This window comes from Acanthopagrus latus, chromosome 5 (assembly GCF_904848185.1).
Source record: "Acanthopagrus latus isolate v.2019 chromosome 5, fAcaLat1.1, whole genome shotgun sequence".
Classification (NCBI taxonomy): Eukaryota; Metazoa; Chordata; class Actinopteri; order Spariformes; family Sparidae; genus Acanthopagrus; species Acanthopagrus latus.
In genome coordinates this window covers 935,186-1,045,320 of record NC_051043.1, presented here as the reverse complement: position 1 = coordinate 1,045,320, position 110,135 = coordinate 935,186, and the positions used below count along the sequence as shown (strand labels likewise).

General features: G+C 41.1%; 2 protein-coding genes, 1 long non-coding RNA gene and 1 pseudogene across 5 annotated transcripts; 1 reads left to right on the top strand and 3 right to left on the bottom strand.

The window, feature by feature from the left end:
- Positions 1-9,235: 9,235 nt before the first annotated feature.
- Positions 9,236-12,189, bottom strand: LOC119019424 (annotated as a pseudogene).
- Positions 12,190-13,137: 948 nt separating this feature from the next.
- ppm1f (protein phosphatase, Mg2+/Mn2+ dependent, 1F) lies at positions 13,138-41,228 on the bottom strand. Of its 2 annotated transcripts, none has more exons than XM_037097981.1 (8): positions 41,105-41,228; positions 39,252-39,484; positions 34,806-34,936; positions 30,669-30,871; positions 30,348-30,536; positions 28,225-28,368; positions 24,681-24,774; positions 13,138-16,230 (listed from the first exon to the last, which is right to left on the bottom strand). In XM_037097981.1, the coding sequence occupies exons 2-8, from the start codon at positions 39,413-39,415 to the stop codon at positions 15,839-15,841; spliced, it is 1,317 nt and encodes a 438-aa protein (XP_036953876.1). In that variant the 5' UTR covers positions 39,416-39,484; positions 41,105-41,228; the 3' UTR covers positions 13,138-15,838. The 2 variants fall into 2 exon arrangements, with proteins under 2 accessions (XP_036953876.1, XP_036953877.1); XM_037097982.1 differs by lacking the exon at positions 41,105-41,228 and adding an exon at positions 40,770-41,011.
- Positions 41,229-41,976: 748 nt separating this feature from the next.
- On the bottom strand, positions 41,977-91,134 carry top3b (DNA topoisomerase III beta). Of its 2 annotated transcripts, XM_037097946.1 has the most exons (18): positions 90,788-91,128; positions 84,369-84,500; positions 83,383-83,489; positions 83,164-83,238; positions 81,182-81,378; positions 79,293-79,449; positions 79,090-79,203; positions 78,228-78,318; positions 77,583-77,737; positions 77,381-77,486; positions 76,978-77,124; positions 72,383-72,556; positions 70,371-70,499; positions 67,823-67,972; positions 66,765-66,865; positions 49,291-49,492; positions 47,439-47,626; positions 41,977-42,321 (listed from the first exon to the last, which is right to left on the bottom strand). In XM_037097946.1, the coding sequence occupies exons 1-18, from the start codon at positions 90,855-90,857 to the stop codon at positions 42,046-42,048; spliced, it is 2,571 nt and encodes an 856-aa protein (XP_036953841.1). In that variant the 5' UTR covers positions 90,858-91,128; the 3' UTR covers positions 41,977-42,045. The 2 variants fall into 2 exon arrangements, with proteins under 2 accessions (XP_036953841.1, XP_036953842.1); XM_037097947.1 differs by lacking the exon at positions 72,383-72,556 and having other exon boundaries at positions 90,788-91,134.
- An 8,510-nt stretch (positions 91,135-99,644) lies between these two features.
- LOC119019435 lies at positions 99,645-101,579 on the top strand. Its single transcript, XR_005075051.1, has 3 exons — positions 99,645-99,855; positions 100,867-100,987; positions 101,460-101,579. It is a non-coding gene; the product is annotated as an uncharacterized LOC119019435 (long non-coding RNA).
- Positions 101,580-110,135: the final 8,556 nt, after the last annotated feature.

The window sequence follows — 110,135 nt, the reverse complement described above, 5'->3', positions numbered from 1 at the left end:
GATTTTTTTTCCAATATGATTGTTTACTCAGACGGGCTCCAAATACAAACAGGTGTATTGAAAAATGTTACTAGAGAGACATACATTCACAGGAAGAGCAAGGTATTTCACCTTGTGTGTACTGGTACTGCCTTTTCAGGAGACAATGAATGGATTTGCCGAACGAGGCTATCCAATATGTGCTGGTGCCATAGATGGCACGCACATTCCAATAATCACTCCCAATGAAGATGAACAAGCCTACTACAATCAGAAGGGGTGGAACTCCATTGTTCTCCAAGCTGTTGTGGACCACAACTACTAGTAAAGCCCACAGCCTGTGACTTTTTTTTCACAATAAGAAAATGATGTGCTGTTTATGTCAAGCTATACACAGTTTGTTTCTTTGTTTCACCTTCACAGATGTGTATGTAGATTGGCCTGGTTGCACACATGATGCTTGAGTTTTAGCCACTTGCTTGTTTCAGAACTAACACTTAATGGAGGTACAGTGCACTTGTAGAATTTGACCAAAATTTAAGAATAGAGTTCTTTCTGATTTGATCTCATCTCCAGCTTGGAGGTCAAAGTTCACCTGTGATCTGTAACAATGTACCAGTCTGCAAATTGCCACAGCACTGTCGCAGACCTTTTATACCTTGTGATCAGTTGCATAATATTTCACCATTACCTTTGGTGGATGCATGACATCACATCAAGTTCAGTGACGGGTGTGGAAGATTTTATTTAATGTCCTGGAACATCGCACCAAACATGTTAACATGTTCTGTCTCGTCTCCCCTGCCTCTCTCTGCCTCCTGTGCCTCTCTTCTCAGTTCCTACTCATGGGCCCTTTGTCTCTCAATTTGTAGCCACTTCGCTCCTTATCCTTGCAGACCATCGCAAGTACAACGTTTTTTTTATTTCTTTGCTGACCACCTGGGCCTTTACCTTTTGTGCATTATCGAGACAGCCCTTTGTTGACAAGCACACAGAAAAGCACACGGCGTAAGACACCATACAAAAGAACAACACAAAGTTTTACCTGCGTTGTCATGAAAGAGATCCCCTTCTTTACAAGTGTCAGGGTCGAGGATGTTAACTTCCTCAGTGTCTGTGCTGCTGCTGCAGGTAGGAGACGCCTCATTAACAACCTCAGCCACTTCGTTCATGTTGCTTACAAGGGACACCTGATTAGCTCCAGCCGTCTTGACCACTCCTGACCTGTGATGGTCGTGACCTGTGATTTGCTTCTTGCATAGCCACGCTAGGCAGGTAAATGTTACCCGTTTACTGCTGCCAGCTGATTTTTATATCCTCCATCTGTGGCTCGACCACTTAACATGTCATCAGATCTCCATTCACACAGGTACGGTTGACCTCTGATACAAACAGGCAATTAATGGGACCAATTCCAGGGTGCGGTTGAGAGTGTTGGGCTTCTTTGACGATCTCCCTATCTCCCAAGCTCCCAACGGCTGTGCCAACAGTACAGGGAATGGGTAGAATGGTAACCGGGTTGACGGACATACAGTCAGAAAATAGGTGAGAGAGAGCAACAGGTTTCATATTGCAGGATCCAGGTTGATAGTAGAAGGTGAAGTTTAATTGACTGAGAAACAGGGACCAGCGGGCTTGAGTTGAGGCATTTGGCAGAGCGTAGATACACTGTATTGCCAAAAGTATTCACTCACCCGTCCAAATAACTGAAATCAGGTGTTCCAATCACTTCCATGGTCACAGGTGTATAAAAGCAAGCACCTAGGCATGCAGAATGGTGAAAAGAATGGGTCGCTCTCAGGAGCTAACAAGTGAGCTAGCAAGATTTGAAAGTGTCATCTCCTCTAAGTTCCACCCCCCATCCCGTCAGCGCTCCGTCCAAAGCCACGCCCCCACAAACTTGAACGCGTATCTGGCAGTGGGACTCAGCAGGGAGAAGGAGAGCCGACTCAGCCATTTCAGCATCAGACTACCTCATGTCTCATTCATCTTTTAGCAAACTATTTTATTATTCTAATGATAATAAAAGGAGCCGAGCATGTCTTCAGGTCTAAGGGGACAGGTCCGAGGTCGTGCTAGACGTGGTGTACTGGGTAGGAGCCTAGGAACTGGAGGTAGCGGACGTGGAGCAAGCCGGACTGCGACCGGAGAACAACTTCAACATGTGACATTGTACGAGTGGAGAATCTGCGAGCTCAAAGAATTGCAGATGAGCAGGTAGCCTATCTAAAATAGCATTTTTAATTTGGACCTCAACATCACCAATAACGGGGCGGCTGTAGCTCAGCGGGTAGAGCAGGTTGACTAGTGATCGAAAGGTCGCAAGTTCAAATCCCGGCTCAGGGCAAGGCTGAGCTGCATGTCGAAGTGTCTTTGAGCGAGATACTGAACCCCACATTGCTCATCAGTGAGGGCCCTGTGATGAGCTGGCGACTTGTCCAGGGACCCTGCCCTCGCCCTGAGACAAGGCTGGGATTGGCTCCAGCAGCAACACCCCGCAACCCCATGGAAAGGGATAAGCGGTTACGGACAATGACATGACATGACATCACCAATAACTATAAATGATGACGACCTGCCTTGTAGGCCTACTGTGAACACAAAAGTCCTCTTAGAGGACAATAAAGGTCTGTCCAAAAAAGTTTAATCTTCTCGATGAATTATTGTTTAACAGGCCAGAATTCAAACTCTGAGCTTTGAAGATGCAAACATTTGCTGACAATAATTACTGTGTTTCAGAGACACACAATGAATGACAAGACTTACAACTTTGTTTCCATTTCACATAGTAACAAACATTTATGAAGGGTATCCTCATGGGAAAACATGAGCACATGCTCCGAGAACATGGACTCCCTACAAGCGCTCGGCTATAACAAGACTGAGCTCTGAGCTCAACTCATCCAGCTAACCTCCCAGTTACCTGTATCCACTTCTGTAACACCTGCCTCTGTGAGTAGCCCACCTGTAGGTTACCTAGTTTGACCTCTGTTTCAAGCTCCTCTAAGGCCCACATCTTACCCCAGAGGAACTGCTGCCCCAGAGGAACTAATGCAGTTAGGAAAGACTTGTCTATCCCCTGAATAACGTCAACAATGCTTCATGAACAACACAACATGCTTCTGGTCAACCCGGACACTTCGTCGCATGCCCCTCTATGCCAAAGTCTCTTCAGTGGTCAGGTGAGTACGGCCATCTCCTCCCAGATAGAAACTCCATTCAAACTATGACATTTTTCCACAATTTGTCTACATTCAAGTTCATATTAATTTTTCAAACCCATTAAAATGTTTGAAAGTATCCGACTTTCACTGAAGCTTCGTTGTAATCGCAATTAAAATGGAAGTCAGTTAGAAATCCCTTCAAAGCCACAGATTTTCCAACTCTTCTCCCTCCTTCATGCTGTGGAGCACAAGCCCTTCTGTCTATGAATCTCACAGAGGCCTGTGTCTGTCAGTAATTAACCTTTCAGCCATAAGTTGATTATTTCTCTAAAGGTGTCTAAAACCTCTTCACAGAGTAAGAAGAGACCATGTTTTTCTATGCTATAAACACGTCACCGGAGACTTCTTTTAGTTATTTACAACAAATAACCACATCTGGTGTTTTTCCCCCCTCAAAAGAAGATGCACTCCTTTTTCCTCAGGTCAAACAAGGTCAAACACAGAAGAGTCTCTCTCTACCAATCAGAGGTGGGCGAGGGCTGTTTGGAAAAACCTAATCCAGTTCTCTCCCCTCACGTGTCAAACTGTATTTATGATGGTGTTGTTCTTGTGTCATTCCAATCCAAAGCAGTCTCAGTATTCACACGAGTTCCAATAAGTTTTGAATAACTGATAAACTAGAATCTTATCTTCTTAATTTTAATAAATTAAGAGATAGTAAAGAAAACCCATAAAGCTGAGGTTTTCCATGTTTCTTACAGCAAGATGAAGTTTTATTGCCTTTTATTGACTGTCAGAAGACCCTTTGTGTTTCATACTTATTTACCAGTAAAATGTCGTTGACATGTTTTGTTAAGGTAGAACTAGAAGGAGTATGTATAAGTCCTTGGTTCTACTGTATATTCAAGTGTTTTATGTTTAATCATGCTTAATTCTTTTTGAATGATAAGTGATTTAGTCTTCATGCAGACAAAATCCCACTTTTAAGCCATGGTGAAATTCTGGGACAGGTAAAACATGATTGTGAAACATTAAAAGCAATAGTTTAGTTTGATGAAGTCTTGTGAGCTTAAACTCACAATGTCACAGGAGAAGTGAACTCTGTCAGCCTGCCCCTGGGTGAACCTGCTGAAGGTCAGAAAGGCAGAGAGACATGTTCTCTCCATCCTTTTTTAACTTCACTTCTCCTGTCACCTTTTCACTCCTCTCACTCCTCTATCTCTCCTCTTCTTATCTTTCACTCTTATTTTTTTTAAAGTATAATCTTTATTTTCATTTATGTGACAAGCTCTAAGACAAGCAAATTGAATCATTACTTTATGTGCTTCACTTTATATTTTTAACAGAAAGAAGTTCTTTCTTTTTGATTTTTGATATATTGTTAAAGTATCACCGCCTAGTACAGAAGAAGTTTAAGAATTAGAACTTAAGAACCACCACTCGAAACACTATATAAAAAGCCACTGTTTATAAAAAATCTTTATAAAGACTATTCTGATTTGATGAAGACCTTGCAGTGACTGTCTGCTTCAGAAGTCGTACACGGGGTCTCCCACGAAAGAGAGATTTTTTGTGCTCCCAGCCGAGACCGACTCTGCCCCCAGCGCTCCCAATGCAAACATCCCGCTGGGCCTTTGGCCTGAGAGTCCTTCAACAGAGTACCAGCCTTCCCTCTTGCTGTCTGACCGTCACAGTTCAACCCAGAACACTCGAGGAAACCAACGTTCAGGACCTCCTGACTCCCAGACAAAGCAGGCTGAGCGGCTCCATACAGCTGGATCCACACATGTGAGAATGAGTTGGTGTATCTTACAAACTTAAGAGAGTTGAGTTTAGGGTCTCGCTAGAATTAAAAAGTACTCCCATAATATGTAACACATAAAAGCTGACTCATAATTTCACCATCAGCCTACTAATCCTATTACTTTACTCATTACAGTCTTTACATTTTCTGTTATATGTTGTTGTTCATCTAAATTGTCAGTTCATTTATTTTACCATGAATTAGTTAGTCAATAAACATTTATAACTGTCTGTAGTTGTCTGGAACTTAATTTTAATGTAGAGGACTGATGGATCTGTGTGAAGTAATCACTGCTTCAGAAAAAGAGATTGAATGTAGATTTTGAAATTGAATAAATTGATTTGAATGTTCCAGGCAAACTTGCAAACTGCAGTTGAGTAACTTCCTCCGGATTATTCAAATAGTTAAACAACGGCGGTGGTGCCCCATTTACTGTGTATTATTAATCACCAGTGATTAATTACCTTTATTATTAAGTAGTGTATCTTCTACAATACAATCTCATAGAATTCAAACTCATTCAAACTATGAAGAGTTCACAAAGATGAGGACTTTCTCACATTAATTCAGTGTTTTCATAGTTTTCGCAGTCACAGTTCAAACATTCATAACTTTTCTGCCACTTTCAGATTTTTACACTGGTCTATAGTATGCGAGTCAATGAGCAAACTGACAGAGTAGGGAGGAGCTCACAAAATGTTTTGTTTTCAGTACGCTGTTGCTTCCACAATGACGACATAGAAAAACGTGTGCTGGTCGCTATAATGGTTTTCTGGAGGCAACTGGACAAAAACCACTACTCATAATACCTACATCAACGCAGACAGAAAACATGTACATCAGACAGCCACATGATTATCTCGGGACATACAGCTTACAAAGTATAAGTAAGTGAGATCTTCAGCCTTTTTAGACTCACTTTTCTCTGTCACCTGGTGGAAAGCAGGATCTTCCAGCTCTGCAGGCCCTGGTCATGTCTTTGTTTGGATAGTGACTGAAGCTGCTCCCTGTTCATACCTGCTGCAGAAATTCCATTTATTCACTCTACACAATATTTAACTTTGTCATTGTTAGACACGCATATTAAAAACTTTAAACAGTAATACCAAGAAGTATATGATTAATTGAACAGCATCTTTTCAGTCTGTATACTAGTTTCTGTATTATGCCAGTGATTATTTTATTTATGTTTTAGAGAACATCCCTACATTTTTGGAATCGGGATTGTGCTCACTATATTCTTTCCTCCTTTCTTCTTTCCTGTTCTTTTCCTTCTTTCCTTCTTCTAACATGTAAAATTGTAGATGTAAAATTGGGATTTTATTTGCCAATTTGCCGCCTCGGAGGGTACACCTCGGAGGCTATCTGAATCCGAGACGTCGATGTGCCGGCTATTGCATGAGATGGGCGGAGGTGTCGATGACATGAACTGTTGTGCGACCCACAGCAGAGGAGTGTTAACACCAAGAAACAGCTGATCACAGTAGTCAGTCCATCACTTCATCTGCTGACGTCAAGATGAGCAACTGGACATCCAGGAGATGTTAGCATCTCCTGGATCTCTGCAGTGTTGCCAGATCTTGTGAGAGAAACAAGATAGTAGGCCTATGAAAACAAGCCCAAAACAAGCGACTTGTTGGTTGTGGTAAAAAACAAAAAAACAAAAACGAGATCATTACACTTTGCACACACACATCAATGTCACCCTGAATCCAGAAATGTATTGAATTGTATCATTGCATTTATTATTGTTTTTATGTTATGATCCTTTTTTTGTTTTAGTCCCAGGACTTCAAAACAATATGACAGACAATACATTAGGAAAAGGATCGAGGAAGAACCCTTTGCAAAAAAACAGGCCCAAAGTCGCTTATAATAAGCGGACTTGGCAACTTAGGTTTGGTTGTGTCCGTTTGTTGTAGCAGAAAGCTAGCAACGGTCGCTACTTTTAAATTAAAAGCCCCCTGCTAAGAACCTAGCTCTTAACTCTAATGGGGTGCAATGTAAAGCGCTTATTTTGAAGACAGATTTGTTGTCTTTCGGACAGAGAATGCAACGTATTTTACATTCAGCCTCCAGTCAGCCCCCTCACCTCAGCATCATCAACATGTCTTGAAAATGAGTTGTAGAGATGTTAGAAAAGTTGTTTTACCAAAAAAAGGTTTTTCTCATCGGATCTACACGATTAACGTAGGTCACCTATTGACTGAAAATACATTTTTGCTTGTGGGTGTAATGTGATAAAAGGTAGAAAAGTTCATACTTTTGCAAGCCACTGTACATTATTTCATTGGGGATGAATTACATCATTATATTTGGCAGTATAAAGTGTGCATTCTTCAGCTTTCACAGGCCTAGTCAAGCCATCTCAGCCAGCTATCATCAGGCCTGCCCAATTCCTGTGGTGACAACACCGCATACCTTGATGTAACAGGAATACATCTGCGAACAACCTGTCTTTGTCCCTGACGAGTATCCCAGGTCCTAACTAATGGATTAAGAACTTTGGACTGGGTGGGGGATGGTGTGGTTGTAAATGAATCCTCCCTTTCAACATGTGAATGTATGGTCAGGGGTCACATGTTTATTTGAGACCTGAATGAGAAGAGTGCTGAATGCCAAATGTTTCAATGGCTCTTTATGTCATGTAAAGAAATGCTGTGAAGATTTGGTGTGTGTTAATTCTTGGAATCTGTATTCTGTTCTGCACTTTGCCTTCATTCCCTACTGGGAAAAAAATGTATGCATTAAACGAAGGAGAAGAAAATGTTTTATGACAATCTTGGAAAGTGGCTTGTTACCAGTAATTGATTCTCTGGTTACCTCTCCCTGCTGCAGGCTGCCTTACACTTCAGTCTTTCACTCTCAGTAGCCACACCACTGCAAATATCTGCCTGAGCCCACAACCTGAACAAACAAATAATGAAGCTTTTGCAAAAATAAGATACAGAGCGTGTGTGTGTTTTGGACAACTGTGCATTTTTAAAAAATACAAAGAAAAACCTAAGAGACATTATGTCCATCTGTCCTACTCAGTTCATTTTAAAGCTATAAAAACAATAAACATCGAGAGAGAGAATGTGCAAATATGATTTTGGTTATTCACTGCAAACCAGTCTGTAGTTTCTTAATTGTCCTGATAGTTGTAGACCTCATGTTAGCATGAAAAGCCAGCTTTATAACCTATGGCCAATGAAAAACTGACCATGGAGCACAGTTCTCAAAGCATAATGGAGGCCTTGTCTGTGCAGACAGCCTCTGGTTCCAACCGACGCCTCAAAACATGAGGTAATTGCCTGGAATAACAGAGTACTGTATGTGATAACTTCTCACACATTCCACTGTGTCTGCTGAGCCTAGAGGACAATAATGAAACACCCCCTATATGCATATAGAACAATATAACATGATGCATGAAATGCATTTTTTATGAGCTGTAACTGTCTTCAACTGTTTGATATGTAAGAGTGGCACCGTCCCCACATCAAGGGATACTTTTTCACCTTTTCAAACAGCCTAATTGTTCCAGGGCAGCCAGCTGAGCAAGAGAAGTTTGCCACAGATTTAGTGTTGGTGCAAAGATTTCTACCCCAACCAAACAACCTCATGACTCGATCTCCGTCAATCTATTTTTAAATACATTCATATTTTAAAGTACATTGCAAACCACTACACATTGTTATCACATATAACTAGACCCACTGTCATTATTTAAATGTTTGTGATCATTAATTTCAATCATTTTGGATAAATTATGATTTTAGATGATGTTGCCATCATTAGATAATTTACATTTTCCCATAGACTATAAGGCTATATATAAAATGATGAAATATTAGGGCCACAGAGAAAAAATAAAAATCACAGACTTTGAGAATAAAGTCATACATTTACGAGAATAAAGTCATAATATTGTAACCCGTTGTTTTAGAGCAGGAGAGTTGTTAAAATGAGGGCTGTGGAGCAGTTCATGGAATTGTACTTAAGTATAGGTTTCTCAAACAAAGAGATACTTAATCTTTTCGCACATCAGCACCACATTGTCATAAGTATCTGAACTTTTAAAAGAATACGCAAGAAAATGCATCTTTTCCGCAGAAGGAACCAATCTCGTAAATTTATGACTTTTTCTTTCTTCCTCAGTGTGGCCCTAATACTCCATTGTATAATATACACATCCCATATAAATATAAATACACATCAGAGTGTAACATTATGTTCCTTTATTGAATAAGGATCACAATAAGGATCACACAGTGACTCTACAAGATGGAAAGCACAGAATCAAAGCATATTATACAACACAAGGATAAATACACATTCAAAGGTCTGTATATAATACAGCCTGCATGTCTACACACTGAAATAAATGCAGGACAAATCCATACACATCAAGTAAACAGACAAACGAATGGATGCAGTAGCCTCCCTGCAAGCTTGTATACACACAGTACACAGCACAACCATCATAAGAGGCCAAATCAATTTAAATTACATAAAAAAACAAAACAGACAACAAACAAATTCCTCTGCCACTGCAGGACATATCTAACTGAAATTTCAAGCATGCATATTAACTAAAATAATTTAACACATATTGGTCCCTCACCACTGTTGTCATCAGGGAAGATTGCAGGATTGTCCCAGTCAATGGCTGGTGGCACTCTGGGGGGCCTCTCCTTCCTCAGGCAGGCCACATTGTGGAGGACAGCACAAGCCACAGTAATGTCACATGTCAAAGGGCTGACCCTTAATTTGTGAAGACACTGAAAGCGTGCCTTCAGGAGGCCAAAGGTCATTTCAGCTCTGGCCCTGGTCCTGGCATGGGCATGGTTGTAGGCCTGCTGTGCTTCCTGGGGGTCTGTGAGTGGTGTCAGGAGAACAGACTGGCAGGCATACCCCCTGACTCCCAGCAACACACCAGAGAATTCACCTGTCGACACAAAATCTCATCATGGCAACCTCATAAACAGAGCGACATTCTTGACACAGCCATGATGTAAAAAGTGGTTATTAATAGAGGTTGTGTGGCTCAGCTTGTGATAGGCGCTGATAGATTTCAGAGGTCTGAAAGACTCTGGAGTCATGGACTGAGCCAGGCCATTTTACCACAACGTTGCTGATCAGACAGTCAGCATTACAGACCATTTGAAATCTGAAGATGAGGACAATTAAACCAATCAATGCATCACAAGCAATGTACAGTGTTTATCAATTGACAATATCAAAAAGTTATGTTCACCTGAACATTAATGCTGTGAAAGGATTTCCTATTCACAAAATCCAACTCATGGGCACCTGAGGGGGATTTTATCCTGATGTGTGTGCAGTCAAGTGCACCAGTGACATTGGGGAAACCTGTAACACCAAGTGATGAGTATCCTACTATGACTGTTAACAGTTGTCCTGTAATTTGTAGATTCTCTTACCTGCAATCCTATAGAACTCCTCTCTGAGTCTTCTGTGGCCAGGGAAGGAGATGAAGACATCTGACAGTGCTTTTATAGCCAGACACACACACTCCTTATTATTCTGCATCCCCCACTGAGTACAGGAAGCCTCCACTTGCAAAAAAGCGCAAGGCCACACAAACCATTTGCTCCACACTCAGTGCATGGCTCCGTGCTGTGCTGTGTTTAATCCTGGGACCCAGCAGTCGGCACAGATACCTGATGCCATCTGCAGAACACCTGTACCTTTCATACAGATGGTCATCAGGGAAGGCCAGCGGGTCCAACCGGTCCCTGAAGACCCTCGCTCGCCTGGAGGCCCTCCTGAGCACAAGTGCTTCCTCACCCACCACATCTCGCAAGAATGGGCACGCCATTGTCAGGAAAGGAGAATAATGAGTAATACATTTGTGTTACATTAAGCATAGAGTCTGCATTGAAGGCATAACTCACCTCCTGCTCAAGTTTTTTTATTTCAGTGTCCAATTTTCTAAGTGTCCTCTTTTTTATTTCGGACTCCAGTACAAGCTTTTCCATTTTTTTTTTCTTGTCATTTGAAAGGCGCTATATAAATTAAAATTATTATTATTATTATTATTATTATTATTATTATTATTATTATTATTATTATTATCATTAGCTCGTCTATTTACCAAAGAGTTATACAGTCTGATGGAGTTACATTTACACAGTTTCACTCATATCTGCAGTCCATTTCAATGAAAAATTCAACTGATTCATAATCAGAGTACAGCTGAGTTTTTGTAGATGTGAATTAACTATTTGGATTGTAACTGTGATGTTTCAGCAGAGCGGTGAGTGTGTAATTGTGCACTATTCATGCATTCAGGCGGTCAGCGATACTTTGCCAAGATTTTTCTCTTTGCTTTAATACTGTAGCGGTGTTTCCTTTCTTTTTAATTATATCTTGTACCTCCTCGTATGCCTCTATGAGGATTTCTGCTTCCGGCGGGGAAAAGTAAGCCGCTCTACTTGCCATGGTGAATCGGTGAATCTGTGATCGGTGGCGGGGTCTGAGCGCGCACTTACCCAGGATTAGTTTCACCTGGCTTGATGAATTGTGCAGTCAATTAAGCCTGGACGCTCTTGTTTTGGATTCACTGAGCTCAGCTCAGTCACTTATCCTGGATGTCTTCATCCTAGTTTTGTGCAACGGGCCCCTGGAGTCCAAACCAAAGAAGAGTGCCATCCTCTCTGTCACTGAGGGCCACTCACACAGGTAACATGGGCTACATGCCGTGATAAACACAGCCTGTCCTAAATGCTATTCTGTCTCACTTTTGTGCCATGTACATAACACAACAATTCCTCTTTGTTATGACAACGGAAAACGATGATTAATAGTTTTTGTATAGTGTTAGGCCTAATATTAAATTAGCCTCTGTACATTCTAATATAATATAGATATAATTATAATCTCTCTCTCTCTCTCTCTCTCTCTGTGTTGCGTTCACTTGCATTCCTGTGTCCTCGTTCTGCCACAAGGGGGCACTGTGAGACAGTAAGTAAAAGGAAGAGGGACTTCTGTTCGGTGTCGTGAATCCTGGCAGTCAAGAATGAGCGTGTTCTGTCCTCATCCATGAGGTAATAAAAACCTGTTCTGATCTGTGAAACCTTCATTCTATTTGTAAAAATACAATAAATGCAGATTCCACTGTTTTCTCAGCAGATAGACCACATTAGACCAGGTCCTGATTAAAAACCACTGTACCCAGACTTGTCCAATCTGGATAACATTATCCTACAGAGGCTATACATTCATTATAACACAGTTTCTGATCTGTGAAACCTTCATTCTATTTGTGAAAATGCAAAAAGGGATAATTTCACTAAACTTTCACACAACAAGACGTTAGCAAGACTGTATTCACACGCCCATTGAGACAGGCAATGAGTTAAGTGTCTTGCCCAATTGTGCATTGTACAATGTGTGTGTGTGTATATATATATATATATATATATATATATATATATATATATATATATATATATATATATATATATATATATATATTATATATATATATATATATATATATATATATATATATATATATATATATATATATATATATATATATATATATATATATATATATAATGTAATCCAGACTTGAGAAGTCTAGGAATAGTGGTTTTTGACCTGGTCTAATGTGGTCTATATGCTGAGAAAACAGTGAAATCTGCCTTTATTGCATTTTCACAAATAAAGGTTTCACAGATCAGAAACTGTGTTTGAATGAATCTTCAGGGCCTGTAGATTAATCTAGTCCAGATTTGAGAAGTCTGGGTACTGTGGTTTTTGATCTGGACCTGGTCTAATGAGGTCTGTAGGTATCAAACAAAAACTGACTCCCAGCCTCTGCGAGAAAACAACTGTCACATTTGCAGAAAAGTTGTGGTGATCTAAGAAAATTGCAAGGTTGAGCAGAATGCACAGGGATTGACTGAATTGGTGTTAATTGAGATCACAATACTGCAACATCCTGGAGGGACTGATTTATGTTACAACCTGTTTTGCCACTGGAAGTTAGTTTTATGTTCTATAGATCTACGCAGTAACTGTAACCTTGTGCAAACAAACAAACCAAAAATGTATTCGATATCCTTTTATGAATTTAGATCTATTCACTTTGCTTTAAATAAATGCACACAAAATTTTCATCCTCAGTGCTTTCAATTCAGCTGTTGATACTAAATATTACACACAAAGCACAAAAAATATTCAGTGTTTTATTACATTCCAATATTATGACAGCTGACATTAATGTTGTCAATAAGACATGAGTAAGAACTGTTAAAAAAATAATAATAAAAAAATACGTAATATAAAAAAAAATCAAACACAGAATTTAGAAATACTGTCAAGAGTTAATAATGCACATCAGTACTCCGTTAGCTCAGCATGCCAAGCATTTGTATGTAGTTTTGGCAAAGTAGCACTATGTCAAAACAGAAATACTGACAACACTGTTGCCTAAAAATACGTCTCAGAACCAGTTGCAAGACTTACTGACTTATCTAACAACACCTGCAAGGTGCACCCTGTAAAACAACATCAGTAGTCGTAATGCTCGGCTTTGGAGATCAACTGACGTCACTTCTTGAAGGCTCATTAGCATTTTTTAGACTGGAGTTAACAGCAGCTTCAAAAAGGATTCAGTTTCCCTTAGGGAGCACTAAAGCAGTTAACAGCGTTCCAAGGCAGTTCAGAGTCATGACTGGTGAAGGCACAGTAACAGTTGCTTGAGAAAAATATTTCAAAATGAAACAAGTTAATGACGTCTATGTGAATCAAATCCCACTGCAGAACCTGAACAAGTCTGAGTGCAATCCACAAAATATATTTAATAATGGCAAAGCATTGAGAACATATGAATGAGATGTTATTGATAACAAGCTTGAGAACAAATACTTAGGCAGCGCAACAAGACATAAAAAGTAACAGACTGTCAGAACAGTACAGTGGTCATGAGGAGGCAGGCTCTGTAGAGCTGTAATGATTTATCTCCATAGGTGTGATTGGCAAAGGACAAAAAAGCAGGAAAATATATGGCTCCAATATGTCTCTTTACATTTATTTTGTCCCGTTGTTGGCCTCAGCTAAGAAAGAAATATTTCGTCCCACATGTCCAAAATTCTTCCTAACACAGTGTTTCCCCTAGATTTTATTGTGGCAGCTGTTCTCTGCGTCAGCAACCTTGCAACACTAGGGGGTTCCCGGGAGAAAATTCTGAAAAACGACCCTTTAAATGGTGACTACTGGTGAGATTTTTTTAAATTTTTTTTTTATTCATTTTCAGAATTTCAGAATCTAAGACATGAGACAAAATAGTGTAGAAGTTGACATTGGTGCTTAAAAATATGTTCACAGTTCGTGGACACTTGTTCACTACGAGGAGACCGTGGCAGCCCACAAACACCCGCTATAAAGCAGCTAACATTGAAGATGAGTATAGTGGCGCTGAGCTAGCTAGTAATTTGATGACGGACCCTAAATCAGTCTCCAGTGATTCAGCGCGAGACTCTGGGAGGTGAGCTAACCGTCCTCCTGCTGCCAAGACTGGGCAAACCTCAGTAAATTCGTGGCTGGACCCGCGTGAATATCCGCCGAATATCCAACCTAAAATTAACTTCACCCCGGTTCAGTGAGTCTCCTGTTGCAGCCTTTGAATAGAATGACGAGGATTTCAGCCACTCAACTTAAACAGTGACTTTCAAATAGCAGTAATGACAGTAATAATCGATTTCAATATAACTTACGGTGTTGTGCTTTCACTGTGTGCAACTTCAATTTGCCATTTGCCCGTGATATTATACCTACAGAAATCACGTCTTTTTTGCAGCTGCAGTAGCAGTGCTGAAAATCCAGCAGCAGAATGCATCTAGGGGAAACACTGACACATCATATAACCTTCTGCAACGATTGCAGGCTCTTTGGTGGAGCTCTGCTTTGAATGAATTTCCATCATGACAAATGAATGGACTACTTGCGGTGGGACATGAAGACATGAATGAGAGGCACAAAAAACACTGACAGCGGTAGCTGCTCATTATGTTTACAAATACTTGACCTGTGTCTTGCAAATCACACCCCTGATCTCACAAGCTAATACAGATAAGTGTGAAATCTATCCACCATTGAATACTGAAATTAAAGTACCACTGAACCGACTAAATCTAAAAACATCTACACATGTATGTATGCACTCAAGCTCTGTATACATTGTGTCATGACTACTACTGCAGAAATGTACAAAATCGATCCATCGCTGCAGTCTACTCATGAATATGAAGAATGTGAAAACATTATTAAAGCAAAAAAACATCACTATTGCTGCAAAAAAAGGCAGCAGTGCTGGTAAATGTAATGGACTTATTGTGTACATACATGAAAGACATGTATTTTCATGGGTGTAGGAAACATTTCAAATGTGGATGAGGCCATCTAATGAGGTTCTTGGGGTTCTTCCCTAGAAATATGGTAGAGGTCATGTGTTCTGGTTCCTTTTAACAGGTGGATTCATCCTTTTCATCCAGATGCATATTGAAGGTATTAAAAACTGGCGCTAGCAACGTTAGCTAGTTAACACATTAGCATCCACTTGAGGGAGCGGGTGACTAGGACAACCGCAGTATTGTGGGATGAATGTCATGGGAATGGGGGATGGAATGCCACATGTAGAGGCTGAATATTATGAATAACATCTCATTTGGCCCTGCATCATCTAGCAGACCATTTTAAATCGTCTGGCCTAAACACAGTTGAATCAGCACTCCTTTGATGCACAGACAGACTGAGGTTGTACACTGCTGTGTGCATGTCTGACAGCACCTGGGATACAGGAGCAGACTGAGGAACAAATGCCGGGTCAGGCAGTAACATGGCACATAGGTGTCTTGGCAGCAGACCCCTTCTTTCACTGCTGCAGTGCATCTTGGGAAGTGGAATCCGGAGTTGCTTGTGCAGTTCCCGTGGTGGAGTCTTGAGCGAGCAGCTGCTCTGGTGGACGCAGGAACACCAGCATGACTGTGATGTTATCACTAGAACCAGCTGCCTTAGCATGACCTACCAGCTGTGCAGCAGCTCTCAGTCCAACAGACTGCTCAGACTGTTCTTGCAGAGTGTCACCCGTGCCCCCTGCATCACCAGACTGTTGGAGTGCATCAAGGACTAAATGTGGGACCTCTGAAGGTTTGACTGCATCAAAGAAGCCATCACACGCCAAAAGTATGTAGTCCTCATCCCCCGACAGCTGGGTTACCGAGCAGTCAGCTTCTCCAGACACATAAGGCTTCTGGTCAAAGTCACCTGAAAGGGGTTAGGCACAATGTGGTCAGCAAAGGCAGCTAAGCACAGTACAGTAGTAACTCCTGACCTGTGGAACACTGTATATTATATGTATCATATTCTATAGACACAGACAATAAAACTGTAGTGAAACCCTGGTATGATGTCGATATATACGGTCTACAGGTATATACAGGATTGTATTTTTACCGAAAACTGTGAGGGAACTGCAGTGAAAGATAGGTGTGAATACAAATCTATAGATGCTGTGCTGTTGCAGCTCACACACGAGCCACACTATTACAGACAGTGTACCTGCACTTGACTCTTTAAATGGATGCTGAAATAAAAAGCAAGGCATAAAACCATGCACACGCCATGCACACGCACTACTCACGCAGGCAGTGTGTTAGAATAGAATAGAATAACTTTATTGATCCCAGACTGGGAAATTATTTTGTCACAGCAGCAGTGGGTCCGCAAAAAAATGAAACGGAAAAACACTCTGTACACAACATAAATAGAAAGCAAGATATATACACAATGTATATACACAGTGCAAACTAATAATAATCTATAAAACTATACAAAAGATAAACAATTCCTATGAATGTGCAATATCATTCATAGGAATTAAACAGAATCCTTTTTTTTTTTTGCAGTCCAATTGATATTCGCCTATCTGTGGATGTTAACATGCCTAAAACCAATCGTACAAAGAGAGAGCAAAAACATCAGGCAATGCACTTTGCACGTGATGCTGAGTTGGCTGAAGCCCGAGATGCCCGCTGGGCCAGCAATGCAGCACTCCAGTCAAGGCTCTCCACGCAGCTGAAACCGACACCCAACAGACCACTCGATGGCCAGCAATGCCGCACTGTACTCAAGGCTCCGCACGGCTGAAACCGTCAACCAACAGATCACTCAACTGGCCAGAGACTTCGCACTCCAGTCAAGACTTCGCGCAGCTGAAACCAACAACCAATGGACCACTCGACTGGCTAGCAACGCTGCACTCCACTCAAGGCTCTGCGCAGCTGAAAACCAGCAAAGTTGTTGACTAGGTAGCGACGACGCCTGTCATGCAAGGCTTCGAGATGCTGAAACACCTTATGTGTGAGCAGCATGAGAGATGCATGACCGTGAACAACACAACCGCCACAGAGGGGAGGAGACACCTCAAAAGCAAGAGGCTCGACAGGCAAGAGATGCCCTGTGCCATCAGGAAACTCATCGTGCACGTGTGGAACAGGCACGTAAAAACAATCACAACCTCGCTCGGTGTGATGATGCAAACTTCTTCCAAGAGAAGCTGATGCCTATGAATGGAAAGAGGAGAGGAATGGATTCTGTTGCATGTCTGGAAAAGTAGACCTCACAATCCCACAATATAATCCCACAAATCCCAAGCCCGGCTCAATCCCACCACAGCCTCCAAATGCTATAAAGGACCTCTTCATTCATCAAAACTTTGTTAAAGAAGCAAAACAATACAACAATTCATTGGCGATGGCAGGCATTGGCATTGAGAAGTTGCTATTCCTGGCTTCAACCCAGGCATACAAATACAAGGGAAAATTTATTATTACATTGCCAGCCCCCTTCCTGAACAGGGTCGTATGCCCCCGTTTGCTCAAATCTACTTCCATGATCCTGCCCATGAAGTGGAATTCCACTGCAATCATGCCTCAAACAGTGGTCTGAATGAAGAATTCTTACTGAGAGCACAAGAGGCCATTCACGAGTGCAACCCATATGTGCAACGATTTAAGTCAGCAATTGAGTATGTGACCCAAAATAACACTGACAATGAGCTGAGAATTGTCTTACACTTTAGCTCACATTGACGTCGTGACTTTCATTGTGGCACTGTGAATCTTCCATCACTGGACAGCAATGTTGCTGTCATTGCTCCAGGAACAACTCCTACTGAGCAATTTGGGAAACTGGCTGTCACTCTTCACCTCAGAGGAGGACAACCACTTCAAACAATCAGCGCTATTCATCCAGCATATGACCCACTGTCATATATGCTTCTTCTACCACAGGGGTCCCAAGGATATCACACTGAACTGAGAGGTGTCACCCCAACAGGCTTTTACCGTTTCCATCTACAAGTGCGAAACACTGCTCATCACTTCAATTTACTGCTCCGTGGTGGAAAACTGACACAAAAGTATGTATGCGACATGATGGCAAAAATTTAGTCACAACGTGTCAAGTATAAAGTCACTGATGATGCCCCGAGTAGTGACACTGAGATCCCAGGACGCCTGACCATCCTGCCACCCACAATTTATGGATCACCAAGATGGTACACCAAAGAATTCCAAGACGCCATGGTCTTGGTCAGACTCAAAGGCAAGCCAGATTTCTTCCTCACCTTCACTTGCAACCCTAACTGGCCTGAAATAAAAGGATCAATTTTTGAGGGTCAACAGACCTACCAAACACCATTGCCAGAGTCTTCCACATGAAGGTGGAGGTTCACAGACATCCTGAAATCTTCCTCATATATATGCTCATCACCATGGTGCCACGCGACAAACCCAAGACTTCCACTGATATTGATCGCATTGTGTCTGCAGAGATTCTGGACAAAGAAACAAATCCGGAATTTATATCACATTGTCACATCACACATGATTCATGGCCTATGTGGACAATGGAATCGTGACAGTCCATGCATGGTTGACAGAAAGTGCTCCAAAGACTACCCCAAACAACTGAGGCAAGACACAGGCTTTTCAGACAACTCTTACCCACTGTATAGAAGATGAGCTGAAAAAGCGCCTGGCTCTCCCATCTCAAAGATGATCAGAGGAGGCATTAATGTGTCAATAATGCATAGGTTGTGCCATACAATCCATACATCCTTCTCCAATACAGTGCACACATTAACCTTGAAATTGTCTGTGCTGTCTCCAGTGTGAAGTACCTGTACAAATACTTGGAGGAGGGTCCAGATCAGTGCCTGGTGAGGTTAGATATAGCTGATGAGACCTGTGAGGAACTTCATCACAATGAGGTGACACGCTATGAGTTAGGACGTTACATTACTGCATCTGAGGCGTACTGGTGAATATACAATTTCCCCATCCAACAAGAACAACCACCAGTCAGGATGCTGGCAATTCACCTAGAGGATGAACAAGTCATCACGTTCAATGATGACCGTACTGCCCAGTACCTACTGAACAAAGGGCCACCTGCCACTACACTGTTTTGGAGCCATGTCTCTACATCAACACATGCGACACATTGTGTACCCAGATGTATTTCAACATTTCATGTACACACAGAACACATTTCAGTTGCGGAAAAAAAGACTAAGTTCCCACAATGACCACATGGCAGACACTTCTGGATGCATCCCAATGATTGCCTTCAACCCACACACTGCAGAACTTTGTCTTTGCATGCTTTTGTACTATGTGCCAGGACCAACATAATTGAGAGACCTCCGAAAAGTTGGAGACGTGATGACGGACACATATTTTGCAGCCTGCATTGCATATGGGATTGTTGACAATGACAACAAAGTAGATTCTGTTATGGAAGAGGCAGCAAATGTGACCTTTGGCCCAGCACTGTGTGTAGTATTTGCCAACATGCTTGTGTTTGTACTTAGAGGAGAGCACTTGCAGTTCTGGGAAAGGCACAAGCGTGTTCTTGGTGAAGACTTCATGCACAGGGCAGCGGCCAATGAGCCAGATGTATACATTCTGAATCAAGTGCTACTCGAACTTAAGGACCGAGTTGAAAGGCATGGCTTTATGCTGAGTGGACACTTCACAACCATAACCAGACTCCCCACATCATCCAGCACGAGATTGAGCATAACATGGAAGAAAATATAAAACAGAATAATCACAAGCAGCAAACTGTTTTCAAAACAGTGATGGAGAGCGTAGAAAAGGGCCTTGGAAAGATGACAGCACTTGATGGATGTGGCGGGACAGGAAAAACTTTCATATTATGCCACAGCCTCAATAAAGTCCGTGCAGAAGGCAAAGGGGACTCTTGCAAAAATTGCGAGTGGCATTGCAGCTACCCTACTGCCAAAAGGCACCACCTTTCATAGCAGAACAAAATGTCCTCTCATTCTCACTGATGAATCCACTTGCAGTGTGAGTGAACATGACAGCACTGCAACACTCGTTAGGATGACACACCTCATGGTCATGGATGAAGTGACGATGATGGATCGCAGTGCATTAGAAGCAGCAGATCATATATTTCAGTGGCTTTGAGGATCAGCCAAACCATTTGGTGGCATCACAATGGTCTTCAGTGGCGATTGGAGGCAAATCCTTACTGTTGTACCACACAGTAGCCGAATCGAGATCATAGGAATGTGTTGCAAGAGCTCATACCTATGGAAATATGTTGAAACTTTTCATCTAACAGAAAACATGAGGATCTCTCAAGCTGCAGAACATCAACAAGCTGAAAAAGACTGCACCAAATTTCTCTTAGACCTTGGTGAGGTTAAAATTCCAGTAGTGCCAAAGGAGGGTGAGTTTGCCATTAAACTCAATGACACACTGACAATTCCTGGAGACAAACTGAAAGACATTGTCCATTGGGTGTATGAAGACATGCTGGCCAACATTTCCAGTCCATCATGGCTATGTGAACGTGTCATTTTATGCCCAACTAACTCTGAAGTTGACGTAGTAAATGAGTACATCTCTTAATTCCACAAATCACCCTCATACCATCTCACAACATCTTTCCATTCATCTTGCGAGGGAAACAATTTCCAGTGAGACCCTGCTTTGCCATGACCGTGAATAAGTCACATGGTCAGTCTTTGTAACGCATTGCTGTTTTCTGCACAAGAGATTTCTTCAGCCATGGACAATTCCACATTGCTGCCAGCAGAATTGGCAGATCAAACAGACTTCGCATACTTGCTCTAGATAAAAAAAACAAAGAAAATGCATCACTTTCTGAGCAATGTTGTTTTTACAGAAGTGCTGACACAGTAAACACACTCTGACAACAAACCATTTAACACAGTTCTCTGGAAGTTCATGTTTCAGCCCAGAAAAATGAACCTGCCAGACGACCAGACTAAGTACGAGAAAATAATCTGTTTGGACTACACTGTCAGCCATACAAATGATTCTGAATTAGGTACTACTCAATGTAAATCTGTGTGTGTATGTCTGAATATGTGTGTGTGTGTGTGTGTGTGTGTGTGTGTGTGTGTGTGTGTGTGTGTGTCTCTATGTGGGTAAATACATGTGCAACAACCTGTATGTTCTTGCATGATGTGACATGCGTGATGATTGAATTACTCCATTTTGTTACATGCATGAATATTTAATCAATTACCATTTACGATTGAACTCACTGCATAACCCTCACTAACACTAACCCTCACCATAACTGAACAGACAATTTCTCATTCTAATAAAATCATCACTGTGCTACAACAGCCATCCTTCTCTATCTACCTTCCCAATTTCTGTCTTACAACGAATGATTCAAAACTTAACATGTTTGTTAAAACATACTAAGGGTTTGTGTTTAACAGCAATGCAATGGCATAACCATGATGGATAACAAATGTATACTTATTACAATATTCGACCATACATACCCTTTAATTGACCTCAAAACAGAAACAGATTTAGCCTTCAAAACACTTTCAAATATCATGCTGTTGCATTAATGTTTTTGCTTTATCCCAATGGCTAAAAAAGCAAAAGGCACCAGTAGTGGTACTTTCACATTAGTGGAATGGGGTTCAACTCCCTTGAGTGTCCTTGCTAAAAGCCAAAATATACAAAAACACAGTAGTTATCAATCTACAAATTTCACAACAAGCCTAAATGTCCCTGACGTCCCACCTTCAAACACAGCCTCACTTGGCCATCCATGAAAAAGCTACTTAACCTCCCACTTTTCTATAGCAATACAGAACTTCCTACCGGCACTGCACTAGTACTCAAAGGAAAGCTATGTTTTTAATGAGTCCTTCCTTATAGGGCTTAGATAGGGGAGTTTTACTATGTCATTGGCTTTTAATACATTACATAACAACTGATAGCTACAATATGATAATATGCACTTAATAATGTACAAAAATAAAGTTAGCCTGTATCAAATACACTAGGGGCCAAATGTGTACAACTCTAGTGTATACACAGATTTCTATACATGAATATACACAAATGGGAAACATGCATATGCAGTCTTTTCATGAGATTTATAAAACCCTACACACACGTCTGTTCCCTTGTGTCATTTGCTTATACGTCTTAAAGAGAAGCTCTTCCAAAAAGCAACCAAGGCTTTATTTGTGATTGAATATAAGTCAAACCTTTGTGAAAAAGCATAATTACGATGAAAGAAGCACTTTTAAGATTTACTGTAATTTCGTTTTCAGACAAGCTAATTTTCAAGGGAGTGCATGGGCCACTGGAACGCTAGCATCAAAATTGCTATTTTTAAAACACTAAGAAGGGTCAATCCCCGATTGCAACCTAACAGGTAGGAGGTCCACCATTATTCTCCTGCCTGTTAGGTCGCACCAAGGGATTGACACTTTTTGTCTGCCATGACGGCGTCGTGCTGGAGATCCAACTCCTATGGTGAGTAGTTCCAAAAAAAAAAAGTTCTTAACGCTCGTGTTCATGTGCAGAGACCCTGGTGATACTACGAGCAAAGTTTAATGTTGTGTCGAGCCTTCCTAGCATTTTAAAAATAGCGATTTTGATGCTAGCGTGCCAGTGCCCCGTGCACTCCATTGAAAATTAGCTTGCCTGAAAACAAAACTACGGTAAATCTTAAAAGTGCCTCTTTCGTTGTAATTATGCATTTACACAAAGGTTTGACTCATATTCAGTCAAAAATAAAGCAGACGGTGGAACAGCGCCGCTGCGCCGCTATACTGCTAGCTCAGCGCCACTATACTCATATTCAATGTTAGCTGCTTTGTAGTGGGTGAGGGTGATGAGCGCACGTCCGAGCGCCTGATGGTGCGCCGCCACACTAAAAGTTTCTGGGGAGAACCCTATAAAGCCTTGGTTGATTTTTGGCGACAGTTTCACTTTAATCATCTTGAAATGTTACGTACAAGCATAAGCATGCAAGTGAAATGGCAGAGAGTGACTGTTAAAAAGGCTGCCTGTTGCTTTAAGACTGTGGAGACTGAGTAGACAATCCGGTCAGCAGAGGGAGCTATTCTCCCCAGCAACAGAGACAGAGACCTAATGAATGGAGGCCATAGAGGTAATGGCTCAGTTCCCTTGTCTTTTGTACAGTTATGTGTTAACTGACTTTAAGTCTTTTCCAGTGTGACTTGTGCATCCATCAAACTGTGTTAAAGTGTGCTAGCTCATTAGCCAGTGAGGCAGTAAGTTTCTGTCAGTTCTCTAGTGTTTGGATTGAGGAGCCTTATTTGAAGATGACAGAAGACCAATTAGGTAAATAAAGTGGATTCCACAGTTCAAGGCTCTGAAGATGCTTTATGAAAACATAACTGTGCTGTAAGATAATGATACAGGGGTTTTGAGGAGAATGACCAGTAATAACCATTGTGGAGTTGAAGTTATGTCAGTGACGTTGCAGATCACGCTGTATGTAACTTTCACATCATTCACCTGAATGTGTACATGTTTTCTTATATTCTTGTATTTTTGAATGGGTTTCAGAATCAACACAATTTGTCATCACTGGAAGTGAATTATATGCGCATTGAAGAGAATATAAGGACACTTTGATCGCAACAAGGCCTGGTTATTGGGACAACTCTGTAAATATAATCCAGAGTTCTGACTGGACTCTCCACAGCGATTTCCACACACTATCCAACCACTCCTCGATATAATCAGTACTTTAAGTGACAGAGCCACAGACTTCTTAAAGGGATATTCCGGTGTAAATTTAATCCATGGTATAACACACAGTGACATCGAGTGAGACCCCCCCCTCAAGAGATCAAGTTAGCAGACCGCTAATTTATGTTGTTTTAGCAACCTCAGAAATTAGCGCATGACAACAATACATTGCAGTATACGCCTCCAGCAAGAAACCGTCATCAAAAAGCCACAAATAATGGTCAGAACAGCACAGAACTTCAGCAACAGTACAAATAGGGTCTCAGCACATAGTTCAAGGCATCAAAACTCTGCTTTTCCAATATCCCTTTAAAAAGACATATCTCTGCACACAGTAGAGTGTGTGAGCTACTGTGGGAGGAGAGGGGATGGTTTGCATGGTGTTGCAGATGTATCCCAGCACACACATCCTCACCGCCCATAGAAACATGTGCATTTGGAAACCTGTGTGGAAACTGGTGTGAACACACGGTTTATACATTTGACCCCTGGTTGTCTCTGACACTGTGGTAAATAAAGGCCACTTGAGAGTTTAGTGTATTCAGCCCACAAAGTAAAAGGACTGCCACAGCATACAAATGCATTTTGCGCAGTTCTTGTTGCATGTAATTAACTTACCTATAGCTCTGGATACAGCATAGGTTCCATTAACACGCCAGCATCCCATGAAGGTGATACAGCCACCAAGGTCCTCAATTCTCTGTTTCTCATCCTGGACAGTAGAGGACAAAAGAGAGACCTTACCATAGGATCACCTTTTCACCCTTTTTATCTCAAGACATGCAGTCGTTTTTTTGGAACCATCTTCACTGTTAAGTTAATTCTAAATCCATATGTGAGACTACAGTTGTCACTAGAAAAATTGCATTTCCTGCAAAAATACAGTGTGAATGCTGAGGGCTGAAGCGAAATCTGCTGAATGTACTGCCAAAAAGCTGAAAAAGTTGCAAAGCTGAAAAAGTTGAAAAGTTAACGGCCGAAAGAGCTTAAAAAGTTGAACATGTTGTAGCTGAACATGAAGCTGAATGTATAAAGAAGCTGAAAAGGCAGAAAGAAGATCTTTTTAAAAAACAAAAGACAGAAAAGGTGAAAAAGGCTGAAAGAGTTGAAAAAGATGAACATTTTAATTGCTGAACATGAAATTGAATGTTTGAAGGCGCTGAAAAGGCAGAAAGAAGAGGGCTGAAAGAGCTTAAAACGGTGAAAAAAGACTGAAAAGGTGGAAAGTTAAAGGCTGAAAGAGCTTAAAAAGTTTAACATTTTCATAGCTGAACATGAAGCGGAATGTTTGAAGGAGTTGAAAAGGCAGAAAGATGAATATCAGAAAAGGCTAAAAAGCTGTAGAGTGAGAGGGCTGAAAGAGCTTAAAAAGGTGAAAAAAGACTAAAAAGGCCGAAAAGTTTTAAAGAGGGCAGAAAGAGCTTAAAATGGCTGCATCGTCCATGTAAATTACAAGATGTGGGATCCAAAACCAGCTGAAGAGAATTCTTTCTCCAGTGTTCCAGCTGCCCTCCAATCAAGTGATGATGTCACACATTCTAGCTCACGCATTACACACGCATTCTTCAGATTTTTGAAAGAACTGTAATGGTTATGGCCGAAATATTTATATGTTGAGTGAAAGGAGACATGGCTGAACTCGGTCATGTCGTTTTTATTTCTGGAAAGTGAGAAATAAGGGCAGAAATGCGAGAGACAACTAGACAATTCCCCGCTGGGAAATCGCGAGAGTGGGCTGTGCACTTTGCCACGTGACGAAAAAAGGTAACCTTACTTTTTTTACTATGTTTTGTTAAAGATCAAATTATTTATTTTTACTCTGGTGACAAGTCTCTGGATGATCTAATATGCATTTGCATGTTCAACCTGTTTAAACTCACATACAGGTGAATCTCAAAAAATTAGAATATCGTGCAAAAATTCATTTAGTCAGTAATTCATTTAGTCAGTAATGTGAAACTAATACATTATATAGACTCATTACATGCAAAGTGTGATATTTCAAGCCTTTATTTGTTATCATTTTGATGATTATGGCTTACAGCTTATACAGGGTATATACAGGAATCCTGAAGCTAATTTTAATACCTTTTTAAGACTTTTTCAAGATCATCCCAATATTTATTAATACCTCACCGCCACTTCAATATATACATATATAATAATATATAATATAATCAGTGACACTTTTAACTTAACAGTTTTAGTCTGTGATAAAGACTACAGACCACTAGACCATTATCAGGATTCTCCCCAGACAATGGAACAGTAGCGCAGCGCCACTATACTAATTTTCAATGCTAGCTGCTTTATAGCGGGTGAGGGTGACAAGTGAGCGTCCATCTGTCCATTGAATATTGTGAAAAGGTTCATTATTGTAGGCTTAAAGTGTCACACTCTAATCAGCTTATTAATCCAAAACGCCTGCAAAGGTTTCCTGAGCCTTTAAATGGTCTCTTATGATCTGGTCCAGTAGATTTCACAATCACAGGGAAGACTGCTGACCTGACAGTTGTACAGAAAACCATCACTGACATCCTCCACCACGAGGGAAAGCCTCAAAAGGTAATTGCAAAAGAAGTTGGATGTTCTCAAAGTGCTGTATCAAAGCACATTAATAGAAAGTCAAGTGGAAGGGAAAAGTATAGAAGAAAAAGGAGCACAAGCAGCAGGTATGACTGCAGCCTGGAGAGGACTGTCAGGAAAAGGCCGTTCAAAAGTGTGGGGGAGCTTCACAAGGAGTGGACTGAGGCTGGAGTCAGCGCATCAAGACCGACTACTCACAGACGGATCATGGACATGGGCTTCAAATGTTGTACTCCGCTTGTCAAGTCGCTCCTTAACAATAAACAATGTCAAAAGTGTCTTATCTGGGCTAAAGAAAAAAGAACTGGTCTGTAGCTCAGTGGTCCAAAGTCCTCTTTTCTGATGAGAGCAAATACTGCATTTTCAGAGTCTGGAGAAAATGGAGAGGCACACAATCCAAGATGCTTTAACTCCAGAGTGAAGTTTCCACAGTCTGTGTTGATTTGGGGAGCCATGTCATCTGGTGGTGTTGGTCCACAGTGCTTTATTAAGTCCAGAGTCAAGGCAGCCATCTACCAGGACATTTTAGAGCATGTCATGCTTCCTACAGCAGACAAGCTTTATTGAGATGCTGACTTCATTTTCCAGCAGGACTTGGCACCTGCCCACACTGCCAAAAGTACCAAAACCTAGTTTAAGGACCATGAGATTACTGTGCTTGATTGGCCAGCAGCCAGGTGTCTCATTTGAAGCCTGCATAGTCAATGTTTTCTTCTTCGGCTCGTTTTATTGTCTCTTCTTCTGTTCTGTTCTTAGCAGTTGGAAAACAGCTTTTAGGTGCATAACTGCCTTTTACTGGGTTGGGGGCTCTGCCGTGTTTCCCCTATATGCATCTATCGGCAGCACACCTCCGCTGCTGAAATGTGAACACCTCTGCTGAACTTTTATTTTTTTCATGAGAGGAGAGGAGAAGAGAGGAGAGGAGAAGGGGAAATGAGGAAGGAAGAGAAGGAGGAGGGGGGAAGACAGGAGTGCAGAGTGGGGAGAACTTCATTTCATCTTGGCCCATATCATTTGGCGCTATGGATGCTTCATATAGCTACAGGTCGATCAACACAACTGCAGGTTAAAGCATGTAAGTGGAAAAGAGGGGATGCATTCTTATAATTATAGAAACTAAAGTTACATCATTTTGCACTGTCACACACTTGCTGCTACTCCACTGTAGGGGAGACACCACTCCACTAGACCCCAGGAAAGATGAAAAATTAGATCACCATCACATTAAGCTTTTTTTGTGTGAGAATTTTTTGCAATAATTACCATTCCCCCAAAGCCATACAAAAATAAACACTTCTGCCATTAGCTATGGTCAGACAACAAGCTGTACAACTAGATTGTTTTGAGCATCCCGCAGGGCTTACTACACGGAGGCTGATCTCAAACACAGACCATGTCTACATTGGTCAGGCTGTTGGGGAGTGAATACTTCCTATCAGACATTTTGAAAAATACATTCACCTATATTCCTTTTTTCTATCTTGACTGTCCCCAATTTTAGTACAAAACACATCCAAAATCAAGGCAGCATCAAACAGTGCGTGTGTGTGCATGCATGTTTATTAGAACTCCCTACCTCTCTGTCTGGTTTGTGGGGGTCCATAAGAGTTACAACATGTCCCTTTCTGACCAGTATTGCTTGAGAGTCTCCCAGCCAGGACACAGTCAGCTCCTCATTCTGGATCAGTACTGCCACACCTGTAGTGCCGCTTCGGAGACGCTGACAACAAACAAACACATTTTCAATCGAGGTTTGTCTACAGCAGTGTACATAGGACAACCCACAAAACAGTGGTAGGAGCTCTGTATGCTAACACATAGCAGCTGTACAGTCAGCTCTGTGGGAGCCACACTGCTCACAGGTCTTTCAATAAGAGCATACAAAAAATGGAGAGTGTAAATGTTGAAGCAGGACACAAATACAACTGTTAGATGGGATAAGGAGCAGACAATAGATGTGAAAACAACAGAGTAAATCTAAAAGCCATTTGAATTCAGTTATCATTATATAATGATCATTTTAAAAATGAAATCAAACAGATAATTCATCATTTAGGGGCAAAATCTGAAGTTAAAATCAATGCTAATTAGGTTTTGTACTGAGGTACAGACACATTGTTACAATTTTCATCACGCGATTTATAGAAAAAAAAATGTAATTTGTTGACATATTCCTGGATTATAATTCAGCACTGTGAAGATCTGTGACTGTACCAGCAGCACATACAAACAAAATGTTTGTAATAGGGACGCACGATATGGATTATTACAGTCGATACCAATAACAAATAATGACCTGATTCTAAAGGCAACACTGTTGAGATAACTGAAAACGTAACATCGCTCTGTAAAAGCAAGCATTCTCCGTCTGTGTGTGTGTGTGTGTGTGTGTCTGTGTGCCTCAAATATCTCTGCAGATCAGGATCAGACTGACCTGAGATTTTCAACATGGCTGCTGTGTGGTTCAAGGGTGTGCAACGTTGCATTTGTTTGGACTACAATGATATCATTAATAAATTATTTCAGAAATGCTTCATGAATTCTGCTAGCATTGTCAACCATAGCCACCATAGTCACGTGCGCACCAGAGCCAATCACTGCAGAGCTCGAGCCCACGACACACCTTAAGAAACAAGCAGATTTATACCTGCAGCGACATGAGCTGGACTGGGATTTTGCCGGCTGTTCGGTCCCATTCTGTGCATCTAAACTGACTGTTTGGATTAATGAGACTAAACGAGTCCGGACCGAGTCTGTTCTTGTCTGAGTAGATCCAGATACGCGAGGACAACAAAGTAGAATCGGAATCTGTGGATGTTGGTGTGTAGCTAGCTGCTGGCTGACCCACACGGCCCACCTCCCGAGTAGACGGACGCATCGGCTGGTCCAAAACCGGACTTAGGGTAAATAATGTCCGCCATGCTTTTTCGCGAACATTGCCGTCATGTTTGCTTTGCGTCTGGTGCAGGACGAAATGGTAAAAACAGGCTTTGTCACGAAAGTGTCCACCAGCAGCAAGTTTGGTTGCTGAGGAGCAGGGGAAGTTGTGTGAGGGACGCTGGTGGAGATACAGACAGCGACAGAGATGGAGAGTTTTGAGAGTTGAGAGATTTGTGACATATAGCGTGTTTGGAGTGTATAGTTAGTATGTTGTACAGTGTTTAGTGTGGAGTGTAATCGTTTTGGGTTTTTTTTTTTTTGTGAGCCTGACGTCCCACCTTCAAACACAACCTCAGCCATCCATAAAAAAGCTACTTAACCTCCCACTTTTCTATAGGAATACATGATTCCTACGGGTAATGCACTAGTCTTTTTTTCAAAAAAAGAGTTTAAGAAAGGCTAAGATGTAGTGAGCAAATATGGTTAATATAATACCAACACCTTTTCCCTCCTCTGGGAACCCATGTGGCATCATGTTGTCTTCCTTGAACCTTGATGTTACAAGCGAGACAACAGCACGCTACCTTTGCTCTCTTTATTCTACTTTATTGATAGATCACAAACAAACTATTAAAGTGCATATCATCATTTACTGTCTTGGATTTAGCATATGGATGCTGTGCTTGTTAAAGAAAGTAAGTTGGCAAATTATTATTGGTTTTAATTATAATTAAATCAGTCAAATATACTGTATATCCCTAGTGTGTAACGATGTGTGCCCATGTCAGCAGAAACCTGTGTGTTCAGGAGGCTCAGTACCTCTCTTTTGGCTTTGGCCTTGAACATGTCATCTGTGAGTTTGAAGGCAGTTTTAAAGGCTGCGGCGGCATCATTCTGCAGCGTCTCCTGTTTACTTAGAGCAACATGGAGGTGAGTGGCAGCGTAGGTTGCAGCGTCCACCCCTCCGTGGCCATCAAACACAGCATAGTAGGCACGCTCCACTCCGTCCTGACCAATGGTACAGAGACACAATGACAAACTTGAGGTAAATGATATATTTTCATTCTGTTTTTCCTCAACCTTTTGGAATTATGAGCAACTAGACAGGAAAACCAGTGTCAGGCAGTGAAAGTCTTGGACCTGGATTCCAAAGAGATGGTTGAACTCAGCCAGGGCCAAGTGTTTGTCCTCCATCTTTCTCCTTGTGTTCTTGATGGCATGAACAGAGCAGTAGATGAACCGAGAGGGGGCAGCAGGGAGCTTGGGGAAGTGTTGATGCCATGCAACTGCCACATCTATCAGCTTGTTGAGGAAGAGACGTTGAACTCCAGCCGAGTGAAGCACTGATGACAAGATTAAATGACAGGATAATCAAATAAACAGGAAATCAATCACAGCCTGCTGGTTCCCTCTACTTTTGCCTCTTACGGTCAAATACATGAAAGAGGATGCAGAAAATAGCAGACTCCACTCTCATGAACTCGATTTCCAGAAGGTAAAGCCGTGGTGAACAGTTTCCATCCACTCATAAAGAACATGTACATCATGTCAGTCTTCAGTTCCAGTGATTTCTACAGCTCTCATGTTTCTGTGGTGAATGTGTGGAACACAAACTACTTTGTCATTAAAACATTCATGAAGTTTGGTTCTTATAGGTTCTTATAGGTCTTCTGAAAATGTGACCAAATCTGCTGGATCAACAATATACATACAGTAATTTGAATAATCAATTTATATGACCATAAAAAGTTGTGTGAATCAAATATTCTTTCTATCATCTTAACTTCTTCTGCGTGGTTCTAACTGATAACAGCTGCAGACTTTTCTCGGCTCATTTTAACAGAACTGTTTGATACGACCATTACACACAAACACTACAATAAGAAAGACTATGGAGCTCAGCATTGATCTGAACAAGTCAGGAAAGACACTTGGGACCTGTACTACTACTACTGACACTGAATACATTGTCTTTAGGAGTGCAAAACAATGCTAATATTCTAGACGGCAATATGCAAAAACACAAGTATGGTGGTAGGAAAACAACTGCTCCCGATGACAGCTGATAGATATCATCTTCAACTATCACCATCTGTGATGGTTGCACTATTAAGATTTATTAGGCTACATTACAATTGCTTGTCTGTTATTAGTGAGGATCACTGTACATACTGCTTACCAGTGACAGCTTGGTATGGAGCTGATGCATGTTTACACACCAACCCTGACTTTAGGTAGTCCTAAGTAACAAACTAATATCCGAAAATGATTTTTATTCTGACAGACAATAAACCACTAATAGTGGGGCAGATAACCAGAAGGATTGTGCATTTTATGATAAAAGCTTCAAATTTGGTATGCTTGTAGCCAAAGGCATATAGAAAAACAATAGATGTAGAGGCATGACAAATTTTCAATATGATGGCCTTTTTTCAAAATGGCCGCCAGTGACAACTGTTTTAAGATGAAATTCCACATTAACAATAAATAATGTGTTATAGGAGCATCAAATTTGGTACAGTTATAGCCAAAGACATGGGGAATATGTGGAGGGATCGAGACATTTCAATATGACAAAAATTAGATGTGGAGGCACGACAGATTTTCAGTATGGCAGCCATTTTCAAGATGGCCACCAGTGACAACTGTTGATGGATAGATAATATATAATAGATTTCACATTAACAATGGATTATATGTAATATAAGCATCAAATTTGGTACCGTTATGGCCAAATACACAAACAAATACAGATATGGATCCTCATAAATGATCAATATGGCGGTCATTTTCCAAATTGGCTGCAAGTGACAACCGCTTTTAGATCAATTTTCCTATTAATGATGGATATAAAGTGATGTGGTTTATATCAAGGATATATGTTGGATTTGTCTGCATTGCACTTGGGAACTATCATTTAGATTATACTTTTTTTCAAGATGGTGACCGAGATGACAGCCAACGAGCAAAAAAATGGTAGTTGCAATAAAGTTGCATAGATTTGTCCGATTTGGATGGTCTTTGTGTCGTTATATTTTTCCGGATCTGAAGTAAAGTAAATGAACATCAGAATTGCTCAGAAGCTGCAACTGAAGACTCAAAATATGTGATAGTCTAAGTAGGTCCACCGCAGTAAAGTCTATTTAGCACTCCCCTTCACAGTAACAGAGAGCTGTGCATTCTAAGGCAGCTTTTTTGCACCTGCACTGCTTAACACAGCCCTTCTTACATTGACAGGAGACAAATTCATAGCTGGACTGGCTTGCATCCTGCAGGCATGTCCAGAAGGGTGCATAATAACCCTCAGATGTCTTTGACCAGGCCCATTTACATGGTGAAGGTAGTTCTGGTGTAGGTACCAGCATCTGACCCCACATATGTCCTCCTTGGTAAACTGATCTCTTGACATGTTCTTTTAGGGCAGCCTTTGTCAATGGGATAGACAGCACATTCTGTTTCTTCACAAATAACTTCCTCCTTGCAGTGTCTATTTCTGTGCATTGGCTGGGGCAGAAGATACTTTTAACAGGGCATTTGTAAGTTCTGGAAAGACAGTCCATACAGCCAATGCAGTCTTCTTCCCATGGCCAGCAAAGCTGAACCCCATGCCTAACTCTAAACCTAACTCTAACGTGACCTTCTGCTATAGCGGTCAGACTCCCCTGGTGCGGACCACAGGGATAGGGCTGCTGTAACGCTAGAGGGATCTTCTGCTGCGGCAGTCTGACTCCACTGGTGGGGACCACATGGAGGTGACTGCCATGGGGTTCGGAAGATGAAACATCCTGCACTGTCCAAATTCACTTAGCAAGTTCATACCACCTGATTAAAATCACTTTAATTACTTTTGAACACTGTCTATAGGTTCACTGCTTTATTTGGATTTTGACGTTCCTGCGACCTCTTCCTTGTTTTTGACTGTCTGCATTACCTTAATTTGCCCATACCAGTTGTTTGTTCTAACCCCAACCTCTCCCTCCTTACACACCTAACCGTAACATGTCGTTTCACTGACCCCACTTCTAGTTAGGATTATTTTGTGTGGTTTTGGGTCTGCTCTGCCACTATGCTTGGACATTTGGAGTGCTGCGTTTCCCATCCCATCCCATCCCCCCTCCCCCTTCCCCCCTCTCCTCCTCGTCTTTCTTCTTTTCTCTTCTCATATGGCTCATGGTAGCGAGTGGGTGGTGGTCTGGGGACTAACATGCGCCGGCCAGTGCCTTGCCTCTGTCTCACCACACAAACTATGTTGTCGTTGGTCAATATAGGAGGAGACTCTGAGTACTTTTCCACTTCACCTAACTGATATCCAAATAAGACAAATGCAATTGTATTGAAAGGACTGTTTTCCTAGGTGACCAGGCATGCCTGCCATCTTGAACATTTTTGGTAGTTGGCTGCCATCTTTGCCACCATATTGAAAAAGGAGTAATTCAAATGAAGGTTCCCAAGTGCTATGCTTAGTAGATAAATCCAACATATATCCTCATATCATTTATGTCCTTCGTTATTATGAAAATTGATCTAAAAAGAGTTGTCACTGGCAGTCATTTAGCAAAATGGTCGCCATATTAAAAATTGATTATGGGTCCATATCTGTATTGTTTTTCATTTGTATCTTTGAGCATAACTACCAAATTTGATGCTTCTATCTCTTATTATCCATTGTTAATATGAAATTTTATCTAAAAACAGTTGTCACTGGTGGCGATTTTGACAAATGGCCACTACGCCATTTTGAAAAATGGCCACCATATTGAAAAGTCTTCATACCTCTACATGTTCTGCATTTCTCTGGCTATAACTGTACCAAATTTCATGTTTCGATCACCTATCATCCATTGTTAATGTGAAATTTAATCTCAAAACAGGCGGTCACTGGCGGCCATCTTGAAAATGGCATCCATATTGAAAATTTGTCGTGCCTCCGCATCTAATTTTGTTCTATATGTCTTTGGCTACAAGTGCACCAAATTTGACGCTTTTATCATAAAATGCACAATCCTTATATAATTGCTAGCTAAGTTGCCTCACTATAATTAATGTGCTGCAACACAGCTTTGATACGGACTAAATCAAAGAGAAATTAAACAGCGTGTCTGATTCCAGAGGGAGGAGAAGGAATCTCAGGGCCCTGATGTATTCACCGTAGTCTGGACAGCTATATGTGCCACCTGGTCGTTGTCGTTGTGCTCTGCAGGTAATACAAAAATCAGCTGGAAAAAATCAAAGTCCCCCTCCCTCTCTGCTGAGTCACAGCCCAAGTTGAATACTTACAGACTACTTGCTGGTCCTCTTCCTGGTTGGCCTCAGCATTCTGAGAGCAGTGGAAAGGTGAAAGGTCATTTTGCAGTAGTTGGGACAGCGCTGCCTGGCACAGGAGGGCACTGAGGCCTACAGGAGCCCCCCTGAGCCAACAAAGACAAGCAGAAACACATAATGTGTTACGATTTCTTTCTCCAGACAAGTGATACGTGACCATAGAGCCGGAGGTGATCGACCTTACCTAACAAGCCCAACACTAGCAAACAGAAATTGCAAAATATAACTGGAGCATGATCAATGCTCATTTAATGAGTGCAGCTGATGAATGCAAATCCAGAGATCAACTCTGGGTCATTCCATGCAAAATCACCTCGCTACCAGTTCATATCATGGATTTTCTTGAAAAAACTTAAGTTGAAACTTCCATTAAATTTACAGGTTGTTGCAAAATTAAATAACTGTACTAGTACTGTAGTGATAGTTTTTAAGTTATACATTTTTTAAGTTTGCATTTCAGGATTTTTAGGTTTCTTTGTATGTGTATTCAAAGCCTCAGTAATCACACATTTTTCTCTTGATTAGGCTGAAATTGTCCTGAAAATCGAAGAGAAAGTATGGAAACTTGGCAGCAGTCATTCATTTAAATGGTTGTTGCTGAATGGTTACAGTAATCAAATTGATAAGAGGAAGGTTTTTTATACAGTTCTGTGTAGTTTTAACGTAATTTGCAAGTAACAGCTTGAAATCGCTTGGTTTGTTGCATATAGGTGATCTCATCTTGTTCTGTGTGTGTCTGGACAAAATATTAATCTTGCTTCCTTAGCTCAATACACATATTTCACAATCTCAACTTCCTAATTAAAGAAAATTATAAATGATGGCATAATAAAAACAGGTCTGATTTTTTTTTACATATATACAAACAATGAATAGAACACTTTGAAGGAAATTCAAATAATCTACAGTCAAAATAACCCCAAAAGTGGGGTCTTCAGCTCTGAAGACATATTTAACAAGATCTGTGGCACTCAATTTTTCAAGCCGGACCAAATAACTTCCAAATGTGAACTACAATAATGCTACACAAAACCATTATTTGGTTACCAGAAAGAGAAAACTAGTGGAGATATTATATTAAATGACACATTCTTCATTCTGGTAAAAAAATAAAATAAATAAAATTCCTGTTACCAATTTGATTTATTACTTTTATTACTTTTGTATTCCTTTCTCACTTTGTTTTACTACTGTTGCACGACAATTTCCCTCGGGATAAATAAAGTTTTCTTGAATCTTGAATTACTGCAACCATTCAGTAACCACTATTTTGGTTTGACCAAAGTTTCAACAAAATACATGACACTAACTAGGAAAAGTTCTGGATTTTGGATGAGCTGGCATGGAATGAACCCTCCATCACCTATCACTCCTTTTACTTTACAGAATTACATTTCTAGTGCACCGAAGATTGGGCTTATGAAACAGGAAGTGGGGAGAACAATGGTATTTTTACAAACAGGATATTGAGTTTCCTGACCTGGCCAACTCACCAAAAAAAAAAAAAAAACATGAGCAGATTACATAACACTCAGAGCAATGATTCTCATTTGTTGTATTTTGTACGTTTCATCTCTAACTTCAGCTGAGTTTGAAGGTTCACTTATAGCTCCTCTAAGGCCTGTCATTACATTAAGGAAGACTAATGCCCTCAGATACTGAAAAGCCTGCTAATGCAAGTTTGCACTGTGTTGTAAAACACAGTGTATCTTTATCAGGTCCCTCCAGAGGAGTGACCAGACTGTATGACTTAGACAAAGCTGATCCTTCCAGGTTTATAGTGGTTGAGTGCATCTGGCCAGAAAGCATGATGTCATGAGTTTGTAAAACATGTTCATAAGACTCTTTCATACATGTACCTTGTGACACAATCTGATGGTAATTTGACCTATAAGTCTCATATATGAATACATGGCACTTAATGTACAAATCACAATGACAGTCTCACTAGGTCAGGCCTAGTAACGGCTCCAAAACACTTTCTATACAGCACAAGTCTAGTCTGAATTGAATGCAGTCATATTTATTTTAAGGCTGCCTCAGTCAAGAGTGATATTAAATGCACACCTTGTTCAGCTTATTATGTGCCACCCTGGAAACTAAAGATCTAATGGTAGTGCTCTAGCGAGTCTAGGCTACAGCGATGACACAGGTGCGCATATTTCTGTAACTGAAAACTGGAGCTCGGTGGGAGTCGGCTGCCATACTGCATAATATTCGACATATCTGCTGCTTCTGCCAACGCTCACCACATGTAGCTTGATCTCAAAGGCCTTCAAGGGATAACGGCGTCCCGCTTCAGAGGCGTCAAGCTGGCCACCTGCTCCAGCGTCAACCTCTGTCCGTCGATTCCCGGTCGCGGTTTAGTCAGTTCATTTGTTTGTTTAGACGAGACAATAAACAAATCAGAATTTACCCTGGAGATTGAGGGGGTTCTTCCTGTCTTCGAATCACCTTCCTTTTTCCTGGGCGTCCGCCTTATCCGTCCACGAGACTCCATGTTAGCTTTTCCCACACTGCCCCACTCCTTCCGCTCATGTCAGACTTAAGTGGCAGCGTAACCAGGCAACCAATCAAACATTACACAGTATGGCAGCCGCTCAAATCTCAGAAAGTGACCACAACAATAGTTTAGCACTTTCAAACTCAAATGTCTTGATCAGTGACGCCTTGTGGTAGACAGGTAACATTACAAAAGGAAACCCACACTCAAAATGCTGGAACTGAAGTGTGTTCTGAAGTGTTGAACTGTGACACTGGCATTAAAAAGGGAATGATGACCAAAGACAAAACTGAGCATAGTGAACGGTGTGCTGTGGCTTTCAGTCCCCTTCACTACTGCAGCTGCTTGTGATGTGCCACTGGTGGCTGAGGGTAACGCAATTGGGATCGGAGATCATTTGTTCACATCAATGCCATGCTGCCTTAAATGTTTCGTCAGATTAGACCCGACTCATCGTGTTTTCCTTTTACAAAGTGAAGCCCCACTTTGGACAGTTTTCCACAGTCCATCTTTCGCACTGTGGCTGCTACTTTAACACTCTAGTCATGCACACTAGATCTCCAGCTCCAGTAAGAATGTCTTTTAATAACTTAGTGTCAACAGCTTGAGCAACAATTCTGTTGAGCAGGTTGCACTGATCATGACTTTTAACCACAGGGCCAATAATGTACTACTGTCATTCAGAAAGAATGGGAGGACTGTTGTTTTTGGTCTGAATTGGGCCTGTCGTCAGTCCTCATTTTGTGCTGTGTTCAGCTCGGTGTTTTCTTGTGCAGAGTGACAGGAGCTCTCTTGATTGGTATTTTTCTGCCTTCAAATGTAAACAGTGTGTCAGCAACTCTTCTAGTCTCGAGCCCTGCGGTGTGATGTCAAAATGCAGTAACAATCATGCATACTCAGTGAGCAGGCAAAAAGCAGAGCTGTCAGGAATGTGAGGAATGCTGCCAGACATGCACAGACTGGGTAAATATTGCACATAGCACCAAGCACTCAAGCTACAGCCTAGTGTGTATATTAGAAATAATATAATGCTGAGACTACGCTGATGTGGAAACAATACACTGGAATTAACTTTCAATCTCAAGGTCATGATTGGATTCAGTTTTCAAATTAAACTTTTTTTGTTCCCACACTGACATTTAAAAATGACATAACATTTCAGCAGTCAATCGTTAGCAAACTGTTCAGCTAAAACAAAGAGTCTCTTGGTGACAGAAGGGTTCTTACAACAACAACAACCAAGTGTTGCTTTTGTTTTTCTTTGGGTGGGGAGAAAAAAGATCAAGCTGATCATGCTTTTGATAATCAAATTTTAATGCCTGGTTATGGAAATGTTTGCGGCTACTTTATTCTGACATGACAGAATGTTTTCAGAAAGAGCTTGAATGCTCACATAATATCTGTCGTTTGGTCCACAGAGGGAGCAGCGTCACTGCTAGAGAACAGTAGTGAGTTGGATTAGATCTGACTGAGTTTATGAGGATACACCGTGGACTTCTCAATCATAAGGTAGCCATGCACTAAAACATACCATGCTCTATGGTCATTTTAACTCTAAATGGATCGATAATTTAAAAAATAATCATCATGCTGTATTGAAGAAGACATTAAACTGTCTACTAAGGTAACGAATCAAGTGAGAAGTAGGTCATTTTCTTCATAAGCTTACATCTGATCAGACTTCCCTATCAAACCAGTGGAGTGGTTCCTGCTTGTCATTACAGAGAATGCAGTTTTAAGGCACTTTCATACTGGCTTCCCTATTCAGAACGAAAAGCTCTGTCTGTCTAATACAGACAACATTTTAACCTTGTAATGCTGAGGCTTTTATCCATCCTTTAAGCCTGCCAAACACATTCAATTAATATTTTTCATCTACTTCTTCCCTCCAGTTGTACCTGGCAGCAAGCAGCCTCAGGCCCAGCTCCAGACTCTCTCCATGCAGCTCCTCCAGCGACACTTTTTGGCTCAGGAGGCTAACTGGCAAAGGACTGTCGTCGTCTAGAGCAGCATGAAACTCCTCTACAAATCTCCCCAAGAAGCTCCTAGCCTCCTTCTCCATCCCACTGACTCTGGCTGCAGTATGCTCTCAGGTGAACGGGGGACACAGCTCAAAGGTCACAAATGGAGACTAAAAGGTAGATGAAAACAAAGATATGCAGTGACACTGTGATGGAAAATTAATGCAATGTACACAACACAGAGTGACATTTGAATTCACCTGTTGAACACCTGTGAGTGTATACTCAGAAACCAATCAATATGTTTACATTTCTATCATAATTATGTTATAGCACACTTGGAAATACAACCTATTGTGACTATCTCAAACTTGCAGAGTAAAGTTAAATCAAAAATGTTTCCCCTTTCATAATCTTGACTGACTAGGTCAAGTACATTTTTACCCAATGTTCACATTTGTCTTTTTGAAACACGACCATCACTGAATAGGGCTGTTGAAGCATTGAGAACTGCCATGAGTAGCTCTTGATGGAACTGATGGATGGGCCCGTGGCTAATCACTCTTGAACACAGGGCACCATTTAGAGTCAGGTGGCAGCAAGGTGGTGGAGGGGCACTGGTATGGTTTGTGCTATAATTAAAGACAAGCCTGTTGGTCCTTTCCAAGTTCTCTCAAACTTACTGCCAGTTTCTGGCAGATACTTCACTTCTACTTCTTCAAGCAGCGGTCCAGGAAGAAGTCTGCAGCATTCAAGAGGGTCACGATCTTTCTGCTGGATGATGCTCCACTACACGCCATGACCCAATAACCCGGCCCCTTGCCCTTCTCAAACATGAGATGTACAATGAGGTAAGACCATACACCGCTTTGAACAGCATTTGGGGGGATTTGGGCGACTTCAGCTAAAGTTGACCCCAAACACATCCAGACACTGACTGATGGAACACAGAGTGACTCCATGGATGGATGGCACTGACCTGACTGACTCCATGATGGAAGGCTTAGGCCAAAAAGAACGGGGGGGGCTTCATTGGTTACTGTATGTTTCTGCCTGTTGTTTCTGTTGAGCTGCCTCATAATTTTAAACAGTCTATATTCCCTCCGAGAGACTGTCAGGTTTGAGGCTGAGTAACATTTTAGACTGACTGAGGGCGTCTTATTTTTCTGTAACAGCTGTGAGGAACACAGTGTAAATGTGATGTTAATAGAATGCGCGGCTGCAAGTCACACGGTGTTGGACGGAGGGTTTGTTACGTGTTCATGCTGAACAGATCTTTCTTGGACCGGACGACGTGGGAGCGGTCCTGACAACCATGCTAGCAGTGATGCTAACTGAAAAACCGAACATTTAGCACCGGGCTGACATATCATTCACATCCGAGGAGGGGACTGTGCCGAACCCGTCCACCCTGTAGCACACATACACCACATGCTCACAGCTAAGCTACTCAACTTTTCCAGATCGACGTTATTCTTTGACTTTATCTACCGGACATGTAAAAGTCGCCTGGTTTTATCGACGTCTGGTGACACTGCTTGCTCGAGTTGTCTTCCCTTGTGTGACTCTATCATGAACACGGCCAGCTGCAGAGGTCATTACATTGGAAACATTTGGGGGGGTTAGTTTACAAATGAACATGTCCCGACGAGCAGAAGGTGTATCTTCATCTGGTCTGGGGTCAGCTCCATTGTAACAGTCTCTCAGCATGGCGACTTCACGCGACACACACTACACACCGACAGTTCTCAGAGCCCACAGAGCCACACTGTTAAAGAACAAAGACAAACCTGAGCTGGTAGAACTTCTGACAAACCGACTGTTGCTGGTATCACAGGTTTCTGTCGGTACCGTTAGGAGACCAGCCGTCTGCTTTAGACCAAACACACGATTGGACCACCCTTGTATACGTCATCATACCTCCTTCTTCCGTCTACTGCTGATGTTGAAGAACCACACCCACATTTATGTTTTTGGATTGATTTCACACATAAAACAGGAAATTATGTTCTGTTGAAGTAAATAAATAGTTATTTGATGCAAAGGCTTATCAAACCATCAATAAAGGCTACAAGAAGGAGGAAACTGAAATACTCCTTTGATAGGGCTGCAACCCATTTAGTCTATTTACCAATGAAATGTAAGAAAAATGTGTAAAAACTCTAAAATCTAATCTGCTTGTTCTGTCCGGCCATCAGACAAAAATTTAGAAATATTTCATTTCAAGAAAAGCATGAAATCGCTTTATGTGAGAACAAGTGAATGTGTAGCACTGATGCTTGAAAATGACTACGATGATCAGTTATCATAACATGACCGAATATGGCAGTGTTATAGGAGACAAAAGCATAAACTAAACTTAACTATTTGTCCTGGAAATGTAAAGTAAAACTTATTGAATGCCAACTTACTAGATGTTGGCATAATAAATGGAGCAGTTGTGTCATGGTATAGCATGCTACATGTTCATGTATAAAAGCTAACTGTATGTGTGCTAGCAAGTGTGGTACTGTAAAAACAATGTAGACAGGATTATTTCTACATAGTATTGTTGAAAACAGATGTTAAAAGTTGACAACATATATTAACTATTTTATAATGGTAAAGAAACACACAGCATTTTTTTAATACCAATTTTACTAAGCAATTAATTAAGCACATGTAAAAATGAGAAATCCCTTTAATGACATTTTCACGTATACAGCACAACTGGGCACACCAAACACAGATTCTATACAAAGTAAGCTGCCAAGGCAGCCATTTTGTCTTTAGGTTTTTTAGGATTGCCCCGGCGTCCCCTGCCTCGTCCCCGTCCTCCTCGTCTGGCACCCCCACCCCTATGGTGTCTCATGGTCGCATGTTTGAGCTCCACCAGATTCTGGAAGACTGGATCACAGAAAACACAGCCAGTGTGTTGGGTCTCACCGGCAGGAAGTGGAGTACGAGTCTTGTTGAAGTCCACTGCGACAAGAGAGGCATCACAGGCATCACAGCTCTCCTGAGCAACCTACGAGAGAAGAGAGGACCCTTAGAGGCAGCATAGAGGATCAAGAGAAATTCTAAGAGTTGGCAAAATGTCAAAACCTTAAGGGCAAAACAAGGTATCTTAGAAACAGATGTGGGGGACTAATGAGCTAAGTGACAGTGCAGCTTTGGGTAACTGAATCTTCTACAAGTGTTCAAAATCATGTTGAGAAGATGAGGACTGCTGTGATCATACACTCTGTCGTCTCTGTCGAGTGGCTATCATCCCAGAAGGAAACCTCATCTAAAGATGATGCACAAAGAAAGGCCGCAAACATCTTGCTGCAATCAAGCAGACTAAAGACATGGGTTACTGGGACCATGTCCTGTAAAAAACTTATTTGGTTCAGATGGTGTCAAGCATGTGTGGCGGCAACCAGATGAAGAGTACAAAGACAACTGTGTCTTGCCTACAGTGAAGAATGGTGGTGGGAGTGTCATGGTCTGGGGCTGCATGAGTGCTGCCGGCACTGGGGAGCTAAAGTTGAGGGAACCATGAATGCCAACATGTACTGTGATATAATGATGCAGAGTATGATCCCCTCCCTTTGGTAACTGGGCCACAGGGCAGTATTCCAACATGATAATGACCCAAACACACCTCCAAGACGACCACTGCCTTGCTAAAGAAGCTGAGGGTAAATGTGACTGGCCAAGCGTCTCCAGACCTAAATCCTATTGAGCATCTGTGGGGCATCCTCAAACAGAAGGTGGAGGAGCGCAAGGTCTCTAACATCCACCAGCTCTGTGATGTCGTCATGGAGGAGTGGAAGAGGATTCCAGTGGCAACCTGTGAAGCTCTGGTGAACTCCATGCCGAGAGGGTTAAGGCAGTGATGGAAAATAAATGCAGCTCTTTTGTTACCCCTCGTGAAACGGTCGTACTGCAGATGTTACATGTTGCCACTGGACTGCTTTCACTTTCTGGTTTCAAATATTTCCACACTGCAGACATTTTATCCACAGGTTTGCCAAAGTAACGTTACACGCTTGTCTGTGTTCTGCCAGAAATTGTGCTCTGACGTCATCAGGCTTGGGTCGACATTCAAATTTGCCCATTGGCCCCGATCCCAATCCTGCATATCGTCTCGGGACATCCTAACTAATTGAAACCTTTGACATTGTAGCTTATCACATCTCATTACTCAAAGGCAGGACCAGAATATTATATATTATATTGTCTGTCAATAAGGTGATGGAGGGAGAAGATGGATGCAGAGGAAGAGGTTGAAGGTGGAGTAAAGTATCTGGATGTAATGGAGTGTGTGAAGTTAAATATCTAAAAACTAAAAAAAGAGAAAAGGAAAAGAAAATACAAATGGAATACTTATAGATGTGGGTATGCCAATAAAATTGTGAATACAACAGCACAGCCAACTAAAGGTTTCAGCATTAATATGTCTGCGGGTTTGAGATAGGAAATCCAAGTCTTATTATTATAGCAGGATCTCCAGAGGCATTAGTGTCCAATCAGTCCACAGGGGCACAGTCCTGGGATGCAGAACAGAAAGTGTTTGCATTTGTTTGAATAGAACCAAACAGTACACATAAGGTTATTAGTATGCACCCCAAACTCTTACAGAACCTCATAATGAACTATAGAAAAGATAACAACACCTTAATCTCACATTGAAATTTTCAGAATAACCAAGTTGTATATAGAGCCCTCTGCAAATGTGGTGAGCAGTCATGACCTATGTACAGTGCTCAGCGTAAGTGAGTAAACCCCCTTCAAAAAGTAACATTTTAAACAATATCTCAGTGCACACAAAAACAATTTGACTAAGACTAAGTTTTATACAACATCTATTTAACTTATAAAATGAAAGTAAGGTTTATAATATAACTTAGTTTATTAAATTTTCAGTTTTACTCAAATTAGGGTGATGCAAAAATGAGTACACCCCACTGAAAGTCTCTGGAGCAAGGCTAAATTTTAGACTACAAATGTCTAATTTATCAGTTATCAACCACAGGTGAGTCTAATTATTCATTACACAGGTGTCCAGCAGACAGTTGACTATGAAAGGGTGTAGAAAACCCCTTCCCATTTCATGTTGTTAGCAATGGCACCAGAGGGAAGAGAAATGTCTCAAGACCTGAGAAAGAAAATAATTTCTTTACACCGCAAAGGTGAAGCCTACAAGAAGATCAGCAAAGCTTTACCTATCAGTCAGAATACTGTAGCAAAAGTGGTACAAAAACTTAGAAAAGATGGATACATGTCACAGAGACGTCCAGGTCACCTTGACAGGAGCGTCTTCTGATGAGAAGGGTCGAAGAAAATCAGCATGCAAGTTCACTGTAGTTATCCAAGGAAGTAGAAAGCCAAACTGGAGTGACTATTTCCTGTGACTCAATACGGCGTACTCTGCAGAGGAATGGCATGCATGGGTGCTGTCACCTAAAGCCCAGGCACAAAAAAGCCCACCTAGAGTTTGCCAGGGCCCATGCTCAGAGAGATAAAGACTACTGGGACTACTGGATACTTTGGAGGGATGAGATCAAGATAAATGTTTTTGGAACTGATGGCTTCAAAACTGTACAGCGTCGCAACGGTGAGAAATACAGACGAAGAAAAATGCATTGTGCCTACAGTGAAACATGGTGGTGGCAGTGTCCTTATGTGGGGTTGCATGAGTGCTGCTGATGTTGGGGAGCTGCGTTTCATTGATGGCATCATGAATTCACAGATGAATTGCTCTGTACTGAAAGAAAAGATGCTACCATCACTCCTTGCCCTTGGTTGTCGTGCACTTTTCCAACATGACAATACCTAAACACACATCTAAGGCCACTGTTGGATTTTTGAAGAAGAACAGGGTGAAAGTGATTCAGTGGCCAAGCATGTCTCCTGATCTGAACCCAACTGAACACCTATGGAGAATTCTGAAGAGACAAGTTGAGCATCACTCTCCATCCAGCATCCAGTCTCTAAAAGAGATAAATCTTCAAGAATGGAAAAAGATTGATGTAGCAAAATGTTTCAAACTTGTTCATTCCATGTCTAGAAGACTTGGTGCTGTCATTAATAATCATGGCAGCCATACAAAGTACTAGATTTAGTAGTTTTTGTTGTGGGGTGTACTCATTTTTGCATCGCCCTTATCTGAGTAAAACTGAAAAATGTGTAGTATAAGTTGTGTTATTGACGTTACTTTCATGTATAACAGATGTTATATTAAACTTATATATACTCAAAATTTTGTAAATTGTTTTTGTGTTCATTGAGATATTGTTTAAAATGGTGCTTTTCAAAGGGGGTGCACTCATTTACACTGAGCACTGTGTGTCCATGAGCTCTAGGTCTATGTCTCTTGGTCCCTTCCAGCTTGTATACATAAATTCATCGTAATCAAACATATACTATAGTCATACAAGCGCCCAGAGGAATTTGAATATCCCCATTTGCTTGCTTTACAGATAATAGATATAAACTAGGTCTTAAGAGACATTTTCATATAAATTTTTTTATCTCCAATACATAATACATGATACAGCCAGCCAATTCTCTGTCTCTGTCACTAGTTGGAAAGATATCTGCTCTGATTAATGTCATGTCATGGTTGTTTCTGCCCCAGGTGTATGTGGGGTTTTGGTCGGGATTGTCTGAACTCGTCATTGAGGAGGTTTAGGCCTTACGCTGGGCTGACCCTCGTATTTACGTTTTCGGAGATTTGATGCAATCTAGGTCAATTTTACTGACTTTTGGCTTCACTTAGGTGTGTTAAGGTTGGTTTTTTCCATGTTTTATGTGCTATTTTAAATGTAAATGTTGTTTGAATATGAAAACAATGAAGACTCTGCAGAAGCTTAGTACTGTATGTCTTATTCCAGTTGCAGCTTAGTAGCGCTCCCCAAGACCTGGAGCTTTAGTGGCTGGTATGCAGGTGGGTGAAATATGTCTGTTATTCGAAAAAATATTAATGGTATTAACTGTAGTGATCCTACAGCAGCTAAGATATATATGTGTATCTCTACATTAACGTGCTGCTGATGAACGTCTTTAATTGTTTAAAACTCCTGACTGGCAAGATCTGTTACTCGCTCATGTTCTATGTTCTTCTACATATAAAGTCACACATACTGGCCAGATTCATACAGTAAATAGTTATGCATGAAAAAGTGGCCTTGATAAATCTTCAGCTGCAGTTCAGAAATATTCCTCTTCTTGCAACTTAAATGTGCCATGACATTTGTTACAGTGACATTATTCACATGGAAACATTCAAAATAACTAATAAAATCAGAATGTACACAGGTTGGGAACCCACCTGTGTAGGCACAGCTTCATGTGCCCTTTAAATAGCAGGAAAGTACTGCGACTTTGAATTCAGACCAGCATCTTGTTGGTCTACGGCCCTGTCATTTTCTGCTATCTCAAGATAGCAATCAGTGCACCTGACCACACCTCACTTTAAGATCAACATGCCCGGAACTAGCAATGACACTTGCGCTGTATGTTGCTTTGCATCAGCCATAAATGGAGCTCTCAATGTCTGTGAGGCATATTTACAGATCGACGTTTTCAGTGGGAACAAAAGTTGGGAATCCGCTGCAAAACCTTGAACTGTATTACATTTCATTTAACACAACAAAACCTTTCACATTACAATAAGCCCTGGATTCACTTGAGCATGTAAAAGCAATTATTATTATTAGTTCATCTCTGGCTGAGGGGGCAATGATCATGGACGTCATCTTATGCATTTGGGTGGAATGGAAGCCTGGAGAGTCTGGATTTTTATATCACTACATGTGTTTGCTGTTTCAGCAGGTAATGCCTTTTCAGACATTGTATGTGACATTGTGCCATTTACATAATTGTGTTCTGACAGAAAGCAAAGCAGTGTGTAGATTAGATAGAGTCAAAGCAAAGACACAGATAGACAAAAATTCACGTCTATTCATGTGGGGTCAGGCAAATGGTCCAAATGACACCAATACACCACATTTGGGCTGGGTGGGGTAGGCAGGTACAGCTGTGATCCCACTATCAAACTCATGCTAGTAATAAGAGGGAAAATGTGCTTCATATTTGGTCACACCTCAAGATTAAATAGACATATAGGAAAAAAAAAGATGTAGGAATATTTCTTACCTGCACTCTGTGTGCATGTTCAAAGAAGTGCACCACCACATTGCATTTATTACAGGCCATCCTCCATTTTGGCCCAGAGGTGGGATCCAGCACCAAAACCCCACTCTCACACTCCACACACTGTCCAATGCCATAAGAGTTCAGAGAGTGCTGACAAGACGGATGGGTACATTCATTGCATCCCATACCTGGGAAATAACAAATTAAAAGAAGGGATCAGAAGGCTATATAGACATAAACTAAGGGCCAGATTTACTTGCAAGGAAGTTCACCACATCAGACTGTTCCTGTATTTGATATGGTGATTATTCTAGCAACAAGTTGACTGTTATGAAGACAATAACTTGTAGATCCAAAGATATATGCCATTTCTATAGGGAAATCCAGCAATCCTGCAGAAATTGTCATTACTCCAGTTTCGTTTTTACACTGGAAAAAACAGTTCCGACATAATGTCATCTCATCGTGTAATTTTAGATAGCATGCTGGCATCCCAGAAGTGAAAGAGGCATGACATCAACAGTATCGCGTCTGTGATGCACCATCAACTGCAGACACCATACAGTGTTAGTATTTTCTTGCATTTCATTAATTAAGACGAATCATCTCACAACAATGTTTTGGGTAAGATATATCATTTTATTATTTGCTGTGGTTTTCATTATGATACTACGTTTTCAAATTGAGTGCACACATTTTGGTTAACTTTAAGTGGTCATAAGTCGTTTAATTTGTTTATATGTTGTTTGTATCTTGTTTTCCATTTCCACATGCTGCTGCTGAGTCATCTCCCCTGAGGAAGGAGTTGCAGTCTGAGATAGCCTTTTATTAGCACCTGAAGAATGGCAGCATGTAGACATTTTTTGGGTTTTTTTTGGTGGTAGTAACATTCATTAGCTATATTTTCAGTATATGCAGCTCATGTCTTTGGGCAGCCCTTGTCGGGGAGGGTACAGGAGAAGCAGTGCTTGTGGATGGTATAGGAGTGGAAATGTTAGCCGCATCACCACTGTTACTGCTATTACTACAAGGATGAGCAGCACTACGCTTTTTAATGGTTTTAAGGTCTGAAAAGCTGATGCATCACACTGTATCAAGTGACTCAGTAGCTTGTGTTTTTTTGTCAGACTTGGCAACTACCTGCATTAAATTTGTGGGTAATCTGTAACATTTTTTTCTTCTTTTAATTCTCAAAATTTGATTAAAGGGGGCAAGAGCCCTGGCCCCTCTTGCCCCTGCTGCAGGGCTTTGCATCTTCTTCACAACACTGCCACCTGCTTGAAAGTGTGTCTGTAACTGATGACACACTTGTCTTGAATAGTGGTCAGCTGAGTGGCTGTAAATAATCTCCCTTGTTATCAATTATTAAGAATCGGCTAACAAAGCTGATTTGATCCGATTCACACATTTCAATTCCTACAAAATATATCCCTGTAATAGAGTATATACTCTTCACAATATAAGTCACAAAACACGTGTGTTGTAGGGGGAGAAAGGGGGGTTCCAGTTATGGCCACAATTACGCGATATCGCCACAGTCTACTTGGAGGCGGAGCGGGCTCCCTTGGGCCCCCCTCCAAGGAGGGTCCTTCCAGCCACTGAACTTGTGCATTAAAACAGGTAGTGGAAAAGAAAGTCAGTAAGGGTCAGTTTGACCAACAACATAGCCATAAAAGGTCCTTAAAATGATTTTGAAAAAGGCTTTGATTTTTCATCATCTAACAAACCTTTGCGTAGTAACCATGAATTACTAGTGTTTTTGCTAGTTACTGGTTTTGCTGTTGGGATCACAAAGCTCCAGTTAATTAACAACCATTAGATTTACCACAAGTTAACATAGGTTTAATCCTACCTTTCTTCATGTCCCTGAAAGGTGGATTACTGAAGCAATAGGGGCACAGGGGGTAGCTCTTGCCCCGGGCCCCAGACGTCCACAGCACAAGCTCAAAGTCATCCAGTGGACAGCGGAGCTCCTTGTAGAGCTTGATGGCTCCATTCTGGGGAAGACTATAGGTCTCATCACAGTGGGAGCAGTGGAGCCTGCTGGGCTTGGCCTGCAGATACACATTAGGATTAGATCAAGTGCATAAGATATACTGAACAGTTGAAACAACATTGGATGACCATCAGATCCTCACTGATAATTGTTGATAATACCATCTTGTATAGATGTAGTGCATTTTTCACTATGGGAATCTAACATCCCAAAACCAAGAATGATCTGAAGTTTAAACCTACAAGCCTTTGGGTTTCCAGGTTCTGTGTTAAATTGATAAATGACTTCTACATACTTTGGACTCAAACTCTACCTCAGTGCTTCTGTTACTGGATCTCAGCAGATCTCAGTGCTGCATTTGATACCATAGATCATGGTGTATTGTGAGACCTTCTTGAATGTTAATTTGGCATCTCTGGCCTGGCTCTTGCATGGCTAAAGTCTTACCTATCAGTTGACCACTATTCAAAACAAGTGTGTCATTAGTTACAGACACACTCTCAAGCAGGTAGCCCTGTTGTGGTGGAGATGGAAAGCCCTGCAGCAGGGGCCAGAGGGGGCAGAGCTCTTGGGAGAGTTCACTGAAGTCTCAATCTGGAGGGCTGACCGTCTCAGTGATTTTTATCAAGACAGTAACAACAATACAATAGTGTAAGGAGAGGACAGACAGGAGGACAGACAGGCTTATCCATTCACACACCCCTCGCAGCATCTGAAATTTTTTCAGAGAGGATGCGGAGAATTGACGCAGGATACCCGGACTCAATGGGCAGTGTGAATTGGGCTAGAGATATTGTTGTTCTGTTTTGTACATATGACATCTACTACATGTCTGCTCTGGGAGAGGCTCCCCCATCTTTTTTTCCCTGTTAAAAGGTTTAGATTTTTTTTCAAGATGGCATGCTTTTCAGCACACAAATCAAGGGTTTTAAGGACAGAGGATGTTGTTCATTGTACAGTTTGTAAAACCCAATGAGGCAACGTAATTTTGGGCTATATATAAATGCAATTGGTTTGATTTGATCTGACTGCCCACTGTAAATTCCCCTTTGAACACACCAACCCCTTTGGCTCACAGCTGTTTTTTTTTTTGGTCTAGAGACAGTAGCCCCATTCTCCAGCGCTGATCCACCACTGGAGGTAGTATCAGGACCGTACTATTGGCGAACCAAACCAGCGTGAATGGATAAGCTGGCTTTGCGTAATGAGGGTGTGTATGTGGAGAAGCATTCGTCGTCCTGTCTGTCCTCCTGCCAGTCCTACCAACTCTTCATCACGTTTCTGCCCGAAAAACAGCGTCTATCACTGGCAAAAAACTTTAACTCAACGTTTGTGTTGAAAATAAATCACCGCGACGGTCAGCCCCCCAGACCGAGACTTCAGTGAACTTTCCCCCGGAAAACAGTCTCCATCCCTGCGAGTGAGGGAGTCAGACTGCTTCCTGTTTACTGATTCCGATTATGTACTCATGTAATTTAGTGCAAAAAACCTAACTTTGTCACTTTACAGGAAGTTTGGTGGGTCAGGATCTCAATCACTACACATTGTAACAGCATCCATACGATTATAAACTGTCCACGGGTTTAGATTGACAGGGAGACTCCGGGGAAACACCTTGAAAACACACCAACGCCATCATCCTGACGTGTACCGTCACGTTTCTTTAGGAGCCGCAGCGCCAGCTTTCTGTGTGAATTACACAGTGGTTCATTCTTTAAGAAGGAGATGCTTCACTGTGTGAATCACCATCGGCAGAGAATTGGCGAACCACCACGATGGAGATAATGTGGCGTTGCTGTGTAAACAGGGCTAGTAGTTATGCAGAGTGACTGCAGAGAGGGTTGCCTCTCCATAAAAAACTTGTTGGAACAAGTTGGTTTCAGCAAGCCGGTGTTTGCCACAAGACAGCTTGTGGAGGGTGCAGCCTGCCTTTTGGAAATACGGCCTGTCCACTGTCTCTCACTCAGGGACACTCTGGCAGTGAATACCAGCTCCGTGGGAGCAGTATATAACAGGATATGCAGCATTCGCCTGGTGGACTAGTGGCTGGTCCTCAAGAGATACTTTGAAAGGCTAGGAGATTAGGCAGAAGTCAGTTTGGGTTTTCTCCTCCTTTGCAAGTTTTCAATTACGCGTAGGGATGTTTCAAGATCTTCTCTGCTGATGTGGAGCTGGTTTGATTTAGTGTAGCTGTTGATTGCTTCTTCAGAGGGTGTTGAGGTTGGGAATGATGCACCTTTGGAACATAGAAGAGATTGCCAAGTGCTCTTTAAGATAAGCATCTGGGAAGAGATTTGAGGGTGATGTTTAAGACAGATTTGGGTTCTGTTGTTTTAGTCAAGATTTTTTTTTACTCAACACATCTCTTGGCCACACATAGCTTTTGACTGTCTTGTGTTAGTGGACAGGCCAGAATACTTTGATTATATCCGATTGCTGGATGGAGGTTCTCAATGAAAAGATCTTTGAAATTAATTTCTTCTTACATTGTCAGTTAATTTCTTGGACCAAAGCAGCCTTGCAAGTGATGTTAGTACTCGTTGGGAGACTCTTGTATTTGTTGTTCGACTGCCAAAGCAACTGTCAAACCCATTTGTAGTTCAAGGTCTAAAAACTCCAGCATTAGGGCTCATCAGAGTAGTTGATGGTTAGCTCAGATATAGTCAGTCTGACATTTCATGAATTTGCTGGCTGACTAGCTTGAAGTCACTTTGATCAGATAGATTTAATCATCTATCATAGCATGCGTAAACTTTCACAAAAGTAGTCAATGTCTGTTAGATAGATGTGAATATCATGATCTTCGGTTGGGCTTGAGTCAAATCACACAATATTGGGGCAATTTTGTCAAGGGCTCTGTCAGATATCCCTCAAATTTCGTCAGTAAAGCCATAACATCCTAATGTTACTCTCCTCCAAAATTTGTGACTTCATCAAGTCATCATGGCATTGCCATGGTAAAACACTATTGTCCAAGAAACGCAAAGTTGTTGTTTAGGGGCTAGCGATGCCCGAAAACCTTCAAAACTTGGCACACATGTCAATGTGTGGGGTTCAGCATCTTGTCAGAGGTAACATCAACATGTAGACTGCATGGGCAGCAATGAGTGCAAGGGTATTTCAGGGTCAAAATGCATACCAAGTATGAAAAATGCATACATGTTGGCAGGTCTGTACTGACCATCCAATTAGTGGGCCTGCTCTGCCTCCTGAGCTACAGCTGTACCACCACTTTAACAAACTCCTCCAGGGGGAGTCTTCCAAACTTGGTTGGTCTGTATAATACAATACAATACAATACATGGCAACCTATCAAAACTTTGTGCATAAACTGAACGGCATGGAGGTAGAAGGAGCCAATTTTCGTAGTTTTGCTTAGAAACATGTAGTTGTTGTAACTTCAGTGACAATTGTCAAATCTTCTTAAAACTTAATCCATAACATGCCAATCCTAACTTTGCCGTGCACCAACATATGATCAATTCAGAATTCAGAATAAGAAAAATCAATAAATGTCTATATCACTGCAAGTCTTCAAATAGTACCACAATGGACATGGACTTTCTCTAGACTGTATGGAGTGTTTTGAATTTTGTTCAGATTGTCCATATGGTATTTCCACAGAGCTATTAAAAATCTAGCTGTGATTCCTATTGGCACAACATTTTCTATTTTAATTCATTTTTAAAATACATTTCTCCAAAACGACTGAAAATGTCCAGTGGAAATAAGGGGTTTACACTGCAATTCCACCAGATACTGCCTGCTGCATTACGGCTCCGCCACGCCAGCAGAGCTGAGAGGTTTCACTCTAGTCTATGTGTTAACTTCCACCAGGTCCGCTGTGCTACATATCTGCTCCGTCCCAGCTCCGGCAGTCCGGAGCCCTCTGGAACAGATACACAGGACTTCAAGCAGATGCCGGCGCATGACGTGGCAATTACGCTGAATTTAGCATCGAGCAGCCAGAAAGTCATGCACCAAAACAAAAATATAACATCCTGTTACTTTTCAAAGTAAAACACTCTGTGTTGACGCCAGCACACAAATCTCAAAAAAGAGACAAATACAAGCACTTAGTGTAGTTGTTTTTATAACACATACCTATAACTGCAGTTGCCAGTGGTTATGTGATCATCACATGAACTCCTTGGTCTTGTGACGCGAGCTGTTGACAGTACTGCACCGTGGCAGACTCAAAACGCAACCGGTGGGGGACGGCAGAGCAAAACCAGATCGGAGCCATAACGAAGCGAACACGTATCTGGTGGAATCTCGGGGTTATTTTCTCCCTGATAAACCTAGTAGTGTGCCAGATTCAAATCTTAACTCAGAGGATGAAGTGAAGAATGGCTTTGAGAATTTGACTGGTTAAGTTCTCAGAGAGATGAATTCCATAACCTGCAAATTTTGCAGTTGATACTCACAACATATGGGGAACATGAAATTTGCAGGTAATGCTGACACTACACAGTTTAAACATGATGCATTGGTCAAACACAGGGCTAATCTAAGGCATAAAATATGCTGTAACCTGTACTCCAATGAAAGTGGAACTCCACTGCCGCATTTGCATTTAGAAGGCATGAATCGTTTGTGGGGAACTTTCGGTTTGGTGATCATGTGAGAGCAACATAGTCTCTGTCCCCTGTAACACAACTCTGCAGAAACCCATATTTTTCTTATGCCCTCAATGACCCAAGTAAGAACTGACGCTTCACAAACTAAGCATAACACCGTCTCACCAGGAAAATGTCAAAAGAAAAGAAACTGTCAAAGAAGAGTGAGAGTGAAGCTCCAAGTGCCTGCGCTAACACATGCTTAACAAGCATCGCAGGCCTGCTGGAAAAACACAGAGCTAGCATAGCGACAGATCTTAAAACTCCTTTGCTGCCCTGGAGTCAAGACTGGAAAAAATGCAGACCACGGTGTTTGATGACGGACAACGTGTCATTTCTCTGGAAACCAGTGCAAAGTCAGATGACCAGCGTATCCGTACTCCGGAGGCTAGGTTGGTGGCCTTAGCCAATAAAAACAACAAACTAGTGAAGACGTCGGACCTCAAAAGTTGGAGCTGCAGGAATAATATGCGAATCACTGGCCTCTCAGAATCAATCGAGGGGCCAGCATCCGCTATGTTTTTCCTCGAAGCTGTTAGTTGAACTACTCAGGGAGGAGATCTTCAGTCCAACAGAGCTCACAGGATGCTAGCTGCCAAGCCATGGCCTGTGATTATCCGCCTGCACCGCTCTCAGATTAAGGACTTAATCATATGAGAGGCCCTCAAAAAAAGAGGGAAACTACAATATCAAGGAGCCCCCGTCCAGATCTTTGAAGACTATGCTCAGGAAGTGGCTGAAGAACGTGTAAAATACCGTACAGTGATGGCAGATCTACACAACCTTTCTCTCAGGCCCGCACTACTTTTCTTGGCTTGCCTTCAGGTAACACTCAGCGGAGGAACAAAGAAGACATTCTCCTCTCCAGAAGAGCCCACAGCTTTCACTTCAAGTTACAAACAGAGTCCGAGGCCTGACTAACCTAGCCGGCTAAGCTAGGCATACACAACACCAAGGAAGCGCCGGTAAGACCTAAAGTCCCCATTAGGTATAATTTTTTGGGGAGAAAGACGGTCGCTATCGGACGGGGTGGGGGGGATGCTCCTCACCGTCAGGCGGGGGATGGACGGATGCTCCCTCATCACCCTCACCCTCTACAAAGCAGCTAACATTGCAAATGAATATAGTGGCGCTGAGCTAGCAGTGTAGCAGCACAGCGCCACCGTTCCATCGTCTGGGAGAACCATGTATACTGTCAAAGGTTCAAAGGGTTGTGTAAAGCATATTATGACTCTTGTTGAGTTATGGGTTCTGAGATGACTTCTTGAGGTGAGATGCATCAGAAAGGGAAGTATGAGCAAGTTAGTTCAGTAGTTGATGACATTGCCGAGGGACTGGGGGATATGGCAGGGGACAAGGGCAGGAGACAAGGGGTGTAGGGAATGGGCTGGTAAAGAGACCTCTTTTTTGTTTTTTGTGTTTGTTTTGTATTGACAAGTCGCACTGTTTTGTGTTTTGTTAAGTCTTTGATATCAGAATTGACCCGATACCTTTTCTACTATTCACTGTAACATGACTGGCTCATTAGATGGCGGTACCACCGGTGGCCAAATGGTAAGGTTCACTTCTTTAAACACGGGGGGCTTGAATGCTGCGTAAAACAAACAAAGATTATGACTTATATCAAAAATCTGACTTCCAATGTGATACTTCTTCAGGAGACACACCTGCTAAAGGTCTGAACATGGAAAGTTGAGCCTACAATGGATAGGACAAACCTTTCACTCTCAATTTAATTGTAAAACAAGAGCTACAGCATCAATCTACTCATCTAATTGGGATGATTGCAGCGTCTTCATTTCAGTATTTTCTCTAATTCCCAATCTGGACTCCCATACTTTGATTCTTGGTGGGGATTTGAATTGTGTCATTGATCTAGTTCTTGACAGATCGAGCTCCCGAATTATCCTGCCCTCAAAGATGTCACAGACTCTGTCCACCTTCATGGACCAGTTTGGCTATATGGATCCCTGAAGATTTTCGAACCCATCTTCTCGTCAATATTCCTTTTTCTCACACGCCCATTGATCTTTTTCTCATATTGATTACTTCCTAGTGGATAAAAAGCTTATCACCTCACTTATTTCTGTACAATATTTACCCATAACAGTTTCAGATCACTCAGCCATAGTGCTAGATCTTCATTTTGACCTAAAGCCCAAACATATTTGGTTCTGGCGTCTTGACCCTCTCACTTAGAGAAGAAAAATTCTATTTTTAATTATATTTCTGACTCCATCACAGTCTTTTGTAACACCAACAAAAATAAAGAGACCTCCGCATCATTGCTATGGGATATCCTGAAGGCTTTTCTTAGAGGCAAGATATTTTCATATGCATCCTATGCTAATAACGCAGAATGTGTAAGTCAGAATTTGGAAAATTAATTGCAGATTTGGACAGGTCGCTAGCAGTAACAAATACTCTGGACTTGTATAAAGAGAGACTTAGACAGAACTTAACTTACTCTTTTCAACAGAAGGTGAGCGACTACTTCGCCATTCTCAAGGGTCGCTATATGAACACGGTGACAAGGCCGAGTGCCTCCTCGTTCACCAGCTAAAAGCCAGACAAGCATCCAAACAAATTATCCAGATTAGAGATGAATCAAGCACAATTGTGACCGACCCAATTAAAATAAATACCTCATTCAATTTATTTTATCGTCAGTTGTATGAATCTGAATCCCCTGGCGATGAAAACCAAATGGACACCTTCTTTCAAAAAATAGACTTACCAAGAGTTTCACACAATGACAATCAGACGCTGGATGCTCCTTTAACACTCCCTGAGATAAAGGAGGCAATAAGCTCAATGAATAGTGGCAAATCCCTGACAGGTACCCCATTGAATTTTATAAGCAACATCGGGTCTCATTGTACGCTGATGACCTACTCCTGTATGACCTACTCTCCTTCATGCAGGAAAAGGAAAATGTGACTCTGGATGTATCGTTCACTGCATTTGTGATTCAATAAAAATATATGTAAACATTAAAAAAAAAAAAAGAATCTGTGTGGACCGATAATGAGGTCGAACTGCTGCTGCGACTCACACTCGACTACAAGGGGAGTAAGTTGCAAGAAAGGCTCAATATCTTCTGCAGCACGAACACAAGCATGTAGTACGTGATTGTTGTTGCTGTTGTTATGAGATGTCACGGGGTTAAGAGCTCGAAGGGGTGGGGCAATGGCGTCATCGAAAAGCAAAAGTGTGCAGATTCGCTGTCCACACGAAAATGCAAGGGCAGCGTTTTACATTTTTTCCACCCTGAGACCAGATTTTAAAAAAGTGTGTTTACAGGCTCTGCATTTACAGGATCAATGTGGACAATCGGCCAAAATGATGCAAAACATGCATTTCTACAAAAAAGCATTTCCATGCAGATGGCCCATTAAGGCAGGAACGAACCAGCCCAACCGCTGGATGTCTGAAACGTTTGGGGAGACTCTGGTGAGGTCGGGAACAAATATGTTTGGTGTGTTCAGCTGCGTTGGAGCTTTCGGAGCTGCACGGGCGTCGTCTGCTACGATTCAACATGCGAAGTCTGAGGAGGTTGGCTGTCAGCCATCTGAACCATTGGAGTCTCTGACTGGCGGTGTGCTAGCAGCGTGTGGGAGGGGCAGAATACTGTGTGTGCTTTGTTTTTGTATGCACTCTGTTCCATCATTTCTTGTTTTCATGTTTTGGAGCACTGGCACGAGACTACCTGTTATGTCCGTTCAGGGCAAATTAATCTGTGTTGGTTTGGTAATGCCTTGCTGCATGTTTAGTATGCAGATGTTTTTGTCTGAAATAGTTACGTTTCATTTTGATCAAAAGTAAAGAGAGTTGCAGCATAAACCTCTCATCCAGCATCTTTTTTATACACTAGCGCCACCCGCTTATTGCATCTCGGGTAAGCGCAGAACATGCATGCTGCTGCGGAGCTGGCAGCACGTGGAAGCGGTGTGTTCAATGAAAATTTCCTGCCGAACGGGTCAGACAAGAAGCAACAGAGTGGTTGGATAACGGCAGTTGGCTGTTTGAGTCTGCGCGGTGTGTTGGTTTTAGTCTGGAGCCCTGCTCTCTGCCTTCAGTTGATGTCCACTACCTGGGGGAGGAGTCTTGACACCTCTCCACCCCACCACCCTCCTCTACTACTGTCCTGTCATTTCAAGTCTTCCAGCCAGTCAGAAGCTGATAATTATCCCACTGTTATTCTGCCTAGCAGTTTCAGTGCACCTGAGCATCCATGAACTGAATCGCATACGCAATTTCAAGGCTACAGGTGCTTGAAATTGGCAGTCTGAGGAAATGTATACCTGATGTGGGTCTAAGCTACAGGCACAGGCCTACTGACAAAAAGTGACAAAACAAACAGCATAGTTTTGGTGTCAAGGTGTCACAGGAAGAGAAAGGAAACAGGAAGTGGTATTTAACTCTCTTATGCATGTTTGAATCACCACCAAATGTTCAATTGTTGTTGAGAGTATAGGTCTGAACACAGCCATAAGCAAATATTTCGTAATAGTCATGACGCCACCTACTGGCAACAGGAAATCACATGCTTCATACATTGATGTATTTCACCTCCCCCATTGAACAGATCCACTAACTATTTTCTTTTTAATGTGCTCCGCCGAAACTCCCCGTGGGCTGCTGTAATTCGCCCCCCCCCCCACATTGACTTTCCACAGAGAAACAACCTCAATAACATGGCAGTAAGCCAAGAGTTTGTTCCTGAAAAGGCACCGTCTTGTTAGTAGCTTGGATTTTGTGGTGCCGGACCTCAAACAAACCATGGTCCGCTGAAAAGTTTGTTCAACGGCTGTTGCAACTAAAGACAGCAGACGACCAATTTATTTCAGCATCTCAAACAGACGCATGCATCACAGTGGGACACTTGTTGTTCACTACGAGACATACAAGACTGCAGCAGTCCACAAACACCCGCTATAAAGCAGCCAACATCAGCAGAATGATTTAATAATTGTGTCCCGTATGAGAAGAAACGGGCTCAGTGGACAGCTTATACGGATGCAGTCACGTTGCATATTACTGAAGATATTGTGCCTGTATATACAGTGGAAGAGCAGGAAGTTCATCCACATGCTGAAAATGTTCAACCCCAGGCTTGTGCTACAAAGCCGCAATGAGGCCAGACAGGCTCGTCTTCCTTGCCAGAATGTGTAATATAGACAGCAAGCACACACCTCATGTCCTGTACATCTACCAACATGTCATGTTTACTATGCAATGCAATGCAAACTGATCTGTTTTTATTAGGGGCGGAACATCAAAAAAATCTGCTCCATTCGGTACGCTTGTCATGGTTCGGGGCGCGCGTGTACTGTTTGGTTCATAGGCACGCACAACTTCTTTTTCTCATTTACTAACGAGGCCAAGCGTATACACTTCAGAGCAGCAGGTGGCGGTACTGAGCTGGATGCCAACTGCCAGTAACAAGAAGAAGACGCGGAGCGGTGTAGCAGATAGTAACAGAGTATCTTTGGGTCAGCTGTGGAGACGTTTGTGGGCGTGGCGAGTGGAAAAGAGTTGGAGCTAGAAGATGCACCAGCAGCAAGATATGGGTCTGCTGTATGGGACCACTTTGCATTTAGAGTGACCTACGATGACAGCGGTATGAAAGTTGTTGACAAAAGTGTGACAGTGTGCAAGCATTGTGCAACACGTGTTGTTTATGCCAACAGTAACGCAACTAACATGTCAGCTCATCTGCGAGAACATCATCCCAGTGAGACAACTGGCAGCGCAAGGAGGAAAGAGAGAGAGTAGACAGGACAACTTCTGCTCCCCACAGCTTTTAAACAGCCTTACAGTGACAAGCCAGATGGGGCAACATGCATAACAAAAGGTATGGGGTAAGTGGGGTAAGAGATGCAGCCTTTTGCCGTGGTGGAGGGTGCGGGCTTTTTTTGTATGATTAAAACACTCAAGCCACAATATACAAGGTAATTCCCACACTTTATGAAGAGACCCGGGGAGATGTTAAAGAGCTGTCTGACATAGCCTATGTAGTGCTTACTAGTGACAGATGGACCTCCAGGGCTACTTAAAGTTTCCTGACTGTAACTGCCTATTACATTACATTAGTGACAGTGAATAACTATTTGTTCTTAGCATTTGTTAAAGATAAATTTCTTTGCCAACTAAATGAAAAGCATGTTGAAACTAGCAATATCACCTGTCTTGCAGAGCCACAATCTACCTACTTTTAACCCAAGACTGTCACAATGATGTATCAAATGTCAGACTGCCTCATTCTTTCAGTTACAACCTGACAATACAAGACATATTTGATTTTCTTAACGATCAGCGTATAACGAACCGAACTGAAAACCGTGACCACCAAACCGTGATATGAACCGAACCTTGGATTTTGTGAATCGTTCCACCCCTAGTTTTTATAATAGCAAGCAATCTGACATAAATGCAATGCTTTTAATAATTTATTTGTCATCTGATGTTTGTTTTTGGGAAGGAAAAAAAAAGGATTAAAATAGTAAATCAAGTTTGGTGTGAAGAAATCGGAGATTCAATGTTAAGACCATATCGCCCAGCCCTAGTCCAAGTAAACCCAATTAACCCAAACCTCAAATTTGGTCAGTAAAGCTTCAAAACCTATTAATGTTTCCCACCAAAAACTGATTTGTCACACGATGTTGCCATAGCAACTTATGATTTGCCATAAGGAGTAAGTTGTTACGAAAGGGACTGATAAAATTTGAAAATTGGCATACATGTTAATGGTTGCAAAATTAGATGGTTGCTATGTTTCAGGGGAAAAGATAGCATCCCCGGCAAAATTTCAACAAGGTAGACTTAAGCCTACTTTTCATTGAGATGTGCGAAATGTGGTAAACTGATGGAATATCTCCAGACCTGGTCAGCCTACAGACAAGACCATACAAATCAGAAGTTATTAAAAACTTGCTTTTTTGCATACAGCTTAGGAATTTGTATGTATAAACTTGACTCTTCACTGAAGGATGTGGCAATGGCAACACTGCAATTATCGATAATTTGCAAATAAACCTGAAGAAAGCTGATCCAATATTTACACGTTTGGTAATGGCCTGCATACATTTGTGAGGGATTATTCAGTTAGAGTCATAATGCCCCCTAGTGGCAGCAGAAAATGTAACATAGTAACATTGAGATCCTTCCTAAAGTTGGATGACCACATCAACCTCAAACATGCAGAGAAAACACTGAGGGCCTGGCCTAGCCTTTACACGTGAAACACAAAATTGCTGTAACTCCACTGTGCATGGTAGAATCTGCATCAAGCTTCACATGTTTGATGAGAGTCCCATGAACACACTACTATGGAAATATCTGCTTACAATTATAGTGCCTCGCAGTGGCGACAGAATATTACATTGCCAGAGGCATCATACTGCCTTTGCTAGCTTGCCTTCTTCACATAGTACATCCTGGTGCCATCTCTTCCCCAAGTAAGTGACACACACAGAGCCAGCTGTCCACATAATGTAAATAAAACGTAGTTCATCAGACCAGGCCACCTTGTTCCAGTGCTCCGTGGTGCAGTTCTGATGCTCTGGTGCCCATTGTAGCTTGTAGCTTTCAGCAGTGTACAGCATGCAGCTATGTGGCCCCATAGGCAGCAATATGCTGTTCTGTTCTGCTGTTTTTCAGCAATTTGCGTTACCGCAGCTCCTCTGTGGGATCGGACAACACGGGCTAGGCCTTTCTCCCTACTCGCATCAATGACCCGAGGGTGTCCATGACCACGTTGGCAGTTCACCCGTTGTCCTTCCATTGGTAGGCATCAACCACTGCAGACTGCTCTGACCCAACCGTCCAGCAATCACAATTTTTTTTAACCTTATGAGCACTGTGTGATTAAACATGACCTCTTATATAGGCTTTAAGGGCCTACCAAATGTTGCCATGTGAAGAAGAATTTGAAATGGCATCAAGAAATGTTTTAATATTAGTGGTCATATATGAAATAAATTCAGGGTCTTTTAACATATAATTTTTAAATCTCTACCTGCGTGGTGAGGGCTGTGGAGTATCAATCATCCAGGAGAGTTTAATACGATTTTGATCCGAGAAGGTAGCTGCTAGATAGGAGCATTCAATCACCGTGAACATCGTGTCTTGTGGCATCAAGAACATGTCATTTCTAGAATGAGTATTGTGTGTTGATGAATAGAAAGAATAATCCCTCTGATTTGGTTGAAGTTTTCGCCACACATCTATTATGCCTAAGTCTTTCATACCTTGGTTTAGTACTGTTGCTGCCTTTGATAATGAAGTTGTTTTGGGTGATGATCGATCCAAAAGGGGGTTTACGACCAAATTAAAGTCTCCACCCACAACACATTGGCCCTCAATTGTAGCCAGTTTCATTATCAGATTGTTAAAGAATAACGGGTCATCGTAATTAGGCCCGTATATATTCACCAAAGATATCTTATCCTTTTCAAGTGAATTTAATTTAAAGTTCAGGTGTTTATCAATGAGCAGGGTGACACCACTTGCTTGAGGAATAGGAGGAGCAGAAAACATTACCCACCCAATCCCTCCGCAATTTTAAATGTTCATTGTCAGTGAGGTTGCTCTCTTGGATAAAGGCAATATCTACATTCTGCCTCTTTAGGTATGACAGCATTTTCTTCCTCTTAATTGGTGAGTTGACCCCTCTAATATTCCAAGATGTAAACTGACTCATGGTATAAGTTCTTCATATAGATGTCTTAGTAGGATAAGTATCATGGCATTTGGATCTGAAGATGTCTGATTATGTTCCTGCATTGAGTTTGTTGGTGGTGAAACAGTGAACATGGGTGTAATGATAAGACTCAACCTGGACTGAAGAGTAGTCTGCACATGAGTGTAAGGAGAAGCTTGAGTTTTAGTGAGAGACCATACATAACCCCAAAACATTAAAGTAAAAACCTGCCTAGTAAAACCCCCGTAACAAAACCACATTAGGTAGGTAACTCTCTTAAACTACAGTGGTGGCTCCAAACAACTGCTGTAATTAAAACTAGCCACTCATAACCGTTTACATGTGACATAGTTTAAGATTTTGTTATAAATAATACAGGAATATGTAAAGGGTAAAGAGGTTGGTTAAATAATATATGATCCCATTCTATCACTGGGGAGTAAAATATAACACCATGCACATGAAACCAATCTGAATTTACAGCAATAGTTGATTAATGAACTACTGTCCAACAATCAGATGCAGGTTTGTCATCAGTCATGGTCCCGGTTATCATAAACATTTGAACAAAAATAGGTTACTACGTCACAGTTTAATCAGTCACTTTTTCCTCCTCTCAAATTAATGGTGGGAACTCGTCTCTCCTACGCTGCAGGTCTGCGCTGTAGTCTGGATAAAACAATATCTTTTTATTCTCATGTGTCATCTCTCCTTTGCTTCTGGCAAGCCAGAGGACTTTCTCTTTATCTCTGAAGTTCAGGAAGTTGGCGATGAGGGGCCGCAGTCTGTCTGACTAATTGCCGATGCTATGTGCTCTTTCCAGGGTGATGGGTGAGGTGAAGTTATCCATGCCCAGTATTTGTGGTATAAACTTTTCCAAAAATCCCACGGAATCACGACCTTCTGCCTGTTCCGTCACATTTAGGATCCTGATGTTAGACCCCCAGCTTTGAGGTGCATTATCAGTTTCTCCATTTTGTCAACACGGTCACTTGTATCTTAAATATTGTTTTCGTTTGCACTCACTCACTCACATCTCCATCGCCTCGACCTGCTCCGACAGCGTAGAGATTGAGGATTCAATTTTCGTTAATGTTGTTTGTATGACGGCAGTTTTTTTGTCAATATGTTTTGTGAGGTCCTCTTTAGTTTCTTGAATACCATCGAGAAGTTTGTTGAAGGATGTTTCTTTTTCCCCGTCCGCGTGTTTGAGTTGTAGTTTTCTTTCCCTTTTTATGTTGAAAATTGTAGCTTGCCACAAAAAGGTATTCTTAATGGCTTCATCTCTTGCATACAATCCAAAGTTATGAGAGGTTGAATCAGGCAGATGGCAAGGCAGATGTTAGCGCCAACCATCGAGAGCTCACGAATACACATCTGCACTCCTCCGATGCCTCCGGAAGTCCCCCCAAACACAACAACTTTGAGGAGAAAATGTTCACTTCCAGCCTAATATATCCCACCTACTGACAGGTGCCATTGTAAGTAGTTATAATGTTATAAGTAATCAGTGTACTTTAAAAGGCCAGAGGTCTTCACCGACATGTGGAAGGCATCAGCATACCCATGCCTCAGAGGCATTATGAGTTATCATGTGTAGAGATAGTGGCTGAAAATTTTGATGTCTACTAGATGTTAAAAGAATTACATCAATTACCCAATGAATGGTGCTAGAAGTGACTGGGATTGCATACTTTCACCAGCCATGTCTGAAGAAAAATGTAGTATTACTAAAAGACATCCCAGGAGTTACTGTACATGTGCTGGATTCCTAATACAAACTTCCATGACAAAGTTCTTTGAAACTCTAAAAAGGTCAAAAAAATAAATCGGCTGCTGCGATCGCCGATCCGGCATTATTTACAGACAGGCGTCCACAGGCAGCTCCGTGTTGCTGGAGACGCTGCAGTGCACGTGCAGACCATGCATAGCCCCTCCCCCACTAGGAGAGTGCTGGAAGCCTGCTCTTCAACAGAACAGTAAGTTTTAAACTTTCAAAGCATCTTTTAACTGTTTAACCTAGCTGAAATATTGCAAACATATTATACACTTTTAAAGTGGAAACACGAATACCAAATGCATGCTCTCTATGTGTTTTGCTTGAAATTATAGCTAAGCAAGTTTGTGGGTTCAAATGGTGAATCGGAATGCTGAATGCCTCGTCTAACATTAACGTTAACATTTATCATGTACCAGACAAGTGCACCGTGATGGCCTTACTAGTGTTTAGAGCCGTTTGCACACGTTAGCATTAGTAATCCAGTTCAATGGTGGTTACGTTTTTCAGTTAGTGTCAGCTACCAAACTGAAGTTTGTGTGTGTGTGTGTGTGTGTGTGTGTGTGTGTGTGTGTGTCTATGTATGTGTGTGTGTGTGTGCATGTGTCTCACTCAGTGGGACACAAGCGCATCACAGCAATATATGAGAGTGCTGCACCGACTGAAGGAGAGCTTTTAAAACTTTGAGAAACAGTTTCATACTTGGTTGAATATTTATTCCTGTTAACGTTGATGCAATTTAGAACAGAAACTTGAACAGTTTGTTGCTTAATGCGCATCTGACATCACGTTATTTTCCTCTGCTAATTTATGCTCTGGGGTTGCCATTCTGGCAGATTCTTTTACATTTTCGTTTAGACCTACTAGTGTGTTGTCTTTGCATATTAGGTGGCATAGTAGCCTAAGACATGCTCATTTTATTTCATGCAGAAAAATTGGAACCATGGCAGGCTTAAATTACAAATCAAGCACGTTATTTCAATGACTTCTTATTTATTGTTTTATTAATTTATTTAAATGTGTTGACAAAAGACATTTTGTGATGACCTGATTGTATCTGTCTTCTGTCAGCAAGCAATGCATCATCAAGTCTGTTTTTTAGATGTGGAAGCCTTTTACCCTTGCACAATCAACCATATGCACCCATCCATATGATGCACACATAATGTGGGTGATATGAATGTAAGATGATTTGCACAAGATTGACACTGATCTGTGTTTTTCTTTATGCTTTTTAAAGAAATGGCAGAGCAGAAAACCAATCCAGTGTGGCAGCATTTCACAGAGCCTACTCCTGGAAAGGATATTGTTTACTTGTTCTTGTTCTACCTCACCTGTTTTTAATATTTGTTAAATATTGTTTTCTTGTTCTACCTCACCTTTTTTACTTTAAATAAATGTCAATTTTTTTTAAATTGAGACTCTTAACATTTGTTATCATCATTGTGTAATTTTTATGATGTAAATTGAGGGAGCAAAAGTAGTATCGGCTCCAAATATCTGCTCAACAAAATCGTCAGTCTGGATTGGTCATCAGCTAAAGCTGATGAAAAAAAAATCGGCATCAGCATCGGCCCATATCAGTCGATCTCCAATCTTGAGTGCATATGACGTAATCAAAATATGAGAGTCCCTCAGCCTACGTTGCACTCAGGGGGCTTTATACAAGGTCCTTGTGGTTTTCACCTGAGCACGGTGCTTAACCGTCATATGCAGCCTAATATGCATGAACCATTGATCTACAGCCTCATGATTTATTCATGATCACTGACATCAGATGGAAATTAAAATGAAGGGATCAGTCCACTTTGGCATTTCCAACTTTGAAGGCCACAGCTCAACAGCCAGACATCACATGATCCAGAAAGGAAGACAAATGGAACTTTCGTGATTTAAAATAAAAACTTTTTTCTTTGATTTTTGATTTGATGACAGATGCTACAGGCAGTCATATTTGTGGGGAGAATAGGACATACTTGGAATTCCAAGAACCCTGGGAACCCACTACTGAGGTTATTATCCTGTATTTTCCCTAACACAAATAACAGAAGACCTGAGCCACAGAACGTCTCATAGAGGCATATCTACTGAGGGATCCACACTTTGTGCGAATGTGTATTGTTCACCTTTGACACACTACCCTTTTTATAAATGTACAATAATCTTGATGACTACATCTGCAACCATGCTTTCTTCAAATTCTAATAGTAGTTTAGACTATTCTGCTGACCTGTATGTACTTCATGAATCGGTGGCACTTGCCACAGCGGGACAGGGGCTTCCCAGTGGCAGCAATGGGTGAAAAGGAGACCTCCATCAACTCATCCATGCCTGTAAAACACAACAGACAGAGCTGTGGGCTGGCGTGGGAAAAAACTATAAGATATGTCAGACTGATATTTCCTTAAAACCTTTAACCCTTTACAAACAACTCACTCAATATATTACTTGTCATCTGTCAAATCCCCTGCGTTGCTTGAAATTGAAAAAGAGATGATTGATTGCTATCCAGCAGAAGCCTTTGTATAAAAAAAGGATAAAAAAGTAAGCTCAGTTTACATCCTCTCAAAAGTCAGTCTTTTCAAAATTATGTTTTAGTTAAGTATGATGTCAATCACTCCGACTTAAGCAGTTTTACTTTCACTGTCTTGTGGTCTGGCCTAAAATATATTGCTTAAATTCATCAATTTTCTGTGACTCAAGTAGAAATAAAAACACTAAACTTAATGGTCTTACTTAAATTAATTAATTAAACTTAAAGAAGTTTGCATACCTATGCTGGGATTGTCCATACATTATTAATTACAACATTTTGTTTTTAAAAAAAACTAAAGAAATCAGTGAAGAATGTTTTAAAACTTACGGTGATGTTATCAAATTGTTCCTTGTTTTATTTTACAGAGATCCGAGGTATTCAGTATTCTACATTTAATGTAAGACAAACAACCTGAAATGATTGGCCCGGAGAGGCTGAAACCATCAAATGATTGCTGTTATTTCCAGATGAATTACTTGGTTATTAGAATGGTTTTAGATTAATTCCTTTTTAGTCGATTTGTAGTGTGACAATTTCAAGTCATGAATTAGTCATATTTATAGTCTCTGTATTGAACACATTGAGCAATTCTAATGATTGCATGAAGATTTCATTTAGGGTTGAATCTGTGTTATGAATTTTAAAAAGTCAAAAGCCATTGTCCTAAAGATTTACCCACGATGCCACCATTTTGCAGACAACCCTTTAAAGGAGTTCATGAAGTTGTTCTCCTGGGGCTCCAGAGAACTTACTGGGGATGGAATCCACGAAGTAGTGAAACTTCCTCTTAAAAATATCCAGCGTGTGCTGCAGGACCTGCTGAAAGTTGGCTTTACCCAGTGCGATGAGGTTCAGCTGCTTCTCAACAGCGCTGCGTATGGTGGGCAAGACCAGCTCTGCATCTGCAGTATACACACAGACAAACATCTAATCAGTAGTGTTTTAAAGATATAATACGTAAGAATTCTGCAAAACTACAACCCACTGGAGCATTGTGAAATATTTTGTTGAATTGTGTACTTACATAATCCCAACGTTTTCCAACAACTTTCAAACCCAGAGAAATCCACAAGTTAACTAAAGGTCATGGTGTGTCATGTGTCATTTGGATTTTCATTGCCTGAGTCACATCAGATAGATTTCCATCAGCAATGGTTGTTTAGCAATGGTGGTCCATCACTGGCCAAGCAAGTTTGACTGTAGGATCATTTTTCATTAGTCGTACACTAACTTTAGCGAGCAACACCACACGTGCATGTTTGAAATTCTGGTCAACTCTCAATAAATTCAGCACTCACCAGCAACTCAAATTCTTTTATCTCCTTTTCCCCTCAACTCTCTTTATTGTGTCCAAGACAGAAAGTACATTTATCTTCCATGTCCAGTCAGCAGTCAACATTATCACACATACACACCAGAAAATGAAGGTCACCTCTGCAGTCAATGCTGCTCAGGTTGATAAACAAGAGTGAAGATAAATCCCTTATTTAATCCTAAAAGTTAAAAAGTAAACTCTGTGCTCTCCTCCCATGGGTAAACAGCTCCAGATCAGAGCAGAATCCAGTGTTTCTGCAAGTGTTTATTCCTCAGGTCTAGCTTTGTCCACGACATGCTAAATGGCTCTGAGCAGCTAAGCAGCGGCTCCTCCAAACAAAACAATCATAAAGTCTTGGTTTAGTTTTGATAAAGAGTCAATTAAAGGCAGAAATTACAAGGTGTGCATTTAATGGCATTCTACAATAGCCACTTTTAATGAATTTGTCTATACTGTCTGGTTCAATGTCCTGAAAGGTTTTTATAACTACCTGTATTTGACATCGTGTGGAAATAGGGATGTAATGTTCACCGGTGTCACGGCAAACCATGGTCAAATTCCCAATGGTGAAGGTTACCGTTTAAGTTTTAATTACCACGGTAACTGCTGCGGTCGAGAAACCACGGTGTGGAAAACTCACAAGATACTTTATCCAAGTCTCACTATGCAGGCGCAGCGTGCAACATGCGCTTGTTATGTAGTGAAGAAGACATGGCGGAGGGAGGACGTGACAGAAGCGGCCCTCACAGCATTTTTCCACATTCAAAGAGAACCTAATCTGAAGTCTGGGCGTATTTTTGTTATTATTAGCATGCTCAGGGACAGCTGGTCGAGGATGGCAGCCCTATCTGTAGGAGCTGCAAGAAGAAAGTTGTTGTGAGGAGCGGCAACACATCCAATTTACGTGACCATCACCCTCAACTGTTCAGCGAATGCAAGGTAGCTAACCTTAAACTCCTTCTCTCTGTCTAATTTGCTGTTGTCACTAATGTAAACTGACCAGATAGCGGTATAACGTTAACAGAACAAAGCTGATCCGTGATTTGACACGTTATTTGAACCGCTTATTAATTGTAGATTTCACATTATTAGTTGACCTAATAATTCTCTAGATATTGATGCAGAGCGGCAGTGAGCAGGTCTGAGTTAGTGAATGCAAACTGACTGAGCTGACTGTCATCTCAGCTCCGCTCACCAGAGCAGCTCACCTGTGGCTCAACAGCCATCTGATGGTCAGATGGACCGAGTCCATTGACAACAGATGAGCAAGCAGACAGAGAGACGGACAGCCAATATATATCCAGCCAGTAATATCAGAAATATATTATATGTGTGGATTATTTATAGAATAGACTATATATAAAGAATAATATAAAATGGTGAATATAACAAGTGTCTAGATAGAAATAAGAGCCAAAATGGAATATTCATAATTAATTTAACAATATTCCTTTTTGTTTTGCTCTAAAAAATTATCCAACCTGTTTCTAACAAAAGTGATGTGATCTAAATTATGAGTTTTGTGATCTGTTGGTTTCACCCTTAGTATTAAGTAACAATGACAGTAATAATTAATAATGACATTTTCTATTCATTTTTTCCACAGAGAGGGTCTGCTGGCCAATCGAGTGCTGCTGCCACTACACCTCATTCCACCTCTGTAATGCAGACATTAAAGGACACACACAGTTTTGATACATTCTTTTATACTTGTTTAATATTGATTTTGCAGTGTTTTGTTAAGGTTTTGGATTTGGACTATTTTAATATACAATAAATCTATTCAAATATAAATCTTGGTGAAATTATTTCAGTTTATCTATCAATCAGTGTTTTTTCAACATTTTGAAGACATTTTAAAAATACTGAAGTATACCAATAACTGTGATAATTTTGGTCACTAATTCAGTGATTTTCAAGAAACCCGCAATCAATGCACAGCTGCAAATCCCCAAAATAATGTACAATAAAATTTAAAAACTCACCTGTCTTGTAGTAGCCATGTACCAGCACAATACCCAGGTTGGTTGGCTTCAACTTGCGCCCATTTTCTACTGTCACATAGTTCCTCTGGCAGATGTTGTTAATGTGCACAGGGATGCTGGCATCAGTACCTGGCAGACAGAGGACAGAAGAAAACATGTTAAAACCTGTGCATACATTCATATTATTCTTCCTTTGCAGATGAATGCTGCAATACCAGACCTGTATGTAGTCTAGTGCTTAATTGAGAGTATCATTAAGAAGTATTGTATTTATACTGTATTAATTTACATAAACAAAGGCCATAAAAAGGGCTGAATCAGCTGATAGTGTCTCAGCAGACCAATACCATTTTTATCATAAATTAGACCCTTTTTTCATTTCCAGTAGACAAGTCTGGTTTTCATAAATGGACTGGAAAAAATGGTTAGTAAATGACAGAAACCAACATGGGTGCCAGTGATGATTAATAGATAGACCATGCAGAGCAAGACTGAAAGCTGGCATCAAGTCAAGACAGTGTGTGACAGCAATAAATGTGTAAAATCCGAAAACAAATGCAACTATGCTGTGTTACAGAGTACTGGATCAAGGAGACTGTCCTACAGTATGTGTGATAGTATGTGAATTCAGAGTTTTACACTACACACATATTCCTAATTAAGTTTAAAGCTGCACTGATCAATATATTTATATTGAACAATGGATAAATTAATTTGAATTAAGATTATTAATGTGGAATTTAGGGATGTCCCGATCAGGTCCCCCACCCCGACCCCGCGATCCAACCCGAGTCCTTTAATATTTAGTATCTGCCATACCAAGTCCCGATCTGATACTCAGCCTTAACTGTTATTTTCCTGAATAAAACAGCAAAAGAAAAGAAAAGAAAAAAGAACCTGCATTCCTTAACAGTTTTTTTTATGTTGTTGAAACAAAGTAAATACTTGCTCTTCCTTATTCTGCATATGCTATTCCAACATTTACCAACCACCTTCCTTTTGTTAGCAGGTTAGTCTTTGACGCTACATTGTGACAGTAGACCCTTGTGTACAGCCAGCTGAAGTGTGTGAGATGCAGCCCACGCTTGATACCTCCACTTCATCTACTGCTTTTTACATATTCCTTACGTTGTCATGTAAAATGACGTTGACGGTTTGCTTGTCTATATCACATGCGTTCAGCATCTCCTTGATTGCCTGTGGTACATGCTCTGCTGTATGAGACCCACCAAACTAGCGCGCATACCAGCTTGTTGTAACTCGAAAGTGGAAGAAATGTAATGTAATGCCGAGACGGTAGGGCATACCGGGGATTCAAAAACTCCAGGTGACGAAGAAAACCCTGATCCTCTACCACAGAGATAAGCGCGCCCCCCACGAAACAGTAGTACTGCAGATGTTACATGTCGCTGTGGACTACTTTCGCATTCTAATTTAAGTTATTTTCACACTGCAGACATTTCATCCACAGGTTTGCCAGAGTAACGTTACATATGCGTCTGCGTTCTGCCAAAAATTGTGCTTGGACATAAAAAAAGAAAATAAAATCGGGTTTGGGTCCACATTCAAAACTCAACCAGTAGTGTCACTGCAGCAAAGTGATGTCGGACGGTCTGACTCCGTACCACCACATAACGGTGATAAAAAAAATAATGAGAATTAATATACATATATTTATATATCCGATCCCTGATCGGGATGTAATGTCCAATTCCGATCAAGTCTGAAATCACGTGATCGGCCCGATATCCAATCACATAATGGGATCGGGACATCTCCAGTGGAAATACATGATCATTGCAAGGAAGGAGAATGATCATTAACTATACACTTCTACTTCATGTTACTGCCTTTTTTTTACCTCATTGTTTTGGTTTTGTGGCGAAAGAACAATAGTGCTGCTCAGTGTCTGCTCGATACCTAGACAGGCAATGGAATGCTTCCTCTCTTTTAAATATGGTCAATACAAGATATAAACAGCAATTATGTCCAACGTAACATATCAGGTGTACCAATTCCATGTTTCTCCATTAGGGTGATGAGTTCAGCCTCAGTCAGGTAGTCTGGAGGGCTGGTCTGCTTTTCCACCAGCTTGATCTCATCAACTGTGTAAGTGTCTCCACGCTCGCAAGCTGGCATTGCCTCTTCCAGTGGGATGCCCTGCCATGGCATCAGTGCTGTGTAACCTGTGAATAGAATATACACTTAGCAAAGATTGGGTTGCACCAGCTATTCATAAATCACCACTAGGTTACTAAGTACTAGCTAATTCCAAACTACTGATTAATTAAATCAGGGTTCAACAAGAAAACTTAAAGAGAGTTTACACCAGTCAACGTCAACTGGCAGCCCGCGGGCCATATGCAGCCCACCAGAGATTTCCATCCGATCCCCAGAATAATATTGAATTCAAGAATAGCCTAGTGAAGAGGAAAAAGTATGTTTCTATATTTATTTATTTTCAAATCAAATTAAAGAAACGCCTTCTGACAAGTAGCGTGTGCCATAGCCTGCCTTCAATAAAAATGATAAACTCATTGCTCTCATTTAACATAGACCTATTTTATTGTTTCACATGCTCATTTTTCACAAATGTCAAAATCGCCCTTGCTTGTGGTGTTTCAATAACAATCATCAACAAAACAGAGAAGAGCATGGTAATTGCAAGCCTTGCACATCAGCAAATAGTCCTAATGACAAATAACAGCTGGGTAAGATCACCCTGCACACACGCACACCTACACGCTAGCTAGAAGTGCCCAACACTACTAGAAGGGCCATAAGCGGTCATTTGGACCGCTGGATTTAAACCCTGTAATGTCTTATGTGAGTACCTAATTGAGTGATGAATGCATTCATTGTGTCATGATATTTTTTAAAAATGAAATAACACCAAAATGTGCATTTGAACAAGTTTAATTACATTTATCAATATTATATCGCCGCACATAGTAAAATGTAATTATTGCATATTTAAACAAGATTTTAAGAAAGAAACCTCAGAACAAGAAAATTAACAATTAAAAGTAACTTATTTGATTATAAAACCTTTTATTTTAATGCTTGATAATATATAATGAAAATAATAATAATCGAAAAAGCTGGAAACGAGCTGATCTAAAACAAAAACAAAGAGCCGTTTTGATCCCTGGTCACAGTCTGCAGATCCTCCGCTCTCCTCACAGTTACCACACTCGGGCTTGTGGCATTTCAAGTGTCCGGCGTTTCGTTTGGTTAAGTTTGCAGTTCTTTCGGATCAGCTGCTTCCGTGTCTGCTGCTGCAGCGGTGGTTGCTTCCGCTGCTGCCCACCTTGTGCCGCCTGCTGCGATTCCTTTCCCCTCCATGTATTCTGCCCTCAGCTCCTCTGTCAGCTGCTGCAGGACTTTCCTCCGGGCTCTCCTGCTGCTGCTGCTCCTTGAATAAGATGCGGGCACTGAACTCAGCCAGGTCGAGGGTGTTATAGAAGACTAGCACTGGACATCTTCCGTACCGCCTTTCACGGACTCGCCCTCACATCTGGTCGGTTTATGACGGTTTATGAAGAACGGGACCAAACCGCTGGCAAAATCCCGGTCCAGCTCGCGCCACTGCAGGTATAAATCTGCTTGTTTCTTATGGTATGTGGCGGGAGTGGGCTCTGCAGTGATTGGCTCTGGTGCACACGTGGCTATGGTGTGCAGTGATTGGCTCTGGTGCGCTATGGTGGCTATGGTTGACAATGCTAGCGGAATTGGTAAATCATTTATGAAATCATTTATTAACGGTATCATTGTAGTCCAAACGACACACACACACACACACACACACACACACACACACACACACACACACACACACACACACACACACACAGAAACAGACAGCGATTTCTTGCTTTTATAGAGAGATGCCACTTGCCAGGTCATGTAAGGGACTACATAATCTATTATATTTGTCAAAACAAAAATAGGAACTCCACCATGTCTGACTTTACATTTAGTCTGTCCCATTGTCGAAAAGCCGGATTTCCGGATTCATCCAAAGAATCAAACCCCTGAAGAACTGAATAGTGCAGTGCAACATGTTCATTTAGTGCCTTCAATCTCCACATGTCTGATGAAGCAATAATAAGCCTCTTCATTCAATTAACATAGCCCAAGATGAACCAAAATAGTTTCACATATAACTGTTAGTGTTATAACTCCCAATAACCTAATCTACTGATAACTTCTTAAAGTGAAACTCTCACCAAAATGCAACCTGGGCTTTTTTTGTGCATGTATATGAGTCAACCTTCGCGTAAAAGCATATTTATGATGAAAGAGGCACTTTTAACATTTACCATATTTTCGATTGCACGTCAAGCTCATTTTCTCAGTGCAAGGGGCACTTTTACGATAGCATCGCTATTTTTAAAATCAATCAATCAATCAATCAATCTTTATTTTTACGGCGCTTTTCATACAAAAAAAAAAAGTGCAAAGTGCCTTACGGAGATTGAAAATAAACAAAATCAAGAGAAGAAAATTCAAAAGAACCCAACCGTACCACCACCACAGATATGCACAGAGACATAAACAAATACATACACACTCATACACACACTCACACATTTGCACGCAGATACACAGACCCACAGACCCACACACTCACACCCACACATACACTAGCTGCCACTAGAGAGACACGGCTGGGCAACGAGACCTGAGGCGCAGAGGAAGCTACCTTTGAAGGCCAACCACATTGAGAGAGATCTCGGTCCAAGGCTGCAGGGAGCACCGCCACAGAGACCACCCCAACCCGGGCAGACAGGAGGCCCCCGCACCAGGGTGCAGAGCCGTCAAGCCACCCGGGCCGGAACCGTCCATGGGACAGCACTCCCAGCAGCAGACCAGAGACCACTCCCAGTCTGGCAGGCCCCCATAAGAAAACACTGGAGATAAAAAACTAAAACAGGACTAAAACATAAAAGCATAGAAGCTAAAAACACGAGGGACTAAAACATAAAAGCATAAAGGCTAAAAACACGAGAGACTAAAACATAAGAGCATAGAGGCTAAAAACATGAGAGACTAAAATATAAAAGTATAGAGGCTAACAATGTGAGAGATTACAACAGTAAAAAAGGATAAAGGATACAAGTGCTCTGATTAGCACAGCATAAAAGGAATTGAAATGAATTTAAAAATCAATTAAAAGCCTGGTTAAATGATGAGTCTTGAGCCTCTTTTTAAAAAGCTCAACAGTCTCAGTGACCCTGAGGCTCTCCGGCAGGCTGTTCCACAGTCGGGGCCCATAACAACTGAAAGCCGCCTCCCCGTGCATTTTTTAACTAACCTGTGGTGGTTAAAAGGCCGGTGCCGGAGGACCTCAGGGTCCTCGGGGGCTGGTATGGTAAAAGCAAGTCAGATAAGTAAAAAGGCCCAAGACTGTTAAGACACTTAAAAACTAGTAAAAGAACCTTAAAATCAATGCTGAACCTCACAGGGAGCCAGTGCAGCAACTTTAAAACCGGTGTAATGTGCTCCCGCCCTCTGGTCCTTGTCAGCACTCGTGCAGCTGAGCTGGGCTGAATGAGAAACAGGCAGACTCTGGCTATATTCTTAAGATGGTAAAAACCTTTGTTATATTTTTGATGTGTGGAATAAAACTGAGCTCCGAGTCAAAAATCACACCCAGATCTTTTACAGATTATGATGGTCTGAAATCCTTTAACTTAAAGTTTCTCTTTCTGGCCTTCAGGATCAATAACTAAAACCTCAGTTTTGTCCTGGTTGAGCTGTAGGAAATTTGCTGCCATCCATGTCTTGATGTCTAAAATGAAGTTAAGAAGGGCACTAAGAAGGCTCAACACAAGGGTCTCTACACATGAACACGAGCACTGAGAACATTGTGTACACAGAGTTTGCTAAAAAGAAAGTTTTTATAACAACTCACCTTAGCAGTAGCTTGTTCTGCTCCCAGTCGTCATGGCAGCCGAGAAGCATCTATCTCAGAATGCAACGTAATCTTGAGGAAAGTTAAGGTGGAACGCTACTGTCTCACGTGACTTTTCTGGCTTTTTATTTTAGTATTGTTTCATATATAGGCTCCTTTTTCAACTTCAAGGTCAATGTTGTTTTTCGCAAAACAACAAATTATCAGCGCATTATATGGAACTAAGCTTTAGGAGCGTTCCACCTTAACTCACCTCAAAGTTACGCTGAATTCTGAGATCAATACTTCTCAGCTGCCATGACGACTGGGAACGGAACAAGCTACTGCTAAGCTGAGTTGTTAGAAAAAACTTTCTTTTTAGCAAACTGTGTGTACACAATGTTCTCAGTGCTCGTGTTCATGTGTAGAGACACTGGTGATACTACGAGCAAAGTGTCATGTTGTGTCGAGGCTTCTTAGTGTTTTAAAAATGGCGATTTTGATGCTAACCTAAAAGTGCCCCTTGCGAAAATACAGTAAATCTTAAAAGTGCCTCTTTTGTTGCAATTATGCTTTTACACGAAGGTTTGACTCATGTACATTCACAAAAAAAAGCTTTGGTTGCATTTTGGCGAGAGTTTCATGCAAAGTGCAAACTGCAGATCTGTAATCTGTAGGAAGTGTGCTGAACATGTGACCAGACGGCTTTACCTGCTGATATCAGGGTTTTGCCACTACATGAGAAGGCCTCCGATCCAATCTTGAAGTCTATGGTGGTCTGCAGGTAGATGCAGTCCTGGCTCACAGTGGCTATGAAATGGCGTGTGATGTACTCATATAGCCGCCAGCCATCACTTCCTGTGGAAGTGTAGAGAAGCAAAAACATGGGTTAGAACCTGAGCACAAAGGGGTCCGTGTTGGAATTTATCTGGTGGCTTGGATAAAGTAGTGTGTGCTGGTGATCAGTGTAAGGTTTTAAAAACATACTCCTTCATTAACTCTTGTTGAACAATGAATCATGAATCAGTCCATCATCAATACATCAAATACAATAAAATGACTACTCTAACAGCTGATGATTATTGATGATAATTTATTTAGTTGTATGACTAACCCAGTTCCGCTTCTGAGGCAGCACGCATTGGAGTTATTGGTGGATGGTCTCCAGCATCTGTTCCTTTCCTGGGTCGATTTAATCCATTTGAAAGCAGTGCCTTCACCTGATTAAGGAATGTACAACATCTTTTTAGAGAGATTATGTGTATTCAACAAGCATCATATTTAAATTACAATACAGTCAGTCTGTTGGCCCTCACCTCCTCTGCCCAGATATGGTTGTTGGTCTGCTGCTTCAGCGCTCCCTTTAGGTCGAAGTTCTCTGGGTAGTGCGTTGTCTCAGTACGTGGGTAGCTGATGTAGCCCTGTGTATACAGGCGCTCTGCAATCTGCATGGTATGCTGGGGACCTATGCCTGAACACAAGTTTATTTGGACTTAATTTGAGTAATTTGAGTTAGTTAGCTAAAAACTACAATGACCATCTGCTATAGCACATTGAGGAATGGTTTCATTGCTTGCTAGGGCTACAAGGCTCCGAAAGTGAGACTGATGAAGACTGTCTTGACTTGCAAAATTCTCATAAACTGACAGTCAACATGTGTACTTCATGAAACAAATTCAAAGGGTTCAAAAAATAATATGTCTCTCACGTTCACACGAGTATTGTGATGGGGTGTTTTCAATATTTTCTTACATTTCAATTTTGTGCCATCAGTACATAGTCTAAAAACACAACCATAAACAGAAGTGATGCTATTTCCAATCATGGGAAATTGAAACTCCAGGAAATGAGTGGGAAGGGTTAGGGTTAGGGTTATGTCAGGAATATTTAACCATTCACATAATTCATATAATTATCACAAACATGTTGAACCTCATTACAACTGATGAAATGATGCATACCTAAAGCAGAGCTGGCCACTCTCAACATTTCCACTGTGTTCAAGGCCTGGGGTCTCTGCTTGGCCTTCTCTTTCTTACTCACTGACTCCACCTGTATTAAGGAAGATCAACTAAGGTGAGCTCTGATTTTGGTTTACTGTGACCTGGGTGAATCATTCAGGTACTGGAATATGACTTATGTAACACAAATTCTCTTGCCAGCTGAAGTTCTCTTTGTCGTTTGTAATTTAAAAAACTTAAACCACTACAAGATCCATACAGACATTCTAGCCTTTACTGTACCAAAAATCCAGTATATCTTCAATCTTCAACAGGATCCTTGTCTAACCAATGCAGGAATTTTGAGACTAATAATGTCAACGCTTGATACACTCAAAAGCTCTAAGTCATATATAATTATTTTTGTCAGAAAAGCCAAAATGTATTAAATTAAATTATGTTAAATTGATCAGAAACTGTCTACACATTGTCAGTGTTGTAAATTACTATTCTATCAGGAAATGGCTGATTTTGAATGTTAATCTACATATGTTTTTCAGAGGACCACTATAACTTAGCAATTAATTGGATGAGAATAACAGGAGAATGATCCAGAACACAGCTTAATAAGAAGCTTCAGACAGTGGTCAACTGACCTAGATAAGTACAAAGACTGGAATCGGGGGACTAACTTTGTCCAAAAGTAAGAAAATGAACATACCAGCACCTCTAAAGCTTACTGATAAACAAGTTACATCACTTTTATTTTTAAATCCAAATAAAAAGTGACCTGAAAAAACAAGTATTATCATTGTAAGAATAAAAATATAGTATCAGTTGGGCTGCAGACACATTATGTTATTTAAAAAAAAAAAAAAAATACCTGGGCCTCCCTAGATGTCTTGGCCAGGTTGACGAACATCTGACCGACCTCCCTGTCGAAGACCCTCACCCTGTGCCAATCCAGTGTCAGTGGGCTGTCCTTCCCTTTGAAGACCTGACCAAAACACCCAAACATGTCCATGAATGGCACATGGACGGAAGAGATTATTGATTGTATGGGTGTAAGCGACACCAGAGCCTTACCTTCGCCTGGATGACCCAGTAAGTCTCTGGTTTAAAGGACTGGATCTTGTCATGTCGTTCCACGCAGAAGCCTAGTGTTGGGGTCTGGCATGGGCCGAATGAGATCAAGGAGGAGTCTAGATTGCCATACTTGCCCTGGAAGTACTTGGTCTGGAACCTGATATTTGGAGAACAAAAGACAGTCTAAGGTGACACAAATGCTTACCTTAGGTCAGTTGTAATCAAAGTTGTAGAGCAGGGAACATATCTTGTCTCATCCTGGACAAAACATCTGAAGAAATTTTGATTGTTATTTGTATTCAGTACGGAGTTCAAAACTCACCCAAACATTATGAATGCTAATGAAAATGTGCTTCGTTATCCTGTTCTATTCAAACAGGCCATACCAGGATTGTTGCAAGGGAGTCATGCTATGCGGGGTTGAGGTGAAGTCAGAACAAGTGAGTCTTTTGTGGAAAATGGCAAGTGACCCTGTTGTCCTGACATTGGTTAGTACAGCAGATGTAGTGGAGAAAAGTGCTTGCGCTGGGGTGTATGGCCTCACCAGTGTCTGGAGGTAGATGGGTGCAGTTCTGGGTGGTGGGGAGAGGATATCTAACCCTACAACAGCTGACATCATTCTAAACAGGGTTCTCCCCAGATAATGGAACGGTGGCGCAGCGCCGCTATACTGCTAGCTCAGCGCCACTATACTAATTTTCAATGTTAGCTGCTTTGTAGCGGGTGAGGGTGACGAGCGTCTGTCTGTCCGCCCCCAGTCCGATGATTGAGACGGTCTCTAAACCCCCCCCCCCGCTGCTCCTCCACATTGAGAGGAGCCAGCTGAGGTGGCGTCCTGGACGCCTTCTCCAGGAGGTGTTCCTGACATGCCCCACCAGGAGGAGACCCCGAGGAAGACCCAGGACACGCTGGAGTGACTATGTCACTCGGCTGGCCTGGGAACGCCTGTGGATCCTCCCGGAGGAGCAAGAGGAAGGGTCTGGGGAGAGGGTAGTGGGGGTGACGTGCTCAGACGGATGGATGGAAATGGATGGATAGATGGATATGTATATGCAAAGTAATAAAGTTCTTGGGTGGACAGTTAAAACAACAAAATGTAATGTAGTTAAAGCAATTCCAATAGAGATTGTTTATTTTCGAGTCTCAATCTCAGGTTGTCAGATATGGACACTTCTGGTCTCACATCTGATAAAATCCAACCCCCAACCAATGCTAAGGTTAGAGAGCTCTTCTGTGGGAAACATTGTTTGGAAACAATATGCACTACATTTGCATAAAAAATGAAAATCTTCAAAACACTTTGTAACTTTTTTGACCTTAAACAACAGCTTCAATATCATGTTGATGGTACAATGTCTAGCTGTAGTCTGAATGGTGTCCCTGTCTTAGTAACTCTGACACCCATCTCTTGTTTCTGCACTATGTAACTTCAAGAGAGAGTAGGATCACAGTGTTACATACAAGCTTACTCCAACATACAAGTTTTCAAGACACGACCTGCTACGACGTAATGACTTTTGTTCGTAGTTGACTTTTGTTTGCAGTTACGTTTGACAAATTGTTACAAACCTTGGATTTGTATTTATCTAAGTCAGTGGTGTTGCACTGACTCTAGGGGTGTGGTAGTGTTGAAAGTATTTCCATTTTCTGCTGCTTTATACTTACACTACACAACAATTGATCATTTTAGCTAGTAGTTAGTTTGCAAACTTAGTCAAACTTAGTAACGAGTTGATAGAATACTATTACTGACGTGGAACCAATCAAATAGTGTTGTGACTAGGACATTGAGTGAGACCACAGGGCAGTGGCTATTGCTGAATGCTGAATATCTACCATAATAATTTGCAGACTAACCATCGGTCTGTCCCTAGAAGAGAGCAATGTACCTGGTGAAGGCACAGCCAATGCGCAGATCCAGCTCCTGACGTGCATCCACTGACAGGGCCTCATTGCGATTGGGCTCTCCCAGGAGGTTCATGGCGTTCCAGATGTCAGTGTCAGTAATAGAGCTGAACTTGGCTCGGAAAACAGTCTGCTCCCTGACACTCCCCTTGTTCATCACTGGCTGGATTGCATCCAGTACCTAGGAGGCAAGAGAAGCTGTTACTGAGGAACAGATCAAACTATAGGTAACTATATTTAAATACACAGTAACCGCTTTTGATATGATCTAACACCCCTAAGAAAAACATAGCTGCAATGGCCTCTATGGGTGGGGAGGTAAAATTACAATATCAAAGTAGAAAGTGTGTAATTTCCATGTACATAGGTGTGGCAAAAGACAACAAAGCAGGAAAATATGACTCCACTATGTCTCTCTTTACATTCATTTTGTCCCGTTGTCGGCTTCAGCTAAGAAAGAAATAGTTCATCTCACACATCCAAAATTCTTAGAAACAGTGTTTCCCCTAGATTTTATTGTAGCAGCTGTGCTCTGAGTCGGCAACCTAGCAACACCGGGGTGGTCTGAGGTCATGCACCCCCCCCCCCCCGGAAGAAAATTTTGAAAAATAACCCTTTAAACGGTGACTACTGGTGAGATTTTTGAAAAAAAATAAATAAATTTCAGAATCAGAATCTAAGACATGAGACAAATTAATGTAGAAGTTGACATTACTGAGCATTAGAGAACTTTTTAACCTTTATTTTCTTTATTGTTATATACTTTTTTATGGAAACAGCATCTGTCTCAGAAGTCAGTGGGCCACATGACATGGAAGTTATTGAGAAAAAAAAAATAATTTCTGCATTAATTCATATAAAATAGAGGAAGCACTAAAATACAATAAAAAAGCTCTGTCTCATTCGTCCACTTAACTAATACAATCTGCTGCTAGTTTGAAGTCACTGGGTCACATGACATGGAAAATATTGAAAAAAATGCAATTATTTTGTAAATTTGTGCCAAGTAATGTAATTAAACTTAAAATCAGTCTTAAACTTAAAATCAGACTTAAAATCAGTCTCCAGTGTTTCAGCGCAAAGCTCTGGGAGGTGAGCTAAACGACCTCCTGCTGCTGACATCGGGCGAACCTCAGTAAAGTCTCAGCTGGACCCGACTGAATAGCCGCCAAATATACAACCTAAAACTAACTTTACCCCAGCTCGATGAGTCGCCTGTTGCAGGCTTGGAATAGGATGACAAAAATTTCAGTCACTCCACTTAAATGGAGACTTGTAGAATTTGTTCAGATAGCAGTAATGACAATAATAATCGATTCAAAGATAACTTAGGATGTAGTGCTTTCACTGTGTACAACTTCAATTCGCCCTTCGCCTGTGATATTTAACCTGCAAAAATCATCTCTTCTTTTTTTTTGTGGCAGTGCTGAAAATCCAGCAACAGAATGCATCTAGGGGAAACACTGACACGTCAGATAACCTTCCGCAATGGTTGCAGGCTCTTTTGTGGAGCTCTGCTTTGAATGAATTTCCACTGTGACAAATAAATGCAGAGTGACATGAAGACATGAATCAGAGGCACAAAAATGCTGACAGCGGTGACCAGTCATTATGTTTACCAATACCTGACCCATGCCTTGACCGCACAGTTTTTGGGGTGGTCAGTGACCACCCCAAAAAAAAAAAAAAAAACCAGACATGTTGATAGTTCACTCCTCCTCCTCCTCCTCAAAGGATAGAGAAGTACAGCCCATGGAGCAGCATTATTTCTCTCAACCCTGGACATGGCATGTTTGTTGTATAGTCAGCCAATGGTTGATGTCAGATCACAATTGGATCTCAATCAGGCACAATCATGAACAAATTTCACTACAAGGTGTGAATGCAAAGACTCAAGGACTGGATGTTATTTTGCAAACAACATATTCAGAGACAGATCAGCAGATGTAAATGGGGCATGATTTACCTCAAAACAGATGTTCTCTCCTTCTTTATCGCAGTCCAACCATAAAACCACATAGTCACAGCCTCTGGCTTCAACCTGACACGACACCAGAAACTTGAACGTGAACACCAGTGATAAAAAACATAACACAGTGGCAATCACCTGATTATACAGAATGCAATAACCATCAATGTCACATGATAAAAAATAAAACACTGGGTCAGTTGCTCTTAGGCCTACCTGGAGGAACTTGACCATGTTGAGTTTGGGGTTGGCCTCCTTCTTTTCAGTGGGAGCCTGGCTGAATAGTTCTGCAGGGTCCACCTTATCCCAGTTGTTGTACTTCCCTTGAAAGAGAAGAACCTAGCTCTTAATAGTTCCCTTCCAGTCCATCACTCCATACAATACATTTAATATGTAATTTCATGCCTCTGCATGATCTGTTGTACTTCATTCAACTTCTTCAGGAAACAGAAGTTATAGTTGTAACATTTAGTTGTGACAAGAGTTTGGACACTGAAGAGGATGGAACCCAAATCAAGCTGGAAGTTAATGCTTTTGATCCAGGCTGTTTAATACACTGACTAATCTAGAAACAAATACCCTCAAACATTGTATTTCAATCCAACTGAACAGTACTTAAAGAAAAACAACCATCATTTCTTCATTGTATTTCATAACATCATCTAAAATCTTTAAGAATCAGTTAAAGGCCCTGTGTGGAACTTCCATAAACATGTTGTTTTTAGTGACACCAGTGGCTGTTAAGTGAACTGCAGTCAGCATCCTGCTGCTAGCTCTCACAGGTGTGCCCACTGGCTTAATAGGCACATTCTACTTGAGCATTACTTGAGCATATTATGCACAAGTAATGTAACATTACTGGTCTAGTCAGGATAAACTCCTGCACTGCAAAAACCTGTGTAACACAGTAGTAACAAGCATCATGAACAGTTCATAAAAACACAATAGGTCAGTATGATAAAATAAGACTTGAATACTGGTGTTTTGCTTGTTTTCAAATAAAGTTACTGCACTGAATGGTTCTGGCAATAGGATGAGACAACGGAAATCTCACCTTGCTGTATCACTACAGCTTACAATTGTTTATTTCTCTAGTTAGTATCAGAATCGGAATAATCAGAATACCTCAAGTATGGAATGTATGTTACATAGAGGGCCTTTAAAGTGAAGGCTGAGCCAGACCTAATACTGATGATACCCACCAATGAAATCCAGACTCATCACATGTCCACACACAGACGTCATCTTGAAGCGTACAGTTTGGCCCTGGAAGCTGCCGGTGTATTCCAGCACTGAGCATGCTCCATTGAGTCCCTTGCGGCTTGTACAGTTTCCTTAAGTCCAAAGAGAACAGATGAGGTAATCATTAAAGGTGCAGGATTTTATAAGCTTCTGACCACAATGGAATTAAAACATTTCAATGCCCATTTAATCTTACAGGGTAACTCTCCAAATCTTACACATAAAAGTGTGTCTTAGGTTGTACTACTGCAAACGTGAAAAGGCTGGATGTAATCTGATAAATTCCCTCCAGTGATGGCACTTAATGACAACGACAAAGCTTTCATGAGGACAAACTCTTTTTTTACATAAAGGTCTTGTTTTTACATACAGGTTTATGTTAACATAAAGTGGTGTAGGGTGGAACAAATGTTTGGCAGGACACAAAAATAAAGAAATAGCTACCTACAGAATGATGGCAGCCTTTTTCTATGACATTTTCCTTAAGAGATTTGAGTCTCATCTCACTGAAATGCAACTTTCATGAATGCAAACTTTAATAGTCAGACTTAGAGAGGTCGAACATGGTGGTGGGTGAGGCAGGAACATGAGACCTCTGATAGCTGTGTCCCTTTTTCCACTAAGTGAAGGGGTGGTCAGGTTTGTGCCCTTGGTTACCTTGACTCAATGCTACTGACGTCTGCTCTGAATTTAATGATTCTTTCAAGGCTGAATGCTAATGACAGAGACAAAGGATGTAACAATTATGATGGTACACGCATGCACGCACGCACACACTCACTCACACTCACACACACTCACACACACACACACACACAGGCTGGTAGCAATCCTGATAAAGACAGCCATAAATAGAGGGCGGTTTAGATACAGGTCGCAGATCAACTCCAAGCCAAAGGCCACACCGGACACAGAAGACATCTCCTGTCATAAACCTTAGCCATGGAACAGCTCCAGGTAAGAAACTTGCATGATGTTGATGACATTGATAGCAATGATGACTGATGTCTCTGCTGGCCTCAAGAGGTGACAAGTTATGAGAGGCTTCCGAAGTCTGATGTAAACACATCAAGTGGATAGCTTTTAAAGTTACAATTTTTTGGTGTAAGTTAACTGGTTGATTAGAATATACTCATGTGTATCAAACAAAATGCAATAGGATCTGAAGAGTCTGCTAGATAAAAGGTCAGGGGATACATTTAATCATCATCAAATTATCAAATGTGTCTTTGGGGATCAAGAATTTCTGTACCGACTTTCACAATTGATCAAATGTATTGTGCATTCAGCTTTTGTTTGCCCTATGGGTCTATGAACAAGATATAAAAACTATGAGTACTTTTAGGCCTTTGGGGCTCCGTACATGACACTGTCTAAAGATGGCCAAAGGGGCGTGACTTTGGCTCTCCAGTAGGCAATATTGACTCAAATATATGCACAGTATATGCAGAGCAAGCACACCTAAACCAGATCTATTTCAAACAAACTGACAGTTATATCTAGCCAAATGTAGGGCCATGTATATTTTTAAAATTATTTGTAGTCAGTGTTAGTAATTAGTAGCAGTTAGGAATTAGTGACAATATGATTACCAAGTTTTGGTACTGACACCTAACAATACTGTCTTTGATCAAAATTTCATGTTAAATATGTGTTTATTACCAAGCACTACGTCCACACATTCCAGTTATTCTGTGTGTCCAGTTGTTGCGTGTCTTTCTGCTGAGCCTGCTGGCCCTTCACCAGTGTCTGGCCATGCCACTGGGCAGCCAGTGTGTGGATGAATCCTTCTGTACGTACAGCCTGCAGGACTACTACAGCCAGCTGGTGAACCTGCCCAGCCGTATCAACGAGCGCAGCATTGCAACCTGGAGCTACGTGTGAGTATACCTGCAAATATATCCTTTGTTATTAAGTTACAACCCAGATTAATACTGAAAGGTTAGCTGATAAATCCATTAGCTCATTGGCATAAAAAATGAAATGCTGGTCACAGAATTTTTTGCCATTTATATAATTTCAAATGTAGGATTTACATTGACTAATATCTCAATTACAAAGTTAATCTTTAGTGGCTGCCCTACATAAGATTCAACATTTGACAGCGTCTGGATATCAGAGTTTACAAAGGGAGCACAAGAATACAAAAGACAAAATGTGGCCTGCAACTTATGATCTTCATTAACAATTAATCAACAAATGATGTTCTCAATAAATCGATTCATTGTCTGTGCATCAAAGTGCCTGTTAAAATTCTTCCATTTTAGCAGAAGACATTAATTTAGGCAAACTCCAATTAAACACAAATAAAAGGAGATGTCCCGTGCCAATGTTGGTGTTGTTTCACTGATCGGGATCAGCAATTTGGCCGATTATTTTTTACATCGGAGTACAATTCATGACAGAACAGTGATGCATGCATAACGTTACTCTGGAAAACCTGTGAATAAAATGTCTACAGTGTGGAAATTAGATAAATTAGAAAGCGAAAGCAGTCCAGTGGCATCATGTAACATCTGCAATATGACTGTTGTGCGGATCGGTAACAAAAGAGATGTATTTAATACTACTAATACTATATTTGATATGGCAAATAAAAAACACTCAAAGTTATACAACAAGTTTGCTCTAGTAATACAGGTAAAGACATTGACGCAGCGAACACTCTCAGATACTTTCAAAGCAAAGAGAAATGTCCTTGTGAAAGCGTCATGGCCAAAAATATTACAGAGAGGGTAAGTGAATTCATCACTCTAGATAACCAGCTCATCTTCCTGGAAGAGGATCAGGGTTTTTTTTCCATCATCTTGATTTTTTGAATCCCCAGTATGCCCTACCATCTCGGCATTACATGACATGATTCCACTTTTGAGTTACAACATGCTGGTATATGCACAAGTTTTGTGGGTCCCATTTGCAGTAGCGCTGAGATCAGTAAGTGGCTGAAAATATGTCAATTGCTGCTCAGCATATATCGATCCCTAGACTGGTATACCAATCCTTGGAGTGGTATGTTGCTGTTATTCTGCTGGCATTCCACTGACACATGGCGGTATGTGCCGCTTGAGACTGTTATGCCATTGAAAGATTGTTGGATGGGTACTGCCCCCTGATGAATATGGCAAACATAATGCCACTGGGCTGGTTATATAGCAAGTGCAGCTGTAAATGTATACATTTTTTGAGTCTTTATTGACAATGCTAACTTAACACATTACCGTAAATTAAAGAATATATGCATTTCTGTTGTATGGTATGTTGTTGGCATGCAGACACTTGGGATTTTTGCAATATTGCAGTAAAGTAATATGTCTAAATTTCTGCCTACAAACCACTCAAAGCTAATGGAAGGGCTAGCCTTAGCTAACATGGCTAATGTTAACCCAACCACCATAGCCAGTCTGACTAATCAATAGATTAGAAACTATGAGCCAACCAACCATAAAATCTATGTCGTGGAACATTAACCATTGTGGCATATTACGTACCATGTTCACTGACTTTGAATGACCAGAATGAGCTGCTAATAAAAAGAAAAACAAATCAAATAGATGCAAATTTAGCCAGTATAAAACCTGTAGACTTATACCACTGGATCAGTTGGTATAACAATGCCCAAAGTCTAATATGCTATAACAGTAATCAGTAAAACTACCATGTGTCAGAATATATCCCTATATATATACAAGTCATATTTTCCTTTATTAGTGGCATATTCTGGTCATTCACGAACAGTGAACATGATACATACACACACACACACAGGTTTAAACATGTCGAATTCAAGACTTTTTAAGACCTTTTTAAGACCATTTTGAACTAAATTTAAGACCTACACAAAGTATGAAAAAGTAAGGAAAAGCGCAGTCCCAGAATTACTTAAATAATAATCTAAAATAACCAATTTTTTCCTTCCAAATCTGTTGCCAAAGCAACGGTGTTCAAAATCCAAAGCACCTCCACTTTCAACATCGGAGTTGAAATGAAGATGGTTTGAATGTTGCTTGACTGGGAGATAGCAGAGGCAGCACCGAGTTCAGGTCGAGCAGAGCTAGATGAACTTGGACTGGGAACTGGTGACAAAGGTGTACAGAAGTGTGTGATAGTGAGACTTCGCTGGAGACTTTTAGAAGCCAACTGGTGTTTTTCGGATTTTGTGTGAGACACCAGCGCTTTTACACCAAGTGTGCTCAAGTTGAGGGTCTTCTTGCAGAGCGTGCAATGCGCTTCAAATTCAGAAGTGTCCAGAGATAAAATTCTAACAGGCTGTTGGCAAAATGCCACTTGTGTTCCTGGATACTTCAGAAAGAATTACAACACACGGAACTAACTGTGAATTTCACCAACACATTTCCACAAAACAAAAACTAAAAAAAAGGTGACGACAGAAGCGTGAATGAATTAAATTAAATCTAATTTAGGACTTTTTAAGGCCTACAATTGAGACTGTCAAATTTTAGACTTTTTAAGACCCTGCAGAAACCATGTAAACTACTATTGCTCTTTATGAGCTGAGCTACAAGTTACTACATAATGCAACTCTGTCTATGGTCTTTGGCATGGGACTGGGATTTGGGATGGTCAATATGCCTGAAATTTGAAGAAATCCCTCTGGGCATATCTGTTGACTGACAGACCATGATCTGTTGTAATAGACCAGACTACTATTCTTAGATGAATAAATCATATGACTTCCAGTCACTGAAGAAAACAAGAATATTCAAGAAGTATTTTCAATGAAAGTCTTACAGTTATGGAGTAGAAGGCTGCTTTGCCTAACACATTTACAAAATGAGCAAATACCTGAATGAGCGCCTGTCTCTTATCACCCTTCTCCTCATCTCTCATCAGGGAGAACATTGACTTGAACCGAGTACCCCAGGTCATCCACGAGGCCAGCTGCCACACCGGCCATTCCTGCAGGGGGCTCGACAATACATTTGGTCTAGAGACCATCCCCGTGTCCCTGAGGATGCCTGTCCTCAAGAAAAACGCTGGCTGCTTCCCCACGTCCAGCTACTCTTTGGAATTTGAGCTCATCACCATAGCATGTATATGTGCTATCTCCAGGCACAGCTGAACAGGACTGACTTCTATCATATCAAGGACCTTAGGACCTTAGTGAACATCAAAAATAAGTGTTTGTTCTGACAAAGGACAGTGTGAAGATGGAGGTTTCTGAAAATCAGTCCATTTCAGTCATTGTTAATGTTAACCATTAGACACTGAAAATGTTACCATTCCAGACATGTCTGTTTACATAGTAATTAAAGACATTTTACATTACTGGTATCATTCTTGTGTCCATATGGTGTATTCTGATGGCCTCTGTGTCAAAATATTTTCCTGAATTACTTGAGGTCCAGCAACATAGACTTTATCTCATCAACAGTGTCTCCAAGTTTCCACAGAGACGGTAAAACGGTTAAAAACATTACTTCAGAGACTTGGCCAACATAAAGCGCAAAGCACACATTTATATAAAATAAAGAACGCATCAAGGTTAAGTGTCCCAATAATAACAAACTCTTGCATCTATGCAGTTCTTACTTTTCAAACTTCTGCCACAAGTCAGGGGTCAGCAACTTTTGCTATCAAAATAGCCATTCTTGCTCCCCTGACTCTGGAGGCGCGAGAACACAGCTTCAAATGTCTAAATTGGACCATCAAGGTTATAGACAGGCCCTAATGAGCATTCATGAATATTTTCACTTGTGGTAACTCTGTAGTGGGTTATTTATTCTAATTACCTTCTTGGCATTTAGAATACAATGATATCACAACTTGTGCAACAGTTTAAATGTCTGTTCTTTACATTGGAAGATGCTATAACGAACAAAAACACAAAAATAGCCTACATTATAATAAATCAAACATATAGAAGCATCCTAGCTTTAAAACAGTTAGAGTGAAATAAATGAGGCCAGTTTCTGTTGACTAGATTTCATCAATGTGAGGTAATCCTGTCTTTCTTCCTCAGCCGCATACAGCATTCAATGCTCAGGCCTGAGCATAAAATGCAACAGTATCAGTTCAGGTTCATTCAATTCACTGACTAATTCTAACTTGCTAGAACAGACAGTATTCTCTGTCTAACTCACTAGGCTTACAGCAGTGTGTATAAAGATAACCATCATTCACGTTCCTGTCATTTTTTGTCAAAGTCACAGGGAGCCACTGCAGAGGGACAGAAGAGCCACAGGGTGCTGACCCCTGACCTGCGTGTGCTAACATAATAATAAAGGTGTGTATGCAAACACAAAACGAAATGATATCTTTATTCTTCCCTGTCGATATTAGCCTTGATCTTTCTTTCGTCCTAAAGTTAAAGTCTGCCTTCATAACATATTGCATAGCTATAAGTTACATTTGTACTCACCTTTAGAGAGGATTTTGGCAATCGACTGAGCCAAGGACGGTTTTTCTGCAACCATCAAAACAGTTTTCATTTTGAATGAAGTGCTCACAGCTTCTCTATCCAACTGGCCGCTCGGTTCTTAGTATGACAGAATGCTCTGGTAGCGCAGTATTTTTCGCTCGGACCTGGTCACCATGTGCTAACAATTAGCACTCCCCTGTAAAGAACGTTAATTTTGAAGTTCACAGCTCGTTTATAGATTATGCTGTGAGGCAGTTTATAAAATGTTTCTTTCCGGGGTAACGTCGACTAAAGTGACGTATTTCCGGTGCGCGTCTTCCAGACTTGGGAGTCGGTTTGCAGTTCCTGTCTGCCGTCTTGCAGGCCGTCCTAATCACAGACATTTATACATACGTATATATGTATATATGTCTATATGTCTATGGTCCTAACTGTCTTCTCTGTGCTCCGAGAAGCGAGGATCGATTTCTGAGGAGGGAGGACTCACGAGAGCTTTTTTTTTTTTTCCCCCAAACTTTATTGGACAAACAATATGGCTTACATCAATCTTAACATTCCAAAGGAGCAGGTGCATTGAGGAGTGCACAGTACAGATTTTTCATGAGAGACAAATAAATGAAAAATAATAAAATAAAGTAAACAACTTTAGCTAGGGCTTTTGTCGCAGAGCATATTTTTCAAATAAATGTAAAAGTTGTATTGCATATTTACTTTTCATTATGTTAAGGGCATTGGTAAAAGAGAGAAGCTCGTTATGAAATACATAGAACCTGGGTTTCACATATATTTAGACATGTGTATGTAAAAATTTCCGAGGATGAGTATATTGTTTACAGAAAGTCCCATTCATTATTGTCCATAACAACTCCATAGATAATGTCTTTTTGAGAAAAGGGTTCAAGCCGGATCTTCGTGTGCAGCCAGTCTTGCATATCAGTCCAGAGCGCTTCAGAAAAAAATACATTGAAAAAATAAATGATCACAGGTTTTAATATCATCACAAAATTCACATTTGTTCGTTTCAAAGGACTCATGAGAGCTGCCTTCACGGAAGTCTTTCACCGGCCGACACGCAGTCATTGATTGGACGCTGCAGCGGATCAAACTGATCTGATAGGTCTTCTTCTTCTTCTAGTACGATTCCGGCAGTTTAGACGCTGTTTAGTGTACTACTGCCCTCCACAGGTCTGATGATGAACTAGATTTTTACATATAGTCCTGTATTGTGCAGGAATTGCACCTCAAAATTGCCTTGGAGATCAATTTGTGGTTCTCACAGTGTCCAAAACAACAAACAAAGAAAAAACTGAAAAAGCCTGAGCTCCAAGTCCTAACATTCTATCAAACAATGTTTGTCTTTCTGTCCTATATTTTTTACACTCCAGAAAAACATGTTTTACTGTCTCAGGACTCCCACACTCACATAAACCAGACACATGTTTTCCTACAGTAAACAAAGAGTGATTTAGCCCACAGTGACCCACTCTTAATCTACACAGTTTAACTGAATCCCTACAGGACTGAAAGGTGCAGGTACATCTTTTTTTAACTTGAGGTTGTAAAGAGAAGTAGTTTCTACCCCCGCTTTATTTTTCCCACCCTCTCTGCCATTCCTTTATTAAGCCCTCTTTAATTATTTCTCTCAGCTCCACTCTCCCCCAGGATTTATGAACATCTACCTCTCTATTCAAACTCTGTTTTGCAATCTGATCCACCTGCTAATTCCCGTGAACCCCTGCGTGTCCCAGAACCCAGCAAAAGGTGATGTTAGATCCAAACCCAATTCTAAAAAACACAGTTAAAATGTCAATATAATATCAGGTCGAGCCTTAGATTTCCCCCTCCTTGAGGCTCCCAGAGCAGCTGCAGAGTCAGTGCAGATGATAACCTCTCTAGATCTGGTTTCCTCAATCCACCTTAAAGCCCATAAGATTGCCATATGCTCTGATGTGAAAACAGAGCTCCCATTAGAGATGCGCCGGCCAATCTTCACCCCAAGCTGCTCCACATACATCCCAAACCCTCTCCCACTACCTGGATCTCTAGATCCATCATAATCAAAGTATTGTCTCTAAATGAATTTAGATGTTCTGCTATTTTTGGAGTTACCAGCTTCCTATCTTTTTCCTGCAAAAAGAACAGTCCAATGTTCAGCTCGGGCAGCACCCAGTATGGCATAGGTAGACAGCTTGTATGTTCCGCTACACTAACCTGTTCCAATCCCAGCCTCCCAGCCCACTGATTTATATTTGCAAAAAATGTTTTATACTTAGTGCCTCCGTCAGACTCTTGTAGCAGGCACCTTGCTGGAAAAGTTTGATCACACCCACTTAGTTTTACCCAGTATTGTAACCCTACATTAATGCGCCTTAACCATAAGGGCATTTCTCCCATTTCAATAAGCAGGGCAGGGACTGGGGAAGTTCTGAAGGCCCCACAGCAAAGCCTCAAAGCCCTGGCCTGCAGCACATCTAGGCTTGCCAGAACAAATTTAGACGCAGATCCATACACAAAGCACCCATAATCAAGAGAAGATCTAATCGTGGCCTGGTAAATTAGAAGCATTGTCTCCTTGTCAGCCCTCCACTCACAGCCAGCCAGACTTCTCATAACATTCAAGACTTTTTCACATTTCAACAGAATTTTACTGACGTGCACAGACCAAGTCATCCGCTCTTCAAACCAAACACCCAAAAATTTGAAAGCTTTGACCTTCTCCAGTGGAGACCCATACATATACAATCCAATACTAGGCAGCTTCCTTTTAAAGCCAAACACCATATATTTAGACTTAGAGGCAGATATTTTGAAGCCCCATGTGTTCCCCCATTCCTCCACTGACACCGATGCTCTTTGAATCTGCTTTAAAATAAACTCAACATTTCGCCCTCTTTTTCAGATAGCCCCATCATCGGCAAACAAAGACAACCAGAATGCTCCCTCTACTTTGCAGAAAATGTCATTGATCATTATATTAATTAAAACTGGACTAATAACACTTCCCTGTGGGGTTTGGCAGCATTCTAATTGCCCACAGAGTCCTCACTATCAACCTCTCCAATAAAGCTTTGGGCACTCTCCTGGAATTTATCCCATTTAGCTTTAGAAAAATAATATTTAGGGACTTTCTCCTCTACTTCTCTCCTCAAATCCCTAATTGAAGAAGCAACTGATGAATCCATATGACTACATCCATTTCTAAGAATATCATACCTAGTTGGCCTTTCATCATTTATCACTACCAGATCATACTTATCTAAAAAATATATTCTATCATAACACCATTACTATTCCAGTGATCATTGCCCCATAAAGGATTATGCGCATTAAAATCTCCAGCCCATATAACAGGACACCTAACTTTCGCCATTATATCATCAAAATCTGCCATTACCAAAGTTTTACAGGGATTATAATAATTTAGTACAGTTATAGAATTATAAGAATAAACATATACTTTTCTGTATTGCAATTCCTTCTTAACAAAAGTTGCACAACCCCCACCTGATCTATCAGGCCTATCTAACCCTCAAGCACTCCTATCCCGCGATTACAAAATCCAGACAGGGCTTTAGACATGTTTCTTGAATACCTATCAAATCTGGTGCCTCTTTACATTTTTTAACAAATCTCTTTAACTCCTGGCCATTCGCAATCAGAGTCCGAGCTTTCCATTGAAGAATATACCACATTCAAATGTTAAGGGACCACGTCATCATCGCTTGCATCCTCCAAACTGCTAGTCCTCATCAACTGTGACATGTCCATGCCCTGATTCTCTATCATGTATTGATGTAACTTTTCTGGCTGCTGCTTTGTTCCGAGGAACATTTTGGCTGCCCCCACCACTAGCCTGCTGATGTCTGACCTGTTAGCTGCTTTTTGAGCACCCACCAACACATCAGTAACAAAAACCAAAAATGATTCCTTATTAAAAATCAACATGTCAGAGGGAAGCGCCGGCATCAGTTTTGGCACATTTCTCTGGCTCCACATCACTGCTCGTTCCCTGGCAGTGGAGTCTGTGCGCTCTCCAGCCACTCTTTGGACTGCCTCTGCATACGACACCTTGTCATTCTCCCTCACAACCTGTACTCGCCTAGCCTGGACTGAGTGCATTCAGCCACGAAATGCTGCTGCATGATCCCCACCACAATTAGGGCACTTTGGAGCCTCTGCCTCACACTTTTGGATAACATGATCTCCACCACATATTGCACACTTTCTTTTACCCCGGCAGGACCCAGCCTCATGTCCAAATCGCTGGCAATTATAGCAGCGCAGCGGTGGTATGATGTACTCCCTTACCTGATATGCCATACTTCCTAAAAACACTCTCTGCTTAAGCCCCGGATCTCCCTGATTAGCCCCCGTAACTTTAAACAGCACCACAAACTCGTCATTTACTCCAGTTCTCCTCATTTTATTTCCTTCATCTCCTGACATTTCAGGTCTCTCACTCAATGCCATTCTCTTATTCTCCCCCTTTTCCTGACACACTGTCTGCCAATTACCACCCTGAGCCCCCTCGCTCCCAGAAGCCATGGGCCTCAAAACTCCATGTTTCCTTAACACTGATCTAAATCTATACTGGCCCTATTATTATGAAAGGAAATAGAGATGTAAAGCGTGAAAAAACGAAAGCACAACGTGAGAACTGATCAACTCCGCACACCCTTCTCAGCACAAACCTGAACACGTGTCCACTCAGGTGAACTGGCTCAAGCGACGTGTTGACGTCCGATCTGATAGGTCACAACATGACTGAAGTTTCATAGAGAGTGAAGACAGATAACAAATTAAACTCAAGTGTGTCACCATCAGGTTTTATATTTTGTTTTTTTTCTGATTCAGCAGCGACTTAAAATGTGTCAGCCTGACTGTAGGAGAACAAGAGTACCACAAACAGCTTTCTTCACTTATTGGAAACATTTTTCTTTTCATGGTCTGTTTTAATCACATCGGACTGATTATTCCTGAGCATCAGGGTTCACATGTCACTGCATTTCAGTTTTCCCTCAAACATTTAGTTTGAAGATGTGTGGCTCTGAGCAGACACAGTACACACTACACAGTACACGTATACAGTACACAGCATATATACACAGTACACAGACAGTACATATACACAGCACAAATACACGGCACACAATATATACATATACAGTGCTCAGCGTAAATGAGCACACCCCCTTCAAAAAGTAATATTTTAAACAATATCTCAATGCACACAAAAACAATTTCCAAAATGATGACAAGACTAAGTTTTATATAACATCTGTTGAACTTATAACATGAAGGTAAGGTTAATAATTTGACTTAGAGAACAAAATGTTCAGTTTTACTCAAATTAGGGTGATGCAAAAATGAGTACACCCCACTGAAAGTCTCTGGAGCAAGGCTAAATTTTAGACTACAAATGTCTAATTTAACAATAATCAACCACAGGTGAGTCTAATTATTCATTACACAGGTGTCCAGCAGACAGTTGACTATGAAAGGGTGTAGAAAACCCCTTCCCATTTCATGTTGTTAGCAATGGCACCAGAGGGAAGAGAAATGTCTCAAGACCTGAGAAAGAAAATAATTTCTTTACACCGCAAAGGTGAAGGCTACAAGAAGATCAGCAAAGCTTTACCTATCAGTCAAAATACTGTAGCAAAAGTGGTACAAAAACTTAGAAAAGATGGATAGATGTCACAGAGATGTCCAGGTTGTCCATGGAAATTAACACCTTGACAGGAGCGTCTTCTGATGAGAAGGGTCGAAGAAAATCGGCATGCAAGTTCACTGCAGTTATCCAAGGAAGTAGAAAGCCAAACTGGAGTGACTATTTCCTGTGACTCAATACGGCGTACTCTGCAGAGGAATGGTGCATGGGTGCTGTCACCTAAAGCCCAGGCACAAAAAAGCCCACCTAGAGTTTGTCAGGGCCCATGCTCAGAGAGATAAAGACTACTGGGACTCTATCTTTGGAGGGATGAGATCAAGATAAATGTTTTTGGAACTGATGGCTTCAAAACTGTACGGTGTCGCAACGGTGAGGAATACAAAGAAACATGCGTGGTGCCTACAGTGAAACATGGTGGTGGCAGTGTCCTTATGTGGGGTTGCATGAGTGCTGCTGGTGTCGAGGAGCTGCGTTTCATTGATGGCATCATGAATTTACAGATGTATTGCTCTGTACTGAAAGAAAAGATGCTACCATCACTCCTTGCCCTTGGTTGTCGTGCACTTTTCCAACATGACAATACCTAAACACTCATCTAAGGCCACTGTTGGATTTTTGAAGAAGAACAGGGTGAAAGTGATTCAGTGGCCAAGCATGTCTCCTGATCTGAATGCAACTGAACACCTATGGAGAATTCTGAGGAGACAAGTTGAGCATCACTCTCCATCCAGCATCCAGTCTCTGAAAGAGATAAATCTTGAAGAATGGAAAAAGACTGATGTAGCAAAATGTTTCCAACTTGTTCATTCCATGCCGAGAAGACTTGGTGCTGTCATCAAAAATCATACAAAGTACTAGATTTAGTAGTTTTTGTTGTGGGGTGTACTCATGTTATAAGTTTAACATATGTTATATTAAACTTATATATATTCAGCATTTTGGAAATTGTTTTTGTGTTCATTGACATATTGTTTAAAATGTTACTTTTCAAAGGGGGTGCACTCATTTATGCTGAGCACTTTATATTGCCTTGTCCCTCTCGTCAGTACTCATTCTCCTCGACTTATCTGCTGCGTTTGATACAGTCAACCACCAAATCCTCCTCTCCACTTGAGCTGAACTTGGCATCGCTGACAAATCGCACCTTTCAGGTTACATGGAATGACTCCTTGTCTAAACCCTGCTTTCTGGAAACTGGTGTCCCTCAAGGCTCAATATTAGGACTGCTTCTGTTTTCACTATAAACAAAATCACTAGGCTCTGCAATCACATCACATGGATTCTCTCACCACTGTTATGCAGACGACACCCAACTGTTCTTCTCTTTTCCCCCATCCTCCTTTAACATCCACGTTGCATGTCTGGAATGTTTGGCAGACATCTCTGCTTGGACAGCTTCATTCCAATACATCAGCTGGCTGGCTGGTACCACCATCACTGAGAGCAAACAAAGCCCGCTCAGCAAAGTTGCGACTCTTGCTACAACAAAAGACTCAAGGATCATTTGTTCAGACCATGACTCCCCCCCAGATCCCTCCCTATCTACAGTTCCTCTTTATTTTTTACAGCCGCACTAGAGCCACATGGGGGACAACCATTCACATTTTCTTAATTTTTTTTTTTTTTTACAAAATAACCCTGTGTTGGAATTATTTCATCTGTTGTTTTGAAGGAGGGAGGTGATTAGTTTGAAAGAAGTGTGTTATTGTTATTTATAAACTCTTTTGTATAAAGAAGTAAGAATGGGGCGGCTGCGGTTCAGGAGGTAGAACAGGTCATCCAGCAATTTGACGGTGGCTGGCTCGTATCCCCGGCTCCCCTGCTTGCATGTGGAAGCATCCTTGAGCAAGATAGAAGAACCCCAAATTGCTCCCCATGAGCTGGTCAGCATTTTGCATGGCAACCTCTGCAATCAGTGCATGTATGTGTGTGTGAATGTTCAGTGTTGTGAAGGGCGGTCAGTAGACTGGAAAAGCACTATAGAAATGCAAGTCAATTTACCATCAATCTAACAATTATGTGTATGTCAGTATGTGTGTTCTCAAAACTGCACAACAGTGTCCCTGCTGGACAGTAAAATGGCAACAGTCTGTCATTCAGTACCTGTCACTGACTGGAGATTGTTCCCACAATTGGCCACTAGATGGCAATAGAGGACATGAAATAACTTAAGGGCCATTCATTCAGCTCAACATCAAACTTTGACAGGGGATCACAGATTTTCTTTAGCAAATATTTTGATCTTTATATTATTTGGCCTTTCATGGTTTTATTCATAGTACAGCTTGGAGAGATGACAAAATTTAGTAAGAGGGAGAGGGAAAGGGGGAATGTCATGCAGCAGGCGGCTACAGATCATACTTGGATTTTTGGCTGCAGTGGTGAGAGCAGGGGGCCTCAGTGCAAAGGACCCAACATCTACCAACTCAGCTACCAGGGCACCCCTTCGCAAGCCTCATTTTGCTTTTATCATGATCAGATGGACGCTCACCTGGATGGAAAAATGACATGAATCATTCTTAAAAAGTGGTATCATGCTGTCAGTTCTGTAATTTGCCACTTACTTACTTTGAAATCACAGCTGTGGGGGACATTCATTCATCCATCCACTCTACTTTGGGTCTAGGGTAGGTCACTGAGGGCAAGAGGGTGAGTTGGAAAAGATGGAGAGAGCTGTATGTGAGGGTAAGGGGGGTAGGGCGGCCTGTCTTTTCGGATGGTGATGGGATGGTGACCCCTGCGCAGATGGCTTGAGGAGAGGGCACGTGTGCATGGTTGTGTATGTTGCTCTATCCATCCCCTCCTCCACACTTCAAAGTGGGTAATCAATTAATGCATCTTAACCTCCCACACACCCTCGCCCCTCACTGCCATCCATTGTGTGAGCAGGTCCCCCAGAGCAGATGCAGGCCTGCCGTTATGACTCTGTGGGGATGTTTTGCATAACCTAGGGAAGGGTGACTTAAGCTGTGTTTTCAGGGTGGTGGGTAAAGATAAGCTTTAGGGTCTCAAGCTAGCATGCACAATATTATTATATCTTTACATGTGTATGTACATTGGACTGATTAATTATGTTTGAGAGGCCAAAAAAGTGCCTAAACTGTCATTTGGCACCGAATTGGCAAATTAAGTTATGTTGCCACACCCTCCATTTTCTCACCACATATATGTAGTTCACAGTGATAACTGTGGGGAAAACTGGAAATTCTTAATGTATAAATGCTAGCGAATTGATATTAGCTCTGTGAATTAGGTGGTAACACTCTCAGCAGACTAGTTTTAAAATGAGGGGCCAGGAAGGACAGTAATGGTGGATCTCCTACCTGTATGGTTGCACTTGGGGATCCACGCTTTTTGACTGCCTTGACGGTGGCGCGCTGGAGATGCAGCAGCTAACGTGAGTCGTCCAGAAACTCTCTTTTTGGTAAACTCTGTGTACTCAATGCTTGTGTTCATGTGTGGAGACCCTGGTGATACTACGAGCAAAGTTTGATGTTGTGTCGAACCTTCTTAGTGTTTTAAAAATAGCGATTTTGATGCTAACGTAAGAGTGCCCCTGCACCAATTACGGTAAATCTTAAAAAGTGCCTCTTTCATCACAATTATGCATTTGAACGAAGGTTTGACTCATATACATTCACAATTAAAGCCTTGGTTGCTATTTGGTGAGAGTTTCACTTTAAAACATCACAGGTCATGTTTGGAGCTTCATTTGAAAGTCTTATGAGATCACCAAGGACTTGGAGCGAGCTAATGTGCAAAGTAGCACTAGCTGCTAACATGTAACTTAGTCCACCACTGTGTAACGCTGAATAGTTACAGATTGCGCATTTTCCACCATCCTTCAGTCTGAAACCGAATAGTTAGAAATATGTCCCTTTTATATATGGGACCAAAAGCCCAACTGTTTCCAGAAGGTGAAGGTTCCCGGCTCCTGTCTCGTTCCTCTTCCTTGGAAATATGGTATTTAGGGGGTACAGTAACGGTATTTACAGCCTGTGTGTTAGGGGCTATTGTGTTGATTGTTGCTGATACTGTTGTGATGTAGCTGAATAAAAGGCAGTTTAGAGCTAAACGTGAAGTGCACAATTGCATGTAAATAATCTGAGGCAATGCTATATAAATTGATATTTTCCATATCTACCGGTCTGACAAAGTTCCACACAAGTTCCAGACATTATACATTGGGTTGTATGTAAAGCAGAGGAAATTGTTTGTAAAAGTGACACACAAAGTTACCGAACGACTGAGACACGTATTTTGATTATTGTTGCAGGCAAAAATTAAATGGCCATAGATGTTCTGGCCAAAGAGAAAAAAGAGACCAAGGTAGCAAAGTCACAGCCAGCTTGGTGACATGAGCTTGCTGACTCAAACTGTAACATTTTAAAATATTGCTGTTTTCCAGCTACCAGAACAAGCAAACTCCTAAAGCAGCTACTCAGGGAAGTAAGAGCATCAGCACCCAACAAGCGACCAGCTGCTAAAATCTGTCATCGATTATCACAAATTGAACCAGTGTCTGAGGGGTTAGTATGTTTTCACTAAGTTTTAGTCATTAGGAATTTCAATATTTTCAGAATAAAGACAAAACAATGAAAAAGACTAAGTAGGTGCAGATGGAGGTGCCCAACAAAAGCAAAAATGCTGGCCAGGATCCAAGGCACCTTTGAAATCCGCCCACACCCGCCATACCCCATACCCACACGGCAGAACTGGACTGAACTTAGACATCAATCTCACAAGTCATTCTCAGTAAATGCCAGCTGTACTGTACAATACTGCAGAAAACTTTAGATATTCTGCTCACTATCACCAATTATAATACACTGCTAATTCATTTGAAAGTCTGGTACTTCTATTTGTAATGCTCAAACAATCAGCATCAGCCCATTAGTTATATCGGTTCTGCTAGGGTAGAGTTGAAAATAATGATTACCAGATTTGATTATGGAGCACCGGTATGTGTTCTAATGCTACTGTTCTCTTCTCTCCATAAAGGCCTCAGCTACATGATCCAGAGAGGTGAGCAAGAAAAGAGAGAAGACCATCTTGTGTACTACACATTTATTTTATTATGAACATGTAAAATAATACAAAATAAACTATGCACATTATGCATATTTGAAAAATACTTCCTTTTCACTGTAAACTTTGAAAATAAATATAAAATTATAGCTGCCGCGCAGCAATGGGTCAGGTGTGGGCTATTTTTGGCAAATTTGGCGATTCTGAGCAACAAACAGGAAGACAAGAGAGTTGACAACAATGTTCATTTTGGACCACTTGAGGCTTGAACTCACGAATTCTGGAATCAAAGACTGTCATCTATCGCTCGGAGCTAATTGGCAAGTGGCAATACAGCAGTGGCTTCACAAATTGAGTAAGCCATTCACTGTTGTGCAGGCAGATTTGAAACCACTGTAAAAAATTCAGTTATCAAGACAAAAAAATTTTCATGAGGTAATCTGGCATGAGACTGGACCTTTATGCAAAGTTTAGTTAGCTTTCATCCATGGTCTGGTCCAAACTATTTGTTTTTATTTAATTTAGAAGCTTGCTGCGATGCCACCATCAGGATAATTGTCTTGTGTTTCAGGTTGAGGACATCTGACATTTTGATGTGTCACCACCATCATCATCATCATCATCATCCTTGCTGGGTCTCAAACCCACAACCCTTAATACCAAGCACCAGCGCCTAACTCACTGAGCTAATTGGCTGGAAGTGAGACCTGCCGTGTAGCTTCATTTGTCAACTCTGGGAGTCACTGTCCGGGCAGCTGTTGTCAAGGCAGATTTCAAAAATGGTCAAAATGTCAGAAATTCTGTTACCTGAACAAAAATCTGATCATACATAAATTGCATCTTGACAGCATGGAAATGTTGGTGATTTGTTTTTAACTCTAAGTGATTTTCTAAGTGAGAAAATCTGATGTTTAAAAATGCCACTCTTACATTGACTCCAGTTGTTCCCATGAGAGCAGAATTCAAAATGTTCTCAAAAATTCAGTTTTTGAGATAAAATTCTAATATTTGCCAAACTTCATCAACCATGACTCCAAAATATTCTCAATTTCTTTCAGGAAGATTGAAAATGTATTTAGCAAGAATTTGATAGTATATGTTTACAGTACTGTTTACAGTCAAACATTTTGATGCACTGTAGGCTTAATTTTTGATAAATCAAAAATCCAAGAAACAAGTTTTGTGGAGGACAGTCTGAAGATGCACTCTAGCAAGTTTGGTGACAATTGAGCAAAAGTTGTAGGAGGAGATAGGTTTTATTAGTTTTACAAGTTTTGAAAAAAAATGGACTTCATAATTTGTGATGAGTTTAAGTGGACTAAAGTTTCAGCAGTATTAGGGCTACAGTTTGGTGAAAGTTTTAAAACTGTAGCATGTAAAGTTTTTAAAATTGAAATGCTTATTGTGCCCCCCCAGGGGGAATATTGACATGTCCTTGGAATTAAGTAAATCTGGCATGGGGCCGGACATTTCTGTAAAGTTTGGTGAACTAAATATATATTGTACATAAATAGTTTTTGTTCTTGGATGAAAGTGGAATCTTAGCCTAAAAAATGTTATGGTCACAGGTAAACAAAACAGTTGAAAATTTCAGTCTGGCACCATAAATGGAGCTTCTTTGTAACCTGTGTAGTTCGCAAAAGGGTCAGGGAATTTGGCTCGGATGCAAAGAATGCAGCAGCTTCGTATTGGCCTCCGGTTCCCTCTTCCCAGACGCCCATGCTGCCAGACTGTAAATTGGCGGTAGGCAGCAAACCGAAACTCTCTGTATCTGTGCCCACATCTTGGCTGTCCTCCAGTAGAAGGATGTCATTCCACGTCATCCTAACCAGACGCAGTGTACCCTCATCCAGGCAGTACATCTCCAGGTGGGCACTCCTGCTCAGACACTGGTCCGGAGCCTGCACATACACACATACTCCTCCTTTGAAGTTTCCTCCATGTGTGCCACTCCTTACAGTCATTTGCAAATCCTGAAACAAAAACAAGGAGAAAAATAATAATAAGAATAACTTTATTAATCCTCAAAGGGCTGTTAAGATTTTAGTTGATGATATTCTTATTGTTACAGTCCCTTGGCATTCAGTAACGAATAGGCTGGAGCTCAACTGGTGCAATTGTTTTATTTATCTTCTGGCACCGTGAAACTAAAAACACACACGAGAGGTTTCATTAAAAACAAAATTTGCTCAAACAAAATATACTGCACAACAAGTTCAAGTTACAATCCCGCTCCTCTTCCATATTCATACAATTAAACATCGTAACTCATTGTTCATTCATTCGCATACACATACAAAATAAACCAAGCATTTACCTCAGTTCGCCTACCAAGGGCGTAAACCAACTCTCCAACTCGTACCAGCTCCAACTCATATCTCTTCTGGCAGTAAACAAACACTGCAGTTAAAGTCATGCCTACGTAAACAATAGCATCATGACTGAACATACTTAGTTTACGTACCATATTCCTTCAGTCCTTTTGATTACTCCCAAACCTGGTGGCTACCCATAGCAAAGCTTGGCATGTTTTGTGTTACAAAAGTAGCATGTGACGACGCCAATGACCTTGATACTGTTTCCAGGGCGCATGAATATGCACAGAAATAACACAGGTACGAAGACACCTGGTGGCCACATACACTCCCACCAAATCATATTAACATCAACACACAATCTTTAATTAAACATGATTTCACATACAAGTGGCTACAACCTGGCAGCAGCAATGGAGTGGCACACCTGAGAAGGATCAACTCGTCATCCACAGCCTACATGGTTGTAGGTTTGATACGTCGTTGCCAGAGGAGAAAAACTGTATATGTTGTTAAGCGATGTAAGGAAACTAATGACAGACAAGGAGGCTGTGTAATGACGATGTCTGAACTTTACTTCAGTCATAGTGAATTCCATTATATTATAGCGCAAACCACTGTGTTAAATTTTGCAATATACAGCTGTATACAGATGGACCAGTTTCCTTAGAAATAGACCACATTATATAATTAACCACTCTCTATGACTGACTGTGAAAGTATGCAGGCAGGCAACATCACATTTATAAAGTTAATAAACACATTTCATATTTTGTGTAAAAACAAATTTGCATTTGAATTAAGTGTTACAGCCTATGTTGTGGTCTCCCCTGTAACTCCACCTGGCCTTTCCCTGAACAGGGCTTACAACCAGGCAAGATTGCTGCAGCACCCTAATGAAATAACACATGATGCCAGGCTGACATTAACTTTGTACAATGCATTACTTTCTAAACATAAGCAGTCAAACATATGCAGTAAAACATTTAGTATAGCACCATGTCAAATTTACTTGTAGCCCTGAATATTGATGCTATGTGCAGTGACACAGCACAAATCAAATCAAAGAAGATCAGTAGTATTCACTTGGCCTGCTTTTAATATTACAACTAGCTGACACTTCAAATTAAATTAACCACTGTGTCCTTATTCAAGTTCACCTGCTGTTGTGACCCTGCCACTGCACAGCTGTCTGATAAAAGGGATGGCTGAGTTGCCTCTTCTGTCACCTGACAAAATAACAACCAATAGCCATTAAGAGTGAGAAAACAATGTGAAAATGTAATCTCAACTGTAACAGAACGATCAAGCCATAAATGTGGACCCAGCAGTCACTGGTCTTGAGGTGATTTACTGGTTTCCGGACTTACTGGTGAATCTATCCTCTAGCGGGCCCGTCAGATGCCTGCTAGCCACCAGCCTATTGGACTCCAGACAACTCCAGCGCTGGCTGATTCCGAGAACCCGGCTGGCCTATAAGGTAACCCTCCAAGAAAGCGACGCTGGCTCCTTGAGTTCTGGCTCCCTTTTCTGCTGTTCCCCATCACTGCCCAGGGCTTCATCTTCATGGCTGTTAAACACCGCAGAACGATGCCTGCCAGTGTCTCCCCATCGTCTCCCAGGCTGCCCGCTATCAGTGTATCTCTGTCGGTTCCCAAGCCGACAGTTCCCAGTGAGACTCTGTTGGCAGCCCTGCCAAGATCCAGGAGGGTTTCCCAGCCATCGTCAGAACCATGCCTGCCCACAGCCCCAGCTCCCAGGCCCACCGCTGCCCTCATCTCTCCGTCGTCTCCATGTGTAGAATCCATGTAAATCTTATCTTCACTACTTCCTGTCTCTGTTGTCTGCATTTGGGTCTGAAAATATAATCTCAACCATAACAATGCCATTGGTTTGGTTGGTCAACAGGCATACATGTCTATTAGGACAGCACCTGGAAAACCCAGAAAGAAGACAGGATTTTCTAGTGATTCTCAGCATGGCATTCCATATTCTTTTACTGTCAATCAATCCCAAGTATTGTGTGTCTACAAAGCCTACTTCCTTGTCTTGTGTGCTACACTATTGTCAAAGACACATAAGGTAAATGAGCCACACTGTCGCACTGTGTGACATGATTCTTTGTTACCAAGAAACACAAACTGTAGTTTATTTTGACTAAGTCCAATGTACACCATCCTGCTGACCCAAATACTCACTGGGACTATTTTCTAGAGCCGCTGAAAAAAGTCCCAAACAAATGCACTATTTCCTCATGTGTGAGTAAGATTTGTTAATGTAGTTTCTGGGCTCTCTTCCTCAAAGGTGTCGGCGTGTAATCTGATGATACAAGAATTCTGTGGAGGCAAGGCTGGGTGGAATGATAGAGCAATCTTTGTTGAAACAGTTCTTCAAGCCAGCGTCTGAATTCAGAGTGCGGCCGCCCTCTGGAGCTCTCAAATCTATGGTGAAGGTAATGCCAAACAGCTTTGCCCTCTGCTCTATCAGAAGTTATCAAACCTTCGATCTTAGGAGATCTACCAAATGCCACCCCCCGATTCTCTACTCATGTGAGCCTCTTAAAGTCCCTTGGGCTGTACCTGCCTACTTCTAAATGGTCAGTCTGGTTGTGTTGAGGGTCCATCTGACCAATCAACTAGAAAAGGAGTTGGCAAGCAAACTTAAGTTTAATTGCATTGGAAAAAGTAAAGAAATGTTCAGTTACCTCCCTGCTCTTTTTAGTTTTTTGGAAAATGTGTTTGAAATTTTAGCTCGAAACTATACACTGAAACTGGCAAAATGAACAAATAACATGACCAGATGCCTAAACGGATGTGTATTTTGTACTCCAACTCACAGCAAATCAATTAAGTAATACAAAAATAAATGGCATCTTTTTGCGACTGAAATGAAAACCAATGAATGATTGCTCTCATTTCACTGCTGGAACTTTAGACCTAACCCTACAAGTAATCTGGACTACAACCATTAGATTAACCCCTAACACTGACCAAAATCAAGAACCCTAACCCAACTGCTTTTACCATACATTCAGTCCCAAACAACCAGGTCATTCAGGTTTGCTGTTGAATATGTGAATTATTTTTTGCTCATGTTACCCTAACCCTAACCCTCAAAATGTAAACATATCGTGAGTGTGTGGATCAATCTTAATGTGCCAGAGATGTTCACAAGTCTTCTTTTGCAGGTCTTTGTGGGGTGAGACTTGGTCAAGTCTAAAGTCTTTGGTCACGAGTCCAAGTCTCAAGTTTTTAAAGAATAAAAGTCTTATGTCTCTTCTGGTTGTAATGAGTCTTCTGTCATCTGCTGGGTAAGGGTTAGGGTTACTGTTTTATTATCAGTATTATCATACAGTATCCATGAAGTGGGCTGTTTCCCCGAAAAAGCCATGCATGCTTCGGTCAGTCCAAATAGCTAAAGTCACAGACACATTGTCTTTTCCAGTTTGGATTTGATCTTGGACTCTTGTCTGCTGCTAGCTCACTCAGACATCTGGTTACGGTGCTTAGACTTAGTGGGCAGTATCTCTCCTATACCACTGACATGAAATTCTTAAAGCTAGGCATGTCAATCAAAGACAGAGGCAGATGCATGAAATGATGAGATCCTGTATTATGAATTCAGTAATGGCCTTCTGCCTGGGATGGCCTTGGCTCTAAATCTGCACACGTGGTTTTGTTTAGAAAGAGTCAAGGCTGCTTTTTCTCTCTGTTGAATTCAGAAAACCTGTAGACGAACAACATGGAAAATTAGGCTGTTAATTATAGAAATAAGATCTGGATGGTATAGCTAACATTTCTATGCGGAGCAAATCACATTTGGAACCACATGTTTCTGAGAACTGGATCTAAACTAATGTTGCAGGCTATATATCAATCTTTCATTTCTGATTATAGAGAGGGTTGCTAAAAAAAAGGACATAGACTAACTGAGGGTAACAGGAAAATACTGCTATTTCCTCAGGCCGTTAGACTTCTGAACCAGAACTCAACTTGACCACTCCCCCCAACCACCAGGTCTCAGCCTGACACACACACATACACACACCCTTGCACATATTTTCATTTCTGATTACATTATTCAGATTATATTTAATTACATTATTTACATCACGTTAGTTTGATTTTGTTCATATTTATCTTATTTATTCTATTCATAAGGCCAATTTAAGAGCAAGCAGGAGACGTTTCACTGCATGTTATTCTGTGACTTCTGTATGTGACAAATAAAGTAATCTTGTAATCTTGTAATGTAAATCTAACATTATTAGTCATGCAACAATAACCAATCTCAGTTATAGTTAGCTAAATCTGCTGGACACAAAATTAACACCATTCAGATGCTGGTAAATCCTGCAAGTGGCTGGTACTGTCTGCTCCATTCACCAGCCAAAATAACAATGGTAATCTATTGAGTAGTCTAGCCATTTGCTAGTAGACAAAGAAGTTAAAAGTTTGCACTCTGCAACCTTTATTGTTTAATTACACTGGGTCTCTAATTACACATTCCACTATCCTCTCACTCAAACTCAGTGTAATGGTAACCTGGTAAACCTGTAACATTAACATTACGTGGTCAACAATTAACCTGTAACCTGCCTGTAAGCTGACAGTATAACTATGTATTTTTCTACGGTTAACGTTACCCAGTAGATTGTGGCAGCAGAACATAGATGATTAACATTACCTTTTTTTTTTTTTTTTAAATCATGTCAACACAACTCAATGCAAACAATTGTAACAAGCAAACTGAAATTCACTCATCTATTCAACTATTCAGTTACAATTTATGGTTACCATGGTTACCATGAAAAAAAGGAAGGAATCACACGGAGCTCGTCAGACATTTCAGAGTTTCCTCAATATTAATAAGCCAAAAAAGAAAACATAATGATTGTTCACAAGTCCCAAAACACGAATCCAAGTCAAGTCTGAAGTCTCTTTGTGTGCGACTCGAGTCTGAGTCTCAAACTTGAGTCCCCATTTATGTAATGTGCGTTACAGTTTAAAGGGGGAAAACTAAAAGGTAAAGCTAAAAGCCGACACACAGGAGGCCAGATAGGGAGAACAAAAAGCGAGCTTTAATTTCAACCAAATCTGAACACCAAAAACATAAAAAAAAACGAAAAGCAAAATGGAGTTAGGACTAAAACAGGAAGATACTAATGCTAAAACAAAGTACAACCAAAAGCAAAGTTCAAATCAAACAGAGGAAAAAACAGACACCAAATTAATAACATACATTAACATTAACATACCATAGCAGTGCCCCCCCCCCACACACACACACTTTTTCCTAAGTTATTAAACCGTTTGCCCGCCCTCACAGTGTACCAGCATACTGAAATGGAGCATACCTCAGTCCTCATACATGAAAACCCATTGGTCAAGTTAGATTGACTGACAGTCATCAAGCAAATCACAGTCATTTGACCAAAGCCACTAGTCCCAGTCGCCCGGGAAAGTAAACACTTACATGCTACCACAGAGCTGCCATCACTTGCTGCCACAGACAGCGAACAGAGCACAGGTATGAAATGATTATTTAACTAGTTAATAATGTAGAATTTTGTCTGTAAATAACTAAACTATGTCTTGCTTTGTGGCATGTCAGCTAATATTAAGCAAGCCAGGTGGCAAGCAAGGAGTTCGAAAAAGTACGTTTTTCATTTATCGTGATTTTTTTAATGGAAATTTACTGCAAAAGTGGGCATGGCTTACACCACACAATTTAGTTGAATTCACGGAACACGCAGATATAAGAATTAAAAATGTGCAACATAATATGATGGAGTTTTGGACCAAAAAGAATTTTAAATTGAAAATAGCGCCACCTGCTGGTCGTTTTTGGTGCGTGAGTTACAGGGGCCACACTGTACCGCCCCAATGAATTTCATTAACGTAAGTGTTATGGTGTGGGCACAATGGATATCCTCAGGAGGGCATTGACAATAATTCTACCAAGTTCCGTGTTAATCACAGTAACCGATGTGGAGTTATAAAGTAATTCAATTTAGGGAGTGCCACCTAATGGTCATCACCCAATATTTTGAACAGAGCATTAGGGGCTCATGGGGAAGTAGTAACCTAACTTCAGTATGCTTTAACCTATCAAAATTCTTTTAATAACTTTTGTCAAGAGGGTCCACAGATGGTGTGTGCAAAGTTTCGAGCAAATCGGTGAAATCGCCCGGGAGGAGTTTGAAAAAGTAGGTTTGCGACATTTCGCGAATTTGCGAAAAAAAAAAAATGTACGTGAAAATTCAGGGAAGACGTTGATTTAAGGTTTTTGAATGTGCAAAAAAGTATATAGAAGTTATAAGCCAAAGCACACG

Excerpts from the sequence above, each read along its gene's own strand:
- top3b (XM_037097946.1), bottom strand. The coding sequence starts at position 90,857 with ATGAAAACTGTTTTGATGGTTGCAGAAAAACCGTCCTTGGCTCAGTCG. Across the intron at positions 83,239-83,382 it reads ACATGGTCAAGTTCCTCCAG|GTTGAAGCCAGAGGCTGTGA; the intron begins GTAGGCCTAAGA and ends GTGTCGTGTCAG. Across the intron at positions 79,204-79,292 it reads ACTGGGTCATCCAGGCGAAG|GTCTTCAAAGGGAAGGACAG; the intron begins GTAAGGCTCTGG and ends TGTTTTGGTCAG.
- ppm1f (XM_037097981.1), bottom strand. The coding sequence starts at position 39,415 with ATGGAGAAGGAGGCTAGGAGCTTCTTGGGGAGATTTGTAGAGGAGTTT. Across the intron at positions 34,937-39,251 it reads CTGAGGCTGCTTGCTGCCAG|GGGGGCTCCTGTAGGCCTCA; the intron begins GTACAACTGGAG and ends TTGTTGGCTCAG. Across the intron at positions 16,231-24,680 it reads TGCTGTATCCAGAGCTATAG|GTGACTTTGACCAGAAGCCT; the intron begins GTAAGTTAATTA and ends AACCCCTTTCAG.